The 144,179-nt window shown below is 46.4% G+C and overlaps 1 protein-coding gene across 1 annotated transcript; it reads left to right on the forward strand.

The window, feature by feature from the left end:
* Positions 1 to 36,623: 36,623 nt before the first annotated feature.
* On the forward strand, positions 36,624 to 109,737 carry SIAH3 (siah E3 ubiquitin protein ligase family member 3). The gene is made up of 2 exons (XM_060129407.1): positions 36,624 to 36,833; positions 109,063 to 109,737. The coding sequence occupies exons 1-2, from the start codon at positions 36,699 to 36,701 to the stop codon at positions 109,735 to 109,737; spliced, it is 810 nt and encodes a 269-aa protein (XP_059985390.1). The 5' UTR covers positions 36,624 to 36,698.
* The last annotated feature ends 34,442 nt before the right edge of the window (positions 109,738 to 144,179 follow it).

The following is a 144,179-nucleotide window of genomic DNA, read 5'->3' on the forward strand; positions in this document are numbered from 1 at the left end:
CAGAGATATTTTCAATGGTCTCCTTCCAATCTGGGCCGGGGATGAAGTGGGGGTGAGGAGGAAGGAGGGTCATGAGAAAGGCAGGGCGCATGCGGCACAAAGCCGACCTGATAAAACTTACTAGGTTGTGAAGTTTAGCGAGTGACTCAAAGTCTCCATGCCTCAGTTTCCTCACGTGCAAAAGGAGAATAACAGCACAGACCTACCTCACAAAGAAGTTGGGAGGATTAACTCATGCCTGGAACAGACAGAGAGCTCTGTTATTGGCAGTGGTTATAAGTATCCTATCCACTCATCATGCTCTACCCCAGTGCCAACTGCAGCCTCTCCCAGTAGGGCCTTGCTTCCCAGAGTTCTAGGAAGCAATCTGAATGGTTGATTTCCAAAGAGATGCACTAGGGGGAAGCTTCCCGAGGATGGAATTCCTGGACCTACAACGAGGTGATGAAAATAGGTCGTGGCACATAATATTAGTTTATTTAATTTGCACAACAACTTCTGAGATAACAGATGATTTCATCCTGATTTTACAAGTGAGGCACAGTAAAATGAATCACTTTGCCCAACATCAAAGTTGGGTGAGCGGAAGAGCCATCCTTCCAGCCTGGGCACTGCACCAGTGGCCACCCCATCTCACCACGCTGAGTTGCAATGAAAGGAAGAGGGAGTGATGGGAACACATCCTAATGGGACCTGCGTTTAATCAGTGGGCCCCCTGCGGGTTTCTTTTTAATTCAGGCAGACCTGCCACCTCTAGCTCCCAACCCTGGCATATCTGCGGCAGTGGGAAGCCCAGCTCTCCCTGCCCACGGGCACCCTCCTGTGCGGCTGCAGTTCCACTCCTCATCCCCCATCATCACCCCAATGCCACACGCAGAAAAAGACAGGGGAAAGACATATCTTCTGCATGGCCTGGAAGACTTAAATTTAGGAGTTAATTCTGCTTGAGTACTAAGACAACAGAAATATGGAATGCTTATGGAGTACTTTCTTTCTTGTCAATTGATTGTTAATTTCACGTGACTTTTTGCTTACTTTCTTGGGGAAAATCCTACACTCTCCCCCTCCACCCTGTAGATGGATGTCTTGAGATCTCTCTCATGTCGCTCATTATTTTCACGTTTATGCTTTCTTTAAAAACTATTTTTTCACTTTGTCACTCCCTGGGGCTGCCATTAAGTCCTACAGCCTCATTTATCTCTTCAGCAGCGTTAAAATGTAAACCTGAGTTCCACCCCTCACCTGACCTCTGCCGTGGGGTTTCTCAGCTCCTTCCAACGAGGGCTAGAAGCTCTCCCCAGCTCTGCTGACAGGAAGACAAAAGCGGGGAGCCTGAGCCCCTGAAGTCCAGCCACAGTCCGTGGGCAGAGCGCAGCTTGGCTGCGGTGAGTTTTTAGATAGCTGCGCACTCTTTAAAACAATACACCTGGACAGTTATTTCCATCCCTAAAAAAGAATTAAACTTTAACAAATTCCCAGTGTTTTTTATCTCCCAATAGAAAGATCCTTAGGGATTTTGCCCTGGGTATTTCAGACTGAGGCTAGTTCTGTTTCAGACATAATCTCCTCAAAACTAGGAGACCCTCAGCCAATCAAATTTGAGGGCTTCACCTGACCACACCCCCCCAAAGCACATTTACTAAGGGGTCCATGACAGTGGGTGTGCTTTGCATTTTTTCTATAGTAAGGGAGGAAAAGCAGCAGCTTCCCATCCCAGAATCTTGGACTACTTCAATATGCAACAAATAGTGAGCACCTACGAGGTACCAGGCAGTGACTGTGCTAGGGTAGAAAAGAGACCCTACGATGGTTCTAGGAAGGAAAGAAATCATACACCAGTTTCCATCCTCTGATCTCAGATCCAATGAAGAGATACATTCAAGAACCTGACAGGAGGAGATTAAAATATCAACTTCAGGGCTTCCCTGGTGGCGCAGTGGTTGAGAGTCCGCCTGCCGATGCAGGGGACACGGGTTCGTGCCCCGGTCCAGGAAGATCCCACATGCCGCGGAGCGGCTGGGCCCGTGAGCCATGGCCGCTGGGCCTGCGCGTCCGGAGCCTGTGCTCCGCAACGGGAGAAGTCACAACAGTGAGAGGCCCGTGTATTGCAAAAAAAAAAAAAAAAAATCAGCTTTATTATTAGTAAAAGCTGGATTGGAGGATGTGGCTTAGCTATGCAGACTCTTACTATTTCCCACTCCTGCCCAACCCACCCCTGGAGAGCCAGTCTCCCGCAAGGGGCAGAGCGTGTATGCCCAGGGAGCTGGCCCCAAGCTGAGAGCTGACAGGCAAACCTCCACGGGGGCCAGATCTGAAAGAGAAAGGACCGTACCAGTCTCAGGCCCTTTCCCAAGCTCACAGGTTCCATGCACCAGTTACTCCTCTGCAAAGAAGGCACAGTGAGGGCGGGAGGAGGGCCAGGAGTGTTGCTCTGGCTGAAGCCCCCGCACCGGGAACTAGCCACGCCCCTCATAAACACGTTCCTTCCTCTCATGGAGAGGACAGCCCAGCGGGGAAAAGGAGAAGAAGTATACAACGATGGAGGCAAGATCATTGCTTTACACAGTAAGGGGGTCTCTGGGCTAAGGCCAGAAGGATGAGCGGGGCCCCTGCCAGCTGGGCAGGTTGCGGAGGACTCAGATGCACGAAGGCTCAGAGCCTGATATAAAGCGTGTGAGTGCAAGATGAGGGCGGACGTGGGGAAGCGACCAAGGTGGACTTCCCCCTCCTGGCTCTGTAAGGCCCAGCTTCCTCCGCATCCATGACTTTTGCACTCAAGGAATAAGGAAATGAGCACAGGGCCCAGGACGTAGATGCTCCAAGGGCAAAGGAAGCTTTGCTCGTGTGCCTGTGGCGGCCTCGTACGTGTAGGTGCTCTGCAAGTATTTGTTCTTTGAACTCACATCACATCCCTCCAGCAGCTCTCTGCCCTGCCTGCAGCAGGCCACTTTTCCTTTGAGACTGTTTCTTTCAGCTGAAGAGACCCCAATCCGAGTCACCTTCCCACTTCCTCAGCCTCTGCTGTGAACATTCCAGAAGTGATGTTTGCATAAGCCTGATGCTCTCAGGAGCATCTGTAAAACGGTAAATACAGTTTTATTATTAGAAGACGATGAATTTTTAAAATGCCAATTCCAGGCTTTTCATTGTGACAGAGTGTAACTCAAGGCTGCATAGACTTTGTTCTTTCTTCATCAGAAACCTTGCAGGTCTCAGCTCTGGGCTGAGGACATGCCTCTGGGCAACGGTCAAGGCCACAGGTGCCCAGGGGAGACGGGGCGGTCCTGTGAGTGATGGAGCTTGCCCAGTCGGAGCACGGCCGCCCAGCTCCTAGGAATGTTCGGGAATATAGGTCCAGCCATAGCTTGTCAACATTTTCAGCCTTATACTCATTTTTCCTTTCATGGTTCCAATTGGAGGACTTGTCCTAATTAAGGTTTATGCCTTATAGCACTGCTTCTTAGCCAAACAGGGTTGGGGCCACACAGGGCAGAGCCTGTGACGTCACACCAGTCTTGGTTCAAATCCTGATTCCGTCGCTTACTGGCTGTGTGATTTTGGCAAATCATTTAATCTTTCTGGACCTCATCTGCAAAACAGGAATGTTCATAATCCCTATTTCAAAGGATGACTGTGAGAGATACCACTGGTAAAGCACAGAGCACCCTCTTCTGGCAGAGCAAAACCCCAGAGAGAGGTTTCCCTGACCCTCAACGCCTCCTGCCCCCAACAGAGAACCCAGGGGAAATGGAAAGCCAAGTGGGCATCTCCTGGGGAGAGAAAAATAAGACCAGAATCAGCCAGCATCTGGGGCACTTCCTTAATTCTCAGCAGGTTGCTGATCTAACTGGGAAACAATTTGTCACACACCCTTACTGATGGGATCAAATAAGCTTGCAGGGCAAAGTCTGAGGCATGGAGGCCTCTTAAACCCTTGGCAATGACCCTCGGGTCCTGCAGGGGTATAAAGCGGCCCCTTCTCTTGGATGAAGACTACTTCCCAGCCTCCTCCAGGACTTGACCGGAGAGCTTGATGTAACTCACTTTCATGGCATTTATTATTCTACCCCGTTTCTCACTGTCTGCGGGCAGGTCTCTTCCCTGTTAGAATGCAAGCCAGTGGGAGGTAGGTTGGACGGCGGGCAGAATCTTCGTCTCCTTCATCCTCCACCAACTTGCCCAGTGACTGCCAAGTAGTGCTAAAAAAACCCCAAAACCCGAACCAAACAACTCTCCTAATGAAGGGCTGAGCCACGCCCACCACAGTGCCACAGGGCCTAAATTCTCTGCTAATCCCATGCCAGCTTTTATCTATTGATAGTTTTCACGTCCTTTTCCACTTCAAAGCTCTCAGTGATATCAATTATTGCCTCCACCATAAGACTGTTGTCTGTCTTCTCCTTTACCTTATAGATTCTTTGGGGGCCTGTACAACTTTGAACATGAAACTTTGGTAATAATGGACTGTGGAGAATAGGAACTAGGTCTTTAAAAAAATTTTTTTTGAGGCAAAATTCACATAATACAATTAGCTATCTTAAAGTGTACAATTCAGCAACATTTAGTACATTCATATGGTTGTGCAACCACCACCTATATCTAGTTCCAAAAGATTTTCATCACCCAAAAGGAAATCCCTGGGACTTCCCTGGCGGTGCAGTGGTTAAGAATCCGCCTGCCAATGCAGGGGACATGGGTTCGATCCCTGGTCTGGGAAGATCCCACGTGCCGCGGAGCAGCTAAGCCCCGTGAGCCACAACTACTGAGCCTGTGCTCTGGAGCCCACGAGCCACAACTACTGAAGCCCACGTGCCGCAGCTACTGAAGCCCGCGCGCCTAGAGCCCGTACTCTGCAACAAGAGAAGCCACGACAATGAGAAGTCCGGCACCGCAACGAAGAGTAGCCCTTGCTTGCTGCAACTAGAGAAAGTCCGCACGCAGCAACGAGGACCCAACGCAGCCAAAAATAAATAATTAATTAAATTTTAGAAAAGAGAGAGAGCTTTGCTTTAAAAAACAAAAACAAAAAAACCTGAAGGAAATCCTTACCCATCGAGCAGTCACTCCCTCTACCTCCACCCCACCAGCCCCCGGCATCAATCAATCTGCATTTTGTCTCTGTAATAGATTTACCTATGCTAGATATTTCATAAATTAAAGGCAATCACATAACATGTGGCCTTTTGTGTCTGCCTTCTTCCATGTTTTCAAGGTTCATCCATGTTGCAGTAGGCATCAGTACTTTATTCCTTTGTATAGACTGAGCAATATTCTACTGTGTATACATTTTGTTTACCCATTCATTCGTTGAAGGATATCTTAGTTGTTCCGACCTTTTGGCTATGATGACTAACACTGCTATGAATACTTGTGGGGAACTGGGTTTTTTAAACCATTGTATTCTGGGTACAATGGCCCTGCAATAAATATCTATTAAATAGTTGGATGGATTTCAAAAATGGTTGTGAAAAACTAGGCCAATGTCATAGAATTTAAGGTGGAAGCTTAAAGGGTCCTGTTACCTCGTCTCCAGCTCCAAGGAAAACAGCTCACACTGTTCAGTGCTTGGCAGATGTAATGGGTGCTGACAGTGATGACAAGACGGGCGGTAACAATGAAGAGGAAACTCATGATGATCGTTATAGACCTGGTCCTGGCGGTAGCGCCGGGTTTCATGGACTCATAGATGAATTCATTACGGCCACACTGGATAACTTAAAGATCGGTGGCCGGTGTTTTAGATGTTCCTCAGGTCCTGCAGAAATCCAGAGAAAGAAATCAAAAGTTCTGAGATTGGACAAGAACTTGGTATTTGCCCCACGTCTGCCCCAAGGAGCAGTGGAAACACCGTCCCGAGAGTGGAGCCGTGACATGCCGGGACGCCAGAGTGACAAAGGGACAGGCCTGCTGTGGGATGGTGGGCCGGGGCTGGCTCTTTTGAGGGAGGAGAGCAAACTGACCCCGAGCCCAAGAGAAAAGGCTGTGCCAGGCCTGGGGAGAAGAGCGATATGGTTGCACTTCAAAGAGCAATGACATCGTGGAAAGAAAAATGGCTCCTACAGTGGCCTTGTCAGTGGCACCTGAACAAATTGTCAGTAACTATGTTCAAGGTGTCGGTGTGACTATAAAGTATGTCCTGGATCATGGCACATTTGGAAGAATAATGGATGGTACAGTTTTGTTGTTAGGGTGCCACTTCCCAGTTGTGTGGTGAAGAACTTGAAATAGCCAATGATCCCACATTCATTCATTCAGTCGTTCGTGCATTGAGCAAACATTTATGGCATAACGTCCACGTGCACGGCACTGTGCTCAGTACTCCAGGATTACTGTCAGCAGCTCATTCATCAATGAGCAGGGGCAATTTGGTCTTAAAGGCTGAACAGAAATTTACCAGGACGGGCATGGGCTGGGGAGGGGAAGGCACAGGCCTGAAAATCTAACCTTGAGGAAGATGAAAAAATATGTCCCAGAGACAAGGTTTTTTCAAGTCCAGATAATGCAGTTATCACTTTGAAAATCTTTGGCATGATCTATCATCGGGCAATATCTGAAGAAAGTGATTTTGGAGTAAAATATCTTTCTTACTCATCATTTATTAGACAGTGGTTACCTGCCAACGTTCAGAAGGAACTGAAGTGACTTACAATAAAAATTCCTTATTCTCAGTGTGAGAGAAAGCCCCCGCTATCTGCGGTTTTAGCAGACGCTGTGGCCCTCGCGGTTCCTGCAGGCAGCCACCTCCACTTGCCCGGCTCCGGCTCTGCCCGAGGGCTTTCCCGGGAAATGGAAATGCTAGGAGGCAATGCCCCAGCAGCCCCAGGCCAATGACAGAAGAGGGTTGGAGGACAAATACTCCAACCTCCTCGGGTGGGACATTCTCCATGGTCATCGGAGGCCCCCCTTCCCTGGCAGGACTGAATCCCAACCTCATGCCCTCTGTATTGCCGTCCTTCCCTTCCCTTCCTCATTTCTCCGCCTACTCACAGCGCTTCCTGGGATCACCTCCCGAGTTTGCATTCAAAACTTTGTCTCAGGGCTTCCCTGGTGGCGCAGTGGTTGAGAGTCCGCCTGCCGATGCAGGGGACACGGGTTCGTGCCCTGGTCCGGGAAGATCCCACATGCCACGGAGCGGCTGGGCCCGTGAGCCATGGCCGCTGAGCCTGCGCATCCGGAGCCTGTACTCCGCAACGGGAGAGGCCACAGCAGTGAGAGCCCTGTGTACCGGGAAAAAAAAGAAAAAAGAAAAAAAACCCACAAACTTTGTCTCAGGGTCTGTTTCAGGAGGAACCCAGCTGTTGCAGGTTGAACTGTGTTTCCCAAAAGACGTGCGGAAGCTTTAACCTTCCCGCCCCAACCTGTGCACGTGACCTCATTTGGAAATAGGATCTTTGTAATTGAAATCAAGTTAGGATGAGGTCCTCCTGGATTAGAGTGGGCCCTAATCCATTATGACTGGCATCCCTATAAGAAGAGTCATAGACAGACGCAGGGAGAAGGCCACGTGAAGGTGGAGGCAGGGATTGGAGGGATGTGTCTACAAGCCAAGGAACATCAGGGATCGCCAGCAACCTCCAGAAGCCAGGAGAGGGGCATGGAAAGGATTCTCTCTCTCAGGACCTCCAAAAGGAACCGGTCCGGCTGATACCTGGATTTTGGACTTCTGGCCTCAAGAACTGTGAGTGAATAAATTCCTGTTCCTGTAAGCCACCCAGTTTGTGGTCCTTTGTTATAGGTTCCCTAGGAAACAAATACACCAACCTATGACAAAAGTGAATGTTTCATTCTTTTGAATTTTCCAGGAGTCTGGGGTTCTTTGACCATGTGCTTCAGAGACCCTTACTGCCGGGGTCCACACTGTCCCTGCTCTGGGGTCAGACTGTGATGACAGGAGGGCTCAGGCAGAAAGGATGGGAGGAGGAGGCTAGTGGACTCTGCCGGGGTCCTCCTGGGTGGTCACAGCCAATGAAAATAACGGTGTGACCAGGTTTAACAAACAGGAGGGATTGGAAATGCCTGATGCTTCTGTAACATTTACAGGTCTTTTATATACTCCCCCACAAAACCCTACACTCACATGTAACTGAGCTTGTACAGCTGTTAAATGCTACAGTATGCTGTTTGCCAACATCAGATGGATCACGGCACTAATTAAATCCTGGCAGGGGAGTTCATATAACTGTAAAACTTGTTTATGTCAAACTATACATTCCAAATCTCTTGACTGCTTACATTTCTATTCCATTTCCAAGAAAGGAAGGAAGGAAGGAAGGAAGAAAAGAAAGAAAGAAAGAAAGAAAGAAAGAAAGAAAGAAAGAAAGAAAGAAAGAAAGAAAGAAAGAAAGAAAGAAAGAAAGGAAAGAAAGAAGGAAAGAAAGAAAATCATTGACCTCTTTTGGAAATTATCTTAATCCTTTATCAAAACCCAATTCCAGTTTTCAAACCTTCAACTGTTTCTATCTTCTTTATCTTTATTGAGCCAGCTGCCTCTTCCTTAACTTGCATTCAGTCCTTTTCTGTAAGAAATAAATCTGCTTTGAAGTGTTTGCCCTTGAGCCCTGAAGACAGAGGAAGGACAGAGGAAAATCAGCACAGCCTGATAAAGACGCTGCAAGCCCTCTCCTGAGGCTGGGGAGACGCTTCCTGCGTGTCTTTGGAACCTTGGAGTTTTCCTCCTGGTCTTTTATCCCCTAGGCCAGAGATATCAGGTTCCCAAAGCAAAACCCAGTGCGGACCTGTGGCTGGAAGTGGCCGTAGCAATTTGGAATCTCTTTTAAGGATTCCCTCCCGCTCTTCAGCAGACAAGCGTTGCCATGGTAACCCTCCGGGGGGCATTTTCAACCAGACAGAGACATTCCAACTTGTGAAGATGGTTGGTTAGGAAAATCTATCTTGACAAATAGTTGGCGTTTTAATTTGAGGCAGAGTCAGAAACTCTGCCTACGGCTCCGAGTGACCCTTTGAGCAGGAGAATGCAAGTGATCAAAGTAATCTGAAATGTCTGTAATCAGACTCCCAACTGGGCAGAGCAGGGCCCGGAAGCCCTTTTGGAGAGGTCTCTCCATAAGAAAGAGGCCCAGCTACTGAGATATCCTGTGAGTGTTGTTACGAGCAGAAGTCAATGGTGTTGATTCCTCCTGGAAAGGGAGACGGGCGCTCTTTTCTTTTACACTCTTACTTATTCACTCTCCCCATCTCCCTCCTAGAATCTTCCTGCCTTTCCGGGTTCCATTTCTCTTAGGCCACATACCATATTGGATTTTGAATTCATTTGAACCTGGAGCTCAATCCCAGCTCTGTGACCTTGTTCCTTAACCTCTCTGGGCCACAGTTTTCTCATTTGTTAAATGGAGCTAGTACGGTGGAAGATACTTGTAAACACTGAATGGGATGACATCTGTACCTGGGTTAGCACAAAAGCAGCACAGAGCTACCCAATAAACATTGGTTCCTTCCCCTCTTCTAACTTCTCTTTTTCTTTGTATTCTTTGTGCAAAGAAGAGTGACCACGAATTAGAGAGAGAGATGCCATCCTTCAGTTCAGTGGGTGTTTGGCGAAAGCAAAAGCATGTGATCATACCTACTGTTCAAATGGAGAGACCCTCACAGGATAAAGGCACGATATCCCAAGAGAGCTGGAACAGGACCAGCAGAAGTATCAATTAATCAACAAAATCTTGCTATGCCACTTCTAGTAAGTCCAGACTGCTGGGGGTAGGGGTAGGAGGAGATGCAAAAGTGTGTCCAATAGCACACTACGAATGTAGTTAATGTCACTGAACTATACTCTTAAAAGATAGTTACGATGGTAAATTTCACGTTATGTGTCCTATCACAATTTTTTTTTAAAAAGTGTAACTAGTGGGCTTCCCTGATGGCGCAGTGGTTGAGAGTCCGCCTGCCGATGCAGGGGACACGGGTGCGTGCCCCGGTCCGGGAAGATCCCACATGCCGCAGAGTGGCTGGGCCCATGAGCCATGGCCGCTGAGCCTGCGCGTCCGGAGCCTGTGCTCCGCAACGGGAGAGGCCACAACAGTGAGAGGTCCGCGTACCGCAAAAAAAAAAAAAAAAAAAAAGCCACAAGCTCCATTCAGCACCCTCGGAGCAGGGACCACAGCAGCTTGGGAGAGAGGAGGTTTGCAGCTGGGGTGGAGCAAAGAGGGGCTGGAAAGAAGCAATGAAATGCAGTGCTGCTAAAACAAATAGCAGGAAAAACCCAGTCATGGCCAAGTCCTGGGGGACTCTGAGTGCTGGAGGGAGGCTCACTGCCCATGTTGAGTCATTAATGGGGAGCCACTGAGGACCGTGAGGAAGGCTGTGCCCATACCAGATCTTTAGGAAGGTTCCTCCAGCCTCGATCTGGGGGTCACACCCAAATGGAACGACCCCCTACATACGAACGAGTTCTGTTCTGAGAGCACGTTCGTAAGTCCAGTTTGTTTGTAAGTCCAACAAAGTTAGCCTAGGTACTCAACTAACACAATCGGCTATACAGTACTGTACTGTAATAGGTTTATAATACTTTTCACACAAATAATACATAAAAAACAAACACAAAAAATAAACAGTGTTAATCTTACAGTACAGTACCTTGAAAAGTACAGTAGTACCAGCTACATCACTGCTGTTTTTTTAAAAATAAATTTTATTTATTTATTTATTTATTTTTGGCTGCATTGGGTCTTCGTTGCAGTATGCAGGCTTCTCATTGTGGTGGCTTCTCTTGTTGCGGAGCACGGGCTCTAGGCACGCGGGCTTCAGTAGTTGTAGCATGCAGGCTCAGTAGTTGTGGCTAACAGGCTCTAGAGCAGAGTCTCAGTAGTTGTGGCGCATGGGATTCATTGCTCCGTGGCATGTGGGATCCTCCCGGACCAGGGCTCGAACCCGTGTCCCCTGCATTGGCAGGTGGATTCTTAACCACTGAGCCACCAGGGAAGTCCCTCACTGCTGTTTTTAAGCTTGCTTCTGGACATCCTGGGCTTGAAATAAAGATACTGTACTACTGTACTCTATACAGTGCTGTACAGTAGAGTACACAAAAGCACAACCACTCGTAGAGGATGTACATACGTGACAAAGTACGCCAGACACATGAACTAACTTACGTGACTGGACATGCGAACACATGTTCTCATCTTTGAAAGTTCACAACTCAGAGGTCCATACGTAGGGGACTTACTGTATTTGATGGTGATGTCGGCCTCAGGGTTAGACTCTCCCTATTTTCTGAGCAGGTACACTTTCTCCCTTTCTGTGCACATCTCCTCGTGGGAGGAGGCGGCAGAGCGAGGTGGTCGAGAGCTCTGCTAAGCTCTGCCTCTTTGCAGCTGTGTGTCGGGGGCAAATTACTTTCCCTCTCTGAGCTGAGTTTCCTCTTCTGTAAAATAAGCATAATACCATGCACCTCAGAGGGTTGCTGTGAAAGACACAGGAGAAAAAGGTTATGCATCACATGGCAGAGTGTTACACGTCTCTGAATGACACTCATTATTATCACTATTAGGACACGTCAAAGTGCCCTGCTTCTTCAGTGTAAGCAGGTCTGACCAGAATCAAGACTGTGAAGAAAGGGCAATTAGCCTTTGGTCTCCTTTTATCTGTACCCACAATTCCCAAGCTGCAAAAACTCATTTGGTGGCAAAACCTGCCCTGGAGTCGAGGGAACCTAGTAACAGACTGTGTCTCACTTAGTGCGGGACATGCCATTTTCCTGCTGAAGTGCTCGTGTTCTTGATGATGCGAGGCTTGGCTACGGTGCCCACCTATTAGTCACACAATAGTCTAGCAGTTGCTGTGAAGGTATTTTAAAGATGCAATTAACACCTGCTATGAACTGACTTTCAATAAAGAAGACTGGCCTCAAATGTAGGTGGGCCTCTGTATTCGTTTGCTCCGGCTGCCACCAAAATACCATAGACTGGGGGGCTTAAACAACATACATTTATTTCTCACAGTTCTGGAGGCTGGAAGTCCAAGATCAAGGTGTTATCAGGTTTGGTTTTCTCTGAGGTCTCTCTCCTTGGCTTGAAAACCTTCTCTCTGTGTCCTCACAAGGCTTTTTCTCTGCATGCCCCTCCCTGGTGTCACTTCCTCTTCTTATAAGGACCAGTCATGTTGGATTAGGACCCCACTCTATGACTTCATTTAACCTTAATTATCTCTTTAGAGACCCTATCTCCAAATATAATCACATCGGAGGTTAGGATTCTAACATGTGTATTCTGGGAGGACAAAATTCAGTCTGTAACCGTCTCATCCAATGAGCTGAAGGTCTTAAGAGCAAACACTGGGATTTCCTGGAGAAGAAGAAATTTTGCTTCCAGACTGTAACACAGAAATCCTGCCTGAGTTCCCAGCCTTCTGTCCTGCCCTACAGGTTTTGGACTTGCCAGGTCCCAAAATCACGTAAGCCAATTCCTTGTATCAAATCTCTTTATATACAGCATAAGTATATGGTATATAATATATGATCTAGAATGGCTAAAGAACATGTGATACACACACACACACACACACACACATATATACACAATGGAATACTACTCAGCCATAAAAAAGAATGAAATAATGCCATTTGCAGCAACATGGATGGATCCAGAGGTTATCATACTAGGTGAAGTAAATCAGAGAAAGGTAAATATCATATGATATCACTTGTATGTGGAATCTAAAATATGATACAAATGGGCTTATTTACAAAACAGAAACAGATTCACAGACATAGAAAACAAATGTATGCTTACCAAAGGGGAAAGGGAGGGAGTGATAAATGAGGAGTCTGGGATTAGCAGATACAAAACACTATATATAAAATAGATAAACAACAAGGCCCTACAATATAGCACAGGGAACTGTATTCAGTATCTTGTAATAACCTATCATGGAAAAGAATATGAAAAAGAATATATATACATGTATAACTGACTTTGCTGTACACCTGAAACTAACACAACATTGTAAATTAACTATACTTTGGTTTAAAAAACTGTGATCTATAATAGGATACATATATCACATGTGGTATATAAAGAATGAGCGCTGTGCACGCCTGACTCCTAGCTTCTCCGTCAGGGCTCTCCGTGCCATGCTGTCCAGCAGCTGAAGGTCCAGGACCTGAGGCCTCAGGGCACACTCCTGGAGTGGAGTAGGACTGAAGAGAAGATGGGGGTAATGTAAATTCTCCCGAGTACCTCGCTGAATGTAAGTCCTTATTCTGTAGGGACTGGCCCTTTGAACGTGAGCCCCGTTCGATGACATGGAAACTCTTTCAGTTCCCTAGATAACATGTTTTCTCAGTCTTTAGTGATCAGTCCTTCCTGCCACCTCATCTTGTCCATTTTCCTTATAAATGATCTCACTCGTGACCCTGAGCTACTAATCGAGTCAGTTAAACATTGTGAGTTTTCTGCCTCCAGCGATGCTATAGAAATCGAGGGTTTTGCTGGTAAGTGACTAATCTGTCTGAATATATTAATTACTGCACGACCTGTTAGAGCTTTGAGAACATCCTAAGAACACTCTAAGAATACCTTGATAATAAAACATCTCCCTGCCGCCCCCGCCGTGATTCACCTCTTCGTGGTCGGGAGAATATGTCACACCCAAAGAAAGCCTCCATCTGTGTAAGGCGCTCCAATACGCACTTAAAACAAGCACTCAGAAACAGAGACCGTGTGAATGTGTTTGCATATTTGTACCCGTGAGGACCGGCCAGGTTATACTGCAGTAAAACAGCTCCCCAAACTCAGCAGCTTAAAAAACAAGTTTCTCTCTTGTTCATGCTACTTATCCCTAGGGGCTCTGTTCTGGGTCACCCTCACATGGGGAGGAGTTCGCCGGAATGAACTAGGCCTCCTTCACAGTGACATCAGGGCAGCTGTGGGTCAAAGTCACGTGCCAATGAGGCAGAGGAGTGCAGCCTGGAGATGCTAGGGCACCAGAAAAGAACCTTTGGGGACAGACAGGCTTGGGTTCAAGTTCCAGCTCCGGCACGTCCCTTGCGTGCGACCTTCGACATGTTCTTTTTTTTTTTTTTTTAATGTTTAAAAAAACAGATTTATTGAGGTATAATTTACATGCCTTAAAAGTCACCTAAGGTAACTGTACTGTATAGATTAATGATTGCAGGACATTTATAGTTGTATGATCATCGCCACAATCTAGTTTTAAAACATTTGCACCACCCCCCAAAAGTCCACTCGTGCCCTTTTGCAGTTAACCCCAGTTCCTACCACCAGCCCTTGGCAACCACCAATTTATCTTGTCTCTATAAATTTGCCTTTTCTAGACATTTCCTATAAATATACTTATAGAGTATATGAGCTGTCGCCTCTGGCTTCTTCCACTTAGCATACAGTTCGGGGGCTTCATCCATACTGTGACATACACTGGTGCCTCTCTTCTTTTTGTTGCTGCATTGCTTCATTTCATGGATGATATATTTTGTTTATCCATGCACCAGCTGATGGACATTTGGATAATTTCCACTTTGGGGATGTTATGAATAATGCTTCTATGAACATTAGTGCACAGGTCTTTTTGTGAATGTATGTTTTCATTTCTCTTGGAGAGAGTCTTAGGATTGGAATTGCTGGGTCAGAGGGTAATTTATGTTAACTTTATAAGAAACTGCTAAAATGCTTCACAAAGTGGCTATGCCATTTCAATTCCTCTCAATAACGCAAGAGGGTTCCAGCTCTCCACATCTTTGCCAACACGTTAGTCTTTTTAATTATAGCCATGCTAATAGATGAGAATTTATTAGTGATTTTTGTGTATTTCATTGTGACTTTATTTTCTGTTTTCCTAATGAGATTGAATATCTTCCATCTTCTTATGTAGTTACTAGCCATTCATATATTTCATTTTTCTTTTCTTCTTTTTCTTTCTTTCCTTTCTTTCCTTCTTTCTTTCTTTTCTTTCTTTTGTCTATTCAAATCTTTTTTTAAACAACTTTATTGGAGTATAATTGCTTTACAATGGTGTGTTAGTTTCTGCTTTATAACAAAGTGAACCAGCTATACATATGCATATATCCCCATATCTTCCCCCTCTTGTCTCCCTCCCGCCCTTCCTATCCCACCCCTCTAGGTGGTCACAGAGCACCGAGCTGATTTCCCTGTGCTATCTGGCTGCTTCCCACTAGCTATCTAATTTACATTTGGTTGTGTATATATGTCCGTGCCACACTCTCACTTCGTCCCACCTTCCCCTTCCCCCTCCCCGTGTCCTCAAGTCCATTCGCTACATCTGCATCTTTATTCCTGTCCTGCCACTAGGTTCTTCAGAACCACTTTTTTTTTTTTTTAGATTCCATATATATGTGTTAGCATATGGTATTTGTTTTACTCTTTCTGACTTACTTCACTCTATATGACAGACTCTAGGTCCATCCACCTCACTACAAGTAACTCAGTTTCATTTCTTTTTATGGCTGAGTAATATTCCATTGTATATATGTGCCACATCTTCTTTATCCATTCATCTGTCAATGGACACTTAGGTTGCTTCCATGTCCTGACTATTGTAAATAGTGCTGCAATGAACATTGGGGTGCATGTGTCCTTTTGAATTATGGTTTTCTCAGGGTGTATGCCCAGTAGTGGGATTGCTGGGTCGTATGGTAGTTCTATTTTTAGTTTTTTAAGGAACCTCCATGCTATTCTCTATAGTGGCTGTATCAGTTTACATTCCCACCAACAGTGCAGGAGGGTTCCCTTTTCTCCACACCCTCTCCAGCATTTATTGTTTGTAGATTTTATGATGATGGCCATTCCGACCCGTGTGAGGTGATACCTCATTGTAGTTTTGATTTGCATTTCTCTAATGATTAGTGATGTTGAGCATTCTTTCATGTGTTTGTTGGCAATCTGTATATATTCTTTGGAGAAATGGACATGTTCTTTATTTTCTCTGAACCTCAGTTCTTCTATCCAGTGCGATTAACCACATCTCCTAAGGCTGATGTGAAGATTTAGGAGATGATACTTGGAAAGCAGAAAAGCATTGAGCTCCATGCTTGGCAGGGAACAAGTGCTCATTCAATGTGAGCAACCTTTTATCCTTTCTGTGGCTCTCGTTTCCTCTGAGGCCACCTCCACACACACAGAGACACACCACCAGCACCACCGGGCAATGAGAAAATCCCGAGTTTATAAAAATACCATTCTTACCTTAGGAGCCTTCGGACTGGTGTTTTCCAACTTTTTTGATCACAGCCCCCAGTCAGAAAAACATCTGAATAAAACAATGTGTGGGCTGGTGGGGGGAACATGGGTACAAGCACTGAACTGCACCTCACCCGGGAGAACGTGCGGGAATCACAAACCCAGCACCCGTCTCCTGCGTATCCAGAGAAACTCCTCTGCAGGTGTGCCAAGGAAATGAAGGAGGAGGTTCGTAGCAGCCCTGTTCGCAAACACCCAGTCTGGAGCTACCCCACGTCTACCAGCCCTGGGGCGGAACATGGATCACGATGCACTCATAGGAGGGAAAGCATGCAGCGCTGAACATGAATGAATTCCACCCATGGGAATAGTCCAGCCAGTACTGAGTGGAAGAAGCAGATCCCAGAAGAACTGTTACGAAGAAGTCAGAGACAGGCTGAACTAAACTCTCTCTTTCCTGACGTATACATGGGTAGAAAAATTATGAAGAAAGCAAGGGGGTGATTATCATAAAAGTCAGGATAGGATAGTGGCTGCCTCTGTGGGGGAGGAGGGTCACTCAGATGGTTTCTAGAAGGCACGGCTCTATCCTAGTTCTTAACCGTAGTGATGAGAATTCAGGGTTTTGCTTTACTAGTCTCTAAAATATATAAATTGTATATATGCTGCTGGGAGTTTAATATATTTCACAAGAAAAATAAAGATTAAAAAAAAAAAAAACAGGGCTTCCCTGGTGGCGCAGTGGTTGAGAGTCCGCCTGCCGATGCAGGAGACACGGGTTCGTGCCCCGGTCCAGGAAGATCCCACGTGCCGCGGAGCGGCTGGGCCCGTGAGCCATGGCCGCTGAGCCTGCGCGTCCGGAGCCTGTGCTCCGCAACGGGAGAGGCCGCAACGGTGAGAGGCCCGCGTACCGCAAAAAAAAAAAATATTTCCAAAGACATCTACCTTTATTACATGAGGTGTATTCATGTGTTTATTTTATTCAGTTTGGTTTTTTTTTTTTTTGGCCGCTCTACCCGGCTTGAGGGATCTTAGTTCCCATAACAGGGATCAAACCCATGCCCCCTGTGGTGGAAGGGCGGAGTCATAACCACTGGACCGCCAGGGAGTTCCCTGAATTCTGTTTTTTAATGCTACTTATAAACTACTCGACTGATTTTAGACACCCCTAGTGGATCACGACCTATAGTTTAAGAACACTGCCTCAGACTAATGATAAATACCAACGTCCCACCTTGCTTAGATCAGAAAGGCTATTTGAAATATTTGGCAAAGCCCAATGCGCGGCAAAGCCAGACCTTGTTCTTGGAAGAGGTTTACTGCTTTTGATCAGCCATTTGCAATTCAATGGCAAAGCTTTTCCTCTCGGGAGCCGGTACAATAAGTGATGGCAGGTTATTGTACTGCAGCATCAGTCACCCTCATCCCCTGATTCAAACAGCCGAGGGAAAAAAAATAAAAGGCTGGACGCAACAGTTTGGGGGCTGTGTTTCTGGAGTGGAATGACAATGTTTCCGAGAGACAGACTAAAGTGTATCATCAGGAAATGGGCAGTGGAAACTATTTACAGATGCAGCAGGGAGTGAGAATTGCTGCAGGCATCTCTAAAGGAAGAAGGATGCTGAGATGAAAATGGCATTGTAACACAGCCTCCCACGGAAGAGTGTTTTGTTCAGGTGCTGTCCTGTTGTGGTCGGCAAATTACGTGGAGGGAGTGGCTTGGGGGTGAAAGCGCTGCTGGCCCGCCCGATAACAGAGCAGCAGATAACAGAGCAGTGTTTGCTGGACAACCAGCAAACACTCCTTTAGTGTTTAAATTACTCCAAATGTTCCTTTCCAGTGCTTCAGAGTCAGCATTGCTTTCACTGGTTGAGTGGGACCCTGGGCAGAACAAGCCAAATGCCTTTCGTTTGGGACACATTCCCTTCAAGCCTTGAAAAGATAAGTGGATAAAGCAACCAGGTGTTATTGCCAGGAGAGGTCAGAGCTACATGCTGCCCTGTTCCTGCAGGGAACTACAAGAAGACAGAGCGGAGATTCTGGTGAATACCCGGCGGGTAGATAGGGTCAGGACCTGTGACATGAGCTGCCAGGAGGCAAGGACATCATTTGGGCTCCAGATGGTCCTGCAGTGATGCCATGGCACCCAGTCATAGGGGTGTCCACCTAATCACTGGGGTGGGTTGCACTAAGACAACGGCAGGAATGAGAGAAAATGAGGAAGGAGAAATGACAGAACTCTCACATTCCCCTGCGTTCTTGACAATCACTGAATATTTACAGCCAGCATAATAAAACTTGGGTTCCCCTGTCCCTTTCATTCCAGCATTCCTCTTCTGAAGCAGGAAGGAAAAATGGTCTGCATTCTTGGCGCTTTACAAATCCATTATCATCTTACACACAGAGAAGCAGACCAGCCCTGGGTACCATCAGCCCATATATTCTCGGCCTTCCTTCTGCATCAGGGTTTACAGCAGGAGAGAAAATTAGGAACCTCTCTCCGTTCAAAGAATCCACAAGGGAGGCTGGCTATGATGACATGAAATGTGTCCCTTTTGTCTCCAGAAAACTGTTAATACTTCTTTGTGTTGTGGATAAGAGCCTGCGATATTGCAGCTCTGTGTGTGTGTGTGTTTGCATGCACATGTGTTTGTTCACACAACACACAGAAGAGAGAGAACAAGCTTCTGAGAAAGACCAGAAAGGCATGGAAACACAGTCTATGAAGCAAATGTTGACATGATCAAGACCAGGTATCACCTTCAGGAAGCAGGTTTTATTTCATGGGGTCCTCTTCCCAGTAACTGTGGCTGTTAGCCCAGCCTGTCGATCAGTAGCGCCTGCTTCTAACCTACTTTGTATAGAAGATGCCTATATACATTTTAGGTAGCCCCTAAAAGGAAAATCAAGGTTTGAGAGGCTGACTATTCCATAAAAGCTTTGTGGAACAAAGACTATGTTTCACAGTAAGTACACACTTTGTGGTAACAACAGAAATGAAGCTGCGGTGGGTTTTTCCTATCCTACTTGTAAATGCGCCCAGAGGGTAATAAGCCATGAACACGTCCAATAACTCTAATAATTGAATAATAAAAAGCATTGAGTCAAGACAGACGGTAGGAGGGGGCGATGGCAGCAGACAGGAGGAGCACCTCCCCAAGTGGCACAAAGGCAGGTCGAGACAGATCACAGAGGAAGTGTTAGGACAGCCTTCTGGAGATTTCCTGACCTTGGCGTTTGTCCAAGACACGTGGTGCAAACAACCTCCAAAATGCACACCTAGCACACGCCTCCGACCTCCCTGCGGCTCTGAATGAGCCTGCTGATACCGTGGTTGCTCTGGTGTGGGCTTGAGATAGCCACTGGCAGCTGCAGGGCGATTGCCTGGAGTACTTAGACCATCACAAAATTGGACGGATTCTTACTTCAGCATCAATCAGCTTCTTCCCTGAGGGGGAAAAAAAAATGTGTGCAGTGGGGGGCAGGGAATTAGGTTATTGAGTTGGAAGAATTAACATAATGGAAGGAAATGAGGAGCTACAGAAAGTGCATGAATTCACTGCCATCTATAACTCACTCCTGGAAACACTGTTTTTTTTTTTTCTCTATGATCCCTGGAGGATTTGACCCAGTGATTTGGGGGCACTTGTGAGGCGCAATTTAAATCTCAGGTAAGGGAAGAGTGAAGCTCCTTCACTGAAGAAAGACCTACAGGTACCAGAGGAGTAAGGAAGGAAGGGCTGGTGCAGGTAATGAAATTTGTAGCTCACGCTTCTTGGGGGAGCTCAAGTTGGGGCCACTGCCGAATTACAGGGGCAGCCTCCCTCTCCCAGGAGCTCTCATCGGGGAAGCCATGGCCACCTTTAACAGAAACACCCGGAGGTTGCCACTGGCCATGCTCCTTTGGACCCTGGGAGATGGGGAGGGGCATGGGGCCAGCAAGTCGCTGTACATTCTATTAACGTTATTAGCACTTCCTTTCAAAGTGACAAAGTGCTAGGATATCATTAGAAATGGAAGATATGGTCCCTTTCAGCCCACGGTGTAAAACTACACCATGAAAAACAGTTCTATGAGCATGCATATATTGATCCAACAGTCCTCTGTATTCATGGTACGCATTTAGCATAGTACTCTGAGCACAGGTCCTTTGTTGGAGGTTGTGTGATGATTGGAGGACAGAGGAGGGGGGGGGTGAGGGAGAGGAAGAGGAGGTGCTGTTGCTAAGGATGCCTTGGAATCGATTGGTGCAATCTTTTCTGTAACGAGGATGGATTAAGTGATCTAGACTACTCCTTGTAATCTATGAGAAACCACTTTGCTTTCCTATTCAGTCCAAAAATTCTATAAATGTGAGTATTGTACCTTTCAGGATTGTGCACATAACGGTTGAATAATAAATACCTATGGACTGATTTTACGAATCCATTTCATAGACTGTAAGTGGAAGGACCTGTTCCACCATCAGACAGCTTGTCAACAGTGGCGTGCAAACAGAAATGGACCAGGCTGGGTCCCAGATACAGAACAGGCCCTTGAATAATGAGCCCTTTGGATTGCATCGCTAAATTCACCTTTTCTGCTGAGAGGGGAAGCGTAAGGAAGCACCACAGTGGTGATGTTAGGGATAGCAGAGCCATCTCCTCTCTTGAAAAGGGAGAATCACACACAACCACTGAACCATTAGGAGACTGAAAAATCAGCTTTTGTTTTTCCTAAAGAGCTTCAACTTCTTGTTCTCTCTGTCAGTGGAAGTGAGGAAATTTTGAGCACTACTGTCTATTATTCATTCATTCATTCAATGATTTTTTTTTTTTTTTTTTTACTGAATATCTGCTAGGTACTGTACGTCATCAACGCCAAGCCAATGCAGAAATTGTCAGTGCCCTCAGGGAGCTTGCAATCTAGCAAGAGTCTAAGAAGTCTTCATATTTCACTACAACGCAAGGCAGAATAAGTTAAATGCCCTGAGAGAAATGCAAATAAAGGCTAGGAGGAGTTCTAAGGCGGTAGAGACATGGCGAGAGAAGAATCTATCATCTCAATGATTAATGAGAATGCGGAGAGGCAAGCGGCCCATCAAAACGCTGACTGCCTGGCCCTCTGAAGCCCATCTGAGATTGCAGATACAGGGGTGTGTGTCGGCCTTCCCGCCTGCAATCCCTTTCTCCCTCCATCTTGACTCATCATCTGCTGCCTCTTTAAGATATAGAGTGATTTGGGCCTTCTGCTTGGTGTTTCAGGGTCTAGAAGCCTGAAACTACTTCCAGCGGTCCTAACATATGTGCAGTCAGGAGACTAAACCCCTGATTACAGGTCAACGGTGCAAAAGGAGAACAGGGTAACGTGATTATACACTGGCATTTCTGCAGTGTCCAATCTGAAAAGTGCTAGCTGTTTTCTAGGTTATCTACACTCTGAGCACTCAGGGTGAAATGTCCCAGTATTATCAAGAAACAGCAGCGTTTCAAGCCCTGCTATTACATACGCTAAAAATATCAGGTCTCATGGTTGGCCAAGAGGAAGAAAAATTATCAACTCTGCTTACAGAAACACACACACACACACACACACACACACACACACACACACACACACACACACACACACCCCTATCAAGGTTTCTCAGTGCCACCTTTGTTTATATTCCTGACTCTGGTTTTTGCCATTAACCCCAGAAACTTCTCGATGAATTTTTGTTAACAAACCTCAAAGATTGCAGTCTTTATGCCAATATGGGTGTTAGGGCCTCTTATGGGATTACATGGCTGCTTTCCCTTGCAATGGTTCATGATCTAGACTTGTTAGAAAGAGCTCTCTGGTTTGGTGTCTGCTAGGATTTTCTTTTTTACAAGACAGAGAAAAATCAATCTGAGAGGTTACTGTCAACATTGATGTTAAAACGCCATGGAGGGTGAAAAATAAATGATGCTGAGTACAATTGTCCTCCTCAGATGTCCTGATAGGCCTCAAGAATACACAGCACTCACCCTTCTAATCAGGGATGAGCAGATCGTAGGGCAGTAAATAATGTCCAGGAAAGGCATTTTCCCCCTTGATTTTCTCAGTTATATTGATACAAATAATCATACACTCAATGTAGAAAAATAGAAGATACAGATATTAAAAAGAGTTAACCACCCAACATGCTATTACCCAGAGAAGATGACTGTAAATATTTTGGTGTATATCCACTGCTATAGATTGGGTGTTTATGTCTCAAACATAAATTCCTCTGGTGAAATCCTAACCTCCAATGTCATGGTATTTGGAGGCAGGGCCTTTGGCAGGTGATTAGGTCACAAGGGCAAAGCCCTCATGAATGAGATTAGTGCCCTTACAAAAGAAACCTCAGAGAGCTCCCTCTTCCCTTCCGCCATGTAAGGAGACAGTATGTAAAAGACCGCCATCTATGAATCAGGAAGTGGGTCCTTAGCAGACACCAAATGTGCCCATGCCTTGATCGTGGGCTTCCCAGCCTCCAGAACTATGAGAAAAAAAGTTCTGTTGTTTAAAGCCACCTTGTCTGTGGTATTCTATTATAGCAGCCCAAACGAACTAAGACATCATCAAAACTTTTTCACGTATCTGTGTGTGGTTATTTTTAATGGAATTAAATCTAAGTTTAATATTTTGTGACCTACTTTTTCCCCTTAATGTATCATGAATACCTTTAGAGACACACACACATGCGTACACATCATCAGCTTATTATTTTTAATGGTTAAATAATATTCTGCTCTCAAGATGGACTGTAATTCATCTATTCAATCCTGGATATCACTGGACACTTAGGCTGCTTGCAGTTTTTCACTTTTAAAAGAAGACCCTAATGAATATCCCTGTACATATATTTGCATACTTGTCTGTTACTTACTTAAGGATAAAGTCCTTAGAATGGAATTACTAGGTATCTTTCCCTTTTTTAAGCATTTGCTAAATATTTCCAAACTGTACGCCAGGATTTGTACCGATTTACACTTTTAGCAACAGTGTCTGAGTCTTTTTCCCTAGATGCAGGAGAGGCACCTTTTAAAATCCTGTGTATTGGGCTTCCCTGGTGGCGCAGTGGTTGAGAGTCCACCTGCCGATGCAGGGGACACGGGTTCGTGCCCCGGTCCGGGAAGACCCCACATGCCGCGGAGCGGCTGGGCCCGTGAGCCGTGGCCGCTGAGCCTGCGCGTCCGGAGCCTGTGCTCCGCAATGGGAGAGGCCACAGCAGTGAGAGGCCCGCGTACCAGGAAAAAAAAAAAAAAAAAAAAAAATCCTGTGTATCACCTTTGCCCTTGAACTCCCAACCAGGACACACTCCTTTCCTGACTGCAGCTTACAGAAAGAGCTCTGTATCACTCGTGTGCACCAGACAAAGAAAGATGGGCAGGCAGCCATAAACTGGAGAAACAGCTGAGATGGGCTGTCAGGACATAGCGAAATTTTGCTCAAGAGAAAGAGAGAAAAGAGTGAGGTGTCAGCCTCAGAGTTATGTGGCTTGGTTCCCTCTTCCCTTTCTTTTAGTGTTAAAAGCAGCAATACTTTGTTTACACAGCAAGGTTTCGGCTTTCAACCCTTTTCCAGATTCAAGTATAATTGATATCTGTGCACTTTTTTTTTTTTTTTTTTTTTGTGGTACGCGGGCCTCTCACTGTTGTGGCCTCTCCCGTTGTGGAGCACAGGCTCCGGACGCGCAGGCTCAGCGGCCATGGCTCACGGGGCCAGCCGCGCCGCGGCATGTGGGATCTTCCCGGACCAGGGCACGAACCCGCGTCCCCTGCATCGCCAGGTGGACTCTCAACCACTGCGCCACCAGGGAAGCCTAATATCTGTGCACTTTGACACAGATGATCGTGGCAAGTCCTCCCCGCTACCTGATTTGGTGCAGGTGTGATTATCCACCTCACTATGGATCAGGACACTTGCCTAAGTGTCAGGGTGGAGTGTTGAACCTCTGGTCCCCAGTCTAGAGCTCCCTTTAAATATTTCCCTCTTCCACTTAATATTTAAGAGATTGGAATAAATACATATTAACCCCAGGACCTGTGGTAGAAATTGCTTTTTTGCCATAATTCCTGCTATCAACTTTTGCTGTGCTTTGATTTTCTCCTAAAGAAGGGTGCAGCACAAATAAAGAAAAACTGAAATCTGGTCCCAGCTATTCTGCAGATGCCATGAAATGAGCTGCTTTAATGGAACTTATTTATTGTGTGAGTGACTCTCTGGGGTCACGGTTACTGACTCGTGAGGAGGTACCAATGTTCGGACGGTGCTCTAAGGGGCCCTGTCATGGTCAATTTTATCTGTCAACTTGGCTAGGTCATGGTACTCAGATAGTTGGTCAAACATAACTCTACATAATTCTGTGAAAGTCTTTTTTGATGAGCTTAACATTTAAATCAGCAAACCTTGAGTAGAGCAAATTACCCTCCATAATGTGGGCAAGCTTCATCCAATTAGTTGAAGGCCTTAATAGAAAAAACTGATTTCCTCTTAAGAAGAGGAAGTTCTGCCTCCAGACTGCCTGTGGACTTGAACTGCAGCGTCGGCTCTTCCCTGGGCCTCTAGGCTGCTGGCCTGCCCTGCAGATTTTGAACTTGCCAGCATCCATGATGTGTGCACCAATTCCTTAAAATAAATTCCAACCCCCCAGCCCCTGCTCTCTCTCTCTCTAATACATAGAGATTATAGATATATATTATATATAATTATAGCTATATGTAATAGAGATAATATATAACATATTATATATATAATATTACATATATATAATATTACATTATATATATAATATTACATTATATATATGTATATATAAAATCTCCTGCTGCTTCTGTTTTTCTAGAGAACCCTAATACAGGTCCGTGGCCAACTTGTGACCTAACTTTCTACCTACTTTATTGTCACTTTCAAATCCAAGAAGCAAGCACAGGTGAACTCCATTCCTTCCCACTTTTCAAAGACATGTTCAAAGACGAATGAGATGATAATAGAAATGTCACAGAAGCTGTGCCAACACTAGGCACGGTGGACTTGAACTGCAGTCCACTGTGCAGTCCTAGTCACAACCCAGCACTAGGAGGCTGGCCCTGGCGTCCCCACCGACAGAGAGGAAGCTAAGGCCTGGCGCAGCTGAGCCACCTGCTTCCATCCTTGTAAATGTGACGCCAGTGAAATAATATATAACAAGTAATGAATAAGCAGCTGGAGCGGCAGCTCCAGTCAGGAGATCCAGGCTCCCCTGACTTGCCTGACTCTCAAGTTCAGACTTTTGATCTCTAGGCCGTTCTGCTGTGTTAAAAGTGGTTTGGCATTTGAAAAAATATTCAGCCTCAACTGGGCACGAGCAGGTCTAAATTCTCTTCCCTTCTGAGCCAGTGAAAACTGCCCAGAGACTGTTTCAGGTTCTGAACACACAAAATGAGGTTCAGGCAGGAAAGAGAGTCTTTCCCTGAGCCAGGGCATCAGAGCTGTGAGTTTCTCCAGTTCAAGAATGATTTTGATGCTCAACATCTGCCACCGATCATCTCCGGAGCTCTGTCTTCATCTCCAGCTCTGATCTCTCTCTCTGAGGCCATCACATGCAGAGCTGGGCTCCAGCCCTGCTTACCTCGCCCTGACTCAACTCTTCCCAGGCTCCCAGTGTCCCCATGCGGGCTGCCTTGTGGCCAGGTAGCCCTTGGCTGAAAATATCTCTAGCACACTCCCCAGACCTGCTGCTCTCTTTCCCTCCTCACTGCCACATTCTCCTTGCTTCATCCTCTTCCTTTGCAGGTAGAAAGATCTGGAGGCAGGAGCGAAGGGGAGGAGAAGAGGAGGAAAAGGGCCAAGCCTATTCCTTTCCTCTCTTCTTCCCTTGCAAATCCAGACACAGTCAAAACATAAGCATCTTTCAGCCACGTGAATAGATGCTGCAGTAACCGTCACAAGAAAACATCAAGGTGTTTTAACACTCAAGGGGATAGAGCTGTAAGAAAGCCCCACCCACCGCTGTTCGGAGTCATAGACAGGAAAATGACAGTATGACAAGAGGGACCGCGTTCCTGTTTAGTTCGAGGCAGATTACAATGTGAAAAACACCATTTGCCTTTCACTGATGACACTTTAAGCGTTATGGAAGCATGTTCACCCAGAAAATAGTCAGTATTCTTTCCTATTTTCCTAGGAAAGATGTACAGAATCATTCTGCCTCTTTATTTCTCCTGTTTTCTCCCTCCCTCACCCTCCGCAATGCCAGAAGCAGCTGCTGTTGCCTTGGCAACATTACAGAATAAACTTGTTGCTTTTAGACCATCTGTACCCAACCTGGGCTATGTCGAGGTGGTCTGTTTCCTTTTCCTGTTCATCACCTACCAAAAGCCAGACTTCATAATTCAGATGCTGACCTTCCTCAACAGTTATGTGAGGGCTAACTTCTCACGCCCATCTCAGAGTTAGAAGGGCTGGCTTATTCCTTTGAATTCAGGTCTTTCCCAAAGGACCCTTAATAAAATATATGCTTGATAGTAGGGAGATGGGACCCATCAACACACTACGATGGCATTAGTCAGTGTTCTTGCAGAAAACAGACTCTCAATGGACAGCACAGGGCCACCACATGTAAAACAAGTGTTAAAGTAATATGCTTTTTTTCCCCTCACTATAGACATATTTTTAGTAATTTATCTATTTGTCCTTATTCCAAGAGAGACAGTGATTATAAAAATATTTCCATCTTAAAACAGATTTGAAAAATACAATATTCCAAAATTACCAATAATCCTGCTACCCACACACATTGTTACTATTTTTGAACATTTTTTTCTCTTGTGCTATATGTTTCTTCAAAAAGTAAGATGGATTTGTTTTATAAATACAATTTTATATTCTGATTTTCCTAACTTAATATACATTGGGCATTTTTGCACATTGTAAAAACCGTTTGAAACATGATGTCTTTCTCTCTCCTTTTCCCCATCCCTCTCTCTCTAAGCTGTTTTATTTATTTATTAAAGAACCTGGTCATTTCTCCTGTAGAGTTTCCTACGCCCTGGATTTTGCTAATTGGATCTCCATGTTGTCATTTATCATGTTCCTCTGTCCCCTGCATCTCCTGAAAATCAGTAGCTACATCTCAAAGACTGATCAGATTCATGTTGTCACTTTGGTAAAAATGCTCTGTTGTGACTTCCCAGGAGGTACCCAATACCTGGTTGTCTTTCTGTGATGTCAGCAGCCAATGATGATCACCGCCCAGATCCCTTACTTCATTTAGGAATTTTTAAAAGGTGAATATTCTCATTTTACCATTATTTCTTCATTTGTTAACTGCTATAAAGAGAAACTCCTCCTCACTGACTATTTAATTACACTGAGGTACAGTTCATCGAAGAAAGGCAGGATAAATACCTTATTTATTCCCTTCATTTGCCAGTTATCAAAATAATGAATTAAGTGCCAAGCGCCATGCAAAGGGAACTAATTAGTTTTGCTGGTGTCATTATGTCCGTGTGGATTTAAACATATTTGATGTGTTTCAGTCCCTTGCAGTTATTATTCTTAATCATGCTCCAGCCGTCCCATCTTCAGGCCGTGGGAGCCTCTTCACGTTGCTTTCTAAATCCTGAAAAAGATCCTTGCATTTTTTTTCTAGTACTTTTTTTTTTTTTTTTGCGGTACGCGGGCCTCACTGTTGTGGCCTCTCCCGCTGCGGAGCACAGGCTCCGGACGCGCAGGCTCAGCGGCCATGGCTCACGGACCCAGCCGCTCCGGGGCATGTGGGATCCTCCCGGACCGGGGGCACGAACCCGCGTCCCCTGCATCTGCAGGCGGACTCTCAACCACTGCGCCACCAGGGAAGCCCTCTAGTACTTTTTAAAAACATTGCATCCTTACTTTCTGTTGTTATGGGATGTTCCGGGCTCATCTGAAACATTTCTGCTCCGGATCTAGAACGAGCCATTTCTTTAAAGAGATCTAGTTTGTTTGCTTTTAAGTGGGAAATTTTATATAGAATCTGGGTTTTCAGGTACTCATTTTCGAGGTCTTTTCTGTGGACAGAATTAAGGAACTTTGCTTTCGCTTTCCCTTGTCCCTCCTCCTCTCCTTCTGCTCTTACTGCCCTTTAACATAAAATACGCCGTTGCAATGATCGCCATTTGAATTCAAGATTACAGTGTTTTTTCTAACCTCATCAATCTTATACCTGTGGCTCCTTTCCCTTACATCAATGACACCAACATAATTACTCATCTGCTTCATTAACAATACACACACATCAAATTACCACAAAACTAATGGTTCAAAGCAACAATAAACACTAATTATGTCACAGTTTCTATGGATCAGCAAATCAGAAGCAGCTTAGCTGCACGGTCTGGGTCTGAGTCTCTCATGAGATTGCAGACAAGATGTTAGCCAGGGCCAACAGTCATATGAAGGTACGAACGGGGCTGGGAGATCTGCTTCCAAGGGGACCTACTGACATGGCTACCAAGTGGATGCTGGGTGTTGAAAGAAGACTTCAGTGGGTCTTAGAGGGCTGCTGGAGGGTCCAGATGGCATGATTTCTGGCTTCTCCCAAAGTGAGCTATTCAAGAATGCAAGGTGTAAATGGCAAGGCCCTTGGTAATCTAGCCTCAAAAATCACACAGTGTCACGTCTACCACATTCTATTGTTATAAGTGAATCACTGTGTATGGCTCATATTCAAAGGGAGAAGAATTAGTCTCTACCCACTGAAAGGGGAATGTCAAAGAATTTGCAAGCATATTTCTTTTCACTCTCTGGCTGCAACTTAATTTACATTATAAATGTAAAATATACTCACCCCTACCAAAGACTTCCCCAATGTCTTATTCTCTTACACCATCCGCTTGAAGTCCATGATCTTGGTACTAAATCAGGTACAAGTGTGGAGGAGACTCCTCAGGTGTCCTAGAGAACAGCTCCTCGAGTACAGTTCCTCACAATCTGAAGACCTATGATCTAAAAAGAAAAGTTAATTGCCACCTACACACACACACACACACACACACACACACACACACACACACCATCCAATGGTAGGGTAAGCACAGGATAACTACCATGGACCATCACCCCACCACCACTACCATCATTCAAAATAAAGGAAAATAGGAGACACACAGACGCAAAAGATAGGAAAATCCATCAGGGCAAATGTTGAAAGTTCCTTGTTTAGGAGTCCAGGTCTGAAAATGTGTCTCCATAGCTTTAAGCTCCAGCCTCTGAGCTCTTGTTTCCACCCTGTAGGTCATCCTCTCTTTTTCATGAAAGGTAGCCCATGTTTTCTACTGAAGAGTATTCTCAGCTTACTTCCTATCAGTAGAAGCTTCAGGGTCCAAAGGCCTCTCATCATTTTATACTAATTCTGCCCCTTTCAATCCAATCCATGTGGTACTTCTGCCAATTTACTTCTCTTAAAAACTTTATGGATCTCCTATGATTCTGGGTGTAGCCCACTCAGACAAAACCACATTCACAAACCCTTCCAAAATAAGCCCTTCTTGACCTTGGGCTTCTATTCACAGTCTTCTCAGGGCCCTTTAGGCTTTCATTAATACTCTCAGCTTCTGTCCACTGCCCAATTCCAAAGCCGCTCATAAATTTTACGGTTTTGTCATGGCAGCACCCCAGTCCTGGAACAAATTCTGTATTCGCCATCTATTTCTACATGACAAATTATCCCAAAACTTAGTGGCTTAAAGTAACACTAAACAACTATTATGTCACAGTTTCTGTGAGTGAGGAATTTGAGAGCAGCTCAGTTAGGTAGTTCTGGTGGGGAGTTTCTCATAGGTTGCAGTAAAGAATTTGGCCAGAGTTGCAGTTATCTGAAGGCTTGACCAAGGGTGAAGGATCTGCTTCCAAAGTATCTCATCTGCACGGTTGGCAAGTTGGTACTGGCTGTTAGCATGAGACATTAGTTCCTTTCCATATAGGCCTCTCCAGAGCACTAGTTGAATGTCTTCATGACATGAAATCTGGCCCCAGAGCAAGTGATCCAAGAGAACAATGGGGAAACTGCAATTCCTTCAATGATCTAGCTTCAAAAATCACACATCATCATTTCCACACTTCATCAGAAGTAAGTCATCAAGTCTGGTTCACGTTCAAGGGGAGAGAGATTAGGCTCCACTTTCTGAAGGTGGTGATATATTTTTAAGCCACTACAGACACTACCACCGGCAATACATGTGCTAAAGGTAGTTAAATTTTTTGAGCTTCTTTCTGTCTTTGGAGTACATTTTACTAAGGATTTATAGTCATCTGTGTTCCAAAGTAACTTAAAATTGTCTTTTCTGTGTGCATATGCCACCAACTTGTCAAATAGTTGATTTGTTTTATTTTGGTGTTGACTTTGGAAGATTTCTTTTTTATTTTTGTTTTATAATTTTATAAAATAATTTCAGGGTTTTGAAGTCCAACTACAGAACAAGATATATTCAGAGAAGTCTAGCTTTACTTTTGTCTCCTCTACCCTCTTCCCTTCTCGCCCCTATAAGTAACTTTGTTGTTAATTTTTATTTTTGTTTCGTTGGGGTTTTTTTGCGGTACGCAGGCCTCTCACTGTCGTGGCCTCTCCCACTGTGAAGCACAGGCTCCGGACGCACAGGCTCAGCGGCCATGGCTCACGGGCCCAGCCACTCTGCGGCATGTGGGATCTTCCCGGACCGGGGCACAAACCCGTGTCCCCTGCATTGGCAGGCAGACTCTCAACCACTGCGCCACCAGGGAAGCCCTGTTGTTAGTTTTTAATTCATTCCTCCATTTTTAAAACATAAATAACAAATAAATAGATATCCCCCATTCTAAGATAAATATTTTCACGTTATGCACAAAATTCTTCACATTACTTTTTTTTAATCTACCAAGATAACCTGAATTCATTGCTTAGCAGTATTTGGCGATAACTGTCATTTCTTTTTATGGTTAGTTGTCACCATTTGATAAATGTATACAGTTTATTCAACCAGTCCCCTATGGAGGGATAATGTGGCGGTTTCTAGTCTTGTACTATTACAAATAGTGCCACAGTGAATAGCTTTATGCATACGTCTTTCTATACTTTTTCCAGAAACCTATTTTTACAGCTATAATTTATTCCATGCTGTGGCTAGATGTATCTTAAATTACTTAAGTCTACTTAAATAATGTTGGACACCTAGGTTCTTTCTATTATTTCCAGTAGTATAAGTGATACAACAATGAACATCCTCATACTTAAATATTTGTTGACATTTCTGTTTATATCATAAGAGCAGATTTCTAGATATTTAGTTAGTAGGTCAAAGTTTATGGACCTTCTTAGGCAGTTAATGCATATTGTCAAATTGTTTTCAAGAAAAGGGTACAACAAGTGTACACTCTCAGAGGCAGTAAATCTCAGTATCTGGCACTGCAGAAATCTGGGGTCAAATCCTACCTTTACCGTTTACTAGTTAGGTAACCGTGGACAAGTTAATATTCCTGAGCCACAGCTTTCTTGTCTGGAAACGAGAAGAATATCTGATGGGGTTACTGTGAAAAGGAAAATAAGATATTTGACTGTAGATATACTTGACTACGAAGGCCAACTATTTAGCATAGTGCCTGATATCTACAAAGCATTTAAATGTTTGTTATTATTATTCACATCATCAGCAGAGGACAATGTCCTTCTCAATGAAGATTCATCAGCCCTGGTTATTATTGTTTAAAAATAAAAAGTGCCAATTTGACACATAAAAGATGCCATCTTGTTTTTTTTGTTTTGTTTTGTTTTGTTTGTGGTACGTGGGCCTCTCACTATTGTGGCCTCTCCCGTTGCGGAGCACAGGCTCCAGACGCGCAGGCCCAGCAGCCAGGGCTCACGGGCCCAGCCGCTCCGCGGCATGTGGGATCTTCCCGGACCGGGGCATGAACCTGTGTCCCCTGCATCAGCAGGCAGACTCTCTGCCACTGCGCCACCAGGGAAGCCCAAAGATGCCATCTTGTTTTAATGCATTTCTTTGATTTGTAGTTCTATTGAACATCTACCATTCATTTATGAATTTTTAAATTTCTTCTGTGTACTCTGTTTATATCCTCTGTCTATCTTGTTTTATATAATTTTAGTTCTTTAAAATGATATACAAGAGTTCTTTATTAGGAATACAAATCTTTTGCTGTCATAATTGCTGCAAATATATCCCTCAATATTTTGGGTTTTTTCAATGTCAGTTGTCAGACATTATTTTGACATAGAGTTTAACATTTTATGTAACCAAGTATTTTCCTTTGTGATTACTTCAATAAACTTTTAAAATCTTTATGAATACTTCACTACTTCAAAGTTCAATTATATGCTCATTCACATGTTATTTCAGTATAATTGGGGCATATACCTGACATACAGAAAAGGGCATTGATCATAAGTTCACAGCCTAAAGAATTTCCACCCAACAGATATATCCATTGTATTGTTTTCTAGGGCTGCCATAACAAAGTACCACAAACTGGGTGGCTTCAACAGCATAAATCTATTGTCTTGACAGTGCTGGAGACATCTTAGAAGTCTGATGTCAACGTGTCAGCAGGGTTGGTTCCTCCTGGAGGCTATGAGGAAGAATCTTTTCCATGCCTCTCCCTTGGCTTCTGGTGGTTTGCTGGTCATCTCTGGTGTTCCTCAGCTTTTACATGTACTGTCCCAATCTCTGTCTTCACGTTCATGTGGCATCCTCCCTGTGTGTATATCTCTACATCAAAATTCTCCCTTTTTAGATGAGCACTAGTCATATTGGATTAAAGCCCACACGAATGACCTCATGTTAACTTGATGACCTCTGTAATGACCCTATTTCCAAATAAGGTCACATTCTGAGGCACTGGGGATTAGGGCTTCAGCATATCTGTTTTCAGGAAAACAAGTCAATCCACAATATTCATGAAACTAGAACACAGATCAAGAAACAGAATCTACCTAGCTTTCTAAAACCTACCCCATGTCCCCTTCGGTCGTGACCCCTTGCCAAGGTTACCACTCTCCCGATCTCCTGCCCCATGGATAACCTATTCTATGTTCCTGAACTTCATATAAATGGAATCACACAACATGTATTCTTTTGCATGTGGCTTCTCTACCTCAAAACTGTATCTGTGAGATCCATCCATGTTATTGCCTTGTTGCACGTAGCAGTAGTTTATTCTATTTTTTTATGTAGTATTTAACAGAGGAAGGAAGAAAACAATGTAATTTATCCATCTTATTTTTGATAGATACTTGAGTTGTTTCCAGTTTTTATCTATTGTGACTACAGTTGCTATGAAACTATATTATGAATACATTGCAATGAAAATCCTAGTACCAGTTTTTTGCTAAGCACACGCTCACACCTCTGTTGGGTATATGGAGTGGGCTTTCTGGGTCATAGGGTACCCATGTGTTTGGCTTTACTAGATGCTTCCAAGCAGCTTTCCAAAGTGGTTCCCAGTGGTGCATGAGAATTTTGGTTGTTCTATATGCTCACCAGAACTTTGGGTTGCCTTGGACAAAAATTTTTTTGATGAGAAGATGATGATAATGATGATGACAATAGCTTCTCATTAAAGTTATTATGAAAACCAGTCATCGGGCTGGTTACTTTACTTATATTATCTCACTTCATCTTTAAACTACTTTACAAGGGAGTCATTAGCTTCCTTTTTACAGACAAACAAAACTAAGCGTCAGTAAGATTACATAATTTACCCAAAGTAACAGTAAGTAGCAATGTAGGCTTTCAATCCAAATTTGTCTAATTACCAATCTCTGAGACTTGCTGGTCCAGATAAAATGGAAAGCTGGTTGCTCTGGAGGTGAATGGGAAGCCTTGGGCATCGCAGTGCCCAAGAGAGGATTGGTGTGGCTACCGCAGAGGGGTAGTGGCCAGAGGCGAACACAGCTCTAAATCTCTACACGAACGCTAGTTTGTGCCACTAGTTTTGGGGGACATTAACCATGAGCGTTTGTTACCAGGGTTAGCTTCAGACATTTCCCGACGGATGATTATTTTGAGGACTGATTCCGAGAACAGATGGGTATGCTTAATATTCGAAAGCAGACTGACGTAAACCAGTTTGGAGCTAGAGAGTAGGACAAAAGGTCAGGTCTGGGATTAAGGAAAAGCGTCCACAGTAGCAGGTCTGTGGCTCTGTTCTCACCACTGATGTCAATATGCACTCCTTAGCCCTTCAGCCCTCACCCCCAGACCCAGTGTCCAGGTAATACTGGGAACACCCACCCTTAAGAACATAGCAAGAGTCAAGTCTGCTCTTATCGTGTCCTCTGCTTTTGTGACCCTGGATGGTAGGGTGAATATTCATGGGGAAAAATATTTCACGGAACAGGAAGGAAAAACATTCTGAACATAATCACTCTTCCACAAGACACTCAATAGACTCAAGTATTGAAAGGCTGCTTTGAATCAGGCACTGTGCTGGGCTCTTCCAGATACATCATCTTAGCCTTCACAATAACTTTGAGAGGGAAATAATTTGCTATTATCCCCATGTTACAGGCGAGGGAACTGAGCCTAAGTGAGGTTTTAAGAAACCTGTCTGAGGTTACCCAGAGGTAGAAACAAACAGCATAATAGTTCCACTCTAACAAAGGATGTGGAAAGAGGAAGTTCGGACCTTCTGAATTATGAACTGGTGGAGTATGGTCACTTTTATTTATTTCTTTTAAGGAAGGCAATAAAAGAATACTGAATGTTTTCCTGCTGAACTGCTGAAAGCTTGTTCTGGAAAATGAAAACTTTACAAAGAGAATTCTGGTATTGTAGGTCAGCAACTCTTATCTATGAACCATATTATGAATGGGTCTGGGGACTCATATCCTATAAAAGCATCATACAGATGAGGTTCTAATCAGTTCAAATGTTGTCATCTTCTAATTTTGTGCGAGTGCAATTATTCTAGAAAGTACAAAGTTTCCATTTTACATGGTGCTTGGCTTATTTGTTTCCGAACACATTGGTTTGGTTTTAAACTCAAGTGAAAAGCAACACCTGGGCTTTGTCCTGGTTTCAGGAAAACTGTGCATTTTTTTCCCCTATACTTTAATCAGTAGTTGGTTTAATTGCCTGACCAGGTCACAGATGTAGGTGTCCCAGGTGTGTGTACGCTTTGCCTACGTTACAACCCAAGTACTGTAGCCGGACTGGAGCGAGAGCCATTCAGGAAGAAGCAATGGGCTCACACTCTGAGTGTAATTCACACCCGAGACTGATGCTCACACAGGCTCACTGCGTCTGGGCTGGCTTCCCAGCGGAGAAACAACCAAAGAGAATGAGAAACACAACACATGCAATTCTCCTGCTTTAGTCCCAAAGACTGACTAAGCCATCAGAGCTTGTTCCCCCCAAACCCTAAGACTACTCGTGTACTGCTCGGGAGCCTTTCTTCCAGAACCAGTGGATGGGCTTAGCACCTCTACCAGTCCAGTTCTGGAGAGAGAGGGAGTGCAGTCCGAGGACTGGAATGCCCTCTGCCTTCTCTAGCACAGAAATGTGCCGCTGGCATTTGCAGAGACAAGCAAATGATGTTGTATGTGTGCTCTTAACCTCTATTTTAACGTCTCCAACAATCTAGTGGTTAATTAGCAATTTGCTGCCCACCAATATGCAAATGAATGACAAGCAAAAGTCCTCCGCATCTGTAATTATTTTGCTGATTTGCAAGTCACTCTCCTCTCTGTGTAGGTTTTTCTGTGTGTGTGCATTCATGCATCAGGGATTTCATTATTTTTAGAAGCATACTCCGTACACGTTTATGCTTTAATATTTTCAGGCTTCAGTAATTACAGTATTATAGATATACATACATTTTTCCCCCTCAACTCCCAAAGCATTTATTTGTCAGGAATGCTTTTTCTCTGATAAAGAGAGGGGGCTGAAATCCAAACTGCAGAGAGAGTCGGAGCACAAGATTGAAAGATGCACGTTTCTGCTGTTGCCAAACCCTTATCTGGAATCGGAGGAGTCTTGTAATATTTGATTTTCTCCCAAGCAGCTCTGGTGGATCAAGCCGCGATCTGCGTTATCCATCTGCTTACTTTGGAGCAGGGTGTTTTACTATTTGGCGGTTTAAATGCTTTACGTTTTTGCCAGCGCGTTAAGAAAGCCTCTCATGTTAAATTAAGTCAATTAATAAATGGAGACACATTAAGCAATCAGTTTTGTCAGCCCATCTCCCCAGCATTATGTATGGTTGGCTGTAATCACAAGATAAATGCAATGTGCTGATCTATGGTAATGTTCAATAATACATTCTCCGCCAGGCTCAATTCATCAGGGAGTTTCGGTAGGGGAGGCATTTGTTATTGGCTGTCTCTGCACCTCAAGGATAACATTTCTGTCCTTTTGATTGGCCGCCTCACTGCTGCAAGATTCTAACCGTCTTATTTTGATGATGAATACGAAAGCACAGTAAGCCGGGCTGGAGCGTAGTGTCTCAGGGGCTGCGCTCCTTCCAGAGCCCAAGGACTTACAGCTTCCTCCGCTGCCTTGCTGTGCCAACAACCCCCCCAAAAAAGTTGTGATGCTTTTCTTCACCCAGTGCTTTGGGGCTGTGTTAGATCTCATTCACCTCCGCTTTCAGCACTACAAGGCTAAACGGGTGTTCTCCGCCGCTGGGCAACTTGTCTGCGTTGTAAACCCCACGCACAACCTAAAGGTGAGTGGCTCTCTCTCGCTTGATGTTCCCGCGGCTTGGGTTCAAGTCCATCCTCCGGGGGCGTCTGTGACCCTCCCGCGAGCGCGGGGAACTCGCGGCAAAGGCTGGTCCACTGGCGCCAGGACGGTGTTGGGTACCCGGGGCCGGTGCCTCGGGGCTCATTCTCCCTCTCTTGGTGGTTGGATGCTCTCGGCGACAGTGTGTTGTTTCCCCGACTGGCAAGAGCAACTGGAGTGAGAGTCTTCTTTTTTTTTTTTCCACGCTGTCAGCCTAGGAGTGGGGCGGAGGTCAGAAGTGAGGTCGGTGGACGGAGCAGGGGGCTTGCCCCTCTCTCTCCCAGATATTTGTGGGCAAGTGTTTAGGAGACAGGATTTGAAAAGTTACTCAAATCGCAGTCTGTCCCACGTGCTGGAAAGGCAGGCGAGCACACGGATTTAGGAAGCCCCTCTGGCTGCCGCTGAAGTAACTGGGTTCGGGGTGGAGGGACAGGAACCCCGAGGCAGGGATCTGGGAGTTGGGGAGAGGGCTCCTTCTTCAGAGTGTTTTCCCCTTGTGCTCAGACTCGGCGTGAGTGGGGATCGGGGGGGGGGGCGGGGATGTCGGGAGGAGTTTGTCTTCTTTCCTTCCTTCGAGCTAGATGCGCCCGGTGCGCGGAGGACAGGAGGGGCAGATTTGCTTCAAGAGTATCGAAATGAAACCAGCCCCGAGCTGCCACTGCCCGAATCACCGCAAGCGCTGCGGGTGCCTCTTTGCTGTGGCCGCCCGCCGGGCTGCGCTTCCGACGCCGCTGCCGCTGCGTTTGTGCCTTTAGGTCAATGCCCTTTAAGAGAACAGCCAAAATACGGGCTGGAGGGACCGCTTCACATCACCGCCAAGGCTGAGGGAAATGAATGCAGAGCCCCTGGCTAGGGGAGGCAGGGGAGACGGGAAGGTAGGGCGGGAGGGGCGGTGCGAGGGCGCAGCTGAACTCCCCCCAGTGTGAAAGTCTGAGCCCAATGGGCTCTGTCCCCAAATAAACGATGGACTCGTTTGCGAGTTGCTTTCCTGTCCTCATTATACCCAAGGCAGAGTGACGGGGGAAGGGCACGTCTGCAGCTGAGCCACGGAATAGTCTGCCAGAACAGCTCTGTCATTCTGACCACTGCTGTTGGGCAGGAGATGTTGCTTGTTGCTCATCACTTTATAAACTCCTGCAGTCAGACTCTCTTCGGCTGAAGCCCTGCAGGCCAGTGCTGAAGGATGCCTCCCTGAAACACCCCCCCCCACCCCCGCTTCCACACAATTCCTGGAAGTCCTCAGGAGGGACAGCTGCCTGGAGCCCCTGGGGCCATATGTCAAGGCCACTCCTGGATGGAGGGGTGATGCACTACTCTGGGACAGCTACGGTGCTCCTGACCTAGGAACCGGCTTTCCGCGGTACCCAAGCTGTGACTAATACCATCTCCCTCAACCACTCAGCCTCCCAATCCCAATCCCTCCTTCTCTCACTCTCTCTCTCCCTTTCTCCGTCCTCCCCTCCCCTCCTCTCTCTTCCCCTCATTCTCCTACTTTCTTTTCCCTTCATGGCTTACTTTTATAAATGAGAATTCACCGCCAGTCATCCTTGGCAAAGCGAGTGTATGATGTACCTATTAAAATATGATGCTGAATTCCATTTTATGGCCACTTTTGAGACTGCATTCAAACTCCCATTATTTTGTCGCTTTACATTAGTTAGTTCCCTGCGGCAAGAAATTTTGCTTATTCCTGTTTCGCATTTTAAAACCCTTACAAATTTTTTATGAGACTTAGCATTTCCAAAGTTTGAGTTTGGATGGTTCGTTGGCTGCAGCAGGTGATGGAGGGGAAGAAGGGTGCTAAGATCTTGGTGTGGGGTGGAGTGAAAAGCATCTGTGTGTATGTTTCAGTGATGTCAGGCTGGATATTGACAGGTAGTCCTGCTGCCCGGACTCAGGAGTCCAGAGTCAGTGTCGGAGTCCTTGGGTCAGTGCTGACTAGCTGTGTGACCTTGAAGGACTCGATGTCTCTGAGCCTTCCCTCCCTCACCTTCAAAATGAACCTACGACTCTTTAGCCCGCCTCCTCCACGACTCTGTGAGGCTGAAAAAGAGATGATACTCAAGGTAGCTGTGCTTTATAACGGTCTCCTCCGAAAAAAGATTACATTATCGTACATAATTTGTAGGGTTCCATTAGGAACTTCAAAAGTTATCACTTAAAGCCTTCAGCCGACTTAGTAACATAAAAATAGGTGACACGTGCTTTGAGAGGCTATTTCCCATGGCTCACTTTTTCACGTACATTCTCATTTGGCTTTTCATTTCCTATAAAAAGCCACTTAGAGAGTTTGCTCAGATGAGTGTCACTGCAGATAAACAAATCAAATCGACGGCCGCTAATGTTACCAGGGGTTGCAGCAGGACACACAGGATTTACAGAGGCTGTACCAGGCGGAGACAGACCTCCGCATCCCAGGTTGCCCCTGGGGAGGTCTCATCCAGGCTCCAGGTGGCCCATCAGGTAAGTTTTACCTGCTTCTCAAACCTGAGGGCTAACAACCCTTTGCAGCTTATAAAGGAACAGTTCTCTAGGAGCACTGCTGCCCCATCACTGATATTTAAAAATGCATAAAACCTCGAAAGAAGTTGCTCCTTCTCAGCATTCCTTTCCATAGGCAGACCACAGAAGTATGCCTTAGATGTAATAAGCTGTGATCCACACAGGAAGAAAAATTCTTCTTTTAAAGAAAAAAAAAAAAAAAAAACCTGTGGCAACGTTAACCCAGAATAGCTATTGATCTGCGGTGCCTCCCCGCATTTTGTATGACAGGCTGGTACATAAAATGGTGACGAAGGACAGAGAGACTGCAACCTTGCTTTCAATTTTCTAGGTTGCATATTGCTACAGAGAGGGCTGGGAAGCCTGTGTTTTTCTTTGTGGAAGCATTTTTTGCACTTTGTCCTTTCCCGCGAATGCTAGCAGTACTTTACGACCTGAGGCAAGTGCTGCGTTATAATCAAAATTCACTTACTGAGCAGAGAAAATTGTGTATTTACCATGCTTCTACGGGTCACCTTCATTCTCAATTTTATTATGGCGATTACTCGGTAACCTGGATTCCTTCAAGCAACCTGATGCCTTTCCTTCTAAGTGGAAGGCAGAAGCCTTCCCGGGGACCACAGACAACCCGGTTAAAGCCATTACACTCCTTAAGCCCACCCTGCTTTAAAGGGGTGTTTAGAGTCGCTGGCCTGGAACAGGAGGGTCTTCTGCTTCAAGAAGAATCCGTAGCAGAGCTGGCTCTGTGGACTGCAAATGGCACTCCGTGTTGCCCTGTGTCTGTCTGTCTGGCTCTGCCTACAAGGATGGCTCCTTAAAGGGACCCGGGCCCCCACTTCTCCTTCCCACCCCATGAAAAGGGACCACCAAGGAGCCGGTGACCTTGGCTGGCTGCCATCTGCTTCCCCATTCATGGAGGTCGCGGAAATGTGGCCCACGGGCTGCAGGCTGGCACCGGGGAGGGCGCGGGCTCCTGGTCCTGATTCAGCACTGCTTTCTCCCTCGTGTCCTTTGCTTGTTTCCAAACCAAGAAAGCCTTTCTCTCCTGGCCCCTCTCCCGTCGACACTCGCTGCTTGTACAATGCCCTGCCCCGGGCAGCCCTCCCTGCTTCTGTCCCATCCCCAGAGGTGCCCTTTGAGGGGTGACCTGGCTAGTCTCTGCACCCAGGCCTCTCCAGGGAAGGGTCTGTAGTGGCAGCCAGACCCCTCTGGGGTCAGTGCTCAGCGCTTCCCAAGCGGACAGGCGCTGAGCTGAGGCTGGCTGGGCGACTTCCTCCCTGTAGCCACAGAGCTTGATAAACGAGGTTCTGAAAGAAGTCTAGCAAAACACTTTCTGGCAGACTTCCAAAAGGCCCTCACCAGGGCCAATGTCATTGCTGAGACCCCCAGTGCCTCCCGGCACCCAGACCCGAGGGCGGAACCTCCCCACCTCTCCTGGGAGGCTATTCATACCTCCATCCAGCCGGTCCAGTCCCTGGAGCTCTTTTCGATTATTACCCGTTAACCTTGAGTTGACAGACAGACAGACAGACAGACACACACACACACACACACACTCACAGTCACACACACAGTGGGAAGGGCATATGGGACAATGACGGCTTTAATTTGTGCCTGACAGATACTAAATCTAAAAATCAGGGCATTTTAGTACCATCACTGGAAGCATCCACGTGCCTTTCATTCTAAGACCAACCCGTATGGATGAATGTGTTCTGAGTGATGGTGGAGCTGGTGGGCTGGGGATCATCAGAGGAGGGAGCTGAGGAGAGGCGGGGGGCAAGGGCAACCCTCACCTCTACCGTTCATGCACTGATCTTTGGAGATGCCGCGCCTGCCCTGGGGCTTTCACTAACTCTGCTTGACACAGCATGGCAGGCAGCTGAAGGAACGCTAAAGACATGAACATCGTTTTTAGAGGTTCAGAGGTGGCCCTGGAGTACTCAGCCTGAATACCTAGTTTAAGGCAGTTAAAGGCTTCCGATAAGATTGTTTCATAGGCAGGGTGTGGGTGGCTCAGCTCCTCCTGACACAGCCATTGTCTGAGGGTCGCATCCCCAGTCTTCTGGACATTTCACCATCTTCCTTTGCTGCCGAGGCTGGAGGCTCCTCACAGCTCCAACAGCACCTTAGACGGGGGCGGGGGAAGGATGAGGGAGGAGCTGAGCTGGCTGTCCTCACTCTGTGAGCTTTATTCTAAAGGCTTTCCCTTGCTGCCTCCTCCAGCCCTTTGGTTTCTGTGAATATTATAAGACACTCGACACTGTAGGTACAGAGCAGTCATGCGGCTTTTCTGGTTAATGGTGATTGCAGATGAGGCTCCTGAGTCATGTAACCGGAGGCGCGAGCCCCGAGCAGCCGTTCGGTTAGCAGCGTGCTGGTGACGGGGAAGCAGGGGAGGCTGAGGCTGGCGCAGAGGTGATGTGAGCCCCTTGCCTCTGTACTGCATTTATCCGGCAGCCCCAGAGCAAATTCTGTGGCTCTCCCTTCACCATGGTCCCTCAAGCTGCAGGGACTGTTTGGAAGAAATGAGAAAACTGAGACTGAACACTTTTTTTGAAATCCACAGAGAGGTCAGAGTTATTTGGATGGCTTTCCTGGGGCAAGGCAGAACGTTTCTCTAGCAATTAACAATAAGAAAAAAAGAAAAATTAACTGTCTGGGATGGTATTTTACTCTTAGCAAAGTCATCTGGACTCAACCAACTCTGTTCCCCAAAGGGGAAAGGTGGCCTGTTTAGACACAAAGTACCACGTGGAAGGGGTTACCTGGAGAATGGAGCTCCATTCTCTATGGCTCAGAGAGTGACGGGGAGAATGTCAGAACTGGGAGCCTGAACCGTCTTAGTTTACAGTTGAGGAAACGGAGGCCAGAGAGGGGAATGACTTGTATTCGGTTCCTATGGCTGCTGTAACAAATTACCACAAATGGGGCAGCTGAAAATCAGAGTGATCTATTTCTCAGAGAAATCAGGAGGCTGGAAGTCCAAAATCAAGGTGTCAGCAGGGCCAGGCCTCTCCAAGGCTCCAAGGAAGAGTCTGTCCCTTGCCTCATCTGGCTTCTGAGAACTCCACGTGCTCTTGGGCTTGTGGCCACATCCCTCCAATCTCTGCCTCTGGGGTCACATGGCCTCCTTCTCTCCTTTGTGTGTACATCTTATAAGGATACAGGTTATTGCATTTAGGGCCTCCTTGGGTGATCCAGGATAAGCTTCTCATTGCAAGATCCTTAATTTAATCTCACCTTCGGTCATATAATATTCACTCTCTTGCTAGTTAAGGTAATATGCACAGGTTCCAGGTATTAGGATGCGAATCTATCTTTTCAACCCACTACTCGACTTTTGCAGAGTCAACCTATTTAGTGACAGAATTTAGGAACCAGAAGTCGGCTCTCCTGATGTCAGGCCTAGATCCCCTGCACTGCCCCAGGCTGCCTTCCAATTAGCCCTAACTAAATATCCCTTGCACGCTGTGGAAGTAGAAAATTGCGGGGACCCCCCTTCCTGCACCCCATCAGGCCCAGGCCAGCAGTGTGACCCCATGGGCTGCACCACACACCCACCATCTCCCCTTTGTCAGATACACATTTCAATTTGGGGCCTCTCCATCCTCCTCCCTTATTCCCCTTCCCCCTCCATAAATCTTCTTCCCTTTTCTTTACTGAATTATTCTAAAAACAATATAATGAACATGGATGCATGCACATCATATTTAAAAATCAAATGGAAAGAGATACACTGTCAAAAGCATAGAGCATAGGGAATTCCCTGGCGGTCTAGTGGTTAGGACTCCACGGTTTTACTGCTGAGGGCCTGGGTTCAATCCCTGGTCAGGGAACTAAGGTCCTGCAAGCCACGAGGCCAAAAAAAAAGCACAGAGCATTATATTTTGCCCTTAGTACATATTTTATAAATCCTCCAGGTCAATATGGGGAGAAGCAGTGGGTGTAGGAAAAAAACATGGGCTTTGGGGCAGACCGGTCTGAATTCAAATCCAGGCTGTGCCACTGGCCGATGTGTGACTTTGAACAAATGACTTTGCCTCTCAGGGGCTCCATTTCCTCCTCTATAAAAAGGAGAAAAGAACGCCCACCTTGTGACCACCTGGAGGGGTCGGATAGGGAGGGTGGGAGGGAGACACAAGAGGGAGGGGAATATGGGGATATAGGTATACGTATAGCTGATTCACTTTGTTATACAGCAGCAACTAACACACCATTGTAAAGCAATCATACTCCAATAAAGATGTTAAAAAAAAAAAACCGCCCACCTTCTATGGCCGCTGCAGGCGTAAATGAGTTCACAGAAGGAAAATGTCTACCACAGAGGAGAGAGTCGGTAAATAGTAGCAGTTATTGTCAACACGGGTCATTAAGATAAAAGCTAAAAGCCACTCCTGGGAAGTTAGAGTCAACTCCCCAAAACCCCACCTTCCGTCTTTCTCCGCCTCCCGGCAGGCCTCGGTGCTTGCTGTTCCTTGGTATCTGTGAATTGCCCTTGGCCTTGAAGAGATTTTGAACGGAACAATTTCTTGCCTTACGTAAAAGTCAGATTCGTCCTTACTGCCTAACTTCAAAGAAAGCCCTGAACCCTGCTTGGGTTCTGAGCCCTGAAGTGCAATGGGAGAGAAGGGGCTGGGGCTGGGAGGACACGTGTTCCTGCGGTGGAACAGGGGCTGAGGACCTGGTGCCCGTCATCGGAGCCAGGAGCCGTGCGGATGAGGCCCCTTTTCCTCCCACCCCGGGAACGGGCCCTCGTGACTTACGCATGCTTTCTTTTCATTAGAGGCAGCTGACTAAGCACAGGGGCAAGCGGCCCTGTGAGGGGCACCTGATCCGGAGGGCGTGGGTCTGAGGCTGAGTGACACCGCTGAGAGATGCAGCAGGGTGGGGAGAGGTAGGTGGGCAAAAACTGCAAGCCCCCTGGGAGACTGGACATTTTCTCTCTGCCCTTCAGTTCATTCTGCCTTGAGGAAGTAGCTTCCCTCTGAGCCGGGCAGGATGAAGGGGGTTGATGCTTAATGGAGGATGCAGCCCCTGGCATCAAGGGCAGGCGAGGGGTGCTCTGACCTTTCTAAGCCAAGAAAGAATTCCTAGATCCCACTGTCATCGGACACTTTTTAAAAAGCACGGAGGTAGGCCACAGGGCTGAGTTCCCTTACTCCAACCTGAGTTTCCACACACACACACACACACACACACACACACACACACACACACACACACAGAGTCAGTGGAGGTTCTGAGATGCCAACCTGTTTGTACCCTGAGTGGTCTCTGAATAGCGCAAGATCACAGGGTACAGGGCTCCTCTGGTGGCGCAGTGGTTAAGAATCCATCTGCCAACACAGGGGACACGGGTTCGATCCCTGGTCTGGGAAGATCCCACATGCCGCGGAGCAACTAAGTCTGTGAGCCACAACTACTGAGCCTGCGCTCTAGAGCCTGTAAGCCACAACTACTGAGCCCACGTGCCACACTACTAAAGCCCACGCACCTAGAGCCCGTGTTCCACAACAAGAGAAGCCACCACAATAAGAAGCCTGCACACAGCTAGAAAGAGTAGACCCCACTCGCCCCAACTAAAGCCCGCGTGCAGCAACGAAGACCCAATGCAGCCAAAAAATATGTGTGTGTGTGTGTGTGTGTGTGTGTGTGTGTGTGTGTGTGTGTATAAAGATCACAGGGTACGAAGCCCAGTGGATGGGGAAACCTGGTCCCCAGCACTGTGGAGGAAAGCACGGAGATGAACAAGATCCCTCTCCCCGACCCAACCTGTAACTGACCACTCCAGCCTCAGGAAAGAGGTAAAAAGGGGAAGTCAGTGATGGGCGAGAAAAGAGCAACATTCTAGCTGAGGTCCTGGAATATGGGCTTTGGAGTCAGACTGATCTGGCTTTGAATCCAATGCTGTCACTTGCCTGGAGTAATCTCTTTGACTTCCCTAAGCCCGCATTTCCTCAACTATAAAATGACTGTTCTGAAGGTGAAATATCGTGATATACATAAAGTGCTTAGCATAGCACCCAGCACCTAATACACACTCCATAAATGGTTACTGTCATTACTAGTAAGTGGAGTCCCTTAGAGATGTTACCTGATACACAAGATGTGACCAAGATTCTTTTGCCCAACTTGTATGAGTGATCAAACTTCTACTCAAACTGGATGTTGGGGGAAAGAGAGGGATGGGCCAGCAGTAACAGGACCTGTCTGTTGAGTGACCAAGATTTTGAGCATGGCAGGTCCAAGCTCAGAGAACCAGAGCCACGCTCCAGTTCCAGGTCCTGGTCTAACAGATGAGGCCCAACGGTGATGCCCAAGGTCACAGCTGATGAGGGGCAGGGTCCACTGCTCTACCTGGGCCACCACACTGCTGGGGGGTAGGGGCGTTGGATAAGGATGCTGCCTGTCTACTATGACCCCCACACACTGGGCGTCTTCCCAAAGGGTCCCCGTCCTCAAGACCTTGCCAAGGTATAAACCAGCCGGGTGAGAATGGGGCGTTAAAAAGGCAATGTTCCTCATGTCTCTAGCGCTGACACAAATACACAGCGAGTGACTGAGATGAGGCTCTGCGTGAAATCACCCAAGCCAGGAAGCCATAACCCCAGGCTTTCACATAGCAGGGTGGATCAAGTTCTGCTACAAAAGGCTGCATTTTCATCTTGACCTTGGGCCCAGGATGAACGCACCATCAGAAACCAGCCTAATGTTTTTAGCAGAAGAACAAAGGTCCCGTGGATAATTTAGAATTGTGGTGTAACAGGAAATAGCAGTTTTACTTGCAAGATGCTGTACCTCAGTAATTCCTTGGTCCTTTAATGGACGTTTAATCACGAACCGGTGATTAGGAGGGAGCTGTGAGCCGCAGAGCTATCTCCAGGTGGCACCGGGAACTCCAGCCAGGAGACACTGGCCTGTGGAAGGGACAGGGCCCCGCAGGACGAAACTGGAGAGTGTCCTCTATGGAAGGGAAAGGCCATCGCAGACCACGTTTGGGGACGGAAGACGGGGTTAGCATGGCATTAGGAAGGCTCCACAGAAACAGAACCAAATCAGATCAATACCAGATTTTACAAAAGACTGGCCAGCCCATCTAGCGATGTGCCCAGCTTTGCAGCCAGTGCCATGGTCCCTCAGATCTAATTCCTACGACTTCACCAAGGATGTGCTGGGAAGTCCCAGGCAAGTAGCCACTCAGAACCTCGCGTTCCCTTTCTATAAATTAGAGGAATATTGTGACTTAGGCTAAGCTGGTTACACATCCTGAGGTCCACAGACTGTCGTTTTCTGCTGTCACAGTTATGCACACAATAATAACAATAATGATCAGAACAACCACAAAATAGCTACCATTTATTGAAGGCGTGCTATGTCCAGGAACTGCGTTAAATGCTATGCATTTGATTCTCCCTTGCAAATAGTATATTATCATTCTATCAAAGCAAAGGAAAGGTAAAGAGCTTGCTCACTCTTGCACAACTGTTTGTGGCGGAGCCGTTTAAAATTAAAATCCCACGCTTTTAAGCACTTCTTGGTATGTCAACCCTCAGTGTTCTCTCTTTTCACAACAAACAACTGGCCATAGGACTAATATTGAGTATATTATATTCCATTTAAAAATACTGAGCTAAGATCCTGTCTCATTCACCCTGTGTCTGCATACATCAAACACACACAGATGCCCCAGCTCTTGGGGGCCGATCCTGGGAGGCATGCTCTAGGCTCCCCAGGGCTGCCTGGTGGAATGGAGCCCTGTGGCCAATGGCAGTGACTCTGTCCCTTCCTCCTGCTTCCTGGAATCACTTCCCAAATAAACCACTGCATCCAAGTTTTTATCTCAGGCTCTACTTTGGGGGAACCCAAGTTAAAACTACATATGTGTATATGTTTTTTGTTTTTTTTGCGGTACACGGGCCTCTCACCGCCGCGGCCCCTCCCGTTGCGGAGCACAGGCTCTGGACGCACAGGCTCAGCGGCCATGGCTCACGGGCCCAGCCGCTCCGCGGCACGTGGGATCTTCCCGGACCAGGGCACGAACCCGTGTCCTCTGCATCGGCAGGCGGACTCTCAACCACTGCGCCACCACGGAAGCCCTGTGTATACGTTTTTGAATTAGCTCACGTTTATTGAGCACTCACTAAGTGCTAAGTGTGATGCTAAGTGATTTACCTGAATTGCCTTTTTAAAAATCCTCAGAACTACGCGGACAATCTATCCCCAAATTACACACAAGGAAGCTGAAGCACAGAGAGATTAACTTGTCCAAGGATGCATCCAATCAGTGGTAGAGTTTAGCTGGTGCTTTTAATCTTTGTTAAGCTGTCTCTCCCTCTCGGTCACAGAACTGCTTACCTGGAAGCTTCTACAAAGAGCCTAACCTTCCAATTCAGGCTCGATAAAAATTACGATTTGCATAAAATACTTGAAGGAAATCTTGGCAACAACTTTATTTAAGTGCACGACTCAAAATTATCCTGCAGAAAAGGAAGTTTGTGCTCCATGATCATTTATTTAGTTAGTTAGTTTTTTGCGGGACGCGAGCCTCTCACTGCCGTGGCCCCTCCCGCCGCGGAGCACAGGCTCCGGACGCGCAGGCCCAGCGGCCATGGCTCACGGGCCCAGCCGCTCCGCGGCACGCGGGATCCTCCCGGACCGGGGCACGAACCCGCGTCCCCCGCATCGGCAGGCGGACTCTCAACGACTGCGCCACCAGGGAAGCCCCCATGATCATTTTTTTAAATGGGTTACATGGTTGGACAGGAGGACAGAGCATCTGAAACCAGCACTGACCCCCAAATCTGGGACATGTGATCGTCTTGTCAATTCCCCACTTGCTTCTCAATGACAATGGGAACTAGCTGACCACGTCAGAAATGAAAATGTTCTCTAAGCACTGGGATAGCATTAAACGGGCCACTTCTTCTCTGAGAAAAGAAGAAATCTTTTTATACAAAAGCGAAAATGTCCTTCAAGAGAATGTGGCTCTTACCCTGTCACACCAGTTCTCTGAGAGATCCACAGGCCTTTGAAATTTCCTTTCCCATTAGCAGCCATACTTTATTACTAAATTTATTTTCTTAAACTAAAATCGAAGAGGAACGCAATTTTAAGGACCATTTTCTACCTCATTTAACTGAGCCTCTACCTTGATTAGGAGAAGGATCGACCCTTCCCCCCTAACGCTCTTCAAACATTTCCTTTTCTCAAAACTGCCGTGGGAAGAACCGAGTTGAGGGAGGTGTCCGGGTGAGAGGTGAGCTTCTGGGAGGAGAGCGCAATGACGTTTGTGAGCCCTGTTTCCAGGGTATAAGCTGGAGCCGCGAGGGGCAGCGTCTATACTGACTTCAGGCGGCGTGAGGAAAACGCTCGGCCAGGCGCTGTCGAGGGGAGGCCACCAAGGTAATCCCCCAGGGGTCACCTCATCCAGCAGCTCCGACATCCGGGGAAAGTCACAGAGGCTGCAGAGGGCTCACGGGGGACACTGACACGAAGGAACTAAAGGCATTCTGTGGGGAAAGTGCCTCAGACTTGAGCGATATGCCATCGCCACCCTTCCCAGCCCCGCCTGACCCCTGCTCATCCCCCCCGCCCCTCGGGGTGACGGCCTGAAGGACCACAGCGGGGGCAGGGGGCTGGCACTGCAGGCACCTCTGCCGACCCCAGCCCTGCCCGGCCTCCCCGTAAGCAGGAGAGCTGATGAGCACGTGAAGAAGCTGCCTCATTGAAAAGACAGTCTCTTCAGCAAGTGGTGCTGGGAAAGCTGGACAGCCTCATGTACATCAATGAAGTTAGAACACACCCTCACACCATACACACAAGTAAACCCAAAGGGGCTTAAAGACTTAAATATAAGACACAACACCATAAAACTCCTAGAAGAGAACATAGACAAAAAAACTTTCTCTGACATAATTCGTAGCAACATTTTCTTACATGAGTCTCCCAAGGCAAAAGAAATAAAAACAAAAATAAACAAATGGGACCTAATCAAGCTTATAAGCCTTTGCACAGCAAAGGAAACCATCAACAAAACGAAAAGACAACCTACAGATTGGGAGAAAATATTGGCAAACAATGTGACTGACAAGGGCTTAATTTCCAAAATATACAAACAGCTCATAGAACTCGATATCAAAAGAACAAACAACCCAATCAAAAAATAGTCAGAAGGGCTTCCCTGGTGGCGCAGTGGTTGAGAGTCCGCCTGCCGATGCAGGGGACACGAGTTCGTGCCCCGGTCCGGGAAGATCCCACGTGCCGCAGAGAGGCTGGGCCCGTGAGCCATGGCCGCTGAGCCTGTGCGTTCGGAGCCTGTGCTCCACAACGGGAGAGGCCAGAACAGTGAGAGGCCCGCGTACCGCAAAAAAAAAAAAAAAAAAAAAAAAAGTCAGAAGACCTAAATAGAAATTTCTCCGGTGAAGACATACAGATGGCCAACAGGCACATGAAAAGATGGTCCACATAGCTAGTTATTAGAGAAATGCAAATCAAAACAACAATGAAATATCACCTTACATGGGTCAGAATGGTCATCATCAAAAAGTCTACAAATAATAAATGCTGGAGAGGGTGTGGAGAACAGGGTAGCCTCCTACACTGCTGGTGGGAATGTAAATTGGTGCAGCCACTATGGAAAACAGTATGGAGGGTCCTTAAAAAACTAAAAAATAGAACTACCATATGATCCAGCAATCCCACTCCTGGGTATATATCTGGAAAAGACAAAACCTCTAATTCAAAAAGATACATGCACCCTAATGTTCATAGCAGCGCTATTTACAATAGCCGCGGCATGGAAGCAATCCAAGTGTCCATCAACAGATGAATAGATAAAGAAGATGTGGTACAGATACACAATGGAATATTACTCGGCCACAAAAAAGAATGAGATATTGTCATTTACAGCAACATGGATGGACCTAGAAATTATCATACTGAATGAAGTCAGACAGAGAAAGACAAATATTATATGATATTCCTTATATGTGGAATCTACAAAATAATACAAATGAACTTATTTACAAAACAGAAACAGACTCACAGACATAGAAAACAATCTTATGGTTACTAAAGGGGAAAGGGAGGGATGAATTAGGAGTATGGAATTAACAGATACACACTACTATATATAAAATAGATAAACAACAAGGTCCTACTGTATAGCACAGGGAACTATATTCAGTATCTTGTAATAAGCTGTAATGGAAAAGAATCTGAAAAAGAATATATATGTGTGTGTATGTGTGTGTGTGTGTGTGTGTAACTGAATCATTTCGTCTACACCTGAAGCTAACACAATATTGTAAATCAACTACAGTTCAATTAAAACAAATAAATAACAAAAGACAAAAAAAATCGAAGCTGTCTCATGAAGCCCCAGTGACGCATCTGTTTATGGTAATTAAATAAAGCCAGTCGGACCCTTCTCAGCGCGCTTGCTGAAGTCGGGGCCAGACACCTGAGGCTCTCCAAGAGCCCAAGGGAAATGAGAGCGGAAAGGCGGGCTCCCAGGCACTCACCACGGCTCCGTGCAAATGCTCGGCCGAGGAGGCTTCCTCAGAACTGAGAGGCTGGAGCCCTTGTCTGCGGTCTGGCTCCGTTCCCACGGGGTCTTGGGCAAGTCATTTAACCTTGGCTTCTCCATCTGTCAGGGGAGAGGTGACACTTGCTCCGTGCCTCCCTCCTGGGTGACCTTGGTGTGCGGAGGACCGCTCTTCACTGCTGACCTCATCCACACGTGGTCTCTTTTCAAAGGGGTTTGAGACAATTGAAGTCAAACGGTAGCATGAACAGGTGAATAAAATGGAAGAAAAATGGAGGACGCGAGCAGTTGATTGGAAAGCTTAACCCATTTATCGCGACAGAAATTTAGTAGAAAAGTGAAATTCTACAGATGTATTTTAAACACCTCTCAGTGTACTGGAAAGATCATGGCCTTTGGACTCAGGTGTGGTTTCAAATGTAGTTCCAATATTCATAGCTGTGTGACCCTTGGCAAGCGACAACCCCTCTTAGCTTCATTTTTCTTGTCTATAATAAGACAAATGCTGAGAAGCTGGTGGAGGATTAAATGTGACAGATACATGCGAAAGCACCTAGATCAGTGCCAAGCACGCAGTAGTACCCTCGTAGACGTTGATTTCTTTTTGCCTTCCTTCCTTCCTTCGTCTTTTCATTTTTTTTTCCCATGGTAAATAAGGAAGTCTCCAGGAAACACTTCTGGCATTATTTGAATAGTGGGTTACAGGAAACTCTCTGAGAATGAGAAAGTTTGAAATTACGAAAGGAAGACAGCCTTGTCATGCAGGGAAGGGAGAAATCTTCAAGATGAGAAATGACTCGGTTAACTTATCCAAAGTCACCAGATGAGTCTTTTACATTCTCTACATCGTATTTTTGTTATCTGGGTGTAGGATTAATACAATAAGTTCTCTCTACAACGGAGATCTCTCAAGGGTATCTGGGAGTAGAACAGGGAACCCTGGGAGGATGTTTTTTCCACGTGAAGCTGGGAAGACCAGGGGCAGGGTCACTGTTAGGGAGGGCAAGGGGTACAACTCCAGACAGACGTGAAACTTTGCGACATCAGGACGCCTGGGCGGTCTAGGGGGCGCTAGAACCTGCCAGTCCCCTGTTCCTGGAGCTGGCACTGGACGGCAGACGTCTGCACATTTTCTACTAACCAATTAGAAAGTAAAGATGATAAATGCAGCTCCTTCTTGCACTCTGAGGTCACGTGGGTGTGTCCAGGCAGGCAAAGAGACAACCGGCAAAATTCCAGGCAACTGGCTGGTATCAGGGATGCGCAGTAGCAGGAAGCAGCCCGTGCCACCTCCTCTGTGTAGCCTGTCCTGATAACCCCTCTCCCCAGGGAGAATCAAACCTGCCTTGTCCGCCTCAACTGAATTGATGTTCATCACAGCCCTCAGACTCTTCCACTCTATGCAACCATTTGCACATCTGTGTCCCTGTCACACACGGTGAGACCCCCCAAGGCTCTGTATCCCCAGGCCTCGCGTAAATGACCATCGCACGCTAGGTGCTTGGTGAATGCGGGTCTAATTAATAAATGGAAGGCTCAGGACTGTAAGAACGTGGTAAGGAAGCGGGAGGACAGAGCGGGTTAGCAAGACAGAGGCTCGAGGGCAGGAAAGAGACAGAGCCTGTCTCCTGAAGCCTACGCTAAGCTGGAAACTTATGAGGAGGACAGTCGGGTTACAAGGCCAGAGCTGGACGAGCAGTGAAATTTGGCCCAAGCCCCCGCAAGTCCCTCCTGCTTGAGGACAGCGTTGGGTTTCTGAGCCTGGACTGGGTCTGGGCTCACAGTTGGGGTCAGTGATACAATCAAGTGTAGTGTGATGCTGAGGGAGGGACTCCGGAGCCACGCTGCCTGGGTTCAACCGCTGCCTCTGCAGCTATAAGCTGTGCAATGTTGGACTTGCAACCTAGCTTTTTACTGCCTCAGTCTTCCCATCTGTAAAATGGGAATCGTAACAGTAGTACTTGCATCCTAGGATTGTTGTAAGGGCTGTTGTTGTCATTACCAGATGCAAGGAGGGCACACTTAGTCCACAGGTCCTGACAGTGATGCAGTGTAAGAGGAAGGAGGAATCTAGTGGGTTCTGACTTCTATCCACTCTATTACAGCTGCTCTAACTTAAACTGGGTAGTTGATCATCTGCAGGTCAGTTCTCTCTCTACATGCTGCTGAGAAATGTTTTAAGGTCCACTTTGGGAGAGTCTGCGAGTCACTACCATGACGGTGCCACGGGTACTTTTAAAAGAGCATGGGTTTGGGCTTGGTTTGCTGGTGTATTCAAATGAACCAGTGGGTTTTGTGGTTTAGGCTTTCTGTCTTTATATTCTACCTAAAAGAGACAAAAGAACATTAGAAAGCTCCTTTAGATGTTAAAGTTCCTTTTTGATTTTAAAGGCACATTTACTATGAGCCAGGCACGCTGTTCTAATTACAAATATTAACTCACTGAATCCTCAAAATAACCCTGTGAAATAGGGCAATAACTATCACTAGTGTACAGATGAAGAAAGAGGCAGAGAGAGGGTAAGCACTGTGTCTGCAGCCACACAGCACTGAGAGGTGGAGCCAGGAGCATGAACTCAGGAGCCTGGCCCCAGAGCTGCTCCGGTGTCTCCTGTTACACCTGTTATGCCAGAAGATCTAAGTTTAGGTAAATTCACAGGAAGGTAAGCGGGCCTCTCCCAGCCCAGGGTGGGTTGAGCTGCCTGATGGTCCTAGGGTAGCTCAGTCTTTCCTGCTGGAAGGAAAGGAGAATCCCACAGACCACATCAGACTCCCTGGGTTGACTCCAAGTGGCCCAGCTTTGGAAGGGAAGTTCTGTGGCCCCCCCAGAAAAGGAGCTGAGAACCCAGGCAGACAACCCCCATGAGGTCAAGGACACTGCCTGCCAGCTACGGGGTCTGAGCACCCAGGGAGCACAGCCCTGTAACCTGAGACCTTAGAGGCAGATCGCTTCTTCCCCTTGGTTTACTATTACCTCTCAGATGGTCCCCGACTCAGACAGAGGACTGGGGGCCTGGGGGACTTCCTCCCTCTTCTCAGCAAGTGGAGGGAGCCCCAGGGAGCCCCACGGATGCTGGTAAACAGGTGTATGTGATCGCCAGGCCTTCACAACTGGACAGCCTTTCGTTTCCCCTGATAGAGGTAAATGTTGATAACTCAGTGATGATGATAAAAATTGTAAAGTGCCAAGCACAGCATGTTTACTTACAAAAGCCACGAAATAACCGCTGCAGCCTTGTTGCTAAGAAAACCAGTTGTTGAGTCCAGGATAATTCTAGTAAGAAATTGGCACCCAGGGATTAATTGTTTAGAATGTAATGACCGCTACAACCCAAATGAATGAGAACAGAAGGCAGTTTCCAATTTGAGTCTCAGGAATGAAACAGACCTTGCCAGGCTGGCTGATACAGAAAAAGAGAATGGAGGACTTTTTTTTTTTAACCTCACTACCGATTGGGCGAAAAATCAGAAAGCATTTTGCAAGAACACCTTCTGAGAAGACTAGCGAGAAATCTGTGAGGACGCATCAGGAAAACTCTTGATTGATTAGTGAAAGCCTGGCTGAGCTCGTCCTAGAATCCCTGAGCAGGTTTGGGGGCAGCAAGGCAGGGGTGAATCATCACCGCGCTGGGGGAGACGGAACGGGTGCCAAGCATGGAGACAGACCCGCCCCTGACACTTCAGCTTGACCTTCAGCAGGTCACCCCTGCGTTCTCAATCTGCCCTTTCCTGCAAATCTGGGAGGGACTGCAGTACTTACCCTGCCAACCTCAATGGCTTATTGTAAGGATCAAACAAGAAAATACCTGGCAAAGTGCTTTGTGATCTTTAAATCACAATGTGGGTGAAGTGTATTATATGGATAAATTACCCCCTTCCACATCCTTTGGTTTGCTTAGCCCTTGTTGTTTTAAAAAGGACTCAAGGCAACCTGCCTGTTTTTTCCTCATTTTTTGCAGAGTAATAAGCACTCTGTAGAAAAATTGTCATGGCAAGCAGTGTTCAGCACCAGAAAAGACCCAGGATGGTTTGCTGGGTCCACTGGACAGGAGTCTGAGGGTCCCGGTGGGAGCAGAACCCTTAGCATGTCTTCAGAGCACTGAACGTGATGGGGGAACGAAGATGGGGTAGCCCAGTCGTTCATGTGTCTACTTACTGAGCTCCTGCTATGAGCATATATTTATTGAGGACCTGCTATGAGGATTGGCTCATCATGGAGAGAGTAAAAGGATCCTCAAAAGATACCTACTTGGGCTTCCCTGGTGGCGCAGTGGTTGAGAGTCCGCCTGCCGATGCAGGGGACACGGGTTCGTGCCCGGTCCGGGAAGATCCCATGTGCCGCGGAGCAGCTGGGCCCGTGAGCCATGGCCGCTGAGCCTGCGCGTCCGGAGCCTGTTGCTCCGCAACGGGAGAGGCCACAACAGTGAGAGGCCCGCGTACAGCAAAGAAAAAAAAAAAAAAAAGATACCTACTTAACAAATACCCATGGGAGAGGTCCCCAATTCTTCACCAGTTTCCCGGTTCTTATCCATTTCCCTCCCATCTCCATCCCTCTTCCTAGCTGACATTGGTAATAGAGGTGCTGAGTTCTTTCAACTAACTGGAAGGCATGCTCATCACAAATGAGGAATCCCAGGATTGCCAGCCAGACTTGAGTGGTCAGAGTAGGTACTGAGAGAGGGTGCAGACTTGGTGATCCTAGTCAATGGAAAATCACAAGTGTTGTCAGAGGATGTGGTGAAATTCGAAACCTTGTGCACTACTGGTGAGCCTGTGAAACAGCAGCTGCTGTAAGTAACAGTATGCAGTGCCTCAAAAAATTTAGCATAGAATTACCATCTGACCCGGCAATTCCACTCCTGGGTATATACCGCAAAAACTGGAAATGGGCTCAACAGGTATTTGTACACCCATGTTCACAGACGCATTAGTCACAACAGCCAAAGGGTGGAAACAACCCATGTCCATCCACAGATGAATGGATAAGCAAAATCTACATGGTATATCCACATAGTGGAATATTGTTCCGCCATAAAAAGAAATGAAATTCTGACATACGCTACAACGTGGGTGAACCTTGAAACTATGATGCTAAGTTCAATAAACCAGTCACAAAAAGACAAAAAACTGCATGGCCGCACTTATAGGAAATATTTCAAATAGGCAAGTTCATAGAGACAAAAAGTAGATTCGAGGGTACCAGGGGCTGAGGGAAAGTGGAACTAGGGAGTTTTTGCTTAATGGTCAGAGTTTCTGTCTGGGGTGATTTTTTAAAGTTCTGGAAAGAGATAATGGTGGTGGCGGTACAACATTGTGAATGTAACTAATGTCACTGAATTGCACACTTAAAACTACTAAACGTGGCGAATTTTGTGTTATATATTTTTCACCATACCAAAAGTATACTTTGTTCAAAAAAAAGGTCAAGTCCTTGAACTTGCTGGTCATAGTGGGGCCCTGGCTTACGATGGGTAGCTTCACGCCACACTGCTCTCCCCCTCATTCTCCGGCCTCTTGGGCCTGGCTCAGCCTTCCTGTCCATCGTGCTCTCTCCCATCACTGGGCCTCTGGAATGTTCCTCCACCCACCCAAAGCAAGCCTTTTCAGACCACCCAGGCTAGGTCAGGTTCCTTGGTTATATGCTCTCAAAGCCTATACTCTTTCTCTTCAAAGTACAACCTCCAGTGATGGGATATTCCAATGACGCCTGACTCCTCCTGGCTCTCCCAGGGACAGTGTCTGTTTAAATCTCTCCATTTTAGTGCCACTGCCCATAGCAGGCCCTCAGTAAATAAATACATGCTGGATGAAGAAACACATGAAAGACTGAGCTAGTCCGTCTTCTTCCCACCTCCTCCATCATCTCTATCCCATGATTCGTTATCCACAGGACTTAGGTCTGTCTGAAATAATCTGAAGTATTTATTTCTTTATGTATCTGTGGTGTCCCTGCCTTCTCATTCGAATGTGAACTCCTTCAGAGTAGGGCCCTTTTCTGCCTTGTCCACTGCACTACCCCCAATATAGAACAGTGCCTGCCATGTCGTAGGGCTCAATGGACATCCATTCGATCAATGAATAAGCAGACCTTCATTAGCTCCTGCCTGGATTATCTTCTTCTCGATTTCACGGTCTCCATATCAACGCCAGAGTCATATGGCTACAGATGTTGATTTGCGTGTGTCCCACTTCTGCTTTAAGCCAGGGTCCAGAGGTATGGTCCCTGTTCCTGTCAGAGCATACACCGGCCTCTCCTGACACACCCCATGTCACCGCTCAAACCTTCCCAGGCTGGAGGGCTCTAAGCTCACTACACAGACCGTTCTTAACCCACGCTGTTCTCTCTCCCCAGAATACCATTCCCTGCTTCTTCGTCTGGTTAGTACCTTCCCACCCATCAAGACTGCTCAGATGCCATCTCTTTGCAGGATGCCTTCCCCAAACCTCTATCATGATCCAGAATTGTTAACCGCTGGGCTCCCCCACTGGACTCGAGGCAGCAGAGCTGGGAGCAAGTTCCGTTCATGTCGGGACAGGGCTCACTGCCCGGCATAAGGCAAGCCCTCAGTGAAGAGGGGCTTCACCAAACCCAACTGTTCAGAGTGAACTTGAGAAGGACAAGAAATGGTCTCTTGTTTGAGACCAACGATCGCAATTCTGTAGAACCACCCTTGGACCAGACAAAAGGGCATTTTAAGCCCCGAGCTCTGCAGGTCCCACCTGGCCCTCCTCGTGCTGTGCCCCAAGCCTGTGGGGTAAGGAATCTGCAGCCGCAAGTGAACGTTCCTACCTGGAGCTCGCACCTTCCCTTCCAGGCCTCTCTCTGGGTATCCAGAGCTTATCTTTTGCAGATCTGTCCTTCCGAAGGTGCCCCATGCCACCAGCGTGCTGGGCGGCTGACTAAGGAACGTTAAGGCTTCCTTTTTTGTGGAGGCCGTGGACAGAACTTAGATGTACAGGCTGGGGTGGCCACGTACATACATCGGGTATGGGATGGAGCCAGGAATAGGAAGAGCGGCAGGGCAGGCTGCCCAGCCTAGAACCACAGCGGACTCTCTACCACCATGTTTCAGAATTCTGAGGAGTTTGAGCACTCTAAATTCAAGCTTGGTCTTCTAACGTGTTATGAAGATGTTTACTTATCAAGATGGAAAAAAAAAAAGTACTTTATCAATCTATTGGCTTAGCTGTAACTCTGAAACATCTCGACAAGTGGTCTGTGGGCCTCTATGTTACCCTTGCCTGGGGTCTCCCTAATGTTAAGGGCAGGCCTGACCTCACCACCAGGGGAGGGGCATCATGGAGTGTGGGGCTCGTGTCTCGAACACAGAAGCCTCTAGAAATACAAGGTATTTTTTTTACTCTAAATAGAGATTTTACATATAACTGAACACATGATATAGATAGGATTTATTAGCAGGGCTGAGAGACAGAAGCACCTCTCGGTCTTCTCTGAGGAAAAAATGCAGGAAGGGAAACAAGCAAGATTGTTTTGTCTCAAACTAGTTGATGTCAGAAGAGGAATTACTGAGGGGTGGGGGGGAGACGAAGAGAAGCTTCCAGAACACTGGAAGTGTTCCACATCTTGATCAGAGTGGCGGTTACTGGGTCATGCACATGTTAAAATTCACCAAGCTGCACACTTGAGATGAATGCACTTTACACACGAGCAGTTTTGGGAGTCAGTCAGCTGGGGCTGGCCAGCTCCATGCCCTCAAGCAAGTCACTTATCCTCTTAAACCTCAATTTACTCACGAGGAGTAGGTGAGGTCAACTCCCTACCTCAGGGTATTGCAGGAGAGGAAGGACGTGCAAGTGCTTCATCACTGGTGGTTATTATATTATATCAGCGACATTAACTACTTGTGCATTAGCTATGTAAGCTGGTGCTTAAAATGCTTGCAACTTGGAAAGGTATGGATTTGTTTAAGGTAGAGTTTTTCTAAATGCAACAGAACGAGTTAGTTCTGTCCAAAACGCTCCTCCGCCTAACAAGTCTGTCAATACCACTCATTTTCACTGACGGATTTCTTGGAAACCACACTTGGGTCTAGGTGTCAACTTTTCTGCGCGGTAAGCAGGTTTCCCCTTGGCCATCAGGCATGATGATGTGACTGGAATTCAATCCTAAGGGAAACTAGAGCCCACGGTGGAAACTGGCTTATTGAAAAAGACCTTTATTACTCTTGCAGTGGACTTCACCTTGGGCCCCCCAAAGAGGCCTGGTCCTGGTTGCATTGATTCCTTATGGTGATGTCTCAGCTCTAATCTAATTCCACATGTAAGCTCAGAGGATGTGGAGAGATTTTTCTGACTCTTTTATATTAGGTAAGCCAAGCCAGGATAGCAAGTTTTGAGTCTCACAAAATATGGACTATGCCTTCTTTGTTATACTGCTGTTAAATTCTGCTGTTCTCTAAATCCAACTTCCAAAGGAGAAGTGGGCTTCTCCTAGAGTCCTAGAAGCTTCGAGAGCAGCATCCGCACATCATCAAACCTTTACCTGGGGCCCACCAAGGACAAAGGACCATCACAGGTACCGTGGGAAGAAATGAAGAGGATCTCGGCTCTCAGAGAGCTGAACTGGCAATCAGCCCCCTAAATGACGTACCAGGAACGTGAACTGCAACCGTGGAAATGGGCGTGGGTGCAACTAACTGCAGTGTGAGTCAGGCCAGGACCAATGCTCAGGAGAAGGGCGGGAGAAGGAACCAGAACAGGGCACTCACAGAGGCAAGGCGCAGTGCCGCGCTTTGCTTATGTCTCATTTAGTCTCCCCAACAACCGGGCAAAGCAGCTAGGATTATTCTCATCTCACAGATGAGGAAACTGAGGCTCAGAGAAGCTAAGACACAGCCCAAAGTCAAGGTTTGTAACAGAGGCGGGACTGGCGACATCTGTGAGGCACAACACAAAGTGAAAATCTAGGACCGTATGCTAGAAAATTAAGAATTTCACAGCAGTGACAGTAGTGCATTAAAATCAAGCATGGGACCATTCCGAGTGCAGGGCACAGTTTTGATGCCCACGAAGCCAGCCTTGAATGGAGGAGCTACAAAGAATTGTGGAAGGAAAGAGGGATTAATCTTGGTTGGAAAGGTTGATAAAATGAAAAGCTTTATTGATAGGGGTGGCAATGAGCTGGAAGGGGAATGTCACTTTGGTTTCATACAGTCAGACCCAAGACCACCCTGGTGGTGCTTTTTAACCTGAGCAAGATGTAGCCAGGAGCTTAGGTAGCTCCTGACGCCTATGAGACTAAAGAGTCTGTCCCGGGAGCAAGCTGCCAGTGCTTGGTCTAATTCTTTGCTGTCTGCAGCTTTCCCAATCCCTCTGAGAACTCTGTGACCTTCCGGACCAGCTCCAGGCCTAGACTGGGCATGTCTGCCTAGTTCCCTATCATGTTAAGAATACGTCGAAAATAACAGAATAATTCAGCATCAGTGGCTTGAACAAATATAGGCCTATTTTTCTCACAAAACAAAGTCTAAGAGTAGATAGTTTCTAGCATTCGTTCAGTTCTCAAAATGTCAGTATTGGCCTCTCTGTGATTCTCCTGCCCTTTTTGTCAGGGTATCACCTCATGGTTGCAATATGCTTACTGTAGCTCCAGCCATCTTGACTGCATTCAGGATAAGTAGAAGAGAAAAGGGTGACACTACACACAATAGGGAAAGCAAAAGCTTTCTCGGGATCCCCACCTCCAAATGGTGGCCCTTAAATTTCATTGACTAGACCTGGGTCACAGCCACCCAGAACTGCCAAAAGGGCGGAGAATCAAAGAACAGTGACTGGCTCAGCCCTGGAACTGGCCACTAAGCTGCCATGAAAAAAAGAGAACTGGTGTTGAGTAGGTCTTCAGCCTGTTGGTAACTCTATGGACAAATCTAGTGCCCGGTGTTCATTCCAGTCCACCTGTATGCCTCCCAGAAACAGTCCTAGGGAATCTTCGGGTCATGGTTGGCCTGGGTATTAATCTGGGGGTGCCTGTTATCCCAGGACTGTGGGCAGCTAGGCGGTCTTCGAAGCGATGACCTGCGTTCCCACGGCGCCTCACCTCTTCCCTTTAGGGCACTTACAACTCACACAGAGGATTGAGGTCTTTCCAAGGATGGCCTTTCTCTCCTGTGGGACTATAAACTCCGAGAGGGAATATCCATGTTCAATTTGAAGAAATGTATTTAAGGATGTCAGTTGTTAGGAACTGAGATTTTGCTGCAATCCATTAATGCATAATAAAGCCTGCAGCACAGACACGAGGAGAGTGATAAGAGAAAGCACAGAGTTCCTGTAATAACACAACTTGGAGAGCGAAGGAGGGCTGGCAGAGAAGGCTGTTGACTTATCCATCCATCCATCCGTTTAAATGTTTATTTAACATTATGTGCCAAGCACTGTCCTAGGCTCTGGGGATATATTAATGAATAGGATAAACAGGTCCCTAATCTCACGGGGCTGATCTCAATCTAGTCCAGGGAAAAAGAAAAATAAAGCTCAAGTAAATAAACAAATATATAGGGTAACGTTACACGCTTTACAGAGAATTACAAGCTTCTAGGAATTGGGTCATCCAGGAAAGCCTTCTCTAAACAAATTGCACGTGACTTCAAATCTGAATGAAGAGAACGTTTCCAGAACCGGCCCTGCAGGGCTTGGGGGAAAACACCTTTCGGGCAGAGGCTAAACAGAGGAGAAAACAAGAAACAAAGCTTCAGGGCTGGGGTGTTGGGAGCCAGAGGGAGGCAGGCAGGGACCTCTGAGTGTTGAGGGTCCTGGGCTTTGTCGGCGAGTGGGCGGAGCCTCCGGATGAGAGCTGGGTCTTAGAGGACGAGTCCAGGTAGCGAGGAGGGAGCAGGGGGAAGGGTCATCCTATGGACAAAGCAGGATAATGGCAAAGCCCAGAGGCTGTGTGTGGCTGGGCAAGTGTGACGCGGGGCAAAGGGAAAGTCCTCCGAGACACAAGGGGCCGCTGACAAGTGTCCCTGTCCTAGACCCTTGAGAACTGCCTGGGGGAGTGAGTGCGGAGAGGAGTCTTAAACTCAGGGCAGAGAATGCCAGTGGGAGACCCTCTAGAGGCGTCGAAATATCCAGAAAAGAAACGACGAGGACACACACCTTGGAGGGGGCTGGGTGGTGGGAAACACCGTCGATCGGGTAGATGAGTAGCAAGTAGCAAACGTGACCGGGCTTTCATCTTTGGAAGCTCCGCAGGGCCAGCCTGGTACTCTGCCTGTTACAAGCGCGCTCTGACGGCAGTGGAATGAATGAACAGATGATGCGAGGCTCAGCAGCTCCAGAGAGCAGCGAGAGGGAAACGAGTTGCAGCAACAGAAAGGGCTGCCTCCTAAGTCACTTTCTGTTTACCAAGATGTTTCATAAAAGACACTGACTTTTTTATTTTTCCCTACCGTTACCTTCGGCAGGAAAGCAAGCTGGGAGAAGTGGTCATCTGGAGCACTAAACTAATTTACAGAGGTGCGAAAAGGTCACTTCAGATTTACCGCTGAGCACATCACCCCGACTTGGCTGGGGGCAGGGCTCCCGGCTTCGGTGAAATCGGTTTCCCCTCCTGTGTTTTATGGTGAACAGCACGGTGGGAAGCTCTGGCGTGGAGGCTGCAATCCCTTCCCTGCCTTTTCTCCATCATCTTCCTTCCCGTTTATTAATGTGATGTTCCCAGAGTCGAGATAATGATTTAAAAGCTCTAATTTTGTTACATTCTGAAGCCTGTCTGCCATCAAGGCTGATTGTAATGAGATTTGGGGGAAGGAGCTGAGCTCTTAGCTGGGGTCAATTCATCTCTGGGAGAAAGTGCTACCATCAAAACACCCAGGAATTATTAGCACTTAGAGGATGGCTGAAGAGACCTATTAATGCAAGCTGCCTGGGGAGTCCTGAAGTGTGAGGTGCAATTTTATTTCTTATTTATTTCCTCCGGCTTCATATTTAAGGGTGAAGAAAAGATGGGTAGAAAAGATCTAGTGAAAATCACTAAATACTTAGTGATGCTGTCCCAGCGCCTTGCCCAGGTACCACGTTCTGGCGCTCCTAGATGTGAGCACATCAGCACACGCTAGGTCTCGCGTCCACTTCTCAGCCCAGCCCTGCAGACAGGAGAGGATGGCCTGGTTTCCATTTTCGTTTTTTTAGAATGAGGAATCTGAGGCTCAGAAAGAGTAAGTCCCTTTCTCTAATAAGTGGCAGAGCAGGATTGAAAGCTGGGTTTTCCATTCCCGGTGCACTGTTCTTATAAATCCGTCACACCCCTTTCTTTACATGCCAGGCTCTGTGTGATGCAGTCTGGGGGTCCGGAGAGATTTTAGCAAGTGGTTTCCAACCCTGCCTGCATGTTAGACTCAGCTAGGAAGCTTTAAAAGAAGAAAATAATGTCAAAACCTGGTCCCCACCCCCAGAGATTCTGCTTTAATTAGATGAGGTCAGGCCCAGACCCTTTGAGCTTACAGAGATGGGAGAGAAGGAAGACTGTGGGAAAGACACTGAATCGTAGGGGGGCTGTGGTTACTCTGTTACTATTTTTATTACTATCAATGCTTTAGTGACTGCAAGAACCGCCAGGTGCCCTGCCTGCTTCTGGGCCTTATCACACTCAATCCCACTAACTACCCTCGGAGGCGGAGAACATAATTGACACTTTTAGGCAACTTAATATGGCGCAGTGAGACGAATTAAGGGCTTGGAACTAATAGGAACTGACTTCAAAACCAAGTTCTGCCGGTTTCTATTTGTGTGATTTTGAACACGTCACTTAAACCTCTTTAAGTCAAATTTGCCTGGTTTGTAAAATGGGATGTAAAAATTGCCTAAGTTATAGTGTGTGGAGATCAAACGGAAGAAAGTGTGTCTTTGAACTTTGTAGAGTCTACTATGTAGGCCATCAAAACAATGTCCTGGGGCTTCCCTGGTGGCGCGGTGGTTGAGAGTCCGCCTGCCGATGCAGGAGACACGGGTTCGTGCCCCGGTCCGGGAAGATCCCACATGCCGCGGAGCGGCTGGGCCCGTGAGCCATGGCCGCTGAGCCTGCGCGTCCGGAGTCTGTGCTCCGCAACGGGAGAGGCCACAACGGTGAGAGGCCCGCATACAGCAAAAAACAAAAAACAAAAAACACAACGTCCTGATGATACTACAGAGGAAAAACACTGAGGATCAGAGCAGGAAGCAAGTTGCCCAAGGTCACAGGCAGGACGGACGCACTCCAGATACAAATCCGTATCACCTCCTCTACTGTGGACCTATAGGATTAAACCACCAGATGAACATTTTCATGGTACCTGGTTGCCCTGAAGGCATCTGCATCTTTAGACCTCTGTCTTAAAGGAAGGGTAGGATAATGTGGGCGGAGAGGAGTAGGAAAAGCTTCCTAGTGTCTTTGGATGGTGTTAAGTCTGAGGCCAAAATACTGCCAGTGCTTGGGGGATCACGGAATAGACCAAACTCTATAGGGCAGAGAGTTTACATTCAGATAACTGGAAAATTTTAAAGCTGGAAGTCATATCAACTGTAGGTTTCACGAAGGAAATGGGAAAAACTCCAGAGGTAGAACGAGACTTAAGGTTTCTCAAGTAGTAGCTATAAAAAGACTTGCCTTGGAAACTGGGGCAGACTTGCCTTGCCTGTAGCGGTTCTGAGAATCAGCTGAAATAGCGGACGAGCACTTCTCAGCGCTGGCTGCATATCAGAATCACCTGGGGAGCTTTCACAAGACTCCAGAAGCGGATTAAGTCAGCAGGCTGGGGGTGGGCCGGGCAGTAAACGCTCCCCAGGCAAATCAATTGTGCAGTCAGACCTGAGAAACCACCCCTCAGAAGCATCATGCAAATCTGAGCTGTGATTATGTTATTATGCAAGTACCCCCAAGACCATTATGGAAGACAGTGCCCACCTTCTACTGAGGTTCCAGTAAGAGCTAATGGCGCTATCTACAGCAGAAGGGACCAGTTAAACCAAAGGAGGAGCTGTCCGTCCTGAGGGGGGATTAAAAGAATCCCTTGTGGTTGCCTGTCTAGGGCAACCCGAGCATAGACTCCACGACCATGTGACCTCCAGCCTTCATTTGCTCTTTAATAAAGGCAATAAGTAGAACCGCACGGAGCTAATATCTAAGGCTGGGCTGGAGGCCGTGGGGGCAGGAGGTGGAGTTGGAGAACACTTCAGCTTTCGGAACAGCTCCTCCTGTTTCAGAATGAGGATGAATTTCTATCTCCCAGGTCTGCGTACACTCAGCTCTCACACAATAGATATGTGTCAACTGTACTTAGGATGATACTGACTTCTTTAAAAATAACGTTTTTCTGATTGTATGAAAAATACACGTTCATTTTCAAAATTTGGCAATAAAAATATTAAAAGCTTAAATTGCCCATAATCTCACAGCCCGGAGGCAATCCTTATTAATATTAATTAACATGATTTATGCCTTTTTTCCCCATTCTCTATATATACTCACTTGATAATGAAAACTTTAGCTCACTTTTTCATGGCATTAATCACTCCAGAGTAATAATTCAGAGCTGAAGCTTAAATCAGAAAAGATTCAAATTCAAATGCAGTTTATTACGTTACAAGAAAAACCCCTTTGGCTCAGTGTGTTTTCATATGATCCAATATGCTGCTTACTATACAGGCATACCTTGTTCTATCGTGCTGCACAGATATTGCCTTGTTTACAAATTGAAGGTTTGTGGCCACCCTGCGTTACCAGTTGATGGTTAGCATTTTTTTAGCAATAAATTATTTTTAAATTAGGTATGTACATTGTTTTTTTAGACATAATGCTATTGCACACTTAACAGGCTACAGTGTAGTGTAAATGTAACTTTTATATGCCCTGGGAAGTTTAAAAATGTGTGTGAATTGCTTTATTGCAATATTCTCTTTATTGCGGTGGTCTGGAACCGAACCTGCGAGATCTCTGAGGTCTGCCTGGACTTTGAAAAAGTAATGAGTGATTACTGGGGAAATATAGTCACCTCTAAGAAATTGACATTAGAGTTGAAGAATAAGTTCCCAAATCACGTTCCAGAAAGACTGCAACTTTTCTGCTCATTGCTCCCCAGTTCCGGGAGCAGGATATCAGACAGGTGCGGGTTGAGACCTCAATGTCTTCAGAAGGTGCCCTGTGAGTAGCTAAGCAGGTGTCAGGACTAACTCTGGGGGGCCTGGGCTGGTAGCTCCAGGAGCCAGACTTCTCTGAGATGCCCTGGGTCCCACGTGTCCCCCGCAGCGGGGCACACGTGCCCCAGGAGCAAAAGCACGTAATCCCAGTTAGGAACACACAGGTATGATGCGTTCCCTGGCGACGGCCCTCATAAATCCCTCCTGCCTCTTCCCCAGGCCCTCAGCCCCGCTTCCTGGAGGGTGGTGCTGAAGCATAAGAACCAGAAATCAACCTGGCACGTGAAGAGGCACCTCCAGGTATCTTGCAGCGCACACTTGTTCTGTTCTCTCTTCCTACGCAGCTTGCTGAGCTGCAAATCGCCCCCTTCACTGCCTTCCTGCCCCACTTCATTGATTATCAACCCAATAATCCAGAACAGGTATTTCCTGGGGGCACCATCTAGGTGATGATATAATTAAGAGGGCTACAGAGCTGTTTAAGTAACACGCGTTTGTAATTTGCATCTTTGTATAGTTAATTAGGACAACAGTCAAAATTCTCTCTAGCAGTTTTCCACCTCAAAGTCTAATTATTCTTATGGCACTGACATTTTCTGATGGCCTACTATGTGTCAGGCACTGTACTAGATCCTGGGGCAATACGGTCCAGGCCTTCAAGGCTTATAGTTGTGGAGACGAGAAATCAAATAAATGTAACGGGCTGTGACTGGGCTATCAGTATCTGTGTTAGTTTCCTAAGGCTGCTATAACAAAGTACCACAGCTTAGCGGGCTTGAGCCTCAGAGATTAACTGTCTCATGGCTCTGGAAGTCCAAAATCAAGGCACAGGCAGGGTTGACGCTGGGAGGGAGAATCTGTCCCACACCTCATTCCGGTGGCCTCGGGAGTTCCCTGGCTTGTAGATGGCGCTCTCCCTGTGTCTCCACATCCTCTTTCCTCTGTAGGTGTCTGTCTTTGGGTCCAAAATTATCTTTTGATAAGGGCACCAATCATATTGGATCAGGGCCCACCCTAACAGCCTCATTTTAATTTGATCATCTGCAAAGACCCTATTTCCAAATAAGGCCACGTTCACAGGTACTGGGGGTTAGGACCTCAGCATCTTTTTCAGGGACACAACTGACCCATAATGGTACCTGTATCTATGTACAAAGCACAGAGGGGAACACAGAAGAGAAGCAACAGAGCCTGCTGGGAGAGCGTGGGAAGGAGAGGGCTTTCCAGGAAGACACCAGCAGCAGCATGTCAGAGAGATGCCCCACAGCTGGCTGTTCCCCGGTGAGGCTGCTCCAGGGACCCCAGAATCTGGGGGAGGAGGAGAAAGAGAAGCCCCTGGGAACCCAGAGACTCCCACAGAAGCGGCCCTGGTGGACAGTCTTTCTCCCCAGGTTATTCAGGATGTGAAGAAGGAAGGGAAGGTGGTGGGAAGAGGGGCAGCAGCTGTTCAGAAGGACTCTGGAATCGCCAGGCACCATCACCCTGAGCAGACCTGCCCCTAATACTTGTGAGGCCTGGGGCGAGCGGAAGCCCCCATCTCATACGTCAACACTTGGCAAAGAGCAGCCCCACGAGCCTTCGGCATCTCGAGGAGGGGAAGCAGGCGAAGGTGAACGGTGTGCTCCATTACCCGTGCCAAGCAAGCGTCATCAGAGGGTGCGCCCCGGAGGGCCGCCGTCCTGGGGCTTCTGTGGATGTGTCCATCCGGATGAATGCCATTCCTAAAGGGTTTTATAACTCAACTGGTCTAATTTATAACAACACTTTAAAAAACAGATCCATGCACATAATTTTCCACTCCGCTTGTTAGTGGAAATAAGTGGCTGTAAACACCTCTCTTCTTTTGCTGGGATGTGAACACCGGATAAAGCCTCACTTCGCCGTCTTTATTCCAGTCGGTCACCAGGATCCTAAGGCGAAGAGGCTGGCAGAACCAGGGCCGGCAGGTTGCCTGGGGCCTTTCCCCCGGAGCGGAGCAATGGAGTGGCGCAAAACAGACACAAACCAGAGGGGGCCTCAGCCTCCCTCCTCTGTCTCAATGCAGGCCTAGCAGGGCGGCTGCCTGGGCTTCTTCACTCCTGCCTCCAATCCACCTGGGTGAATCTGGGTGATGCAGCTAAGTTTCTCTGTGCCTCAGTTTCCTCATCTCTAGCACGGGGTTGAGGATGGTTCCTAACTGGTGGCTTTGCTGTGAGAATGAAATGAGATCATGCATGTAATGTGCTTCCCGTGAGGGCTGGCTCCTGGAAAAATGTTACGTAAGTAGTACCTATTGTCATTTTTATTATGAGGCTCCCCATGCTGCCATGTCACCTTAACTGCCGCTGTCAGTTGTGTGACAGATGAAGAAACCAACTCCCAGGAAGTGAATTGACTTGTCTGGACTCTAGAGACCCGGGGCAGGCATGGAATTCGGGGCTGTTGTTTTCCTACCAAGTCCTTTGTGATCAGCAGAAAAAGCCAGAAAGCATGGTCTTTCCTGGTGGATAAAACGTTAACACTTTCAAATGAATCAAGGCAACCTAAAGGCGCCAGGGTTTATCCAGTGTAATAGTCAAGGTTCTCCAGAGAACAGAACCAATAGGATCTGTATCTATCGACCGATCGATCAATCAATGCATCGAAAGAAAGAGATTTATTTTAAGCAATTGGCTCACACGATGGTGGAGGCTGGCAAGAACAAAATCTGCAGGGCAGGTGGCAGGCTAGAGACCCAGGGAAGGGTTGATGTTGCAACTAGAGTCTGAAGGCAGACTGCAGGCAGAATTCCCTCTTCCTCAGGGTACGTCGTTCTGTTTTCTCTTAAGGCCTTCAACTGATTGGATGAGGCCCACCCACGTTGTGGAGGGTAATCTGCTCTACTCAAAGTGTACTGATTTAAATTTTAATCTCGTCCCCCAAATATTTACCTTCATAGCAACATGTGCACTGGTCTTTGATCACATATCTGTGTACCATGGCCTAGCCAAATTGACCCATAAAATTAACCATCACATCCAAAACATGCAGCAGTACAGGCCCTACCCAACAAGCACCCACAGTGATTTTTTTATTTCTGCCAGATCTCTGCAGGAAAATAAACTCATGACTTGCAGCCCAGAAAGACCTGAGCAGCATGGGATTGTGGGGAGGAGCTGAGATGAGAATGAAGCCTACACACTGCGGCATTACCTCTGCAGGTGCTGCTGACTGCGCCAGCCAGCCTGCTCCCCTGTTTCTCTTCGCTTGCCCAGTTCCTGTTCATTCCCTGCGAGGTCACTTCTTCTGGGAAGCCTCCCCCGACACTCTGAAATGGTGCTCGTTTTCCTCTTAAATATTCCCTGGCACCCAGTGACCACACCATGCCAGGGCACTTCTCCCATGTAAGGTCACTGCTGGTTACTTGTCAGTTGCTCACACTGGACTGCCAGGGCCTCGGGGACTACGCTCCACAAACACTTCTTGAACGGATGGATGAGTGTTATGGACTTCATGTTTGTGTCCCCCCCAAAATTCATATACTGAAACCTTAGCCTCCAAGGGGATGATATGAGGAGGTGGAGCCTCTGGGGGGTAACTCGGTTTAGATGAGGTTATGAGGCTGGAGCCCCCATGATGGGATTAGTGTCCTCCTTCTAAGAAAAGACTAGAGCTCCCTCCACCATGTGAGGACATAGCAAGAAGACAGCCATCTGCAAACCAGGAAAAGGGCTCTCACCAGACACTGGAGCTACCCACACTCGACCTTGGACTTCCCAGCCTCCAGAACTGTGAAAAATAAATTGTTGTTTAAGCCACCCAGTCTATATTATTCTGCTACAGCAGCCTGAACTAAGACAGATGAGTGAATGAAAGAATGAATGACCCTGGGGAGTTCCCTGGTGGCCTACTGGTTAGGATTCTGGGCTTTCACTGCTGTGGCCCAGGGTTCAATCCCTGGCAGGGGAACTGAGATTCTGCATGCAGTGCAGCCAAAAAAAAAAAAAGAAAAAAAAGAATGAATGACTCCATAAGGCCAGGAAGAAGGGCTTGTCAGCATAAAGCTGACCAAAGGGGCCTCAGACGCAGGACACCGGGAGCAACAACCTGCAGTGCCTTAGTCCGTTTGGGCTGCTAAAACAAAGTACCGCAGACTGAGCATCTTATAGACCATGGAGATGTACTGCTCACAGCTGTGAAGGCTGGAAGCCTGAGATCAGGGCGCCAGCATGACCAGGCGGGGGTCTCTCCAGAGTCATATGTTCTCACACGGCAGAAAAGGCAGGGAGATCTCTGGAGCCTCTTTTATGAGAGCTCTAAGCCCATTCATGTCGGTTCCATCCTCATGACGTAAGCATCTCCCAAAGGCCCCACCTACTGTACTAATACCATCACATAGGGCATTAAGATTTCAACATATGAATTGGTGGAGGACACAAACGTTCAGACCAGAGCATCCAGGGTCCCCAGCACCAAGGGCAGGGATTTTCCTCTTGCTCCTTACGCCGTGGAAGCCAAACAGCCTCCTTCCCACCTGGCCCTCTCCCCTTCTCAGCTGCACGAGAGCATCACAGAGTAAAGAGCTGAGGACGGCAGTGAACCAGGACCCGGTCCTGGGGCAGACTCACCACCCTCTCGCTGGTCTGGCCAATCTGCTTCTGAGTGTGGACTGTGATGACAGCAAGGGCTGGGTACCCTCTCACTTCCCAGCAGCCCCCTGGGAGCCCAGAAGGCCTGGGCGGGCCTCCGTATGCTGGCTTCCTTCCACTCCTGAGAAGAGGCTGTGGCCTCACATTCCCAGTCAGGAGGGGCTCAGCACCTTTATTTGCTGCCTGCACTTGAGCCCGTGAAGACGCCCCCAAATTTCTCTAATCGTGTTAACTTCCTGTGCCTGTCATCCTCAAAAGCTTTTGTGCCCCTAGATCATCAGAAAAACATACAGAATCCCTGCTCACAAGTGCTGGGACCTTAGGCCTTGTTCTCAGCACCCAGCGCGAGCTGCCTCACCTGGATGTCCTGCAGATGGGGAGGTCGGTCTGTCTATCTATCTATCTCTCTATCTACCTATCTATCTATATCTAGATATATAGATATACACACGGGCACATGCCCATATGGGTCACAGAAAAGCGAGGCAGTAAGGAAGCTGTTCCCCAGTCTCCCAGTGATTCTATGTCATGATAACGATCATTATAATCATTATAATATTAGCCACCCGCTGCTCCAGAATGGCTGTGAGGATTAATGGGATGTTGTTAACAAAGTCCTTGGGGAAAGCTCTTTAGCAGGGACTGTCTTTAACCTCTTTCGGGTGGGGGGGAAGAAAGGATAAACTAGGAACGGGACCACATCCTGGCCATCGCCCTGCCATGTCCTAGCTGCGAGGCCTTAGGCCAGTTGTGTCACCTCTCTGACTCTGTTTCCTCCTCCATAAAATGGGCTCACAGGGCTTGTCCGTCCTCTCTCCTGGGATTTGGGTGAGGACAAAAGGAGATCCCGTTAGTGAATGCCCTGTGAAATCTAGCAAGCTTGGAACACACTCCCAAGCCTGACCCTGCGTTATCAACCTCAGGTCATGTTTCTGCATCAGACAGCTTGGGAGTCCACGGGCAGCTCCTTCTCAGAAGTCCCTGGTCTGCTCCACATGACTCACTTGTTTCTTCTCTATCTCCACTGGTGCTGGGAGGTGTCCTTTGGATGAGTGGCTCTAGGCTAAAAGGAGCACATGGGGAGAGCTAGGCTCCTGTTCTCTGAATATGTCCTTCGGCATCTATCCCTGCCCAATCGACGGCTGAGGAATCTCTGAAAGCTCAGATGGAGGCTTCCCACACGGTTCCAGGGCAGAGTTCAGGCCCTGAGCCCTTCTCACAGCAAGACCAGGTTAAAAGCTCTCTGGTTCCCCAGAGACAGAATCACCTTCCCTTTGGAAGACTCTTTCCCTAAAATGACCTCTGAGCCCTAGGTCAGTAGACGTTGGTATACATAAGGAGTGGAAGTTAAACCAAGACCAGCAAACTCCAGGATAGGGTGGCCCTGGGAACCTTGGAAGGAGAAACTGGAGCAGGTGACAACAAAAGTAGTTATCTCCTGTCTGCAAGAAACTTCAGGACAGGAAGTGTACCAGGACCACAGTTTCATAGCCTAAGACCCTGAAGTGGTTTCCTGAAATTTAAAAAAAAAAAAAAAGTCACCCATAAGAGGTGTCATTTAGGGGGCACTAAAAATGCTTTTCCAGAACATCTGTTTGTCCTATCAACAGAGCCTAATTACAGAGTTTTCAAAATCTAGTTAGGCTGAAAACATTTTTTTTTTTTTTTTTTTTGGCCACGCTGCACAGCTTGCGGGATCTTAGTTGCCTGACCAGGGATAGAACTCGTGCTGTCGGCAGTGAAAGCACAGAGTCCTAACCACTGGACCACCAGGGAATTCCCTGAAAACATTCATTTCTCTAAGGAAATGTTCATTGCCTCCCTCATGGCCAGAGTATGAACTACCACCACCCTTCACCCCCTCCAACTAGTCCTGCCTCGCTAAGTTCCAGAATCGAACACCACCACCACCATCATCATCATCACTACCACTACCGACACTGATTAGCAACTCCTCTGTCCCAGACAATGTGCTAAGGTACATGACTCTCTCTTTTAATTCTTAAAATCACCCTATGACAGAACTTCTCTCATGGTCCTAATTTTACATAGGAAGCTCAGAGAGGTTAAGTAACTTTCCCCAGGTTGCACAGCGAAAAAACAGCTGAACCAGAACTCCAACATTCATGCTCTGAACTTCTCTATTTTACTGCTCTCGGGCGTAACAGAATAGTTCCTCAACCATATTCCTGTGGAAACCAACCAGAGAGATACGGGCATGCAAGCTGAGCATTTTCTTTCTTTCTGACTCTGGGCCTGGTTTCTGTCTGTCCCAGGCCCTTGCAGGTGAGGTACATGCAGACCCTCACTCTAACTAAAGAAAATGAACCAGAGGGCCCAGGGGAACTTTGTAAAGTTTGTTGCTTCGTATCTCCAGAACTGCCTGTAACTGAATCGGTAGTGACAATACACAAATTTTCACAGTAGAATCTGTTCAGAGTAATCATTTCGGTAGAGTATCAGTTCTAGATTCCCATCAGTCACACAAGTAGAGCAGCACATTGTTTCTCTAAGGGTTTGTCTCTGACTCCAAGACTAGAAGTGGAGAAACTGACTAGCTCCACGCAAACACTGGGCTAAAATTCCCGTCCTACATCACTCCCTGTGGCAGTGTTTTTCTATCTCCTGAACGTGATTTGCTCTGATTCCAGGACACATCAACACCCCATGTCTAAGCCACCAAATCAGCCACTGGCAGCAGAGTCTGAAAAATACCTCCTGGATTTTAAGTATCCAGGGTGGTCTGCAGCAGCACTACATCAGCCCGACAACACGAGCCAAGATACATGTGTGCTCCTGGTACACACCATCCTTCACCCAGGCTCTGTGTGGAAGCTGACTCCCATGCGAAGCACAAGTGCATCCATCCATTCAGCCGGCTAGCCGTTGCGGAGTATCCCCGATGCACACGGGATAGGGCCGGACCTGCTTGTCTCTCACCTTCACTGAAAGGTGGAGGTTGGGTTGAGCAACGGGAGGGCCCTGGCATCTCCTGGGGGAGGATGCAGAGCTCGGTTTCCTGGGAGGGTCCAGAATGTTGGCTGTGGGCCGCTGTGATCTAAGCCGACAGCTCCTCAGCTACCTTTGCTGAACTGTGCCCTCAGCTTGTTGCCCCAGGACTTTGCACTGGTTTAGGAACTTCGGGTGCTGTGGGTCGGAACTGGCTCACATAGGGGGCCTGCTGATAGGAGGAGTTCTGAATGGAAGTGGTTTTTTCCTTCTGTTTTTGCTTTGTTTCATTCCTGTCCCTTTCTCTCTCTTTCTCCCTCTCGCCCTGCTACACACATTATTTTTAAAATAACATTTACTTTTTTAATGACAAAATCAGCACATGCTCTGTAAGGATGCTTATAAAATATAGAAAACCACTAAGAAAAAAATTGCCTATAATCAATCCCACCCAGAGATAACCACAATTCTGGTGATTGTGCTTCGAGAAAATTTTTGTTTTGTTTCGTTTTGTTTTTTGAGGTACGTGGGCCTCTCACTGCTGTGGCCTCTCCCGTTGCGGAGCACAGGCTCCAGATGCGCAGGCCCAGCGGCCATGGCTCACGGGCCCAGCCGCTCCGCGGCATGTGGGATCTTCCCGGACCGGGGCACGAACCCGTGTCCCCTGCATCGTCAGGCGGACTCCCAACCACTGCGCCACCAGGGAAGCCCTCCAGTAAATTTCTAACACAATACCTTTGATTGTATTTTTATAAGAGGTGCATTAAATAGCATTATGCATATACAGTCTTATCTTTTTAAAATATTAATATATTGTAAACATTTTACAAGGTCAGTATGAAGGTAGGACCTTTTTGGGTAAGCACCTTGGGTACTTTTCAGCCCAGTGTTCCCTGACTGGGATCACAATCACAGTTCCCTGACTGCCAGGCTAGAGGAAGACGGTCCAAATTACTGATGCCCTCGGCTGAAACTTTCCTTGCAGTCTTGAAGCAACTGATCTGCCCACGATCAGGAGTCATGCCTGGCAAAATCCCCATGAGACACAGCTCTCCGTCTCTAGTGGGCACATCTGATTTATTTAGGGCATTTGTTACAACGTCCAGAGATTCTCATTCCACAGATCTGCAGGCACGAAAAACATGTCTACTTCTTGTAATGATTTCCAAACCATAGTCTATAAATTTCCAGGGCAGCCTTAAATGTGGGATGGAAATTATGGAGTCCATTTAAAGGTCTCGGTTCTATAGAGCCCCCAACATCCCCAATTCCCTCCACCCTAACTCCCAACAACTCAGCCAATTACCTTAAGGCGGCAGCCACTGAAAGGTCAAAGGTTATGCAGGGCAGCCTCAGGATTTATGTCCATTTCAAGACTCAGTGACCCTCATCAACTTCTCTTATGTGTCAGGACTGAGAAGGGACCATCAATATTGTTACAACAGAGTTGGAGGCCCGCTCATTCCCCGTGTGGGATGTGCCGCGGAAGGCATAAACCGAGGGCACTCTGGTCTCAGAAGCTTCTTATTCAACTAAGCTCTTTCAGATGAGAAATAAGTACAAATCTTAAACATATTCATAATTTGTGAAGTGCAATAAATGCAAGATTCTTTTCTCTATAACTGAATTTAATATATATATTGAGTTTCCATTCCGTCAAGAGTGGAAACAATCTTAGCCAAGTTGAACATTCCGCACTTTTGCCCAGAGTTGTGTCCACGTTTTGAGGGGCCTATGAAGTGACCTTTTTTTTTTTTTTTTGGCCTCACTGCACGGCTTGCAGGATCTTAGCTCCCCGACCGGGGATGGAACCCGGGCTCTCTGCAGTGGAAGCTCAGAGTCCTAACCACTGGACCACCAGGGAAGTCCCTGGAGTGATGTTCTGATCTATGTTTAACAATCAGCTCTCTGGGGAAAAAGTACGTGTATACATATGTACGTAAGTTTATTATAACTTATACAGAGGATGTGAGACAATTCTAAAAAATAATAAAATATACAATATTCTTAATTTTAAATTCCATATAGCCACACAGAATGCCTTGGTTTTGCTGAACTTTTGTACCCATAGCCAACCTATGGTTGCAATTCAGCCATCCTTTGACAAGGTCAGATTACTATGAGAAGTCACCACAGCACAGATGAATGTGTATGATTTCCCTGTGAATGTTGGTTGATAGTTTCTTTTATGTGAACAAGATAAAAGTAAACCAGCAAACGTAAATAACAGAATATCACTCACTCCTCAATGATCTGAATGACCTCTTGTCTGAATCAGGTAATAATTTTAGAATACTACAAGAATATTTCCTCAATTTTTTGCGCTATTTAACACACCAAAAAACCAGCTATATACACAACACACTTTTAAATGTAATTTGCCTTATTAACATTTTCTCCATTACTTTCTTCAATCTACTCTAGAGAGTCAAAAAAACAGGAACTCAAGCCCTGGTTTCCAGCATTTGCCAATTTCCTAAATACTCTCACCGTGGCTAATTTCAAGCTACTGACGTGACATTATACCTGAACTTGCGAAGAGATGTTTACCATTATTTAGCATTTCCATCATACAGATAAAGATACAAAGGTTTAAAGATATGTAAATAACCTCAAGAACACATATAATAGTAAAATGATTAGGAAGTGATAACTTTTGAGTATTTACTACCTTTCTCTTTTTAATGTAATTTACCTGTCAGTTTACATAATTTAATTTTAATAATGGCTGGGTTTAACAATCAGCACATAAAATTCCTGAAACTTTAACAATTAGCTCTTGTGAGCTGATAGACACTTGCCTATGGGCTGTCAATGATTGGGTTTGGTGGGCATTCTTCCTAGCCACTGTCAGCTATCCATACTGACACCCACTAAGAGGTCTTGCTGACCTCTGGTCTCTGGTCATGGGTCCGAGCAGGTCACCGCTGTGTCCTGATTTCTCTACACACAGTGTCTTCTCCAGGTCCATAAGCTCTCAGCTCACTCCTGTGCCTCTATGGACGAACTGGGGAGGCAGATTCTAAAACACATTAGAAGACTTGGTAGTATATACTAGTCCATGCCACTCTCACTTCGCCCCAGCTTACCCTTCCCCCTCCCCGTGTCCTCAAGAAGTCCATTCTCTACATCTGTGTCTTTATTCCTGTCCTGCCCCTAAGTTCTTCAGAACCTTTTTTTTTTTTTTTAGATTCCGTATATATGTGTTAACACATGGTATTTGTTTTGCTCTTTCTGACTTACTTCACTCTGTATGACAGACTCAAGGTCCATCCACCTCACTACAAATAACTCCATTTCGTTTCTTTATATGGCTGAGTCATATTCCATTGTATATATGTGCCACATCTTCTTTATCCATTCATCTGTCAATGGACACTTAGGTTGCTTCCATGTCCTGGCTATTGTAAATAGAGCTACAATGAACATTGTGGTACATGACTCTTTTTTAATCATGGTTTTCTCAGGGTATATGCCCAGTAGTGGGATTTCTGGGTCGTATGGTAGTTTTATTTTTAGTTTTTTAAGGAAACTCTATACTCTTGTCCATAGTGGCGGTATCTATTCACATTCCCACCAACAGTGCACCACACCCTCTCCAGCATTTATTGTTTGTAGATTTTTTGATGATGGCCATTCTGACTGCTGTGAGGTTATACCTCATTGTAGTTTTCATTTGCATTTCTCTAATGATTAGTGATGTTGAGCATCCTTTCATGTGTTTGTTGGCAATCTGTATATCTTCTTTGGAGAAATGTCTATTTAGGTCTTCTGCCCATTTTTGGATTGGGTTGTTTGTTTTTTTGATACTAAGCTGCATGAGCTGCTTGTATATTTTGGAGATTAATCCTTTGTCAGTTGCTTCGTTTGCAACTATTTTCTCCCATTCTGAGGGTTGTCTTTTCATCTTCTTTATGGTTTCCTTTGCTATGCAAAAGCTTCTAAGTTTCATTAGGTCCCATTTGTTTATTTTTGTTTTTATTTCCATTTCTCTAGGAGATGGGTCAAAAAGGATCTTGCTGTGATTTATGTCATAGAGTGTTCTGCCTATAGTTTCCTCTAAGAGTTTGATAGTGTCTGGCCTTACATTTAGGTCTCTAATCCATTTTGAGTTTATTTTTGTGTATGGTGTTAGGGAATGTTCTAATTTCATTCTTTTACATGTAGCTGTCCAGTTTTCCAGGCACCACTTATTGAAGAGACCGTATTTTCTCCATTGTATGTCCTTGCCTCCTTTGTCATAGATTAGTTGACCATAGGTGCGTGGGTTTATCTCTGGGCTTTCTATCTTGTTGCATTGATCTATATTTCTGTTTTTGTGCCAGTACCATATTGTGTTGATTACTGTAGCTTTGTAGTATAGTTTGAAGTCAGGGAGTCTGATTCCTCTAGCTCTGTTTTTTTGGGTTTTTTTTCTCAAGATTACTTTGGCTATTCGGGGTCTTTTGTGTCTCCATACAAATTTTAAGATTTTTTGTTCTAGTTCTGTGAAAAATGCCAGTGGTTGTTTGATAGGGACTGCATTGAATCTGTAGATTGCTTTGGGTAGTATAGACATTTTCACAATGTTGATTCTTCCAATCCAAGAACTTGGTATATCTCTCCATCTATTTGTATCATCTTTAATTTCTTTCATCAGTGTCTTATAATTTTCTGCATACAGGTCTTTTGTCTCCTTAGGTAGGTTTATTCCTAGGTATTTTATTCTTTTTGTTGCAATGGTAAATGGGAGTGGTTTTCTTAATTTCACTTTCAGATTTTTCATCATTAGTGTATAGGAAGGCAAGAGATTTCTGTACATTAATTTTGTATCCTGCTACTTTACCAAATTCATTGATTAGCTCTAGTGGTTTTCTGGTAGCATCTTTAGGATTCTGTATGTATAGTATCATGTCATCTGCAAACAGTGACAGCTTTACTTCTTCTTTTCCGATTTGGATTCCTTTTATTTCTTTTTCTTCTCTGACTGCTGTGGCTAAAACTTCCAAAACTATGTTGAATAAGAGTGGTGAGAGTGGGCAACCTTGTCTTGTTGCTGATCTTAGTGGAAATGGTTTCAGTTTTTCACCATTGAGGACGATGTTGGCTGTGGGTTTGTCATATATGGCCTTTATTATGTTGAGGTAGGTTCGCTCTATGCCCACTTTCTGGAGGGTTTTTATCATAAATGGGTGTTGAATTTTGTCAAAAGCTTTTTTGCATCTATTGAGATGATCATATGGTTTTTATCCTTTAATTTGTTAATATGCTTTATCACACTGTTTGATTTGCGTATATTGAAGAATCCTTGCATTCCCTGGATAAACCCCACTTGACCATGGTGTGTGATCCTTTTAATGTGCTGCTGGATTCTGTTTGCTGGTATTTTGTTGAGGATTTGTGCATGTATGTTCATCAGTGATACTGTCCTGTAGTTTTCTTTTTCTGTGACCTCTTTGTCTGGTTTTGGTATCAGGGTGATGGTGGCCTCGTAGAATGAGTTTGGGAGTATTCCTCCCTCTGCTATAGTTTGGAAGAGTTTGAGAAGGATGGGTGTTAGCTCTTCTCTAAATGTTTGACAGAATTTGCCTGTGAAGCCATCTGGTCCTAGGCTTTTGTTTGTTGGAAGACTTTTAATCAATTTCAATTTCAGTGCTTATGAGTGGTCTGTTTATACTTTCTATTTCTTCCTGGTTCAGACTCAGAAGGTTGTGCTTTTCTAAGAATTCGTCCATTTCTTCCAGGTTGTCTATTTCTTGCATATGGTTGCTTGTAGTAATCTCTCATGATCCTTTGTATTTCTGTAGTGTCAGTTGTTACTTCTCCTTTTTCATTTCTAATTCTATTGATTTGAGTCTTCTCCCCTTTTTTCTTGATGAGTCTGGCTAATGGTTTATCAATTTTGTTTATCTTCTCAAAGAACTAGCTCTTAGTTTTATTGATCTTTGCTATCTTTTCCTTCATTGCTTTTTCATTTATTTCTGATCTGACCTTTATGATTTCTTTCCTTCTGCTAACTTTGGGTTTTTTTCTTCTTCTCTCTCTAATTGCTTTAGGTGTAAGGTTAGGTTGTTTATTTGACATATTTCTTGTTTCTTGAGGTATGACTGTATTGCTATAAACTTCCCTCTTAGAACTGCTTTTGCTCCATCCCATAAGTTTTGGATCGTCGTGTTTTCACTGTCATTTGTTTCTAGGTATTTTTTGATTTCCTCTTTGATTTCTTCAGTGATCTCTTGGCTATTAAGTAGTGTATTGTTTAGCCTCCATGTGTTTGTATTTTTTACAGTTTTTTTTCCTGTAATTGATATCTAGTCTTACAGCGCTGTGACCGGAAAAGGTACTTGATACGATTTCAATTTTCTTAAATTTACCAAGGCTTGATTTGTGACCCAAGATATGATCTATCCTGGAGAATGTTCCATGAGCACTTGAGAAGAAAGTGTATTCTGTTGTTTTTGGATGGAATGTCCTATAAATATCAATTAAGTCCATCTTGTTTAATGTATCATTTAAAGCTTGTGTTTCCTCATTTATTTTCATTTTGGATGATCTGTCCATTGGTGAAAGTGGGGTGTTAAAGTCCCCTAGTATTATTGTGTTACTGTTGATTTCCCCTTTTATGGCTGTTAGCATTTGCCTTATGTATTGAGGTGCTCTTATGTTGGGTGCATAAATATTAACAATTTTATATCTTCTTCTTGGATTGATCCCTTAATCATTATGTAATGTCCTTCTTTGTCTCTTGTAATAGTCTTTATTTTAAAGTCTATTTTGTCTGATATGAGAATTGCTACTCCAGCTTTCTTCTGATTTCCATTTGCGTAGAATATCTTTTTCCATCCCCTTACGTTCAGTCTATATGTGTCCCTAGGTCTGAAGTGGGTCTCTTGTAGACAGCATATAGATGGGTCTTGTTTTTGTATCCATTCAGCCAGTCTATGTCTTTTGGTTGGAGCATTTAATATATTTACATTTAAGGTAATTATTGATATGTATGTTCCTATGACCATTTTCTTAATTGTTTTGGGTTTGTTATTGTAGGTCTTTTCCTTCTCTTGTGTCTCCTGCCTAGAGGAGTTCCTTTAGCATTTCTTGTAAAGCTGGTTTGGTGGTGCTGAATTCTCTTACCTTTTGCTTGTCTGGAAAGGTTTTAATTTCTCTGTCGAATCTGAATGAGATCCTTGCTGGGTAGAGTAATCTTGATTGTAGGTTTTTCCCTTTCATCTCTTTAAATATGTCCTGCCACATGCTTCTGGCTTGCAGAGTTTCTGCTGAAAGATCAGCTGTTAACCTTATGGAGATTCCCTTGTATGTTATTTGTTGCTTTTCCCTTGTTGCTTTTAATATTTTTTCTTTGAATTTAATTTTTGATAGTTTGATTAATATGTGTCTTGACATGTTTCTCCTTGAATTTATCCATTATGGGACTCTCTGCCCTTCCTGGACTTGATTGACTATCTCCTTTCCCATGTTAGGGAAGTTTTCAACTATAATCTCTTCAAATATTTTCTCAGTCCCTTTCTTTTTCTCTTCTTCTTCTGGGACCTGTATAATTCAAATGTTGTTGCGTTTAATGTTGTCCCAGAGGTGTCTCAGATTATCCTCAATTCTTTTCATTCTTTTTTCTTTATTCTGCTCTGTGGTAGTTATTTCCACTATTTTATCTTCCAGGTCACTTATCTGTTCTTCTGCTTCAGTTATTCTGCTATTGATTCCTTCTTGAGAATTTTTAATTTCATTTACTGTGTTGTTCATCATTGTTTGTTTGCTCTTTAGTTCTTCTAGGTCCTTGTTAAACGTTTCTTGTATTTTCTCCATTCTATTTCCAAGATTTTGGATCATCTTTACTATCATTTCTCTGAATTCTTTTTCAGGTAGACTGCGTATTTCCTCTTCATTTATTTGGTCTGGTGGGTTTTTACTTTGCTCCTTCATCTGCTGTGTGTTTCTCTGTCTTTGCATTTTGCTTAACTTACTGTGTTTGGGGTCTCCTTTTCGCAGGCTGCAGGTTCGTAGTTCCCGTTGTTTTTGGTGTCTTCCCCCCTTGGGTAAGTTTGGTTCAGTGGGTTGTGTAGACTTCCTGGGAGAGGGGACTGGTGCCTGTGTTTTGGTGGATGAGGCTGGATCTTGTCCTTCTGGTGGGCAGGACAGAATCCGGTGGTGTATTTTGGGGTGTCTGCGAACTTATTGTCATTTTAGGCAGCTTCTCTGCTAATGGGTGGGGTTGTTTTCCTGTCTTGCTATTGGTTTGGCATGGGGTGTCCAGCACTGGAGCTTGCTGGTCATTGAGTGGTGCTGGGTCTTCATGTTGAGGTGGAGATCTCTGTGAGAGCTTCTGCCATTTGAAATACGTGGGGCCAAGAGGTCTCTGGTGGACCAATGTCCTGACCCTGGCTCTCCCACGTCAGGGACTCAGCCTGACATCCAGCTGGAGCACCAAGACCCTTTTGGGAAGTCTGAGGTCTTTTGCCAGCACTCAGTATGTGTTCTGTAGGAGTTGTTCCACATGTAGATGTATTTTTGATGTATTTGTGGAGAGGAAGGTGATCTCCACATCTTACTCCTCCGCCTTCTTGAAGGTCCCACCCATCCCTTTTTGTTGCCAAATTATATGCCATTGGATGGATATACTACCTTTTCTTTATCCATTTATCAGTTGGTAGGCATTTGGTTTTTTTCATGTCTTTGCCTCTCGTGAATAATACTTCTGTGAACATCTGTGTGAAACTTTTTGTGTGGACTTAAGTTTTCATTACTCTTAGGTATGTACCTAGGAGTGGGTCACATGGTAATTCTATGTTTAATGTTCTGAGGAGTGGCCAGAATGTCTTCCAAAGCAGCTGTACCATTTTGCATTTCCACACACAGTGTATGAGTGTTCCAATCTCTCTACCTCCTTACCAACACTTGTTATCTATCTTTTTTATTTTAGCCGTCCTAGTGGGTGTGAATTGGTATCTCATTGTGGTTTTGAGTTGAATATCTCTGAAAGCTGATGACACTGAACTCTTTTTATGTGCTTATTGGCTACATATCTTCTTCTGAGAAATGCATATTCAAATCCTTAATTGGGTTGTTTTTTTGTTGTTGAGTTGTTAGAGTTCTTTATATATTCTGGATATGAGCCCCTTATTGGATATATGATTTGCAGATAGTTTCTCTCATTTTTTGCTTTATCAAATATCTTTTCAACATCAAGGAAGATAATTATGTAATTCTCTTTTTATCTATTTATATGGTAAATCATATTAACAGCTTTCTAATATTGAATAATTCTTGCATCCCTGATATGAATTCTTCTTAGCCAAGGGGTATTATTCTTTCAAAATGCTGCTACCATACTCTATTTGTACCATTTTATTTAGAAATTTACACCAATATTCATAAATGAGATTAGTCTAAACTCTCTTTTTGTGCTATCTTCATTAAATTTTATTATTAATATTTTGATGGTTTTCTAAAAATCAGATTTCCTTTTAGTCTGCTTAACAATTTAAATACAATAAGGATCATCTGTTTGGTAAAGATTTGGTGGAATTCCTCTGTGGAACCACCTGGGCCTGGTGGTTGCATCTTGGGAGGGTGTGAGAGAGGAATGACAGCTTCCTCTATTGCTTCTTAGATTCTCCATCTCTTCTGAGATTACTTTTGTGAACTCATCTCTTCTAGGGAAAATATACATACATTTGCATTAGCTGAAGTAAAACATTGTTTCATAATTTTTACAAATTTCCTCTCTGCTTATTTTCATTTCATATTTGTACACTGTCCTTTAGTAATGACTCAAGGTGTTCTCTGGGGGAAAGGAGACCCCTCTGTGTGTCCCACCTTTGCCCACTAACCCCAGTGGATCAATTTAAACGTGAGACAAGAAGTTAGATCCAGCTTGGTCAACCCAGGCTCTCCACGCAGGACACTTGGTACATGTTCCACCAAGTCAAGAGCCATTTTCCTCTCCTTCTCTTGAATGTTCTTCTCATTTCCCCTTATTCCCTTTGAGTGATTCCCTGAACAAACATATGCTAATCAAGACTTAGGAAGTAGCTTATTGCTAAATTTGAATAAGGTCTGTAATTTGTTAAGAGCATTGCACCAATTTTATTTTCCTGATATTGACAATTGCAAGATGGTTATACAAGTTGTTAGCATTAGGTGAAGCTGGATTCACGGTACATAGGAAATCTCTGAAATCTTTTTACAACTTTTCTCTAAGTCTAAAATGAGTTCAAAATAAAAATATAATTAAAGAAAATACCTGATAGTGTACACAAAACTTGAATGTATGACTTTACAGCCTAAGATGGAGTATGTGCAATATAAAAAAGTCTTTGCTTTTTACAGATAGATTTGTTTTAATTCATATGTATTTATAGAATATTAATATATTAATAGTAGGAATGGTAATAATGAACTCACCTAAATTACATATAAAGTGATTTTATTTTTAAAAATGTAATATGTAAAACCATTCTATTTGTAAAAGTTCCAACCACCATTTAATTTCTAGGAATCGATCTGTTTTCAGTGTACAACTATATGCACCTCTAAAAAGGGGTGTATATAATTAGATAAAAATATACACTTTAACTGCTACTAACCTTATATCCCTCTTTACATCCCACCCCATCTACGTGTCAAATTTTTAGTAAGAAATTTGCTGATGTCAGCCTCTTCCCTTTCCCCCTTAAAATCCTTTAGTGGACCCACTAAGGCCTTCATGACAAGACCGAACTCCTTAGCAGGGCATCCACAGCTCCATGGCCTCTTCTGTGTCATTTCTCATCATTCCCACCCACCTTGACCTCGACCACCTCGACTTCCCAGGCTGGCTGAATTATTTGTAGCCTTCAACTCTGTTGACATGTCCTTGCTTTTTGTCTACCTGAATGTCCTTTCCTTCTCCCCACAACCTGCCATTTGCCAAGGTAGTCCCTATTTGTTCTTCAAGGCTGTGCTCAACTATCAACTCCTCTATGAAACTTTCCCTGGCTAGACTTCTCTCCTTGTCTCTCCTCTGCTCCCATCACTTCCTGGCCATATTTCTACCATAGCACTGACCACACATGTACTGTAGTTGTCTGTTTTCCAGCCTGTCCTTCCATCAGACTGTCCTCTCTTTAGAGGGCAGACACTAGGCCTTATTTATCATTTTATCATCAGGATGTATCACAGTTCCTGGCACATGGAAGATGGTTGATAAAGTGTGCTGAGTGAATGAATGAATGAATAAAATGAAATCCATACACTCCAGCTTTAGGCAAATCAACAGACACTCTGGATCACCTCTACGTACCCACCAGTGACTTGAGAAAGTCAGAGTTGTATAAACTGCGGTCCCCATTTCAAACTACTTCAAAGAGTAAGTTGCTCCTGCCCACACTCTACTGAACAGGCTTTATAATCCAAGGCTGCTCAACCCAGAACTCCTGGTTCTGCCATCTTTCACTTGCCTAGGGCAATATTAATTGGGGATGGCAATGTGCTGAATGCAGAACTGGAGCTAGCAGGGCACTTTCATGAAGCTCTCCAAGGTCTCTGCTCTCTGTTTTAAAATAGTGCGTCATCCCAGAGAAGCCCACCCCCTATCCCAAAACATGAACCGTGGCTCCTAGTGACAGCCAATGTGACTCCCCAGTCTAGCGTATGAATACCTTAGCTGAGAATTATCCTAATAATCCAGAAGCTTTTCCCACTCTCCTTTCTGCTCAGGGACCATACTCCAAGATACAAAAGAAAGATAAAATCAATAGTTCCTTCCCTGGCTCACCCCACTTTGCTCTGTAACCTCACCACCCTCATCATCAGGTCAGTGGCTGGGAAAAAACTAGACTCCTGTCATTCTGCCACTTTATTGAACCTTAAACTCTTTTTTTTTTTTTTAACCAATTTTCTGGCGATTCTTTTACATAACGTCCCAATCTCCATGAAGAGCGTTTTCCCCTCCTGCTACCTGCATCTTCCAGAGTCAGCCTGGACGGGCAGCATCTGCACCGAAACTCAGCCTCTCTGCCACTGTGACACTAGGCCAGAGTCTTTTGATGCCGGCCTAGACCAATGCCTAGAATGTAGGAATATCAGCAAATGTCATCAACTGGGTGACAAGTGCACTTGACCTTCCCTATATTCAGGAGTACATGAGACACTAGGCATGAAAACACTCTCAAATGCTAAAGTGATGGTTTAAGGCAGTAGCTCTTGACTGAAGACAAGGCAAAACAATGAATAATGTAACGTGTTATTAAGTATCTGTTGAGCTCCTGCTGTGTGAAGAGCTCTATGCACACTATTTCCATTATAATTTTCAGTCACTAATATTAGAAAGCATGGCATATTCAATACACCCTGTGTATCATGATCATGTATCCAGGATATGAAACCAATCCACAGTGAATCCCCATGCTACCCCCCACCCCATCTTGCTCTCAAAGCTCTTGGTAATGTGGTCACACCTTTCTCATTCGGCCTTATTTCTCATTATTCTGCTAAGGCCTCACCAGTCCATGAAAAGACTAGCTCCTCACCAAGCTCACCCTGTTCCCTGGCCTCCGGAAGCACTCTCTTCCCAACCCTCCACCACCCAGCTCTCATCCTTCATTTCTGGTCCATTTCAAGGGCCAAGCCCTGCACAAGCCTTTTCCTATAACTCAAGCCATTTGATACTAGAGGGAACGCAGCCTGCATCACTCCACGTTCTCTTATATCACAGAAACATATGGCTTCACATATGGCTTGTGCTGGCAAGCCCCCTGATGGCCAAAACAGCGACGTCTCTGTGCGTGTCCCCTTCAACACATCACATGGTGTCCAGCATACTCTAGTTGCTTCACAGGCACAAGCTGGTTGATAAGGACCCTGGGAGAAAATGGCCCTGAGCCTACAATCAAAAGTGGACACAGGCAGAATCGGCCCTTCTCGTGGGAGGGTCGCGGAAGCGAGGTCCCATCCCCTCCTCCCCGCTGTGAACATGGCACCGGGAGAGGCCACCCACAAAGACAATGTTCTACCTCATTACCAATTCAGTCCCCGTGGAAACCTTTGCCAGGGCCCTTAATTTCTTGTGTTAAAACAACACACGAGGTGACCCCAGCACAATCTCTAATAGGTAGCATGGGTCAACAATTATTCATTTGTACTACAGCTTTTCGCATGACGGGCTGAGATGAAAACTTGTCCTCTTCCTGGCAAGAGCTATAAATTAGTTTTATGCTACTGTTAAACCCAGAGGCAAAAAGGGGAAGGGACTGGAGGTGGGGGGGAGGGTCAGTGAATAAGGCCTGGCTGCTTCCAGGGACAAAGCTACTTCTTGGACCCTGTGGACAAGGGCGGAGGGGACAACAGAGGACAGTGAGATTAGGCCACAAAAGAAACTGATGCAGAGACTCTGAAACAAGACAGTGAACCTTTGAAGACCTGAACTGAATCTTAGTTTTCTTTTTATGCCCAATATCTGGCAGGTCTGCTGAATGAATGAATAAATGATTGGAGGCATGCAACTGTATCTCTCAGCCAGATGTGCACAAAACCAATTATGCCACCCTCCATATGAGTCTTCCATGAGTTCTCTGAGGCCAATGGAGCCAATAAAAATGCTGGTGCTAATCAACATTGTTTGACATGTACTGTATTGTTCCATAAGCTCCCAAATGGACAAAACAGTGTCCAAGACGATACATATAATATTTAGGTATTTATGTTTAAAAGGCATTGAAAAAAATACCCACCAAAACATTAACAGTGGTACCAACAGGATAGTGGCCTTCTGCGGTTTCTATTTTCTTCTTTATACTATGCAGAATTTTCTGAAATTTCTTTGACCAGAATTCATTCCCTTCTGATCAGAGAAAGAAAAAAAAAAAATCCACCATCAAGCCATAGTTATCTGGGCTAGAAAAAGAGAACAGTGGTGTAGATCATCTAGAAGATGGGAAAAATCATCCACGCTTGACTTTGGAATATGTTACATGCATTTTTTCCCCCAGAAGATTTATCTTCCTAATTATGCTTTGCTCTTTACTTAATATCAGGATTAGTTCTAAGTCCCTGAGCTCCCTTGCCAACTAATGAGCTGAACTGGATGGCAAGAAAGAGTCAGCTTGGAGTAAAATGAAATACGAGCTGCAGATAACCCACAGGCGGATACTTGAGCTTTGGCTGCACACAGAGAGGGGGCAGGAGGCCTGGGGGCCTCTGTTCCCCTGCTCAGAAGCCAGATTCCCGAGGGTCAGAACCCAGCTTCACTACTGCTAACCCCAAAGTTATAGGGAGAGACCTTATCCTTTCTTTTTTTTTTTTTTAACATCTTCATTGGAGTAAAATTGCTTTACAATGGTGTGTTAGTTTCTGCTGTAAAACAAAGTGAATCAGCTCTACGTATACATATATCCCCATATCTCCTCCCTCTTGCGTCTCCCTCCCACCCTCCCTATCCCACCCCTCTAGGTGGTCACAAAGCACGGAGCTGATCTCCCTGTGCTATGCGGCTGCTTCCCACTAGCTATCTATTTTACATTTGGTAGTGTATATATGTCCGTGCCACTCTCTCACTTCGTCCCAGCTTACCCTTCCCCCTCCCCGTGTCCTCAAGTCCATTCTCTATGTCTGTGCCTTTATTCCTGTCCTACCCCTATGTTCATCATAACCATTTTTTTTTTTTAGATTCCATATATATGTGTTGGCATACGGCATTTGTTTTTCTCTTTCTGACTTACTTCACTCTGTATGACAGACTCTAGGTCCATCCACCTCACTACAAATAACTCAATTTCATTTCTTTTTATGGCTGAGTCATATTCCATTGTATACATGTGCCACACCTTCTTTATCCATTCATCTGTCGATGGACACCTAGGTTGCTTCCATGTCCTGGCTGTTGTAAACAGAGCTGCAGTGAACATTGTGGGGCATGACTCTCTTTGAATTATGGTTTCCTCCGGGTAGATGCCCAGGAGTGGGATTGCTGGGGAGAGACCCATCCTTTCTGTGCTCTAGTTTCCCGGGATGCAGATTGCTAGTGATAATGGTCCCCGCCTCCTGGAGCCAGAGGAGGATTAAAGGAGATGATGCGTGTAATGCACTTAGCCCAGGCCCTCAGCACGTGTCAGCCAGGACAATTATACTGGGGCAAGCAGCCCACGATTTGCATCCATATAATACTTTCTTCCAAATGGATTTCACCATTTAAAAAACATTTTCACATCTCCTTTCTCTCCTCTAGTTGGAGGGCAGGTGCCAACATTCTCATTTTACAGTTATGGAAATGAAGACCTGGAAAAGTGAGAAGAGCTGCTTTGGGTTTTGGAAGGAGTGGAAGAATTGGGACCACATCTCATTTCTTTAGGAGCCTTTATGGCCAGGTGCCCCTGTCCTCGCCCCATCACACATGGTCGGGGGTTCAACTCTACGCCTCAGTTCCTTTCTTAGCCAACACAAGGAAATGTAAGTTTCATCCCAAGGCTTGTCCACTAAGACTTGGGAAAATTAGCCAAGAAATTACTGTTAAGTGCGCGGCCAAGATCAAATGCTGAGGAAATGCCGAGTTCCGGTAATGGGGGCAACTGAAGAGACTTCCATTCACTCTGACTCTGTCAGGAGGCTGGCACGTTAGCAGGGCTAGAATCGAGGGCTCCTCATTTCTGTGTTTTATGGAGGAAGGCCTTTGTGCCATTATCAATTTATCTCCTTTCCGACATATTCTCCAGTGTTAGATTCGTGGAAGGATTTTTTGGCCACGGTGGAATGGGGGAAGGTACAGGGAGGAAGACAAAGTCCTTCCAAACCCCCCTGCCTTTGCAAGTAATTTATACAGAGACCAGACCCTTAGATTCTAGAGCGGATTCTAGCTCCTTCCTCACCTCCCACCTGAGGCACCTTCTTTTCCCCCTTACATTCCCTCCCCTCCCTGTGGGTTCGACATTAAGAAAGGAGAAAGCAGAAAAGACAGGGCCGTTTGCACTCAGCTTCTCTCTGCAAGACACCGCACAGGGTACTGCCCTGATCATTCTCCTACAAATCCCTGGCTGACCCCTGTGAGCATGTGCTCTCCCCGCTAGGAAAGTCTGCTCTGTGAAGACTGGGACCACCTTGTCTTGTGCACGTCCCATGGCACATAGTAACAGCTCAATATAGATTTGTTGAATGAGTGAGTGAGTGAATAAATGAATGAATTCACTCTGTGACAGCAGAACGGCATGGCTAGCGACGGACACTGCCGAAGAGGGCGATGTTTGTTTATGTATTACTACTTAAGACTCGGAGGAGGAAGCTGTTTCTGAATTCCAAACATGAAAACCCAATTAAACTAAATAGTAGGAAATTACAGGCAGCCATAAAAAATGAAGAATGTATTAATTAAAGCTAAACTCGCTCCTAAAAAATGAATTGAAATACTGTGAAAAGAAAGAAGATAAACCAACTTCCCATTATGTGCTTAATAATTCCCTCAGAGCATGACATAAATCACAGCAAGATCCTTTTTGACCCACCTCCTAGAGAAATGGAAATAAAAACAAAAATAAACAAATGGGACCTAATGAAACTTAAAAGTTTTGCACAGCAAAGGAAACCATAAACAAGACGAAAAGACAACCCTCAGAATGGGAGAAAATAGTTGCAAACGAAGCAACTGACAAAGGATTAATCTCCAAAATATACAAGCAGCTCATGCAGCTTAGTATCAAAAAAACAAACAACCTAATCCAAAAATGGGCAGAAGACCTAAACAGACATTTCTCCAAAGAAGATATACAGACTGCCAACAAATACATGAAAAGATGCTCAACATCATGAATTATCAGAGAAATGCAAATGAAAACTACTATGAGATATCATCTCACAGCAGTCAGAATGGCCATCATCAAAAAATCTAGAAACAATAAATGATGGAGAGGGTGTGGAGAAAAGGGAACCCTCTTGCACTGTTGGTGGGAATGTGAATAGATACCGCCACTGTGGAGAACAGTAATGGAGGTTCCTTAAAAAACTACAAATAGAACTACCATACGACCCAGCAATCCCACTACTGGGCATATACCCTGAGAAAACCATAATTCAAAGAGAGTCATGTACCAAAATGTTCATTGCAGCACTATTTACAACAGCCAGGACATGGAAGCAACCTAAGTGTCCATTGAGAGATGAATGGATAAAGAAGATGTGGCACATAGGTACAATGGAATATTATCCAGCCATAAAAAGAAACGAAATTGAGTTATTTGTAGTGAGGTGGATGAACCCAGAGATTATCATACTAAGTGAAATTAAGAGACAAATATGATATCACTCATGTGGAATCTAATTTTTTAAAAATGATGTAAATGAACTTATTTAACAAAACAGAAACAGGCTCACAGATTTCGAAAACAAATTTATGGTTACCAAAGGGGAAATGCCGGTGGGGGGAGGGATAAATTAGGAGCTTGGGATTAACATACAGACACCACTATATATGAAATAGATAACCAACGAGAACCTACTGTAGAGCACAGGGAACTCTAGTCAATACGCTGTAATGACCTTTATGGGAAAAGAATCTGAAAAAGAATGAATACTTGTATATGTATAACTGAATCTCTATGCTGTACACCTGAAATTAATGCAACATTGTAAATCAGCTATACTCCAATAAAATTTTAAAAAATAATAACACACACACAAAAAAAATTCCCCCAGAGCTATGTCTTCCCCCTGCCCCTCCTGTGAAGTGGGTCCGTGTTACCAGGTTCTGTCTGGGTACTGGGCACCCCATACGACTGACAAATCAAGCCGTTATCCTGCAGAATAGGGGAGCCAGATCACCTCTATTACGAAGGTGCCCTCAAAGTTTGTTAAAGAATCAGAAACTTGGGCTTCCCTGGTGGCGCAGTGGTTGGGAGTCCGCCTGCCGATGCGGGGGACGCGGGTTCGTGCCCCGGTCCGGGAGGATCCCACATGCCGCGGAGTGGCTGGGCCCGTGAGCCATGGCCGCTGAGCCTGCGCGTCCAGAGCCTGTGCTCCGCAACGGGAGAGGCCACAACAGTGAGAGGCCCGCGTACCGCAAAAAAAAAAGAATCAGAGACTTAAGAGGAATGTCTGAGGTCCTTAAGGACCATCTATTTGATTCCAAAAGAGATGGCCCAGCAGGATCTAAGCGGGTGGGGAAGGGCGGGCCTAGCCCCTTGCTCAACTTCAAAGTGTGGTCTGTGACCTAGCAGGTTTGGCATCCAGGTAGGAGCGCAGAATCTCAGTCCTGGCGCACACCTGCTGAATCGCAGTCTGCGCTTTCACAAGACGCCCAGGTAATTCGCATGCACGCTGCAGTGTTTGAGGACGACGCGTCTAGCCCACTTTCCGCGCAACAGTGAAAGGAGAGTTTTGAGCCTTATGAAACTGCAAGGGATGATATAGGACAGGGGTCCCCAGCTCCTGGGCCGCGGACCGGTACCGGTCAGCAGGAGGTGAGCGCGGGCCAGCGAGCGCAGGTTCACCTGCCGCTCCCCATGGCTCGCGTTACCGCCTGAACTACCCCGCACACCCACCGTCGGTGGAAAAATTGTCTTCCAGGAAATCGGTCCCTGGTGCCAAAAAGGTTGGGGGCCGCTGCTATAGGAGATTTATACAAGTGCAGGGCACGTGCCTTCCCTTCTACAACATCCCCTGAGAGCACTGGGAATGGCAGAGAAATAGGAAGCCATCCCAACCTCCTGGGGTGACCCCAGAGGGGACCCGCGCTGCAGGCGCTGTTCAGGCTGTTGCCGTCCTAGCCTGCAGAGGGTCGAGCCAGAGCCTGGGGACCATCTCCTTCCCCTTGGGCCAGCTGGAGAGTTTGGGACCCTTGTAGAAAGTGAGGACCCTCCAATGGGGGAAACGGGACCAAAACAGGACCAATGTTGAAAGGTAGCCACGGTGAATTCTGTAAACAAACACACCTCTGGGGACAATTTCAATTGCCTTGAAGTATGTTTGGCTAAATTATCTTTGCGGACACTAATAAACATGTTCCTTAGAGACGCACGGTGACTGTCATAACTCCAAGATGAATATTGGATGAATGAGTTATTAGGGACTGGCCAGACTGCTAACCTCCCAAGCCCAGGGGGCAGCAATTCTCCTTTCTGCCTTCCCACGTCTTCCCCCTTAAGCCTAACTAAGATTTGCGTTAACTATGTACGCAGCTACTGGGAGAGCTTTAGAGTCAATGAGACACCGGCCCCCACCTCACTTAAGGGGATTGACTTGGAGCCATCAGCAGGGGTGGGGAGAGCCTCCCTGCAGAGACAGGAGGAGACATTTACTCAGCCAGGCCTCAGCTCGCAGCCAGGGTTTAGTCTCCTCTAATCCTTGGTCCTGCTGTGGTATTAGTTTCAGTCCTTAGCCCCCAATCTGGTCTCAGGAAACAGCCTTCTGCCCCAAGGACCAAAGGGCTAGGCTTGCCAAACCCCAGGCACAGCTGTGAATACCTTCAATCCCTTCCTCTGCTTTCCAGTCTCCCTGGGAGTGTCAGCCAGACCCCACCTTTCAAGAGCAAGGAACTCTTAACTCTCCCTGGATACTCAGAGCCTGTCCCTGTTGTGACTCCCATCCCCATCCTCTGATCGCCCTAGTTATTAGCATCCCAGGCAACCAGATCACTAGAGGATCAAATGAACACATGGGAACATGAAAGAAAAGGTTTTCTGGGTTCTGCCTTAAGCCCCATACGATACGCCCATTTACCAGTGACCTGGAGACAACAGCCGTGCACACCCACTCTCCCACTCTCTTTCTTTTTTGTTTGTTGTTTGGTTTTTCTTCTTTCACGTATAGCGTGCAGTGAAGTACACAATCTCTAGTATATATCCCGACAGATTTTTACATATATATGCATCCAACTAACCACCATCTGGATCAAAAGTTAAAATATCTCCATCTCCCCCCCTAAGAGGTTCCCTCATGTCCCTTCCTAGTCAATATGCTCCCACACAAAGGTCCCACTGTTCAGACCTGTCACCATAGGTCAGTCATGCATGGTTTTGAACTTCATACACACAGAATCATTAAGTATGTGCTCTTCTATGTCTAGCTTTTCTAATCAACATGTTTTTGAAATATAGCCATATGTGTAGCAGTCTTTCATTGTCTTGCGATAGCTGGGTAGCATTCCATCGTGGGAATATACTACAGTGCACCCATTGAAAGGACGTTTAGGTGGTTTTTAGACTTCTGGCTCTATGAATTAATCCTTCTATAAATATCCATGTGTATGTTTTTTGATCACACCATGCTCACTTCTGTCAGGGGCTGAATGCGTAACCAAGATGCGTCTGAGATTGTACTCAATTTACAGGCTCACAAAGTAGGCTGCCCATTTCATGGATGCTGGCAGGAGACACAACACTCCCGGGTCAGAGGTGAAGGGCCACTTCTCACCCACAGCAAGAGCAGCAGGCAGAGTATCTGCATTTTTGCACCAGTTCTTTGAGACCCAACCCCTAAAGGGTAATTAATGCAGAAAGGGACAAATGATGCCCACACACACAGTAGGGTGTATTACAAATGCTTGGGGAACCCACATTTTTTTATAATGGACAGTAAGCATGCCTGCCTTTAGTTCTGGAGGGAGATACAATATCTGTGTCCCAAGACTGGAAGCAAATCTGCCTTTGGCTAGGGAGACACTAGCTCTGTATCTCAAGGCTGTTCAGTATTACAAACAGCCTTGAAAACATAGTCTGGAACAAAGGACATTCAATGCCTTGCTTACAAGGTGTACAGAAATGCAAGAGCCCAACAGAGAATTGTTTCCCAACAGGTAAATGCCCAGGAGTGGAACTGCTGAGTCAAAGGGGCTGGCCTACATTTAGTTTTAGCAGATACTGCCAAAAAAGGGGTCCCAAAGTGATTGTACCAATTTATACTCCCATTAGCAGCACCTGGTATTATTGATCTGTTTCATTTAAGCCAAACAGCCGTACTGATCTGTTTCACTACAGCCATGCCTTTGTTTTTTCAGGAACTCTTCCACATGGCAGATGTCTAGATGCTATTTTTTTTTTTTTTTTTTTTTTTTGCAGTACGCGGGCCTCTCACTGTTGGGGCCTCTCCCGTTGCGGAGCACAGGCTCCGGACGCGCAGGCTCAGCGGCCACGGCTCACGGGCCCAGCCGCTCCGCGGCATGTGGGATCTTCCCGGACCAGGGCACGAACCTGCGTCCCCTGCATCGGCAGGCGGACTCTCAACCACTGCGCCACCAGGGAAGCCCCTAGATGTTATTTATAATGATGGTTCAGATCAACATGAATACTATTGCCTTTACCAAATTTTCATTTGTCAACTACATATTAACAGCCATATGCCAGGTGAGCAGTGGGCAGTGTAGATATGAGGCTCTGGGAAGCAGACACACAGGGCAAACTTCTCTCAGGAAACACATTTTAAAGACAGCAAGTAGGATGTGATTCCTAAGCAGGGGGAGCTGGTCTTAGGGGAAGCACTGCTGTTCAGGCCCGGCCACCATGAGGGGCCCGAGGAGACGGGTTTGCTCAGTGGAGGAGAAAGGGGTGCAATGGTGGGAACACGGGAGGGCCAATGACCAGATCTGCTCATAGGATCACCTGAACTTTCTAGCGGGGCTGCACTGACCAAAATGCTAGTAGATGACGATAACAATGATGATGATGAAAATAACAGCAATCAGTTATTGAGTACGTCCTATGTTCCAGGCACTAAGCTAGGCTCCTTACGTGGATTAAATTACTCTGTACATTGCAGCCAGCACCCACTGGCCAGTGATGAGATGAAAAGACTTAGTAAAAGGCTTTCTGCTAGTGAAAACACTGGTCTTGGATGACAGCTGTCAGGGAGGTTTTAAGAGAGATTTGGAAGGGCTCTGGTGTTTTTATGATTCCATCCAATTCAGTTTTGTGTCTAGAAATTATGTAGGGTGAATTTCCTTTGCTTACATCTCGATTAGCTAGCTATTCAATAACAATAATAACAATAGTGATGACAGTGATAATGATAATAGTAACAACATCTTCTTACTCTGGGCTAGGCATGATACAATGTACTTTGTATTTCATTCAGTCCTTACTTCAACCCTATGAGATATTACAACTCCCATTTTACAGAGGAAGAAACAAGTATGGAGAGGTTAATTAATGAGTCCATGGTCTCACAGCTTTTAGTAGCAAAACCAGGATTCATACCCCAGTGGGTCTGACTTCAAAAATGTTTTCTTTCTACTCTGCAGCACTGTCTTTCCAACTACGCTTGGTCAAACGACACGCTTCTTACTTTAGGGACAGGCTTATAGGAAGGCCTAATTTGCTAAGGATGATTATTGAGAATTAAGCCTGCCGTTGGAAGATGGATTTGTGTGTGTGAAATGACCTGGTGCTCTGCTCTAGATCTGTGCAGCTCTGGTTTTAGTACATGGATACTAAGTTGACAATCATCCTGGGAAAGTCTGCTACCTCCACGTCTGGGGGCAGACACGGCGTTTCCTGACAGTGAGGCCGTCCTCGGGGAGGAAACCAGAATTCTGAGCAGAGGTCCTAAGCAGACAGAGAGGGACCCCCGGCTTCTTTCACAGCCTTGTCGTCTAGAAGATTTAGAGGAATACAGGTGTGTAGGCGTGAGTTTGTCAGCGCTGGGAGATTTGGAGACAGACTGGGAACCAGGATGAGACAGGCTTGAAAGTCCTAGAGGCCAGGCCTCATATTGACACAATAAGCTAGGCCTGATCGCAAGCACGGGTCCAGGGTCAAAGTCTGGTCAGAGTGAGGTCAGGTTTGTTTGTGCTGCATTTTACTTTGAAGCCGCAAATAAGCAGGTCAAAGATACACCCAGGGGCAGGGACACACGAGTGAACACTGCTCTCCAGTACTGCCCTAGGGCCCTGCAGACACCAGAAGTTCATGGTCTCAGCAGCCACAGGCTATGAGGAATTTGCCAGGTCAGAGTTGGACAAAACTCTGATGGGGAGACCTGGGGGCAGGGGGTAGAGGAAGCGGGGCGTGGGGAGAGTCCCTGTCATATCAACATCCCAGTGACACGTGCACTTTACCCAGGTTCTCTAAGATGGAAAAGTTTAAGACCCAAAGGAATTTATCCATTCTTTCAAAACCAAAAAAACCTACTGAGCTCTTTTAGGTATCAGATAATGTTCTAGAGATACAACGGCGAACACAACCAAATTCCTAGTCCCAAGAAATATACATTGCAGTAGGGAAGACAGATGGTACACAAATAAATATATGACCTACACTATATATACTATAATATAACGTTATAATTGTATAGAACTGATAAATACTAGGAAGTGAAATAAAGCAGAGTAAGGGGATTGAGAGGGTTTCTTTAACAGATAAGTGAAGGACAGCCTCAGAGTAGAGGAGCAGAGAGGTGAATGAAGTGCGAGAGTGAGCCATGTGGGTAGCTGGTGTTGTTCCAAGTAAAGGGAATAGACAGTGCAAAGGCCCTGTGGCAAGTGTGTAGACAGCGTGTTCAAAGAACAGCAAGAGGCCAATGTGCTTAGAGCAGAGTAGCAAAGGGATGCAGGGGGAAAAAGATGAGGCAGAGAGTTAGCTGGGCGTCAGAGGATGTTGGTTCTTTTTCTTTTTTTTTAATTGAAGTATAGTTGACTTACAATGTTGTGCTTGTTTCAGGTGTATAGCAAAGTGATTCAGCAAAGTGATTCAGTTATACATATAAGAATATATATATATATTCGTTTTCAGATTCTTTTCCATTATAGGTTATTACAAGTATTGACTATAGTCCCCTGTGCTATAGGTCCTTACTGTTTATCTATTTTATATATAGTAGTGTGTATCTGTTAATCCCAAACTCTTAATTTATCACTCCTCTTCTCTTTCCCCTTTGGTAACAGTAAGTTTGTTTTCTATGTCTGTGAATCTATTTCTGTTTTGAAAATAAGTTCATTTATATCACTTTTTTGGATTCCACATATATGTGATATGATATTGTTCTCTGACTTATTTCACTTAGTATGATAATCTCTAGGTCCATCTATGTTGCTGCAAATGGTATTATTTCATTCTTTTTTTATGACTAATATTCCATTGTGTATATATACCAAAGCTTCTTTATCCATTCACCTGCTGATAGACATTTAGGCTGCTTCCTTGTCTTGGCTATTGTAGACAGTGATGCTATGAACATTGGGGTACGTATATCTTTTTGAATTAGAGTTTTCGTCTTTTCTGGATATATGCCCAGGAGTGGGACTGCTGGATCATATGGTAGCTCTATTTTTAGTTTTTTAAGAAACCTCTGTACTGTTCTCCATAGTGGCTACATCAATTTATATTCCCACTAACAGTGGAGGAGGCTGCCCTTTTCTCCACACCCTCTCCAGCATTTATTATTTGTAGACTTTTTGATGATGGCCATTCTGACCGGTGTAAGGTGATACTTCATTGCAGTTTTTTGTTGTTGTTGTTGTTGTTGTTGTTGTTTGCGGTACGCAGGCCTCTCACTGTTGCGGCCTCTCCCGTTGCGCAGCACAGGCTCCGGACGCGCAGGCTCAGCGGCCATGGCTCACAGGCCCAGCTGCTCCGCGGCACGTGCGATCTTCCCGGACCGGGGCACGAACCCGTGTCCCCTGCATCGGCAGGCAGACTCCCAACCACTGCGCCACCAGGGAAGCCCTTCATTGTAGTTTTGATTTGCATTTCTCTAATAATTAGTGATGTTGAGCATCTTTTCATGTGCCTATTGGCCATCTGTATGTCTTTTAGAGTATGTTGGTTCTTGATGGCATGGATAGGGAGTTTGTGTTTCACTCTGATACTGATGGAAAACTATTAAAGGATTTTGTGAGAAAAGTTACAGTCTGTATGAGGCCAAGAATGGATGCAGGAAGACTTGTGTATTCATTTCTTAGGGTTGCCATACAAAACCACAAACTTGGTGGCTCAAAGTAACAGAAATTTATTTTCACACACTTTTAGAGGCCAAAATGGTAAAAATGAAGTTGTCAGCAGGGCCTTGCTCCCTCTGAAGGCTCGAGGAGAGAATCCTTCCTTGCTCTGGTTCTGGTGGCTCCGGGCATTCTTTGGCTGTAGCAGCATTATTCCAACCTCCACCTCTATCTTCACATGGTCTTCTCGTCTGTGTCTGTGTCTTCTCTTCTGTCTCTTCTAAGAACACTTGTCATTGGATTTGGGGCCTGCCTGGATAATCCAGGGCGATCTCATCTTGAAATCCTTAATTTATCTAGATCTACAGAGACCGTTTTCTCAAATAAAGTCACGTTCTCAATTCCAGGGGTTACCATGTGGACACCTTTTGGAGGCCACCTTTCAACCCACTACCTCTAGTCAGGAGGCTATCACAGTAGCCCAGAAAGGCGGTAAGGGTGACTTGCCTTAGAGTGGTGGCAGGCAGATGGTGAGAAGTGGTTGGATTGTATTAGGGTGACAGCTCAGTGGAGAGGATTCACTCGTTCATCATCTCCACAAATATTTCTCGGGTTCCTACCATGTTCCAAGCACTGCCGGCACTGAGGATACAGCACGGAAGAAACAGATGCAACACTCAACCACCTGAGCTCACATCACGGTCCAGCAGCAAAACACATAAGTGTGCTGTGTGTCATAAAGGAACACGCAGCAGACAGAGCAGCCCTAGTCAGTACAGAACATGGAAGGAGGAATACAACTTAGCCAGGCCAAAGGGTACCCCGGGGGTGGGAGATGGGGAGGGTTGAGAGCCCTGGTGGAGAGAGCTGAATTTGTGGAGTTCCTGGTCACAATGTCTTTAAAGAACCAGACAAACAAGGGTGGCATGTGGCCTTGGGGCAGCCTGGCCATCAGAATGTCTCAGACCACCCAGGACATACCGCTGTCCACTCGTAGCCTGCCAACACATCTGCTTCTGAAGTTTGCGTTTGCATGTGTAACCATTTTAGCGACCCACCCCCTCCCTAACTTTATGGCCCCGGATCCTACCACAGCGGCACCAGGTACATGAGCAAAATTGTTGCCCACACCCGAGGTTATCCAGATCAGGTGAGACTGCTGCCAGCATGCTACGTACACCACCCTGGAGTCACCCCCAGGGTCCTTAAGTAATCCTACCCAGATCCCTGCAGTTAATGGGTCTTCAGCTAACCAAATCCTAACCTTTACGTTGCTCACACAGACCCTGGGTTTCACTTGCCAGCTGCAGACATAAAGTCTGACTACTCGAGAGGCTGCTTTTCAGGAAAGGTCTTTCGTCGGCGAGATTCACAAAACTCATTAGCATCTCGAAACCTCGCAGATAAAAGGCAGAGTCAAAGAATAAATGGAAATGAGCAGGATTCCTCTGCTGTGTGGTTTGACTACAGGCCCGCCCCTAATGTTTGCGGGGCTCTAGGCAAAAGCGAAGGCGGAAGCCCACACACTGCATGTCTAAACACTTAAAAGGTCAAGGTAAGAGACACTTAAAATATGGCGTACCCTCCTACTTTAATAATTAACCCTTCATAACGATCGGGATGGCCACAGCCCCCCGTCCGCAACCCGTCTCACTTTCTTCCTAATGAGGCTTCATGCTGCACTGAAATGAGTCCCAGGCAAAGGCAAGTGGACACCCTAGCCCGCACATCCAAGCCCCAAATAGTCCCCCATGGGCCACACCTCATGTCTAACGGTCCGCCTTCGGGATAATGGATCCCAGAAATAGCACAGGCTCCCAGAAGCTGACTCAGAGCCACTGGGTAGGGAATTCCAGATCCCAGTTATCTGGAGTATGGTCTGGAAGGGCCAGTTCAGGGCACTGGGTGGGCACAACCCATTAGTCCCCCCACCTTATGGGGAAGGGGGAAACTGGGGGAGGGCCCATAATCTTGGGTTGGATTGAAGTTACTTCCTGCCGATTGTTAACAGAAACTGGAAGTATGGGGGCAGCCAACCTGTAGTTAGGCCACCGGCCCTGCCGGAGTGCCAGAGGGGAACGCGGGTGGAGGCCAATCGAAGAGGGTTAGAGTAAGACAATCCGAGACAGTCTGCTGGGCCCAGGGCTGTCCTTCCCAGACAAACTGTAAGAAACCATCTGCTATTGATAAACGGGATGCCTAGGGCTCCGAACAATCTCTATACGAAGTAAAAGCAAAGAACGTACCTCGCTGGCATGAGAAGTTCCTCCTTCGAGGCTGTTATTTGACTTCCCATGATGGCAGCTGGGTACATTTCAGTGCCCTGGTCAGGTCCCATTGTCCCATCACTGTCGGGTTCTGGGCGAGGAGCCACCAGGAGACCTACCTGATAAGCCAACAGCTATGGACTCCCGTGCACGTGCGCACACATACACGTACACACACCACGCCACACGTATGTCTACAGGAAGGAAGGGTAGAGAACAGAGCCTCTGACTGAAGACAAGCAGCCTTTCCATGGTTATAGTGCAGGACACGGTTCCATTTATGAATCGTTCATTCATTCATTCAAGCAACAAATACTCAGGGAGAGTCTAGTAGATGCCAGACACTGCACGGTGCCGGCATTGCCCATCACGGGGCTAAGCACTGAGCAACCCTGTCTCTGCCCTCTGACTTCCAACCTAGCTAGGAAGAGAAAGCCACGCACTAGTGATTTTCAAAAAGAGTTGAAATTAAAAAATGAATTGTACGGACAGATCTTGACCACTGCTTGACTTCTCAGGTCAGGGAGGGAGGCAGCATCCCCATCTCACAGGGGCTGATGGTCTCAAAGTGACAATACCAGTTGGGACCATGATGGAGGCATGCTGGGCGGTCATGGGCCAGGATCTAGGAACTAAAGAAAGGCCTGGGGTGCTTGAGGACTGAGTCATATTTTTTGTTTTCACAATGTCGTCCACACATTTCCTCCCAGCCTCTCACAGAGCCAGGGTCTGAATTTATAAGACGACCAGCTGAGTCACGAGCCTTTTGAGACCATAGGACGAGTGCCGGTGTAGACATCTGTATGAACCCCTTTCATTGTTTTTCACCCATGGACCTTGGGTTCTAAAAATTTGATCCACTCACATTTTTATCTTCCTCTTTTCACAGTAATAACTCACTTTCCTCTTTTTTATTTCTGGCATATAACGCTCAGGACTCAAGGCTTCTGTGTGTTTGCTAACAAGTGTCTCCTTCCTCAATTTACATAATTTTAATTGCCAGTGAGGAAAGTTTGTATGCAGTGATCTACCAGGAGCAAGATTCTGATACTTTTAGAGATGGTACCAGACCATGGTAAGTCCTTGATTCAGTGGCCAGAGGCAGGAATAGTCAGGGAACAAGCTCCCGGGCTCGTCCCTAAAGTGTGGAATTCCTCTGAAGTGTTTTAAACAATCTTCGTAGCTTGAAAACCAGGAATTTCATCAAGGACAGTCCATTTCTAGCATCTACTATGCTGAGTAACAAACTCCTAATTTCACCAATGGAAACCTCTGTGGAAATGGTAATTAGCAGCATCTGGTGTGGATCAGAAATAGGGGTACTAATTGAAGCAACTGTAGTCGTTATCTCTGGAGTGTGGGCTTTCGGATAAAATGTTAGGTGATCACCTTGAAGTGAGAATTCCTGATTAGGGAATTGACAGCCCCTGGAGTGTAGGTTAAAAATGTACACATTCCTATCACATTCTCTCTATGAAAGCCTTTTAAAGAAAATTACAGACATTATCATGCTGCCCACACGAAGCTCTCATTCATTCTGTGTTCTAAGTATAACCGTCTGGGGGGAAAGGAGCATGAGACACATTTTCTAAGGAAGACAGTCTATCCCAGGCAATAAAAGCCCCGTTGTTGTTTTCTATCTCCGTGTAACTTATTTCTCAACTGTTTGCTGGAAGCTTTCCAGAGTCCTCCTGGGTTTCATATGAACATGCACAGTCATGCTAGGTTTTGCGGAAGAGGGGTGGAGAGGTGGGTGTCCCAGGAAAATGGAATGTGGAACACTAAACCTTCAGCCTTGACCGTCCTTCTGAGAAACGGAGGGGATTTTTAAAGACTACAGAGTGGGACCTGGAGCGGGTACAGATACTCACCCTTCTCTGCAGACCCGATTTCCAACTAGGTTCCAGCCTCCCTTCTTTTTTTTTTTTTAGCATCTTTATTAGAGTATAATTGCTTTACAATGGTGTGTTAGTTTCTGCTGTATAGCTAAGTGGATCAGCTATATGTATACATATATCCCCATATCGCCTCCCTCTTGCGTCTCCCTCCCACCCTCCCTATCCCACCCCTCTAGGTGGTCACAAAGCACGGAGCTGATCTCCCTGTGCTATGCGGCTGCTTCCCACTAGCTATCAATTTTACATTTGGTAGGGTATATATGTCAGTGCCACTCTCTCACTTTGTCCCAGCTTACCCTTCCTCCTCCCCGTGGCCTCAAGTCCATTCTCTCGTAGGTCTGTGTCTTTATTCCTGTCCTGCCCCTAGGTTCTTCAAAAACCTTTTTTTTTAGATTCCATATATATGTGTTAGCATACGGTATTTGTTTTTCTCTTTCTGACTTACTTCACTCTGTATGACAGTCTCTAGGTCTATCCACCTCACTACAAATAACTCAATTTCATTTCTTTCTATGGCTGAGTAATATTCCATTGTATATATGTGCCACATCTTCTTTATCCATTCATCTGTCGATGGACACTTAGGTTGCTTCCATGTCCTGGCTATTGTAAATAGAGCTGCAATGAACATTGTGGTACATGACTCTTTTTGAATTATGGTTTTCTCAGGGTATATGCCCAGTACTGGGATTGCTGGGTCGTATCAGCCTCCCTTCTTTGCAAACCTGATTCCCAACTAAGTTCCATCTTTGACTTTATCCCAATGTTCTGATACCTGCCCTGAAATGTTACTCCTCCCCGCTCTTCTCTCCTGTGTGTGAGATACATCGATAGCATCGCTGCCTTTCCCCTTCCCCCCTGTACTGAAAGCTTCACTTCATTAATTCTCACAAATAAGGGCATGAGCAAACTCAAAGCACATGCCTGTCGTTATTTTTTTAGAGCATTTATTCTTTTTGATGTGGACCATGTTTAAAGTTTTCATTGAATTTGTTACAGTATTGCTTCTATTTTATGTTTTGGTTTTTTGGCTGCAAGGCATGTGGGATCTTAGCTCCCCGACCAGGGGTCGAACCCACACCCCCTGCATTGGAAGGAGAAGTCTTAACCACTGGACCACGAGGGAAGTCCCGCACATGCCTGTCATTTGAAATTGGGTGCAAAACATCTGCCTTCAGCTAAAATGCATTAATTAGCATGGCTCGGTTCCTGGAATCAAGTGGAAGGAGAGGGCAGTCCTCCAAATGAGCTCACTGACCAGAGGGAACAGATGCTGGAGAAAGGGTCACATGGTTTTCCAGGGGCAGGTTTCCTCTTTGGGTGCCAGGATATGTAGGGATAGCCATTACCAACCATGGGAGTGTGGCTGATGAAATTAAGGAAGGCATTTTTAAATTCAATTACACCCTCAGTGGAAATGCTCTCACTAATGCTTGGGGAGAGAATTATACCCAGTCCATAAAGCCTAACATTTCTAAACCCAATTTTGCGAATTATTCTAAAGGTTGATTCAAGGTCTCTCTTCCAAATGGGAAGTTAAATATGGCCAATGGAAGGAAGACATCTGCAGACTGACTGAGGGGTTTATCAGCCTGTAAGAGTTTTAATTAATGTAATCACTAATGTTGCATTAACAGTTTAGTGAAGGAAAGTAATTACTCACACATCCGCTGTATCAGATGGGAAGATTAGAATTCATTTTCCAAAACGATTAGCATTTTGCCAATTAAAAGAAGCCCTTCTCCCTGCCAGCAGCCCTGTGACCTCGCTCAGCCGAAGATCATTTAAATGAAACATATTTTGCATCAGAAGATAGAGCAGGAAAAATGGAGAATTAAGGCTGTGTTTATTCCTAGCGCCTTCTCAGGGCACAGCAAGCGCAGGGGTCTCCGTGAGTTGATAATGTCTCGCTTTATTTGCATAGTCAGTCACTTTGGATTATACCACTGGCTGCTCTGTTACCCTGCAGCAATTAAACAACGGAAAGGCCAGTGGAAGACGACGCCAAAAGGAAGCAAGGGGAGAGTCTGGGTGGAATGGCCAAGCCTAGGGTCCAGTGGTTGGACAAGTGCCAGGACTCACTGTTGCCCCATCCTGAGTGACAGCTGGAACCGGCTCCGCTGGTGGGCTTGGGCCATCATGCTGCCCACACGGGCTCCCTAAAGTGTGAAGCTGTGTCCCTTGAGCCCTCCTACGGATGGCCCCTGAGTGTTGGGTGTCATCTCCGTGCCAAGACTTTGGCAATATGGTCTGACAGCTCTCCAGCCCCCCTCCTCACCATCTCTGGCAGATCCTCTAGTGACAGCCACTTGGAACTTTTCATTTCTTAAAAATCCCATAGTTGGGGCTTCCCTGGTAGCACAGTGGTTGAGAGTCCGCCTGCCGATGCAGGGGACACGGGTTGGTGCCCCGGTCCGGGAAGATCCCACATGCCGCGGAGCGGCTGGGCCCGTGAGCCATGGCCGCTGAGCCTGCGCGTCCGGAGCCTGTGCTCCGCAACGGGAGAGGCCACAACAGTGAGAGGCCCGCATACCGCAAAAAAAAAAAAAAAAAAATCCCACGGTCTTTCAGATCCAGCTCCTTGGAACCTGTTATTCACCCCATCAGCAAACCTTTTGCCTACTTTGTTAGAGCAACACCCTTCCTGCTTCGCCCAGGGTAAATGGCACTGGGCACTGACTAGAATAGCTACGGCCCCCACTTTGCACACTCAGAGCCCCTCCGGTCCTGCACTTTTGCATTGTGTTATATTATACTAATCACAGTGAGCTATTGAGACAGGAACTGGGATCGTACTCTGCTCAGTATTCTCAGCCTGTGCTGAGGCGGTGCACGTGTCAGCTGCTGTATCCATTCTTGTCGAACGGCTTAATGATCGTGGGCATATATTAGCCCTCCCTGCCTCCCCCCTGTCAGCCTCATCGAAGGTCAGCCTAGGAGGCCCAGACTGGTCGGATCAGCTAACATCACAAAGGAGGGAACTGAGACATTTGCATACGGATGGGCATTCCCTCTTCACATGTGCTCCTCACTGGTGAAGCGCCGTTTCCAATGGGGGCTGACCCTCGCTGAGTGCACCGCCTGGGCTTCCTTCTGCTATGTCTCTGACTGCGTTTAGCCAATGGGAGGCATGGCAGGAGACTGGGGTCGGGGAAGAACGGGAGGTTGAGGTGTTTCTTCCTCATGCCCTCCTTACTTTGGTTTCACATCTCTGATACTAGCTGCACAGAACAGGATGGAGAAGACGGAAGATGCATCTGCAGAAGGGCAGAGAATAGCCCAGAGGCCATTTCTGAGATGGGAATTTCAGGATATTCCGTCATCATGCAACGGCATGGGACAGGAGGCCCCAGTCAAGTGCTATGTTGGGGTCTCCAGACCCTTCCGGTGGCCTGTGTTCAGCCCAGAGTGCTGCCCAGGTGCGAGGGTCAGCTGACCAGTACCAAGGCAGGCAGCCATGGACCGAGGGGGAAGGCCACCGAAACGCTTCATCCCAAACCGTGTCCAAATGGAAATGCCTTACTGATGTAATACTTGATGTGGTCATTGAAGCTGTTTGACAGGCACTGTTTCATTTGATCCCCTGACAACCCTATGAAATAAATATTTTGCTGATGGGGCAACTGACTTAATCAAGGCTGCTGGACAAGTAAACGGTGGAACAGACCAAAGTTGGCCAACATCCAGCTGGTGACCTTCCCAGGCTATGATCCATATCACCTTTAACTGATCTGGGCTCCATTCCCATCTGCACCCCTTATAAGCTGTGTGACCCTGGGCAAGTGACTCAACCTCTCTGTGTCCGTTCCTTCATCTAGAAGGCACACATAACATGTTTCTCTCGTGACTGCTGTGACCTAAATGAGGGTGGGGGGGCTTCTCAGAGGCTGGGAGAGGGGACAGCGTTTGAGGCTTTCCATGAGAAGCCAACACCAGGTCCTCTTGAGCGAAACAGAAGAGGCTGACCTTCTGCCTGGCCTGTTGGGAGGACCTGGGAGGAGTCCTTGCATCTGGCTGGTGGAGTGTATGAGCCTGGGCTACTTGTACAATCCCAAGGGATCCTAGGAATTGGCCCCCCTCCTTCACCGGTTGACTAAATGATATCAGCCACCAGCAGGCAGGTAGGAACTAAGCCAGATGTAACTTTTTTTAAAAGTAAGAAAATTGATCTTTTCTGTGAGAAATTAAACAATGACACAAAAAATATCTACTTTCCACAGCGCCTAACACTTAGTAGACGCTACCTACTAGTTAATTCCCTTCCCCATATTTAACACTAAAGGCTGAGTCAGTCTCATCACTAGCAGGATTCTGGAACACAGCCTTTCCATCAAGGGGAAGACACTGTCCCCCTTGGGACAGGTGGCTTGGCGGGTGTGCAGGATGGGTGATGACAGGCTGCCCAGTAGCTGCCACGCAGGAGCTACTGGAAGGGCCCTGTAGCTCACCCTCCAGGTCAGCTGGGCTCCCGGCGGAGGAGAGCGCGGGGGCGAACAACTCCAGAACAGAGCTAGTCGGGCCCCCAGTGTGTGTGTATGTGTCCCTGGGTGCTCTAAAGAAAGGGAAGCTCGCCAGGCCTCCAGCCACTCTCTGAGCCCGAGGAGATGGCCGTAACAGCGATGAGTATGAAAGACAGACCATCACCCATCACCCTGGTCCTCTACATGCTGGCAAGGAACTGAAGCGAGGCAAGTGCCCAAAGGCACCCGAAGTCCAGAGGGGCTTGGAGAGCGAACCCGAGGGCAGCCCAGAGAAGGCTGCCACTTGAACGCCTCATGCCTGGAGCACCCTGCAGACCGGCCACCTCCCCTGCACAGCCCAGATCCCACAGACTAATTAAAGAAAAAAACCCTCAAAGAATGGGGGAGGGAGCTGGAGGTGGGATTATCGAGGGGAGGGGAGGGCAGTTGCTGTGTTCAGAGTCATGAGGCGTGAAAATGAATCCCATCTTTCACTTCCCAGCTTTGTAACCTTGGGCACGTTACTACTGAAGCCTGTTTCTTCAACTGAAAAACACGAATCACAGTCCTTGCGCCAGGGAGGAGCCTTTTCCAAACCGTAACTAATTAGATACGCACTAATGTCTGTACCACCTACACCGAGAAACGCAGTGTTGATTTTGCTCACAGCTGTATCTCTAGGGTCTGGTCGTGGCAGGTGCTCAGTAAATGCTTACTGATCCCTGATCAGAAAGTGTTGTCACAGCTCCTGATGTTTTGAGGGCATTGGTGGGCACGCTGTCGCGAAGAACAAAAGGTCGAGAGGGTCTCAGGGTGGAAGCTGCCTAGTGGTGAGTCCCTGGCAAGTTGCTCTGGAACAGTGAGCCTAAGGCAGGACAGAAGTGTGCCTGGTGGGGCAAAGTCCCAGGAGTCATAGCTCAGGCTCCCTTCCTGGGGACTGTGGCCCGGCTGCACACAATCAGCTCGGGGATCCATGGTTGCCTTACTACCCAGAAGGGCACCGCAGATAGCACAACCCCTGGCAGCACTGGAAGGACAAATAGGTATTTACCAAAGTTTTGTTCTCAAAATAATGGTAATGATAAAATAGAGGGAAAAAATCCATTGACTTCCAGTCCCTTCACAAAAATATCAACAGTATCAAAAAAGCACAAAAAAATTGATTTCTTTGTTCTTTATGACTAATGACCATCAATGCAAGTTATTTGAAGGGGAAAACTGCCTGAGTATCTAATTGAAGAATCAGAAAGGCAGAAATATTGCATTTTCTTGGATGAGTTTTCAGAATCTCAACCACCCAAGGCATCCACCGTGTCCCTCATTGTTTTAAAGTTTTGTTTTCTTTTTTTTTTTTTTTCTGCGGTATGCAGGCCTCTCACTGTTGTGGCCTCTCCCGTTGTGGAGCACAGGCTCCGGAGGCGCAGGATCAGCGGCCATGGCTCACGGGCCCAGCCGCTCCGCGGCACGTGGGATCTTCCCGGACCGGGGCACGAACCCGCGTCCCCTGCATCGGCAGGCGGACTCTCAACCACTGCGCCACCAGGGAAGCCCTGTTTTCTTTTTTAAATATACTAATACATTTGGAAAATCTCTTCTTGCAAGAGGACTCTCTTGAAGAAGCTTCTATTTCCGATTGGGTAAATTTACATTCTATACTGAAATGAAATGACTTGGAGAAGACTTCAGCATCTAAATCTGGCAAAACATTCAAAACAATGAATTCTGTCTCACTAAAATATTTGTCAAAACAGATAATAACAAGTGTTGACAAGGACGTGGAGAAATTGGAACTCTCTTAGATGCCTGATGGGGATGTAGAACGGTGCTGCCATTTTGGAAAACAGTCTGGCAGGTCTCATTTTTTTAAGAAATAGAGCTTTCTCTACCGGTAAGGGAGAGTTTGCTTTCCATATTCTGAACACCAGGGGAGTCTCAGCCGGGCTGAGAGACTGATCTCACCGCCACTAACCTTCTTCTCTTTCGCCTACAGTATGTGTCCGGCCGATGCGCCGTCACCCAGAGCGCCCCGGAGCCCGGCAGCTTCCCCCCTCACCTCCTCCCCCCACTCCTCCGCCACCACGCCCGCCAGCCCCACCTCCGCCACCACGCCCGCCCTCCCCACCACCCCCTGCACCAGGAGGCGGGGCTACACGCTGCCCAGGTGACGCCCTGCACCTGCCCCCTGTTCTCCTGCCAGTGGGAAGGCCACCTGGAGGTGGTGGTGCCCCACCTGCGGCAGATGCACAGGGTGGACATCCTCCAGGGAGCCGAGATCGTCTTCCTGGCCACGGACATGCACCTCCCGGCACCGGCCGACTGGATCATCGTGCACTCCTGCCTCGGCCACCACTTTCTTCTGGTGCTTAGGAAACGGGAGAGGCACGCAGGGCACCCCCAGTTCTTCGCCACCATGATGCTCATCGGGACCCCCACCCAGGCCGACTGCTTCACCTACCGCCTGGAGCTCAACAGAAACCACCGGCGTCTCAAGTGGGAGGCCACCCCCAGGTCTGTGCTGGAGTGCGTGGACTCGGTGATCACTGATGGGGACTGCCTCGTCCTCAACACCTCGCTGGCCCAGCTCTTCTCCGACAACGGCAGCCTTGCCATCGGGATTGCCATCACTGCGGCGACGGAGGTCTGCTCCTCGGAAGCTGAGATGTGAAGCAGAGGCCCCGGACGGTCACGTGCGGCGCCCCCTTCCCCGAGGAACTCTGCCTGGGCCCTTGGATCTCAGAAGGCCAGGACTCCAGGCTCCTTTCTATCCTTCTCCCTCCTTCTCTCCTTCCTTCCTTTCTTTTTTTGTCTCAGGTACTTTGTGGTATTTGGTATTCGTCTGCCATGGGCATTATATTACGTAAACATCTTGTGATTCAAGATCTGGGTGTGAGGTTTGTCCTGATTTGTTGGTATAGTTTTATAGAACACTTTTAATCGGATTCAGTCAGAATGGTGATTTCTCGCCACCGTCTCCTTGCAATTCCCTTCTCCGCTGCTTCTAAATTGAGCAAAAGTCACCAAGGTCCCAAAGCAGACTCTTAGGGTTGAAAGGAGACAGTGTCCAAATCATTTCTTCCTTCTCTTTTTAATCTATTTCAGAGTGCGCTAACTCTGAAATGCGTGCCGACAGCAGATTAGGGAACGGGACCTGGCCAGCTCGGAGGTATGTATTTCAGACCAACCAGACGCAAGTCTGCCACCTTCCCAGGAACCTCAGGGGCCACGCTGCCTGGACACAAGGAGATGGCGTCTCCTCCGAAGGCCAGGGCGCCGGACTGCAGGCGTCACCACGCCATGTGTCCTCTGGCTTGATCCCGGGGCTGGGGGGAACGGGCAGAGGTTGAACCCTCTTTTGCCAGGCTGTTATGAGCTTGCTGTCAGCCCGGGCCATCTTTTCCCGCTCTGAAATCAAAGGCCTCAAGGGTTTGGTGCTTTCTTGAAAATCTCTTTGCCGTCTGTTGAGCAATTCATAGAAAAGGATGGGCAAGATGCAGGGGAAGAGAAGCAGCGGAAAAAGCGAAGGATAAAATGAATCTCCCACCTCTGGGAGGGCGTTCTCTCCTGAGAGAGCTTTATTATCAAGTTATAACATCCACCAATCCTTTCCCTGGGGTGGAGCACGTTTGTATCAGGCAAAGAGCCCTCTGTGCCCTTGACAGTTCATAAGCAGAACCACGATTCGGCATCAGACACAAGGAACTTGAAGGGTGCGACCAGGTCCTCTGACCTGAAGGGCTGTCCCCATCACTCAGACACCTGAGAGGGTCCTCTTTCCCTCCCTTACTTCTAAAACGCTCCGAGGGCCCCGTTCAGCACACACACGCTATCACTGGTCAGTATGCGTCCAGCGCCCCGTTGCAGTATGAATGAAGAGGCCACGAAAATCCATACTGCCTCCAGGTAGATGGCCTTCTCTCATTCGGCTGTCAGAACGCTTTGCCAACCTCTTCGTGTGGAAGTCTCTCGTGTTTTTGAAGAAAGTAAGCATGTTCCGTGGAAGCTTCTGACGGAAGCTGAATACCTGTAAGCCTTCCCAGTAGGCCCTCTTCCCCCTCCTTTTGGTCATTTTTGTTCTCCCCTCGGCCAATCCCTGGTTGCAGCAGCTACACGGGGCCCCCAAACCCCACACGACGCTCACCAGTGGACCTTTCACCAAGCAGACGTTGCTCTCGGTCCCGTTCCCTCCCCTGGCCATCTCGGCTGGGTCCTGGCAGGCCTCCCAGTGAGGATTTAGTTTCGGGCAGCTTTTGCCCTGAATGGCCATCAGCAATCTTTTCTCTGCCAAAAATAATTGATCCAGAAACACAACACCCTTCCCCCCAACAACTGGGTAATCCTGCAGCCACCTGTGCTGCCAACCCACGGCTCCAGCTCTGCAAGGGCAGGGTCGGTCGATAGAGGAGCTCGGAACGCAGCCCCCTCTAGTTATACAGTAACCGCTGGCGCCTGGGATCTGAGGTTTTGTTCTCTAAGAGCCCTAAGGAGACCAATAAACATCGCGTCACTGATTGAGGCAAACGCCAGGGGCGCAGTCCCAAGGAAAGAGTTGTAAGCTCCTTTCTCTTAGTGCTGTCAGAACGTCCCACAGGGCACCAGCATCCCCCACCCAGAACCGCACCGCCGGCCTGGGAACAAGCTGAGGCTGGCTGTCCATGTGAGGAGAGACTGGCTCCTTACTTTACCCCCAGGCCCTTCCCCAGAACCTAAGACCTCCTTGGCTGTAAGTCTGATGCCTCCAGAGGCTGCATTCCTTCCATGGTTCCTGATTCTCCACCACTTGGAAAACATTTGTGTAGCATCACGGGTGCCCCAGATAAACAAACAAACCAAACCTCGTTAGGAGTATAATTACCATCCACGGGGCCTTAGGGCTCGTGCAAACGCCACCTCTGCCCTCCTGTGGTGCCAAGTGAGGAGAGCCTGACCGAGAATAACTTCAGGCTATTAGTAGCGCACACAGGACTGTATTATGAATAAGTGATCCCAGGTCGGAAGGAATATGTTTGGTTCCTAGAAACCTTTAGATTAAAGGGTAGAGGTGTGTTATTTTCATCCATCTGTGGTGCTCCCAAGAAGCCCTTCCTCTCTATAGCCATGTGTGAAGAACTGAAGGAAAAGGAGCAAAGTGGAAACAAGGCACAGGAATTAGAAAATGGTACCAACGAAGTGTGCCGTGTTGAGCTTTACGGTCACAAAGGTTCCCTCATTTGAGACTCAGGAGAATCCCCGTCAGCGTCCTCCGTATACGAAAAACACAGAAGTTCAGAGACACGAAATGACCTTCCCGAAGTCACACACCAGGTGTGTTGGGACCACAGCTTGAACCTGGCCCACCGACTGCAAACTTGGTGTTCTTGCCAGAGGAAGACGAACCCAGAGTAGTCAGCACGTTCCCACCGCGTCAGTGGACTGGGGTCCCGAGGGTCCACTGGGCCTTGGTTCGGGGAGCAGGGAGAGTCTGAAGTGGCTTTGCTTTGAGAGGCATCTCAGCTCGAAGAACTGGTCAACCTGGAAGCAGGGGGAGGGGTGGGGGGCAGGGGAACCAAGGAGTGGGGTCTTCAGTGGCCTCAAGCCCCTTCCTGTATCACATCGCCCACTGCAGGTTCCTCCTTTTTAGGTTCCCAGGAGTCCGCTCAACACAGAGCCCTGGGATCTGACTGCCTCATGCCCACCCAGATGCCGACTTGATACCCACCCTCTGAGGAGTACAGTCAGCCCTCTCTGTCTGCAGGGGGTTGGGTCCTCGATACGCCCCACACCCCCACCCCTGGATACCAAAATCCACGGATGCTCGAGTTCCTTATACAAAATGCCATAGTACAATCGAAACCCACAGATGCACAGGGCCAACTGCATTTGCATTTAAAAAGTAGGCCTAGGGATATATGTGAAAAGAATCTTAAAAAAGAGTGGATATATGTATATGTATACCAGATTCACTCTGCTGAACACCTACACAACATTGTAAATCAACTATACCCCAATACAAATTACAATTAAAAAAAAAAAAGTAGGCCTCGGGAGACGGCAGCCCTTAACAGCAAGAAATGAGTTACCAGCATTTGAACTTGAGGCAGGAGGTGTGAAGAGAAGGTCATTCCTGCCCTTGAGGCTGAGCCTGCATAAATGGTCAGTGCAGAATGGAAGTCAGGCCAGGCAAAGAAGATTGCCTTTAATTATCCTTCTCTCCATGTACCTGCAGCTGGGATAGACTCCATCACTACCTGTGGCTATCGTGGACCTTTAAGAAATGGATCAGGTTAATAATAATAATAGTACTCATGGCTACCACTTATTGAGGGTTTACTATGTAACCTAGTGAGCTAAGTACTTTGAGCATATTATCTCATTTAATCCCCATAACAACCTTATGAAGCAGGTACTATTATTTCACCCAGGAAGAAACTTAAGCTAAGAGGGATTAGACACTTTTAAGGTCACACAGTAGCAAATGGTACAGCTGGATCTGGAATTTAGCGTGTCTTGCTCCAAAGTCCAGGCTTCAGACCAATACCAACTATGTCATTTCTAGAAATTCATGGACCCAAGGCTCAGAAGGACCAGTCATAAATTCTGAATGGCATAGAGGCCTTTTAGTAGAGTTGATTAAATGCGCCCTTTCATTTCTTCCCTTTCTCCCTCTTTTCCCAGACCAAGACAGAACGGTGTGCTACAGCTGGCTTGTGTAACAGTTGTTAAAGTTTTTAGGAATTTTACAAACTGTTAAGCACAGCCACTACGAAAAATTAAATTATATAAATTTACAATTAAATAAGTTCTATTAAAAAGAAGGTAATAAATACTCAACACTCATCACTGCCTAATTATTTCACTACTCTTATTTTCTATGCTTTCAAGATTATTTACCTTGATCATATGTGTGTGGTGAACATACTATATAATGATGCACTACCAACCCCATGTTTGGTGACATCATGGTAACAGCTTGAAACTGGCCATGGTGGCAGTGTTCACCCAATGGAAATTGTCAATGCTATAAGCCAGGGTGTTTCCCACTTGGAGAACTAGCTGTGAAAACCTTTACCAGCACACCACTGCCTGGACAGTTCTGATGCACATGGCAGGGTGGGGAGAGGGGACTTTGGAAGGAGAAACAAGATCCTGGTGGCCACACTGACAGGGATAGAGATAACAGCCAAGCTAGCCAAATAGCAAATTTTCGGGAAAACACCAATTGTTCCGGAGAAGGGGGTCTGAGGCCTCTAAGCAACTTCAAGGGCACTCCCTGCCCTATTCCAGATCCTTCCCTATTGCTGTTAGTGTGGGAAGTTCTATCTGATGACTTTCATGGAAAAAGTATGGTTCCACAAAACCCACCTACTGCAATCCCAATCCCAAAAGTAGGACCAAACTCTACAAAATTAGAATCTCCCATTGCTTGTTCTTATAGGTCATTTTTCTTACCTCTGTATATAGAGCAAAACCTAAAGAAATATTTTACTTTGCAATTAGAGATTGGAAATATCCAACATCTGAGAATGACACAGTGGGCGGTAGTTGCAAACATCACATAAAATGTATGACCACAGAAATAGGACCCTCACATCCTCAAAGCTGAAGGACAAAAAAGGGAACAGATCAGGGGATGTTACATGAAGAACAGAGCCTAGCGCTAATCTGGCTACTTCACTGCAACCCAACAAGGAGCCTGTTCACAATCCACAGCCTACCCAGACCGATACTCTTTCCAGATTAAGGGTATGGTTCCCACTAGGAAAAAAGTCACAAGGAACTCCAGGCGGAGTGCCCTGTAGCAGGCAGAATCTCCAAGGTCAACAGTGAATCAGTTACTCTGATCCCAGTGGCTTCAACGTAAGTGAAAGAAGTGAGGCTTGTTGAAGCCTCCACTTGGATGCAATTTCTGGTGGAAGGGGAAGGGACTGTGGACTGGACATCAAAGACTTATGCTTCGATTAAAGTTCAGCTACAAATAGCATCAAGAGTAGAGTCTCCTAGTAGATTGTTAGACCTTCAGATTATTTGTTCTGAAGATTTCCTTTAAGGATTGGTGAGCTCTCTAGTGTATTAACCTGGACAATGGCCAGCCAAGAAAAACCTCACTAAAAAGAGATCCAAGAAATCTGTCGTAGATAAGCGTTGATTTGTTTCCCCCAAATCAGATTATCACATGGGTTACCTACATGGGTTAGGGTTTGTGTTTTCCAATATTGTATGAAAATATTTAACCTTGAGTCCTGTACTATAAACACTCCCCTCCCCTTTTTAACCTTTTTTCAGGGTATTGAGATGAGACAGAGAAAGGAAATTGAGAATCACTTTACTTGATCTGAATTGATGTATATATAATTTTCTAGGCTTTCTTATGATGTTAAAGACAAGAAGCAGTAGCAGATTTAGAATTCTACTTTCTCTCTACTCTGTCTCCCATGAAAAATGTCATTAAATTGCATTTGATATTGTTTCCTCGACCCTTTGGAGTTGTTTGTTGTTGTTGGGATTTTTTTTCTCTCCATAGGCTACTGTGCGACATGAGGGAATAGAAATGAAACGCGACACCCGACAGTGCAATTATCAGAAATTCACCAGCTGCCACGTTTGACTTATGTTTCATTATCTTCCTCCCCTTTTCATTTTTGCCTCCATTTTAAAGTCATAATTGGATGTAAGGGAGAAAGTACGGCTGAAGGTGAATAAATGCTGTGGCAGCTAATTTGCCCTCAGTACTATTTCAGCATCTGGTGCTACCCTGAGAAGAGAGACCAAAGCCTCCCTCGCTGGCCGTCACTGCCCACCCCCTTCCTCCCAGTGCCCCTTATCTCAGCTCTCCCCTGCCTCTGCCTGACAACAGTGTCCCTGAAATTTACTTCTGGGCCTATCAGATCAGTTGTCAAGGGAGCCTTCATGGTTTAATTCTTTAGTTTCAGGCCACTGTTAGTTACTCGCAAGATGAGGATTGAGCAAGTTTTAATCCTATTGCCTGTCAAGTCATCTTAACCTCTATCTTCTTCCCTACGTTCTTGGTCCCAGAACCTGTTTTCTGCTCTCACAAAGGTTTATAGAAAGCGCCTCGAATTGATCTGAGTGGTCAAAACTGACCACAGGGCCAGCATGAATATTCATGAGCCAGGTTACTTTTCAGGCCACGGCCTTTCTTGGGACAGTTCTGCACACCGTGGTGTCCCGAACACTTGCCCTTGCCCTAAAAATACACTCAAAGATGCACAGTAAGGTTGCTGAATGCCAGAGAGACACTCCACTGAAAGAAGGGGGAAACTCACCCATCAGAAAGTCAGCCGGGGAGGGAGGCCCAGCCCCGAGCCCACTCTGGGATGCAAGGTTAGTTCTCAGACTTGAGTGTGCTTAAGAATGATCAACAGAACTTGATTTCTGGGCCCTAGAAACTAGAGATTTTCCTTCAGGAGGTCCAGAGTGGAACCCAGGGTTCTGACTTAACATTCTCCCCCAGAGGATGCTGCTGGAGGTATGTGGGTGAGGATGAGATTCTCAAATCCAGAACTGAACACACTGATGCTAACAGGGGCCACAGGAGACTATAATAAAGGAGCAGATAAAGCCACCTGAAGAAGAAAGCCGGTCTTTCTGCGGGAGGAAGGAAGGCAGGAAAGGAGGTGATGGGAAGCGATCACAGTTACCTTCAGATGCAGAAGCAGGAAACACTTAAATGGAGTCCAAAAAGGAGAGCAGACGGCAATTGGGTAGGGGTTCCCTGTAACCGAGTGGCAGAGGGAACTCTATTCTCCTGTCATTTGGGGGCAGAGATGGTAGGTACAGAGGAGTGAGAGAAGGCTGGGCAGGCAGCCTTCTGTGTAAATCTTCCCCAGGAGCACAGAAGGGGCTTATCTTGTAAATCCCTGCCAGGTTGGGATGGTAATTCATATTTAAATCTCTGCCCCCAGCCCTGACAGGGAGATACCTCGCAAATCCCCAGGGAGGCATTTATTTACCCTGCAAATCTCCCCAGGATGCCTGAACAGGGGTCACCGTTTCAGGGCCCTCTGTGGGGAATGTGAATTACCAGGCCACTTCTGGCAGCCACTCAGAGCTCAGCCCCATGTAAGCCTTGCCTATGGGGCGAGAGAAAAGGAAATCACTGAACTGGTTTCTTACTAGCCTAGAGGTAGGCAAGATAAACTCTGTACACCCTGTGTAAGGGGGCCACTGGGAAAAGCATCTATTAAGGATAAAGTTGGGGGCATGGATTACCACCCATCCATGAGGTAATTCAATCTTCCCTTCTCTCTGCCTCTTCCTAGGTTCCAAATCAACTTTGTTAATACGCAGAGATAGACATTTCTTGATTTTTACATCTGACTTGACGCATCATTCTGGCAATTACAGAGTTAAAAAACAAAACACAATCAGACAGGAAATCAAGCACCCCAATACATCGAAATGTTAGGGAATCGTTGACGGAAACCGCCCGCCTCGGCCAGGCATGATGATAACCGCTTGAAGGACCTCATCAGAAGGTCGCGATGAAGAACGCAGTGCTGCCGAGGAAAGCTAACCGGGAGAATTCGGGAGGGGCCGAAAGGAGGAGGGAGGAGACGACATGCCCTGCCAACCTCCCAGAAACCCTCACGCTGGATCCATCTTGGCTGAGAGATGCACGCGCCACAGGGAAGGACCCTGAGTCAGACCAGCTACGGGCCAAGCAAGATGATTGGCCAGAGACAACCCGGAAACTAACGCCATTACCATAAAACCTGAGGCTGCAAGCCGCGTGGAGAGCAGTTCTCCTGGGCTGCCTTACCCCGCCGCTCTCCACCCGGGTGCCCCTTCCCAATAAAATCTTTTGCTTTATCAGTACGTGTGTCTCCTCGGACAATCCATTTCCAAGTGTTTGACAAGAGCCCACTCTCAGGCCCGGGAAGGGGTCGCCCTTCCTGCAACAGAAAAGCTTCCAGATCATTCAGAAGGTGAGCCCACCACCTACCCTGTGGTCCTGCTTCCTGCGAACAATGACAGGAGGTCGAGGTCCGTCAGCAACACGCAAGGAAGGGCTCCTGAAACTCTGGGTCCATCCCCTAAACATTCACATCTGCATCTTCACCAACCCGGGAAAGGTGCTCTGTAAAAAAAGAGAATCAGGAAAACCACCGTCACTGGGTCTGGTTTAGTGATGTGACCACATCCTGAGGGTGAGGCTTAGTTGGGGAATGGGCTCTCGAGGGGAGAGGGCAGAGAAGAAGCCTGCTTAGTAAATAAAGTAAAAAGTATTTTTATCTGCTAAATCTGGCAAACCTAGGAGGAAAGAGTCCCTAAAGTGCATTTGTTTTATTGTGGGTGCAGGTTACTAGCCACAGTAGGCCCTCAGGGGGAGGGTCCCCATCTTGCTAATCCTGCCTCTAATCTGGGGAGCCGAGTGTATGGCCAGTTCTCTCCGGCCACAGGGCTGGTGGAGCGGTATTCTCTAGGCCCCGCTGCCGCATCCATGGTGGGCTGTTCTCTGGGTGGGCTCTGGTGGGCTGGAACTTGCCTCTGCTTCTTAACCAGCCCAGGACGGCTTGAGATCCCAGAGTCTCAGGGGCACCTGGGCACAGGGAAGCCATGGCAATTTAGAAATAGTCGCAAGTCTTCACGTGCCATTAAGAAGAACGCTTCAGGACAGGATGTAGGAGTGCCTTCAGCCTAAGCAAAAAAATATTACTGAATGCCTACGTACGTTGGGTTTGCTGGAGGATACAAAGGGAAAAGAGGGTCTGGTCCCTGCCCTCAGGAACGTATTAGTGGACTCGAGGAGCCAAAATAAATGCATTTAAATGTGCATAAAGCAACTCTCAAATGGTCCAGCAGTTGCCAAGCAGCGGCCCAGTAGCAGTGGTTGGGTTGGGTTACATGCATCCATAGATTTGGCCAGAAGGAGACAAAGAGCCCAAATGGATTTAGACGATCTACAGTTTACAGTGAGAAGGACATTTTAGTCCAGGTTCCCTGAGCCCCAATTCCAAAAGAACAACGAACAGGTGTTGACTGTGCACAGAGTGGGGATAAATTAGGGAGAGGAACCCTGAGATCAGGAGATTCTGATCTTATACGGGGTTGCTAGCAAACCTGCCCCTCCTCCTTTCTGGAGAGAGAGAGTAGTTTTATTACTCTGGAATATAAGCAAATCTCTCTGAGGAGGGAATACCTCTATTTTTTACTACCCAGGAATGTAAAGAAATTTGTTCTAGAAGGAGCCAGTGTCTCCATGCTTACACTGATATTCCTAAAAAGATAGTTCTAGAGCAAACAGGCTCTTCACGCCTAGACGAGTAGAAACACACAGACTTAGATAATAAAGAGCTAATGAAATGATTAAGACTTTAACTGGGGCTTCCCTGGTGGCGCAGTGGTTGAGAATCTGCCTGCCAATGCAGGGGACACGGGTTCGAGCCCTGGTCCGGGAAGGTCCCACATGCCGTGGAGCAACTAAACCCGTGCGCCACAACTACTGAGCCTGCGCTCCAGAGCCTGTGAGCCACAACTACTGAGCCCGCGCGCCTAGAGCCCGTGCTCCGCGACAAGAGAAGCCACCGCAGTGAGAAGCCCACGCACCACAACAAAGAGTAGCCCACGCTCTCCGCAACTAGAGAAAGTCCGCGTGCAGCAACGAAGACTCGATGCAGCCAAAAGTAAAATAAAATAATAAATAAACTTAAAAAAAAAAAGACTTTAACTGGCATGGTTTGAGGAGGAGCTTGATGGAAGCTTAGATGATTTTAAAAAATGCTTCATGGAGAAAGATGAACTTGACATTGTCCCTGAAGAACTTGTAAATAATGTCCAGGACTCCAGCCCATTCTATCTGCTAGGACAGGCGCTGGCCAGATAATAAATGTTTTAGGTTTTGCAGACTATATGCCCTCTATGGCAACGATTTAATTCTGCCATTGTGGTGTGGAAGCAGCCTCAGACAATACATGAATGAATGAGTGTGCTGTGCTCCAATAAAACATTACCTACAAAAGCAAAGAGCAGACTGGATTTGTCCAATGGGCTACAGTTTGTCAACTCCTGCACCGGAATACACAACAATGAACTTTAATACAGATTCAAGGGGATGAGCAAATGTTGGAAATGACAGAAAGGATTCATGCAGTGGGAAGAGAGTTGGATGACGAAGCACTGAATAATGAAGAGAGTAATAGCGGAAATGTCTAGATTAGGTAATTTGTAGGATCCTTTATCACTCTGAGATTCCATAATTGTTTAGGGTCTTGGTAGAGTAACTATAAACTCTACAGGCATTTTGAGTTTTCTTCCAGATATAAGAATGAAGTTAGAGTCCTATTGGAATCTTAATCTATATATTCACTTCCAAAATTCTAGAAGAGCTAGAGATTCTAGAAGGCCACAGAGAGCCTTACTCATGATAGCTCCTAGGTTCTCTGAAATAAATGATAAAGGGGACTTTGAGCCTGATGGTCAGTGACCTGTCCAAAACACCAGGATTACTGCTTCATTATAACAATGAGGGGGAATGCATTGATGGGGAATCCTTTAAATAACTTCCCGGAAGCAGAGGACAATCAAAATACAAGGGTGCTGTCTTGGGAAATCCAGGTTTGGAGACTTTGGAATACAAGACTTTGGAATACAATACTATCTAGTGCCGCTCAAATATTTTCCTCCCCAGTGTTTTAAGATGCCCAGGATTTGTTTTAATCAGATATGATAAGATGGTAGACACAGAGACAAGTACCTCTGAAAGAAAAGCTTATTATTTATAATTCCCAAGAGGAGGGGGGACCCACCATGCCACACAGAGCCACACAAGGAAGCACCAGGGTTGATCAGGAGGCAGGAGTGAGGGGAAAGCGTCATGGGCAAAAGCCATTATTAGTACTTTTTTTGAGAAGGAATGGGTGAGGCAGAGGAAACACTGAGCAGGTTTAGAATTAGGTATTTGAATCTCAGTGGCCTCTGGACTACAAGGATTGTCTCTTATTTGCTGGACACTTGGCCCCTGGGGTGATTTAGGGCAGGGGCCTGATAAAAGGAGGAGGGTAGAGGTATGGATTCAGGATTGGTTGGTTTGCATATCAAGGGCCTGCTCTCAGGCAAGTTGTTTGCTCTCTCTAGGAATTATCTATATAACCTTACGAGGGGCTGTCCCTCTTCTAGGTCCTCAAGGCCCCAAGATGTCAAAACATCATAAAAAATAAAACACATGATTAATACAATTTTCCAGGCCCAGGAAAATTTTGTTCTAAATGTCTGGACAGAAGAAATTATAGACTAAAAGAGTTTTAATTCCTTGGAGAAGGTCATGTGGGCTGAAAGAATTGTCATCTTTGTAGAAAATTCTCCCTTCACACTTGGGTGTCTACAGTACCAGCTGTGGAGTGAGGCCCAAACTGAGGCAGTGGGAGCAGCAGAGCTTAGAGACCGACAACAGCCTTGCAGGAGAACAGTTCATAAGGAAAAGGTGTTCAGCCTAGGTGAATGCTGCCCTCTGGAGTTGTGCAGTGCACCACCTGCACAGCTGTACACCAGAGGCCTCAGTGTGAACCACCCAGGACACACAGGAATGGGGGAGTATATCAGTCAAGATTTTTAGCTGTGGACAATAAAATCTACTGCAGCTAGTTTAAGCAGAAAATACATGAGGTAGTTCACAGGCAGGCCAGAGAGTCACAAAGTCAGGGACAGAGCAGCCAGAGAAAACACCCAGCCACTGCACAGAATTCTTCCAGCAGAAATACCACTGTGTTGACGTCTGCTTCTCGATACCTTGATGCTAGGACGCCGGATGCTAGGGTCAGAAACTCTGCCACAGCTGCTTCAGAAGAGTGAAGGCACCCCAAAGCAGAATACGGCACCCCAAAATGTGACTATAGGAGTTCAGGACATGCCACCCCAAAATATGCCACTTTGGTATATTGATTATTTTGAGCCCTAGGCACTTGGAAAATCCCAAACATTGTACAAGGAAAGGCTTTCCCTGAACTCCCCTTATCTGCCTAAAGAAGATCCTTCAGAAGGAACTCAGCTGTCGTAAATCCCCTCCCCAGGAGTTTCATCAACCAGGGAAGATGGACTCATCACAGGAGAGAGAATTAGAAGTCGGCACCACACTCAGACAAACTTCATCACAAACTACCACACCTCCCATCTGTTCTTCTAAGGGTCCATGCATCGTTCCTAAAAGTCAATTTCTCCCCCTCCCACCGCAAAGGCCTACACCCGCCTCTCCCCGTCCCTATTAAGATGGTTCTTAAGCCTGAATTCTAAGCCACCTCTTTGAGTTACTCATTTTTCCTGGGTGTCTCCCATGTATACATGAGGTGCACATGTTAATAAACTGCTGTTTGTTTTTCCCTTGTCCATCTGTGTTTTATTACAGGGATCTCAGCTAAGAACGCAGAAGGGTAGAGGGAAAGTAGTTTTCCTCCCCTACAAGGGCCAGCTATCCCTGCCACTGTGCTTGCCGGGAGATCAGATCCCTAAATCATATGAGGAGTTCCAAATGCCAGGGAAACTAGGCAGAATTGGTCTTCGCTTTCAGGCTCTCTAAGCTCCAGAAATCAAACTGAAAGGGACTGGAATCTGTACTACACAAGTCAACTGACACTACCTGTCACAGTAAAGAATGAGAGGCTTAGAGTTCCAGGAGCACAACTGGGGATCCAAAGCAGCTGCCACTGGGCTGATCGCCTGAGTGCTGGCTTGTCCCAGTGCCGGTGCGGGCTGGGAAACGAGGGGTGACTAACCCGAGGTGAGAAGCACCAAAATCCTTGAAGTAGACTGCATTTTGCCAATAGACCTATTCCTGAAACAATGAACTAAATCACATACCAAGTGCCACACATAATATTTACTACTTAAAGAACCCCATTGTGCATCCTCCGCAAAGTGAATAACTGTACTTGTATATTTCTCTCACGCGAAGCGGGATTTAATAGATTGAGCTTTCTTAAATCGAGGTATACTATCCCCTTGGAGCCTTTAAAGGAACGGAACGTCACAAATCTCATGAAAGGATGCCACAGAGAGTCACAGTTTTGACGTAACAGGCATGACATAACTGCAAAATGGAAGCTGGCAGTGCCGCCGTTAAGCTCCCTGCCTTCCAAATTAAGAGCTGGAACTCATCAGCTTGGACACGGAGGGAACGATCTGTGTGATCCTAATACCTGGCTGTGTCCACTTAGTAGCTAAAGTCCTCAGAGTATCAACTTGAACGCAGATCCTGGGTCCCACGTTCACATGTGTGCTCTAAATACTCAGGTGCTGGATGGGAGGCACAGGTACTTAACGCTCTCATAAAAAGCAGCACGCAGATGGTAATTAACGCCTCACACTGTCCCCAGCGCACAAGGCTGATTTGCTACAGTGGCAGCAACTCTGATTTCTGATTTCTTTTTCTTTTTTTTTTAATTTTTGCCCAGACAGCCGGAGACCAAAAGCTGTACATTATGAAAGCTTCCCTCAAATCCCAGTGCATAATGGAGACTGGTTCTCCTTAATAGATTCATGTACTCCTGCCCCAGCGCCTTGTCAAATAATAGCACAGTCCAAGCAGTAAGAGAGGAGTCCGCACACTCCCAGCCCGCTCACAAGTGCAACAGTGGGGAGGGGGCTTGGTTATTACCCTGTGTAGAGCAGAATCTAATTATTTATGGACCATTTAGATGCAAATGTATCATTCATTTAGCAAACATGCTGCATATGCAGACAGTTTAGCCAAACAATGGATCTATAAGGACATCCCCCACTAATCTACGAGTATCAACTGTGCTTTTTCAAAGGGGATTTGGATTTTCTCTGAATTGATCAAACTTGACAAGTAATTTCTACGTAATGTTCTGGCTAGGCTCTTCTCTCTTCACCATCTGTAGGTGAGAAATCCTATTGTCTGCTAGTGACGAGGTAAAACCTTTCTGCAGGATCTGTTTTGTTTGGTTGCCTTGAAATTACAAAACCTTTCCGATCGACACGTGCCCCATCCCCCAATCCATTTACGCTTCCTGAGCTGTTGCAGGAGAGGAAGCTGTGAAGAAACCTAAGCCATCTTTGTACAAAGGGAGACAGTGTTCTCGCTCACCAGCCCACAAGACCGCCTCAGTCCCTGCCTGGGAATTGTAAACCAGCCACTGCTGTCCCAACAACTCTCGGAATCAATGAAAACCACATTAGGGAAAAAGACACCAAATTTGAGAACTCTCCCTGTCCTGGAGTTTATTATCGAAACACCAGCTTGATTCAGTTGTAGTAAACAACTGGGTGAATAGGAGAACACCAAGGTAATAAGCCCAGCAGGTCAGAGATGTAAAATGGGATTAGACGAATTTTTCTACGGAGGGCTCAAAGGGAGGGGCTAGGGGGCTGTGTTGCCTTTGAATGAGCTCAAAGGTCAGCCTCTACGAATTCTACTAATCTCAGGACTAAAACCTACGTGAGTTTCTGTCCTGGTACCAGGCAGGTGACCTTTAAAAAAAAAATCACATTTTTCTTTGTCCATGTCCAAATGGAAGAATACTTGTGATCTGCCCACTGTCTCTTCAAGGAGCCTTAGCCCAACAGAATCTCCTACCAATCCCAGGCGATCCTTCGGCTTGGTCATTAGAAAACAATAATTAAATTGCCAACACATCCTTTAACTACGTTACCTCCGTTTCACTGGAAGGCCAGTCAACGCCTAGATTCAACTGACAAGGATCAAGTGGTAATGATGTGTACCACGAACACGGGGCCAGATGTCTTTGAAATTTTTTTAAGGAAAAAAAAAAGCCTTGATATTGTTTTTTATTAATTCAACAAATTTTACAAAATGCTGGCTAGGGTATAATTCTCCAAATGCTAAATAGAACACATGCCAAATGAATAGTAAGTCCCCTTCTCTATGCCACCCACCCCTAACACTATAGACACACACACACACACAAGCACACACACACACAAACACACACACTCTCTGTATCCAAACTAGTTTCCCACTCACAACTCCTTGCAACAATTCTTAAAACCTGCTGCTTGGGCTTCCCTGGTGGCGCAGTGGTTGAGAGTCCGCCTGCCGATGCAGGGGACACGGGTTCGTGCCCCGGTCCGGGAAGACCCCACGTGCCGCGGAGCGGCTGGGCCCGTGAGCCATGGCCGCTGAGCCTGCGCGTCCGGGGCCTGTGCTCCGCAACGGGAGAGGCCACAGCAGTGAGGGGCCCGCGTACCGCAAAAAACAAAACAAAACAAAACAAAAACCTGCTGCTTTACTTCCTTAACCGCTAATGTCATCCTTTATCTGTGTTCTAGCTTCATCCCTCACTACTGTAACTACCTCGGCTCTCCCACATCACAGGCTACTGCTTTATTGCCAAATTCGGTGACCTCTTGTTTTAGAGGGAGTGCTCATGGATTTCCGGGAAATTCCTGAGCCCTACCCAGAGAGGTCCACTGCGCATCTCACACCCAGCTTTTTCCCAAAGTCGATGCTGACCTGCTTCCTCAACCTGCACGGGAGCCACCCCGCCAAACCTTCCATTCTGGAGTTCCCAGCCTCTGGAGAGGCAGCGCTCTCCTCCCGGTCACCTAGACTAGAAAGCCAGAGGCATCTTAACACCTTCCCTTATCCTCCCCTGGCTTTTCCAGTCCACCTTGGTATCCACTGATTCTGCCCCTACGTCACTGGCTCTCCAAGAACTGTCCTGCACTTCAGAAAACTCCTCAAGGTATTCAAATCGCATGTAAAGAGCTCCACTTCACATCATGTTGTATTTGTGACTGTCACTTCCACAGTGATTTTAGTGTGGGTGAGAGTATCTGACTACTTCATACTGAAATGCATGTTATTTGATTATAAATGACTTTCTTGGTGTTTCTCCTTTATCCTACACTTAGTGTATTACAATTGCTGAAATTACGAGGGTAGGTTGGTTAGATTATTTGCGAGCTTCATTTCAGGTGAGGTTGGTAAACACCTCTCTCTTGTAGAGCTAGTATTTAATCTTTCCTTTCCAGGCCCACTGGTCCTTTCCAATTGCTTAGCCAGATACTAAAATTTTCATCCGTCCCCTGCCCCATCGTATCTCCAACTTCTTGCCTCTCCAATCCTCCCTCTGATGAGAAAGGTGATCATTATATACCACACGTCAGACTGTGTCTCTACCCTCCTTCAATGCCTCCCCACTGTCTCGAGAGGCAATTTTAACTCCTGAGCACACAGTGTAAAGCTGTCACAAGGGGGTCACTGCCACATCTCATGCTGTGTCCCTCCACACATTCTAAGCTTCCGACACTGGGGTGTGTTTACTCCTCTGGTCCTTCACTTATGCTGTTCCCTCCGCTTCAACTGCCTATCCCTCCTCCAAGCATCAGTACAAGAGTCACCCCTCAGCAAAACCTTCCCTGCCCACAGGTCCCCCACTCCTCTAAGCACGTTACTTTAACCCATTAGAGCACGCAGTTCCTCCCTGCACCATAGTTCTGGTGATTACATACCTCTCCCCTATGCTGTGGTCCCCCGAGCCAGGACTGTCTCATTTACCTCTGTAGCCCTTCTGATACAGTGTGTGCTCGAGAAATACTTCTTGAGTTCAGTTGAAATAGCAAGTGCTGCCAGAGCGAGAAGCATTTTTAGACAAAAGATCATCGGTTGAGCAAGACCCAGGGGAGGAAAGTGTACCCAGCCCTATTCGCAAGGCTAAATGCAGGGCTTAGAGCCCCCCAGGAAAAGCCTCAGATACTTCCTTCCTGTTATTTTAATTAAAATTAAAGGCACATGTCAATAAAATAATAAGGAATACATGCAGCATTTTCTTGGGACTTCCCTGGTGGTCCACTGGGTAGGACTCCGAGCTCCCAATGCAGGGGGCCTGGGTTCAATCCCTGGTCGGGGAACTAGATCCCACATGCATGCCGCAACTAAGAGTCCACATGCCCCAACTAAGAAGCCCACATGCCACAGCTAAAAAGTCCACATGCCGAAACTAAAGAACCTGCATGCCGCAACTGAAGATCCCACATGCTGCAATGAAGATTGCAATGAAGATCCTGCCTGCTGCAACTAAGACCTGGCACAGCCAAAATAAATAATAAAATAAATAAATAAATATTTTTTTTTCTTTTTTTTTTAATGCAGCATTTTCTTAAAAGCCCATACTATCAGGACTTCCCTGGTGGCGCAGCGGTTAAGAATCCGCCGCCAGTGCAGGGGACACGGGTTCGAGCCCTGGTCTGGGAAGAACCCACATGCCGTGGAGCAGCTAAGCCCGAGCACCACAACTACTGAGCCTGTGCTCTAGAGCCCACGAGCCACAACTACTGAGCCCACGTGCCACAACTACTGAAGCCATCACGCCTAGAGCCTGTGCTCCACAACAAGAGAAGCCACCGCAATGAGAAGCCTGTGCACCGCAGCGAAGAGCAGCCCCCGCTCGCCACAACTAGAGAAAGCCCACACGCAGCAATGAAGACCCAACGCAGACAAAAATAAATTAATTTAAAAAAATTTTTTTAAAAGAAAGCCCATACTGTCAGGCCAGCCACCACCATCACCGTTTCTGCCCCAGAAGCCCCTCCCGGTGGTGCTGTTGGAGTTGGGGTGACTCTCCCGCCACTGCTCTTCCAGCCAAGCATGGAATCCACGCTCCTCACTCAGCGGTGGGCTTTGGGCCGATGGGGTAAACACTCCGTGCAGTCAGGTCTAAGCAACACTGAGGCACACACATCTGCAGTGCCTAGCACGCAGCTCTGCCGTGTGCCCCCGTGTGGACCTCCACGGTCACCCAGCCCTGGTCTGGATCCTTCCCCCCACCTTCTCTCCCTTCTGTCTCTGTCGTCTCTGTCCACCTGGCCCCCTCTGCCTTCTCATGTCACCCGTCTTCCCCTCACTCCATCCTCCTACAGCTCTGACCATCTTTCAGGCTCACGGTGTCCCCTCTCTCTTCAAAGTCTTCATGCTGTTGCTTCTGCCTGGAACACTCTCCCTCCTGCCCACTCACCTCCAGTTATCTGGGTAATTCTCACTCTGCCTCGAGCCTCAGGGAGGGCTTTCCCGGCACCTCTGATTTAACGAAAGGCTCGCAGGGCTTTCCCAGCACTTGTAGTGCTTTGCGCTTGTCTTCTTGTGTGTGTCTGTTCGCCACAGTATCCCCAGGGCCCAACACAGGGTGTGGCACACAACAGCAAATCAATAACTATTTGCTGAATTGAAATGAGCTGCATGACTGCGTGGGTCTTCAGGTTTCATGGGAATATCTACCACGGGCCAGACATTGTTCCCAAAGTGTTGGAGAACAGCTCTGAGCAAGGTGGGCAGAATCTCCGTCGTCAAGGGTCTTGCACTGCAATGGGAGGAGATAGATTTTAAAAAGATATAAACAGATGAAAAAGGAACATGACTACTTCCAACAGTGATGTTTTTGAAAAAGTAAAATCCTCCCTTTCTCTATTAACTTGTTCAAGTTGCCGAAGTTGCGTACATTCCAACTCCCTCGAATGATCATGATCACCCAATACCTGCACAATATTAGGGTGATGTCAGTAGGGAAGAAGCAAGACCGACGGCCTAGGGGTTGACAGCCAGCGGGCGGGCCACCTTCCCCCATGCCAGCCTCATCTCTCCTGTCCTCTCCGTGTCTATACCACAGCTCCAGCTCAGGCCCTCTTCGATTCCAGGGATTCACAAGTGTCTCCGTCTCCACTTGTGAACAGGAAGACAGGAACCATCACTTCCTCAACCCTGCACACTGCCCAGCCTATAGTAGGAGCACAATTAACATTTGCTATCTTTGAAAAAGCTGAATTTGAAGGCTAGTGCGCAGAAGTTTAAGTATGTAGCAAGTTGACTTTTGCAAACTCTGAAAAAATAATTCCACACCTGTTGGCCTTTCTGACAGGATCTACTGGGTCCCTGTGTGCAGATTTAAGGATTGGCTGCTGTGACATCAGTGTCGTTCTGTTGTCGCTCAGCTATCCTAGCTCTTTGGTTCACTGAGCTCCCTCTCCAGGTCTATCCCCAGGCCCAGCGCCTATGTTGACAGTATGTCCTCTAGGGCCCACCAGGGACATGTTCTCTTCTCATGCAGGTTTGAGGATGCTGCAGTCCCTGCAGAAGCTGGTGACTCTGCTTCCACATAAGCAACCACCATTCCTCTGTAAGTCAGGGCCAAGCCTGGTGGTATGGGGACATCCAGAATGTGAGGCAAGGCAGGAGCACCTTGAGAGCCTAGATAAGCAGGCAAGCAACTTCTCAAGGACATCGCATCAAGTTGTCCTATTTCTCTGCCCCATACGGGAGGAGGGCCGCCAGAGGGAAAGGAGAGGGAGAAAGAGCAGGTAGGGGTGCGATGGAGAGATGGCAGAGGTGATGAATGGGGGAGGGAGAGGCAGAGCTAAGGATTAGACTAGATTAGTCTTCTCAAGCTTTAGGGTGCCCCGGAATCACTTGGGGATCTTGTAAAAATGCAGGTTCTGATTCCACAGGGCTGCGTAGCATCTCAGACTCTGCTTTTCTGACAAGCCCACAGGTGACGGCTGCACTGCTGGGCCTCAGACCACACACACTGTGTAATAAAGACAGAGGGACTTCCCTGGAGGTCCGGTGGCTGACTCCGCGCTCCCAGTGCAGGGGGCCCGGGTTCGATCCCTGGTCAGGGAACTGGATTCCACATGCCGCAACTAAGTGTTCGCATGCCACAACTAAGAGTCTGCATGCCACAACAAAGATCCCGCGTGCTGCAACGAAGATCCTGCGTGCCACAGCTAAGACCCGGTGCAGACAAATAAATAGATAAATATTAAAAAAAAAAAAAAAAGACTAAGATGATTTCTTAAGGCCCCTTCTGTGCCGGGATTGAGCCTATAATTCTCTAAAGGCTTGGAAGTAGGGTGACCACACTGACTGGTGGGGGCTGTGAAGAGGTGTCTTTATTCAGTATGACCATATGCCTAGTAAAAATGGGAGATTCTGGTACTATAAAAGAAGGAGAGAACAGATTCTGGAGGGTCACTACTGCTTCTGCCACACTGACACTGAATCACCACTTATTGTGTGCTGAACATTGGGCTTGGTACTTTATTGGCAAAGCATGACCTATAAGACAGACATTCTTGGAGCCCAGAAGTAAACCCACACACCTATGATCAATTAATCTTCAACAAGTGAGGCAAAAATATACAATGGAGAAAAGACAGTCTATTCAGCAAGTAGTGTTGGGAAAGCTGGACAGGTTCATGTAAATCAATGAAGTTAGAATACTCCCTCACACCATACACAAAAATAAACTCAAAAGGGCTTAAAGACTTAAATATAAGACATGACACCATAAAACTCCTAGAAGAAAACATAGGCAAAACATTCTCTGACATAAATCGTAAGAGTATTTTCTTAGATCAGTCCCCCAAGGCAATACATAAAAGCAAAAATAAACAAATGGGACCTAATCGAACTTATAAGCCTTTGCACAGCAAAGGAAACCATCAACAAAATGAAAAGACAACCTACAGACTGGGAGAAAATATTTGCAAACAATGTAACTGACAAGGGCTAAATTTCCAAAATATACAAATAGCTCATACCACTCAAAATCAAAAAAAACAACCCAATCAAAAACTGAGCAGAAGACCTAAACAGACATTTCAAAGAAGACATAGAGATGGCCAATAGGCACATGAAAAGATGCTCAACATTGCGAATTATTAGAGAAATGCAAATCAAAACTACAATGAGGTATCACCTGACACCAGTCAGAATGGCCATCATTAAAAGTCTACAAATAATAAACACTGGAGAGGGAGTGGAGAAAAGGGAACCCTCCTACACTGTTGGTGGCAATGTAAATTGGTACAGTCACTATGGAAAACAGTATGGAGGTTCCTTAAAAAAATAAAAACAGAACTACCATATGATCCAGCAATCCCACTCCTGGGCATGTATCCAGAGGAAACTAACTTGAAAAGATACATGTACCCCAATGTTCATAGCAGCACTATTTACAATAGCCAAGATATGGAAACAACCTAAACGCCTGTCAACAGATGAATGGATAAAGAAGATGTGGTACACATCAATGGAATACTAGTCAGCCATAAAAAAAGAATGAAATAATGCCGTTTGCAACAGCGATGGACCTAGAGATTATCATACTAAGTGAAGTAAGTCAGACAGAGAAAGACAAATATTGTATCACATGTGGAATCTAAAATATGATACAAATGAACTTATTCACAGAACAGAAACAGACTCATAGACATAGAAAACAGATTTATGGTTACCCAAGGAGAAAGTGGGGGGACAGATAAATAAGGAGTTTAGGATTAGCAGATACAAACTACTCTACAAAATAAACAACAAGGCCCTACAGTATAGCATAGGGAACTATATTCAATATCTTGTAATAAGCAACGTATAATGGAAAAGAAGATGAAAAAGAATATGTATATATATATATACAAAACTGAATCACTTTGCTGTACACCAGAAACTAACACAACACTGTAAATCAACTATACTCCAATAAAAATTTAAAAAAAAAGACGGCCACTCTTGTTATTCCCATTTTATAGCTGAGGAAACTGAGGCTTGCTTAAGAAGGATTAAGTTATTTGCCCCAAGTCACCCACCTTGAAAATGGCCAAATTAGATTTTGAACACAGTAGGCCAAGCCCAGAGCTGTAATCACTATAATCTGCAATTTGCCATGGCCAGGTGACTTGCATTTAAATGAGGACTCCCATCTCCTCCTGGCTGTGTTCTCTTGAGCATGCACTAAGTGCTTGATCACAGTGTCTTTTATTACTATCATAATTATTACCATTAATTGAGACCATGGGGCAGGATGCCTGTGGATTTAGAAAGCAGGGGAAGGAAGGGAGGATCGCTGGGAGGCTCCTGAACCTCCTGGCCAGAATTAAACCTCTGCCCATGGAAAGCCCAGAACCAAGACGTATGGCTCTCATTTTCTTGCCCTGAATCAGTGATTCCCCTTCCTGAAGCATCAGACACCCAATAGGGGAGTGGGGCAAAGATGACCTCAACCTTAGAGCTCTCATTTTCATCAGCTACATCTACAAGGGACGGGACACATTTACAGTTGCAAAAAGAGGACCAGAGAGACATGGCTGACTGCTCGGCCAATGGTCAGCTCAGGCAGGACAACACGGTCAAGGCCCTGCATCGAAAGTGACAGTAGGTTGGGGAAGACCTTGAAAGGTGGCACAGGGCACGAATAGGGTGAGGAGAGTGAGGCGTTCACTTTGGGAGCAAAATTTAAGGGAGTGCCAAAAATTAGTAATCGAGATCAATAATATTTTAAAAATCAAAATTGATGCCCAAAAATTCCATGCAGGAAAAAACGATCAGTATTATAAATAAAGACCAGATGTGACCCTGAACTTTGTACAACCCTGAGAGTGAGTTCCTCACCTGGTCCAGCCTTGATTACCTGGGCAAGAGACCTAGTGCCCCACATTTGGTGCAGGGACAAAAGGAGGAGGTGTGGTTCCCACCCTTCACAAACTTACAGGTTTATCCTGGTGAAACTAGGGTGTACTCCTAACAGTACAACTGCTTGCTGGGCCAAAGGAAGTTGGAGCAATATTTATTTAACCTAAAATGTCAATATCGTTCAAAACCCTTCAGAATTCACATGCACTTTAACACAGCAATTCTGCTTCTAAGATGTTATCTTAAGGAAATAATAACAGATATGTGCAAAGACATTCATCACAGCATAGTTTATATGAAAGAACTGTTAGAAGCCTCTTAAATGGCCCAAAATAAGGAACTGATTTTAAAACAATAACGAGATATCCATATAATAAAATATTGGGTTGGCCAAAAAGTTCGTTCAGGTTTTTCCATAACATCTTATGGAAAAATCCGAATCAATTTTTTGGCCAATCCAATACTATTCTGCCCTTTAAAACACTGCTGTAGAAGAACTGTTGATGACATGAGGAAAAGCTCATGAAACACTGTCAAGTGCGGAAAGTAAATGAAGGTGTATATATGAAAACCCTCGTTAAAGAGCTAAAAATGATTACCTTTGGGGGCAGTGGGATATATGGTGGTTTATATTATATTCTGTATTATCAACATTTTCTAAAATGAATTGTTCTTATAATTGGATGTCAGCATACTCTATTTTTTAAGAAGCAAGGATCTATTTACAGATTAGTAGAGGCCCGAGAGGAAGGAGACCCATCATTCCGGGGAAGACGATGGGCACAGGCAGTGGGGTTGGCCAGGACGGCTGGAGCAGGGGAGGTGCCCAGCTAAGTATGGTGTCCTCGGACACACCCATGGAGGGACAGAGGGGCACAGGGCCTGGAGTGGAGTGAAGGTTCCTCAGACGCAGAGCAGGAAACTGCCCGCATGGCTGCCAATTCCAGAAAGCCCTGATAATCTCAGATCCTGCACACACAGGATCCAGTGAACCTATTCCGTCAGAGAGGGAAGGAGCCACGGGCATAATTCAGAGCCGTGATGAAAGTTCCAGCAGCTCCTCTGATTAAAACTGCAAATCCACAATTCTCCACCTAATCCCTTGGTGAAAGGGAAGATTAGCACAAGTCCGCAGCCCTGATAACTCCTACTACCCCTTTAAGTCCCATGTAAAATTTCAGGCATCTCCCTGGAGACCCCAAGCTGGGCTATTGCCATTGCTTTCCCACTAATTGGAAAACTATAATAAGAAGGGAAACATTGCCGATTCCATAATAACCTCAATAATAGAGCAGCTTGCCTTGTGCTCCCTGATTACTCTATCCGTTTACTAAATACACTTGCAGGGCTTGAAAGGATGAATGATGGAGGTTATTGTGAGCCCTTGATGTCACTGCATTTTTCATTATATTAAAACAATAACATTGGTACTGGGGGAGATCATTTGGTCCAGAAAACCTTCGGACTCCTGCGTGCTGGGATGGAGGCTTTGCAAATTTGAACGACTCCCTTTGGGGACATAAAGACATGCAGCTTTCTGTGCCCACAACGGAATCTTTAAACCACAGCGGGAGGAGGGGGCGGCATGAGCGCAGGGGCCTCAGCGAAGCTGTCGCTTCTTCCTCCCTTTTTGTTCCAAACCACTTCGCATCTGGCATCTCATGGTGTCTTAAGCGGCTACGGCTGTGAGCAAAAGAGGTGAGGGGGAGTCCATGGGGCAGGGAGAGGCTGGAGCGGCTCCATGGGGGAGTGGACAATACATCCCCAAACCCGCCGGCTCCCAAGCCCGTCACAAGGTCCAGAGAGCTGTGCGGTGGCTGTAGCCCACCTGCTGCTCCTGGGGAAGACCCAGCCACCACCATGCCCTCAAAGAAACTGCATTCCCAGCCCTGGGTGGCCCTTACCAGTCAAATGACGACATAGGGGCCCAAGGACCCCTAATGCAGAATCCACTGATTTCCTATTTTCCCAACACTGTATAGCAGAGGGAACTCTACTCAATAATCTGTAATGACCTTATGGGAAAAGAATCTAAAAACGAGTGGATACATGTATACGTATAACTGATTCACATTGCTGTACACCTAACAGTAACACAACATTGTAAATCAACTGTACTCTAATAAAAATTTAAAAAGAACCAGTCCACAAATAGGCCACGATCGTTATTTTTGCACAAGAGTGGCAGAGGTGTTAACTGTGGGGCTGTCTCAGGCTTTACACAAAGGAATACATTTTTAAATGGGCAGCTGGTTTGAGATAAAATTACAGGTGCACTTACAGTGGTAACAAAGGAGGGTGCCTCTGACAATGTAAAGTAAATTTCCATGGCATGGGATAGGGCAGACGATACCACTTCCCTTCATCTGGAACAAGCACTGAACACTGAGCCACACTTGTACTGCAGAGAGGAATCAGGCCCAGAAATAAACCAGGAGCCACGTGGCAAGGCGTGCATTAGCCTGAAATCGAGAAGAGAGGCAAGGCCGAAGGATGGAGTATAGCGGGGCCAGGGGAGAAGATTCTGCTGGCCAAGTGTGTGGCGGCCCTTGGCATTGTCCTTCGTTTGGCCTAATCCCCAAAGTCATCTCACTCTGTAAACCCCTGCATGTTGGGGCAACACACGATTTTTAGGAAGGGGTTTTCCCCATGCATGACAATTCTTTTCCACACCATAATAAGAGCTAAGGCGTGCCAAGGCGGTCTTTCCCAAGTTTTTATAGGCACATGAATCACCTGGAGATTTTGTTAAAATGCAGATTAGGATTTGATTGGTCTGTGTTGAGGTCCGAGATTCCTGCATGTCTAACAAGTTCATAGATGTTATGGGTTCACCTGGTCCATGGACCACACTTTGAGAAGCAACGTTACGTTGTTACTGTGAGCCAGGCAGGCACTGTTACAGGTGCTTCACGCATAGTGTGTACTCATCACAACAATAGGTACCATTTTGTAGATGGAGAGGTGTAAGCACAGGGAGGTTTTGCGACTTGGCTGAGGTCACACAGCCAGTAAGGAACAGAGCCAGGATTTGATCCCTGGCAATCAAGTGCTAGAGTCTGACTTCTAAAAATCAGTTTCGATTCTTAGAGATATAATTCCTCATACACCCCTATCCCACAGTGAAGTCATATACACAGGTTCTGCTTTCTGCCTGTGGACATTTCTTCCACACGGTTATTTGACGACATTTACAGAGCGAGTGTTTTGGGCCAGGCCCTGGGCTAAGCTCAAGTTTGTAGAGAGCCGGCCCTGCCTAGAGGAATGGGGAGAGGCAGGCGGGGCAGTGGGACAAGTGATCTGACAGCTCTAATGCAGAGTGACCCACCCTGGGATCACAAAATGCATTGGATAAACTCACATAGGTTACACTGTTTTCTTCTCCCCAGGGTGGAAGGGAAGGGAAGGGAAGAAGAGGAAATTAAGATTTTATTTTTCAAAAGCCTAATACATGATAAGACTTGTACATGTATTACCTCATTTAATCCACACGTCAGCCTGAAATATAGGTGATATTCTCCCCTTTAAAACTGTATCAGAGGTCTTCCCTGGTGGCGCAGTGGTTGAGAGTCCGCCTGCCGATGCAGGGGACACGGGTTCGTGCCCTGGTCTGGGAAGATTCCACATGCCGGGGAGTGGCTGGGCCCGTGAGCCATGGCCGCTGAGCCTGCGCGTCCGGAGCCTGTGCTCCGCAACGGGAGAGGCCACAGCAGTGAGAGGCCCGCGTACAGAAAAAAAAACAAAAAACAAAAACGCTGTATTAGACGCTGTCCAAGGTCACAGAGCTAGCTGAGTAGAAGCGGGCATTTGAACTTGTCTATACCTGACTCCAAAGCTGGTGTTTTTCCCATATGCCGTTTTTCCTGTTATGTATGTATTGCTGTGAAACTACCCCAAAACATAGTGGCATGAAACAACATCCACGTGATTATGCTCGAGGATTCTGCAGGATAGGAATTCAGAGAGGGCACAGCAGGGAAGGTTCTCTGCTCCACAACGTCTGGAGGACCCGCTTCCAGGGGGCTTCTTGGCTCACAGGTCTGGTGCCCGAGTCAGGAGGGATGAGCTTGTCCAGCTGGGACCGTCATTTGGAGTGCCTTCCGTGTGGCCGCTCATAGCAGTGTCAGGATAGTCAGGCTCTACACAGTGGCCCGGGGCTCCAGGAGTAAGTGTTTCCACAAGCAAGGTGGGAGCTGGATGACATTTAATGGCCTACCATGGCCACAGAGCGCCCCCAGATTCAAGGGAGGGGACATAGACCCCACCTCTTTTTTTTTTTTTTTTTTTAATAAAAGGATCTTTTTTTTTTTTAGCTGTTGGGGGTAGGAGTTTATTAATTAATTAATTTATTTTTGGCTGTGTTGGGTCTTCGTTTCTGTGCGAGGGCTTTCTCTAGTTGTGGCGAGCGGGGGCCACTCTTCATCGCGGTGCGCGGGCCTCTCACGATCGCGGCCTCTCTTGTCGCGGAGCACAGGTTCCAGACGCGCAGGCTCAGTAGTTGTGGCTCACGGGCCCAGATGCTCCACGGCATGTGGGATCTTCCCAAACCAGGGCTCGAACCCGTGTCCCCTGCATTAGCAGGCAGATTCTCAACCACTGCGCCACCAGGGAAGCCCAGACCCCACCTCTTGAAGGGGAGTGTGTCAAGGAACTTGTGACCGTGTCGTAAAACCACTACAATCACTTTCACCCAGAGGAACCACCCTCCCACGTGGCCCTTGCCTTTTGGAACCACATCGAAGACTTTTAATAACTCAGCCCATGAGGATGTCAACTAGCGCAGCATGGGTACCCAGAAGAGTGAGCTACTGATGGCTGGGAGACATCAGTGGGATGAACTCACCATTAATGCGCCCTATAGGATACCTTTAAGGACTGCGTTCACAGGGAATCATGGGCCTGGCAATGACCACAGACTCTCCCCCATTAATGCCCAGCGCTGCTGTTGAATGCTAATGCAGAGGACATGGCTGATGGGCAGCAACAGTTCCCCACCCACATCTTTCTTGGATCCGCCTTCTCCCCATGGGCCGCAGTGGTTCCTAGATCAGGTGTCATGGTTTAAAAGCGTCCACATCGGGTTGGCATCATCCAGTACCCCCAAGAAGGCCTTGGCTTCCAGGGGACACTTACAGCGGGGACCCTTGCCACCAGTAAGGAGATTCTCTCAACCTCTATAGGATATGTTCGCCTTCCACCCTCCCTGGAACTTTACGTCACAAAACCCATGGCTCTGAAAGCCCAACAAGGAGCCACAGGGAGCCGTGCACCATTCAATATGGCGGACAGGTGCGAACACAGCAAGTAACTGATGGGGAGCTGATTAGACGGGAAGCCATTTAATCAATCTGAGCAGGCACTGCAGACCACTCACATAGAGCTCAATCCGAAACAATCGGCAAGTGAGAAATACCTCCTTCCCTAATAATTTGGTGCTCTTCCCCCATACAACACGGACCTATATTGATTTCGCCTTAACAACCTCGATCTAATATTTAGGGCTTCTAACAAAATGGAGTTTGTCCTTCCTTCCTTCCTCCCTTCCCTCCTTCCTCCCTTCCCTCCTTCCTCCCTTCCCTCCTTCCTCCCTTCCCTCCTTCCTCCCTTCCCTCCTTCCTTCCTTAACAATTTACTAGACAATCTAGGCACTAGGAAAAGATCAGTGACCAAAACAGACAAAAATCCCTGCCCAGCCTTCATTCTGGTTGGGAAAAGATAAGACTAAACAGTTAAGAGAGAACACTAAACAGTTTATACGTGATGCTAAAATGCGGTAAACGCTATGGGAAAATTAAGAAGATTGCAAACAAGTGTTGGTGGGATGCTAAAGTGTTAAACTCAGTGGTAGGGGAGGGAATCACTGTGAAGATGGTATCAGAGCAAGAATGTGAAGGAAGCAAGCAGGTATCCACGGGGCACAAAAGCATTCTAGGCAGAGACAACAGCCACCTCCGGGGCGGTGGGGGCGGGGGGTGCTGGCATGATTGTGGGACAGATGGAGCAAGGAGTCATTGAAAATGAGGTCACAGAGGTATAGAAGGGCCCGATTATGGATTCTGGCTTTTATTCTGGGGGAAGTAGGAAAACAAGGAATTGTAGGGTTTTAGCAGCAGAGTCACATAATCTAACTTTTCCGAGGTTTACCTCGGCTGCTGTATTGAGAATGGACTAGAGGCGGGTGAGGGCAGAATCAAGGAGACCACGTATGAGGGCACTGCAGAAATGCACGAGAGACACGATGGTGGCCAAGACCACAGAGGTATCCGTGCAGGTGCGGAGATGTGGTCAGATTCTGCATGCATTTGTTGAGTGAACAGAATTTACTGCAGATGGAGATGGGATACGAGAAGAAGAGTGGCACAGAAGAGGACTCCAAAGTTTTGGACCTGAACATCTAGAAGCATGGGGTTTTCACTACCCAAGATGGGGAGGATGGGAATGGAGCAGAATGGAGAGAAGACGAGGAGCCCTGTTTGGGGCATGTTCGGTTAGAGATGTCCACTGCACATCCAAGAGGAGATGTCAGGTAGGCAGTCAGATGGTGTTAACACTAACTTTTGGAGGAACCACGCAGGAAGCAGCCATTTCTAAAGGAATGCCTGCATGTTCACAGGTGGCTGCCAGCAGGGGCAGCTTTTCCTAAAGATAGGAAGGTAACGGTCCAAAAAAGATAGCAAGTCTAAGGTCAGTCGACCAATCAGCAGGCGTATTCTGGCCACCTGCCCTGTGGCAGCACTGTTCCAGGCACAGGAAGGATGGAGCAGGAAACTCAGACACGGATATTTCCTTCAGGGTATCTTTAACCCCTTAGCTGAACTGACACTTGAGTTGTACCCAAACCAACGAATTCATAGATCTCCACAGAGCACAGATTATGTGCTGGGCACTGGAGGAAACACGAAGGAGTAGGAAGACACAGCCAGGAGAGTCATCCATAGTTAGAGGGGAAAGACATAAACCTCTGAAAATTTAAGGAGAAATCTATGAAAAGTCACAAAAAAGTCAATGAACTAATGTAAAATAAAGGTAGAAAATCCCTAGCAAATGACTTCTTATTCTAGATGCTTATTGGAGTTCTGAGTATAAATCTGGAGGAAGTGGGCACGTGCTTGAATTTCAGGGAGCTCTCTGCCCATGGTCAAGCTCTAGAACACTCCACCTCTGGTTGCGTAAGCCTTCAAAAGCGAGATGCTTCTCATTGCCGATAATGGAGTTTAGGAATGATTTCATATGTGGACTCCACATGGGAGTGGAGAACGTATAAAAATTATGGGAACGTATAAAAATTCAGTGGAGAACGTATAAAAATTATGGGAACGTATAAAAATTCAGTCCTGGACCACACCTCCAGGGATGTTGATTCATTAAGTTACCTGTAGTCAGGTAGTCCCAGGCTCTAACAACTCACTACTGCAGCCATAGATCGGAATGAGCAGGAAAGCTACCACGTCCCCCGGGATTAGACTTGGGGAGGGAGCAGTCAATAGAAGTTAAGGGAAAGCCTTTGCTTTGATATTCATCTATGATACTAGTGAGTCACTGATTTACTCAGAACTCATGAGTTCTATTTCAACCACATACTGTTATACTTCTCACTCTAATGAAACAGAAAACAACAAATATGGTTTAAATCCATTTTCCGCAAAATGCAATGGAGTATATTCACCCAGCACTGCATCAATAACGGAGGAATAAAAGCAACCACTTTGGCTGGACTTTTCCTACTTTTGATGCATTCGGGGGTTGTAATGTTTTAAATCAGGCTGCCTGCAGTCAGTAACCCGACAACATCCTACCCCAGCCCAGACTATTTTCATGTATCTCTCCTTGAAAGGTCTTTTTAGTAGTGAGCTCTATTTTTTGACCCCCTAAATACGAACCACACATTGAAATATTTTAACTATGGTCCTTTGAAGGGGTGGGGGTGGGGTGACAAGTTCATGTAAACCTACGTCTCCTGGGTTCCACATATTGCACCGAAGCAGAGCCCTGTGGGTTCACTGCTGTAATAACCCTACAGTTCCTGAGATGTCAGAATCAAGGACAAGGTCATGGCAGCCTACTGCTTTCCTTATTTTATGTCTGTTTAAAGAGATCAGTTGACACTGAGTTGGTTAAGGATGAAGATCTGCCCAAGATGACCCACTAAAAAGTGGTACCACTAAAATTTGAATCCAGGCCTGTACGACTCCAAAATCAATTCCCTTTCCCTTTTTCCTTGTGGAGGACACCCCCAGATCGACCACATTTGCAACCAGCCTTTTCCCACAATCAGTCAAACTGAGAAGCAGTGACAGTTCTCTCACCTCCTCCGCTTAGGTCAATCCAGAATCCAATCTGATGGCAAGTTTCTGTGTGCTGCAGAGCTCTTATCTTACACACACCAAAAATAGTGCAGACGAAATGAAAGGACTCTACCGCATGAGGGGGAGGGAAGGAGTCCCACAGAGCCCCCTCTGGGGAGCACTTAATCAGTGGATAGTACATAAAATGTTTACCAGTACGTTCTTATTCTTCACGCTTTGCAATCATGGTTTCATGCAACCCTCTAAATCCCTATCAATAAAATCAACGGAACAGCATCACCAGTACAATTTTGGAACCTGGCAGGTGGATGGGGGAGGAGGGAAGCAGAGAAAAATGGATGGAGCTGTCACTGAAGTCAAGAAAACAACAGGCTAAATTGAGTGCTTTCTACTCTAATGTATTTAAGTCAGACTCAGTAAAGCTTGGCACCGGTCCCTGTTCACTGTGCTGCCACGATCTCAGCAGATTCCCATTAGTGTATTGGGCGCTTTCTGAAATCCTCTTTCTCATGGTGGTTCAGACCGAGCTTCACGGAAGTTGTTAATGCTGTTTGCCAATGATTGCTTGTTCTCCCCCCTTTCGGCACATATAGGAATTGCACTTCCTGGTCTCCTGTGGTTGGGTGAGGCCATGAGACCAGTTTGGGCCCATGAATTGTGTTTCTTCCAGGCAGAAATTTTAATTGCAGGTGCAAGAACTTCCCAGGCATTCTTTTCCTCTGGCGTGGCAACTACCAACTTGCAGATGGTGGCTGCTGTGTCATCCTGGGTTCTTGAATAATCGCTAGGAGCAGAGACCCCTTGGCAACCTGGGTTAGGCATGGAACATTTGAGTATCTTCCTACATGCCCATGACCTATGGCATGTACCATGCATGAAAAATAAACCTTTATTGGATACAAATGAACTTACCTGCAAAACAGAAACAGACTCAGACTGAGAGAACGAACTATGGTTACCAGCAGGGAAGGATTAAGGGGAGGGATAGACTGGGAGTTTGGGATTGACATGTATACACTGCTATATTTAAAGTGGATAACCAACAGGGACCTACTGTAGAGCACAGGGAACTTTGCTCAATATTATGTAACAACCTAAATGGAAAAAGAATTTGAAAAAGAATAGATACATGTATATGTATAACTGAATCACTTTGCTGTACACCTGAAACTAACACAACATTGTTCATCGACTATACTCCAATGTAAAATAAAGAGTTTCAGTAAATAAACCTGTATTGTTTTAAGTCACTGAGATTTGGGAGTTTTGTTACTGCAGCATACTCTAGCTTATCTTGATTAATTCACCCAGCAAGGAACAAGCAAGGAAACTGGGAGCTTTGAGATTGTAGGAAGGCTTTGCTGGCATCACCTTTGAGGAATTATGTTTCCCTAAAATTTCTGGTGTTCCAAGAAAACCTCTCTTTCTGGGGTGCTGCAATATGATGATCTTAAAGCCCTGCTGAAGCCTATTTGAGTTTATAAACCCTCTCATGATTCTAGAGGGTATGACTTTCAATACGTGATATATACCACGACTCCCTGTAGAGATACTCAATAGACATCATACAGACCGAAAAGCTGGGGCAAAGATGGGCCCAGCCCTTGCATCTGTGCCCCCCACTTTAACACAGTGTCGGGATCGCAAAAATGCACTCAGGTTGAACCGCTTTGAACTGAATAGTTGAAATCCCAACCCCAGCATTTACTAGCTGTGGGCAAATTGCTTAATCTCAGTTGTTTTCATCTGCAAAGAGAAAATCATACTACTGTCTACTCATAGCGCTGTTGTAAGGAATTCATGAATCGGTATAAGTTAAGGGCTTGCAAGAATGCCTGGCACACAGTAAGCACTATATATATATATATATATATATATATATATATATATTAATATTATCAATTACAATTGTATATTAATATACAATTAATATTATAAATTTATTGCTAATATTATCATTAGTCCATTTTTTCCAACATCTGTGAATTTTTTTTATTAGACAGGTAAATCTGAGGAAGCATATAAAGCGCTTTCCTGGCTGTAAAGAATATTTTTTAAGTGAAAATACAGATTTTAAGCATATTTTTTTCAGTCCCTAAGAATTTGCTAGCCATTCTGCTGCAGTCATTCAGACGGCAATGCCTTGGCAGGCGTCACTGTAAACACTGCAGCCATCAACAGTACACATGCACCGGCCCGGGGGTTTCTATGATTCACAAGGCCAATGTTCGTTATTGGGCTATTGGCCTAAGTGGCTATTAATTTTGGCTCCAGACACCATCATTTTAAGAGTTCTCCTTGCTGCATAGTATTCACAGGTCCCCACGAATATTGGGACATATCGAAACGTTCAGACCTTTTGAGACGGAGGCTTAATTTTTTTTTTTTCCGATACGCGGGCCTCTCACTGTTGTGGCCTCTCCCGTTGCGGAGCACAGGCTCCAGACGCGCAGGCTCAGCGGCCACGGCTCACGGGCCCAGCCGCTCCGCGGCATGTGGGATCTTCCCAGACCGGGGCACGAACCCGTGTCCCCTGCATCGGCAGGCGGACTCTCAACCACTGCGCCACCAGGGAGGCCCAGGCTTAATTTTTAACTTCTGATTGAAGTCAGTGCTCCATTTTGTTGAATAATCATGGGCTTGAGAGTTGTAGGGAAGGAAGCTCAAGGGACAACCAAATGGTGCGTCGACATTTTTCAGGGAACGTTCAGTCCCACTTGACTTTCTGAGTAGCTATCGCCAAAGCACCTAATACACTTGGAGGAACTCCCAGAGCTCAGCGTGCTCACAAACACAAGCGTTTACACAACATCAGGCTTCCCTGGCTGGCCCTCCAGGTGCTCTCCGAGGTGCTAGGGACCCATCGCACGGCACCCAGAACGGGAAGCCCGTGGCAGCCCGATCTGCGCAAGGAAGTTTGGGCAGATAACCATGCCTGAGCCCTCAGTCCCACCCAACTCCTCCAGTTTTGGTCTCTTGCCCAAATGTGAGTCTGTTCTATGGGTTACACTGAAAAAGGAAGAAAATAAATTAACACTTATTTTGTCCCTGGAAGGTTTGGAGAGCTCTGCTTACTTTTTTTTTTAAGTCAGATGGATTGAGGTGAAATGTATATCCAATAACATTTATCCTTTTTAGGGGTACACAGCTCTGTTGCTTTTAATCCAAAGATCCAGAAACTTCTTCTCTAGGGTCCTCCTGGGGATGCCAGGGAATCCACTTCAGGAGCTCAGATCCACAAATACAGCTCTGGTCTCTCACTTCTGGTCTTGCATACTCACCCTTCAATCCCCCGGACAAGTGATAAAAACCATTTTTGAAAACTTACAGGTAAAGGGCATATAAGCTCTAGTTTTCTATTAGGCCCCAAGAGAGTGAAATGGCACCTTCCAATTCGGCAGAGTCATTTATATATGTATTAATCATGCCTTT

The sequence above is a fragment of the Lagenorhynchus albirostris genome, chromosome 18, assembly GCF_949774975.1.
Source record: "Lagenorhynchus albirostris chromosome 18, mLagAlb1.1, whole genome shotgun sequence".
NCBI classification, from domain to species: Eukaryota; Metazoa; Chordata; class Mammalia; order Artiodactyla; family Delphinidae; genus Lagenorhynchus; species Lagenorhynchus albirostris.

Coding starts and splice junctions, on each gene's coding strand:
- SIAH3 (XM_060129407.1), top strand. CDS start 36,699: ATGCTTTTCTTCACCCAGTGCTTTGGGGCTGTGTTAGATCTCATTCAC. Junction 36,834..109,062: donor ACCCCACGCACAACCTAAAG/GTGAGTGGCTCT, acceptor TTTCGCCTACAG/TATGTGTCCGGCCGATGCGC.